Raw genomic sequence first — 144,179 nt, forward strand, 5'->3', positions numbered from 1 at the left:
TCCACTTTCATTTAGTGGACATAACTTTCAAGTTTCTTTTATACAGTTACAAATATATGTAGCTAGATAATATGAAGCCTACTCACCTTTCATTGGCAGAGGAGGTAAATGTTTTCCATAAGCATGTTTGATGATGGCCACAGACAACAGCAACGACAAGCGGATCATGATAGTATTCTGACAGGGCACAAAAATAAGTAAGTAAAACATCAACAGACTTAATGCTGGTGATGTCTTGAGTAGTGGATGATTTGAGAGAGCAGGATTTGTTAAGTTGCTTTCAGTTAACTAAGTCTGAGCTGAAGCAGAAGTATAACACAATAATTTTTTATTTTTTTTTAAAACAAAGTATTAAAGCTCTTAAAGAATAATGGTGGAAGTAAAATATTGGCAAGACTCATGTCTGGTGCTGGAACCTTGCCTCGACCACAGTTTAGCTAAAGTTTATCCTCAATTTAAGAGGTCTTTGTGGGTTGTAAAACTAGTGATGTCACACATTCATCCCGCCCCCATGTCAAACATAGCCACGGGGTTTACAGCAATATGTGTAAAATGAGTCACATCAGATGGGAATGAAGGCCACTCATATCAGAGGTCAGCAAAATCAGTAATAATACATTTGTTTCGTTTTTTAAAACGTTACAATAAAAATATAGGCTTTTCTACTGTTGAATGGTTTTAATAAAAGATCAGTTGTTTAATAGATTACTAGGACCACGGATCTACTGTATGCTAAGGACTTAAATTTTAGGAGTAAAGGCAGATTTCACTCATTTACCTTTATACCTGTCATAATGTCTGATAATGCAAGTTAATATCATTTCAGTGTTTAATAATTGGGCATTATGTAATAAAATCAATCCAGATGTGTGTGTATATATAACGCATACACTCAACCTTGCTAGGACTGGGTTTGATCCCCTTTTCCCTTCAGAACGGCCTTTTATAGTTCATAGCATAGATTTAATAAGGGAAAACTTAAAATTAAATTTTAATCCCACATTCCAGCACATCCCAGGTGGCACTGGGATCTGATGACAGTGGAGGCCGTTTGAGTCCAGTGGAGTTCAAGAACCCAGTTTAGAGGATTTTAGCTTTTGACATGGTGCATTATCCAGCTAGAAGTAACTATCAGAAGATATGAACAATATGGTCATAAAGGATGTACGTGTTTAGCAACAATACTCAGGCAGGCTGTGGCATTCAAATGGTGCTAAGGGAAAATATCCTCTCCAACCATTACACTACTACCACCACCATCAAGGCATTTTTGCCCAGAAAACTGCTACTCTCGATATTTTCTCTTTTTCAGACCACTCTCTGTAAGCCATAGAGTTTCCAGTAGGTCAGCAGTTTTAAGACCCGACCATGAGCTTTCCTTGCCATTTGTATACTTGTTTGCTCCTAAGCAGATTGTCCATGTCTACGTGTCTAAATGCAATGAGCTGCTGGCATGTGAGAATTAGATAATTAGATATTTGGATTAAAAAAAAAACAACAGTTGCACAGGTGTACCTAGTGTGTCTCTGTGTGTGTTTTGTGTGCGTGTGTGAGTTTTTGTGTGTTTGCATAAATACAACATGCTAAACTCTCTGTTCTAATACATGTGGGGACTGTTATTCCAACATTGTATCACTGTTCTGTCTGTTTGTCGAACTTTGTGTTCTTGGCCAGAACATTTGCTGCAGTTAAGTAATTTCTTGACTGGGAACAAGATAATTTTCACTTCTGCTTCTGTTTCCTTGTCCTTTAATCAGCTGACAGCAGACACACACTCACTTGATTTCTACAATAAAGTGTCTCTAGCATCAAAGGGCATTCCCATTCAAAAAAATGTGTGGAATCATGTCATTGTTGTACCGTAACATTGACCGTGAGTCAACGTGTGCGTTAGCGTGGTATTATGTGGGATCAAATTGAAACTATGATGCATGATTTAGTTTCATGTACAGCTAAAAAATGGAATTATTGACTAATTGATTACATCTAGAATGCACCGGGTTTGTCATTTATATTTCCTGTAATTTACATAAAATAAAAGATAAATATTGCATTTTTGTCTATTTGTTAACAGACTGAAGATTGCTATAATTGAGAGACTAGAATGTCTTTGTTTAAACTAGAAAATGTAAGCAGTGGTGCAACAAAATATTTAAAAGTAGCAATATTATGATACAATACTTGCATATGATTACACTCTCAGTAGTACAGGACGGTGTACTCACGGTGTACAGGCAAGTGTGGTGGTCCCGTCTGGGATGGTGAGAACAGACTGATGTGCTGACAGCTTAGATTGTGGCAGCCTGTGTTCAGTTTCCTGTCAACTCAGGGGGAACCTGTGCTGTCTTTTCAAGGTTCCCACCCCTCTAAGATGGAAATTTCTCAGGTTTCCCAATGTAACACAGTGTACTGGACAGCTCACCACTCAAAACACAGAAAAGACATCCTGAGAAATGTCCTTCAGGTTAATGCTTACAAAATCCAGTGGACTCATTTTACAAATGTGTGCAAGTGTTGTTCCATAGGAAACTTTTGCGTCACTCCTGAACATCTGTTTGTTTAAGCATAATAAGAGAGAGAGACACACACACACACACACACACACACACACACACACACACACACACACACACACACACACACACACCTACACACACACCTACACACACACCTACACACACACCTAGTAGTACCTAGTCATGCATGTTGTCTTTATTTGCTCAGTTTTCACAGTTGTCCCTATATGCTAAGCTAGGCTAATCACCTCTTGTCTCAGCACTTGACAGTTAGTGTTGATCTTATAAACTGTCGAAAAAAAGGTTCCATTTATATATTGATTTAGCATTAAGGTTTCGTTTACATCAATTTTAAACGTGGTGACTCTCAGTGGTCATATTTTATACTGTATATTTTTTACTTAGCACTTTGCATTTTGCGATTTATACTGCAATTGCAAGCTAAGTGAAATGTGCAGTACTCCCTAAAATTTTTGTAAGGCAATACGTGAGCATTTGTACATTCATCATGGTGGGTCATGAACAAAACAGATATGGATATAAAATCATAATTACTTAACTTGGATATATCAGCAAACTGAATGAGAACAGTTTCTGGCTACCTTTTATTTTGACCTAGTCCTTGAATGTTGAAAATGCAGCGAAAAGACATGTTTTTAAATCTCTCTTAGTGTGACTCGCTGGTCTGTCATTGCTCTTTATAGAAACTGTGGCATCTACCATTATACGTAGTTGTACGTTAGTCATTTTGCCTGAAATACTGATTTGGTATTTTCCATTATAACCATAAAGATGACATGCACACTCTTTAGCAACATAAGCTTTAGGGAGGCAAGGTTGTATTGAAACAGTCCTGCAACTCTGCGGGTTGTGGTTATTGAATCTTGTGCAAGTGTTGTATGCCAATCTTAGTCTGAGGCAATGCTAAAACGTTTACTGTATACATTTGTGTTGTATCTTTTTTTATGTAAATTTTCTCTCTTGACAAAAAACCTTTGGTAATATTCTGTCCTGCTAAGGTGCAGTAACACCATTTTCCTGTGGTTGTGTGTTATGTGTTTTAATCCTTGCTTTAACATTTATACTGTAGTTGGTCCTGCTCCTGCAGTTTCCTTGGGAATTAACTGGGCAAACAAACAAGTACTTGATTTTTATTAAGACGAGGGCTTTTGGGCTTGTCCTTTCAGGGGACGGACATTGATTTGGCATGAATTTTTATGACGGATCCCGTACCTGCCGTTTTATCTGGGCTCGGGCCCCTTGGTGGTTGGGTGGGATTCGAACCCGCGGCCCTCTGCATCCCATCCCAACCCAATGCTCTACCACTGAGCCAACATACAGTCAGTTGAAATCTATGAAGACAATGTAAAGGAAAGATGAATGCAAGCAACCGTTTAGAAATGTTTACACACAATGCAGCTAAACCAATTACAGTTTGTTTGGTGATGTTGTACGAGTTACAGCCAACACAGCCTGGAGGTACTAGCCTCATACTAAGATACTGGTGACCACAGTTCAGTTTTAAGCTTTAAAGTTTGCAGTCCTAATACCTAAAAACACTTTCAGAAAATAAAATGTATGTGTATACAGGTGCTGGTCATATAATTACAATATCTTCACAAAGTTAATTTATTTCACTAATTCTATTCAAAAAGTGAAACTTGTATAATGTATACATTCATTCCACACAGACTGAAATATTTCAAGTGTTTTTCTTTTAATTTTGATTATTATAACTGACAACTAATGAAAACCCCAAATTCAGTATCTCAGAATATTAGAATATTAAGACCAATACAAAGAGAGGATTTTTCCGAACTCTAATCAGCTAATTAACTAAAACGCCTGCAAAGGCCTTTAAATGGTCTCTCAGTCTAGTTCTGTAGGCTACACAATCATGAGGAAGACTGCTGATTTGACAGTTGTCCAAACTATGATAACTGCACCCTGGAGAGAAATGTGAAACGAAACCCATTCAAAAATGTGGGGGAGATTCACAAAGAGTGGACTGCAGCTGGAGTCAGTACTTCAAGAACCACTACGCACACACGTATGCAAGACATGGGTTTCAGCTGTCGCAGTCCTGGAGTTAAGCCACTGTTGAACAACAGACAGCGTCAGAAACGTCTCGCCTGGGCTAAAGACAAAATGGACCAAAGTTGTGTTCTCTGATGAAAGTCAATTTTGCATTTCCTTTGGATATCAGGGTCCCAGTGATGGTTTGGGTGCCATGTCATCTGCTGGTGTTGCTCCACTGTGTTTTCTGAGGTCCAAGGTCAACGCAGCTGTATACCAGGACGTTTTAGAGCAGTTCATGCTTCCTGCTGCTGACCAACTTTATGGAGATGCAGATTTCATTGTCCAACAGGACTTGGCACCTGCACACAGTGCCAAATCTATCAGTACCTGGTTCAAAGACCATGGTATCCCTGTTCTTGATTGGCCAGCAAACTCACCTGACCTTAACCCCATAGAAAATCTATGGGGCATTGTGAAGAGGAAGATGCAATATGCCAGACCCAACAATGCAGAAGAGCTGAAGGCCACTATCAGAGCAACCTGGCCTCTCAGAACACTTGAGCAATGCCACAGACTGATCGACTCCATGCCACGCTGCAGTACTTCAGGCAAAAGGAGCCCAACTAAGTATTGAGTGCTGTACATGCTCATACTTTTCATGTTCATACTTTTCAGTTGGCCTTGCAGCAGAAACTGTACTAACCCATTTATTGCTGGGGTAAAGCTAACAAGTGCAATATATCCACGTGCACACCCACCAGAGCGCTCATCTCACTGCCATTTACATCCAACCCATTCCTAACTCCATTAAAGTTCCAACAGTCAACAGACTGAGTTTAGGGACCCACCTTTACTACGTTGTGGTTGCCATATGGATGCATGTGCCCCAACCATAAATCTAGATAACAGATAACAACATAGCACCATGTTTTAATGCCACAATGTTTCCTGAAACGAAGCTGCAAAATGCAAGAAACTTGGACTTTATGATTGTGATAGGGACCACGTAGGACAAGCTAAGACTGTCAGACATAGCTGCCCCTCACATCAAAGGCACTATAATGACCAAACAGACAGTGGTGATGATGATGATGGAAGCTTATATGATGAAAGGATTCCTCTACTGAGGCCAGGTCAGGTGGACAGGTCCAACATCTGCTCATTATCTGACCCGGCTGAGAGAACCCAAGGGTCAACATGCTTGCTCGTTGTCTGGGAAACTGGTGGACTATGACTTTCGGCTTGTTCATTGTCCTGGGGAAACTATACCTGAATGCTGATGCACTGTCACATGTTGTGGGCTTGGACAAAGCAGTGCAGTGTGATCTAAAAGACCACTCAGATAAAAACGTTGCTTCCACATCTATGGAGCCACTTTTTGTGGGAGCAGATGGGACAGAAGTCGATGCTTCAGCAGGCTCCCTTGCATCCCCTCCAGTGGGGGTGGACGGGACAGAAATCCACACTTCCAGAAGCTCCCCAGCGGGGTGGGGGACTGTGCGGTTTGCTACAGCCCTGGTCCAGTGGTTCTCAACAATCAATAGAGTAAATGAGCCACAGAGAACAAGCAGAGCTGCAGCCTGAATGATTGCCCCTGATATAGCGCCCATTCTGGAGGGGTTGGAGATGAGCAGAGGTCAACCTGCTTGGTGACCTCTGCTCATACTTGTAGTACTGTTGAAAACGTTCGATTGCTCTGAGGGAAGGTTGTTCTACCTACAAATTCTGATAGCTCACACGTACCATTCCTCCGAGATGGAACAGCTTCACGATTGTATAGTGGGGATCCATTTCGGAGTAGAGATAAAATTAGCACACCTTAAAGCCAGGTATTACTGGTATGGCACCAAAATGTGCTGAGAGGGCGTGGCCAAAGAAAAAACCCCAGGCTGCGATGGGCACAGTACATGTTGGGGCCTCCATGGAATGGATTGCAGTCGATCCAATGGAGCCCCTGGATGATATGGACACAACCGCTGCGTATAAGTTGTCCTGCAATATTTCAGCAAGGGGTGGAAATGTACCCAACACCAAATACCAAGCACCAAGCAGTGGCCAATAAGATGAGTGGGTTTGCAGATATGGAGACCCCTGCACAGCGACCAGGGCACACATTCTGAGTCAGCCGTGTTTGCCTGTTATTGTAGGTGTGCTGGAGTGATGTTAAGTGAATTTATCATCATCCAGAGTGGGGGTAGTGTTGAGGGTTAAGCCTCCACCTTAAGATTGACAGCCAGTGATTGACTGGCTAGTGCGCCAGTTGTTTATGTATGTGCATAAATGACACGTGGGTGGCTGTGGGGCTATCGAATGTAGAACCTGGATGCTTAGCTCAGAAGAGTGCCCAGTAATTGGACTGCCAGGACAACTATGTATAGAGGCTGTAAATTCACCTGTTGGCAAGCAAAATAAAGCTGGACTGAAAACTGTCATCTTAGTCTCACTCCTTTACTGCTGAATTAAGCTAGTTACCAGCTACAAGCCAAGGGGTACCAGAGGGTCTCACAGCTACAGTTCGGAGACCAAACCTGGTCCTTGAACACCTGTTCTACTTGTTTTTCCAACGATCCTTGCTCCTCCCACAACCAAAACAGAGACCTCTACATATGGTGGTTTGGTTTGCATATTTAGGTTCAGGCAGCTTGCACATTGAATGCCCCTTTTTGTATACTTAAGTGCACTGAAACACAGTGGTTTATCTGACAAAATTGAGTCTGCTTGGCCTCAACCATGCGCAAATAAAAACCTGATCAAAGACTGTATCGAAACCATGACTTTATTAAAATGACAAACTAACAAAATGATCTTCCCCTAAATTAAAATTGAGCTAAGATATCCAGAAATGTTTGGCAGAATTTTAAACACTGCATTTAAAAAATTACCACAGATGGGCAGCTCCCTTCTACATTTTCAGACAAAATAGAAAAATGTAATACCATAACAAAAGTTTAAATTTACAGGATCTCCACATTACAACCAACATTTATTTTGTTTCTTTTGTTACCAAACAAAATAGCTTCAACTGTTGTTTGAAAATGGTTCAGAAAGGTTGGAAATGTGAATTATTCGTTTCACCAGCTCAAACATAAATACCAGAATGATTATAAAGAGATCATGGCAGATTTTAGGGCAACAATGGTAAAAAGGTTTCTTAATTAAGGTTTGTCAGCATCTTTCAGTAAACAATAATGACATCAATAATTGTCCCAATATAATTAAAATCAACTCAAACATAAGAAAAAAAATTTATTGTGATTAAACATTTAGCATATCCTCCAGACCTACAGTATGCATGTACTTTTTCAATAAAATTCCCCCTACATAATTCAAAAAAACGACCTTTTGCACTTCAGTTCTCTTTTCAGCAGCCCTGAGATCAGACACCACAGGATGGCCTCAACAAGAAGTCAAATTTTCAACACACTGCAACTGTTTTCTTAGAATCAACCCCTAAAAGGTTTTAGTGTTAGCACATTGTGAATGACTAAACCATTTCTCATATAATTGAAGTATTATGGATCTTAAGTGTTGATTGTTCATGTGAAAACATAACCTAACAAATTATATTTCTATAGGAAATAAATATTTAGCAAAAATAAAATCTGTTGAAATACACAGACAAAAGTACAGCTGACGTGTTAGAAGGGTTCTGTTAGCCAACGTATGTCACAACATTTCTCTTTTCAACAGGTCTTTGCATATGTTTGGGGAACAAAAAACAGCAGAGGATAAACAATTCTTTTAAAATTAAAGTTTATTCAAAGAAAAAACCTTCAGGAAAATACATGACTTCCTGTCTCACACACAGAGGACATAAGTTAGAGTAGCATGGCAGAAACAGCAGAGGAAAAATGCGTTGCCTCACATCCAAGCCTGCAGAGACCTTTACTGCAATGTTGAAGCAGCGCTATGTGAATACCTGAAATGAACAACACGTGTTCTTTATTGTTTTGTAAGTAGGTTGTTTACTAGGGTTAGGGGAGAGGATTAAAAAAAAGTCTAATAAAACCAGGCTCAAAAACAAAGAGGACGCATGTGTTAAACATAAATACCATGAAGCACATTAATGTAACAAAACACTGCTTCTGTAAACATTTCTCCACCTAAAGTGAGCATATTAAAACCACTGCAGTCGCATATTTACGCGTACGTAGACTTACAGAAACAACAGAAACTATAGTTAAGCTTTTTGACTATCTCTAAAACTTAAAAAATCACTTGAAGCATTGTGTAATTTTTATTTTATTTTTTGTTTTGTTTTGTTTTTTTAAGGTTTCCAAGTAGTGGTTTTTATTACAATAGCTTTACATGTTGTAAATGCTGCCTTCTTAGCAATTATCCAATGTGAGTCAGCAAGCAACAGCCTTTTTTTTCCTCATCAGATACAGATTTACATCTCATCCTTTTTGTAGCCTGTGAGAATATCAATGACCACAATTATTCAAGAAGTCAATGGAGCCACTCATCAAGGCTTTTATGCAATAGGAGACACACACTGGGAACTACTGCACACACAGACCTCAGACAACATGGCTCTAGGGTCTAGACAGCTTCTCCATATGAGGGGAGGAAAAAGTTTGACAAAAAGCATTACTGAGTAACTTTTACATGTCAAAACTGCTTGTGTGTGTTTGTGTTGGGAAAACATGCCCAACTTGCTAAGTGAAGACACATTCGAACATTAAGTCAGAACACTCACAGCCCACCCCCACCCCTACACACACTTCTCCCACTATGAATAATGGTCAGTCTTTCATTGTGGAAACAGAGGAAAGTCCAGTCCTGCAGGTGACCTAAAGAAGATTGAAATTGCAGTTTGCTGCTCAGTCTTATTTTCAACTTAAATAACAGTTAAACAGGAAGTGGACAGCACAACTAGCAGAATAGTTTCTTCCCAAAAATGCATGTTGCATTCTTCAGTAAACAACCCATTGAGGAGAGTTTCTGCTCCACGTTGGCTGTATTGTGACACTTCATTGCAGTAACACTGAAATCCAGATTCAGGAGTGATAAATTAAGTTTATGCCCTTAATTGATGGGAAAGAGTAGCTAATCTATGCACAGAGACTTGCAGGATATCTGGAACCCTTCTCAACTTAGATGTGTTAGCTTCCACTTGGATTCTTATAGCAATGAGAAAGCTGCAAAACAAATCCTTCACCATCATGGAAAAATTACACACCTGATGTAGAGGCTGTTGCAGCTTCTAATTTTCTTAACTTGAAGCTGAACATCTAGGGTCGATCACTTGTGACAAGATACAAAGCAAAAACATCATCTCATGCCTTGGAGCACTGCACAGTAATAAGTCTTTCTACATTCTTGACAGTGCATTGCATTAATAGAACAGAAAATTTAATGTGGGAAATAATGAAATGGAAAATAGGAAGCCACCTTACAGGGGGGGAAAAAAACTCCTACTGAAACAAACCTGCTCACCATGCACTTGCCTCTGCCATGAAAATTCAATTAGTTGATGACACTGAACTCTCCAACCGCATGCACGTGCACACATACAGGACTCTCTCCTCTACATTATCACACCAATATCATCTTTTTACTTTACAGCATCCAGAAAGTTTTCCCAGCACTTAACCTTTGTTAGGTTACAGCCTTATTCCAAAATGGATTATTTTCCTTAATAATTCTAAAAACAATGTTCCATAATGACAACACGAAAGAAGTTTGTTTGAGATATTTTAAAGTTTATTTAAAAAAAAAAAAAAAAAAAAAAAATCACGTCACATGTGCATCCTATTTCCACTGATTGTCCTTGTGATGTTTCTGCAACTTGACTGGAGTCCACCTGTGGGAAATTCACTTCTTTGGACATGATTTGGTAAAGCATACACCTGTCTATATAAGTTCCCACAGTTAACCGTACATGTCAGAGCACAAATCAAGCCATGAAGTCCAAGGAATTGTCAGTAGACCTGAGACAAGATTGTATAGAGGAAGATCTGGGGAACGGTACAGAAACTTTTCTGCAGCATTGAAGGTCCCAATGAGCACAGTGACCTCCAACAACGGTAAATGGAAGAAGTTTGGAACCACCAGGACTCTTCCTAGAGCGGGCCAGCTGGCCAAACTGAGCGATTGAGAGAGAAGGACCTTAGTTAGACCATGAGAAACACAATTCTCAGGTCTGATGAGACAAAGATTGAAATCTATGGCCTGAATGCCAAGTTCCATGTCTGGAGGAAACCAGGCACCGCTCACCACCTGGACAATACCATCCCTACAGTAAAGCATGGTGGTGGCAGCATCATGCTGTGGGGATGTTTTTCAGCAGCAGGAACTGGGAGACTAGTCAGGACCGAGGGAAAGATGAATGCAGCAATGTAAAGAGACATCCTTGATGAAAACGTGTTCCAGAGCACTCTGGACCTGAGACTGGGGAGACTCTCTTTCAACAGACCAATAACCCTAACCACACAGCCAAGTTAATGAAGGAGAGGCTACAGGACAACTCTGTGAATGTCCTTGAGTGGCCCAGCCAGAGGCCAGACTTGAACCTAATTGAACAACAATTGGAGAGATCTGAAAGTGGCTGTGCACAGATGCTCCCCATACAACTTGAGACGTACTGCATAGAATTGGAGAAACTGCCCAAAATAGGTGCCAAGCTTGTAGCATCATACTCAAAAAGACTTTAGGCTGTAATTGGTGCTAAAGGTGGTTCAACAAAGTATTAAGCAAAGGTGGTGAATAATTATGTTGATGTGATTTTTTTTTTCATTTAATATTTTAATACATTTGCAAAGATTACAAACAAACTTATTTCACGTTGTCATTATAAGTTATTGTTTGTAGAATTTTAAGGAAAATAATGAATTTAATACATTTTGAAAAAAGGCCGTAACACAACAAAATGTAGAAAAAGTTAAATGCTGGGTAAACTTTCTGGATGCCCTGTATATTCGACTATTCACAGCAGCTCGACTGTCTCTAGGCATTGCGTCCTTCTCAAGCTGATTTTAAGTCATCATGTTTGAGGGGGAAAACATGACCACTGACACTATCTGGAAGCTTAAATGAACTTTTATTGTACATAAGATACTGCTCATTTATTCTATTTTTTTGGATTGTATCCGCATCACTTTCTTCTTAGATAAACACCTCACACTCTGTGGGTTCAGAGTAAAAGCAAGCAAACTGTGGACTGTGTGTGTGTGTGTATATATCTTAAAAAACAAAGTAAGAGACATGTTTAACTCCACATAGTTACACTTATCATTAAGGAATAATATTAACAATTCAAAAAAATACTATTCTGAAACTCACCTGCGCCAACATTGCTTTCTCTATCACCCCTGTCTTTTAAAGCACCTGCCCGAACAACACTATACTCCTACAACACACACCATCCTCCAGTCGGGTGGATCAGATTTAACAGTAAAACCTCAAATATTAGCCCCTCCTGCTTGCTTGTCACCAGTTTCAGGGTTTTATCATTTCCCACTGGCTTACAGTCCCAACCAGCACGTCAGAAGTAACTGGACCAAACATAAGTACATTTACACACGTTACTGTAGCATTAATACAACAAACTCCGACCCCACCAGCCCCATGACAAGCTCATAAAATGACGGTGGGGAGCAGGTACATGGGGCAGAGGAAGAACAGTCTTACAACAGGCAGACCTGCAGAAGGTAGCAGTACTAATAATAGTGGTAGCAGTACTAGTAGTTGGAAATCCTCAAGCTTACTGACCAGCCCAGGAGCATGGAAATGATGCAGAGGTACAAAATCTTTCCCATCATAACCTGATGAGCACCAAGAAAATGGAGCGTGAAACAAAGTCATTTGCCTCCTTTTTTTTGAATTCACTTTTAATTTATTTCTACTTCCTTTCAAACATTTACTATCAGTGATTTATTTTTGTATGCAAGTCGTCACTTCGGGTATTTCAGAGGTTGACGACTGTGTGACCGGTTATCGCTGTGTCACAGCTGGCCCCTGAGCTCAGGTGAAGCAAGGCTGCAGCTCCATTGGGAAGGTAAAGCCATTGTGGTTGACTGCACCAAAGGGGCTGATTGGTTGTTTTCGTTCTCTTGAGGTTGTCCAAGGGCTGACAAGACGTCAACGGTGGGTTCTGAGATCCAGTGTTAGCAAGAGTGGAGGACAATGAGGAGGATGAGAAGAAAGAGGAGGAAGAGGGTGGGATGTGGACCTCTACCAGCTGAGCAGGTTGCTTCGCCCAAGAGTCATAAAGTAGACCTGGCTGGAACCTCCGGACCGAACAGAGGCGAAGAACACCTAAAGAGAACACACACACACTGAGATTTCACTTCAAGGTATGATCATACTTACAGACTGAATTAGAACTTGGAGTGGCCAATCTCTGAATCTCCATCATGATCAACTATCTGAATTGTGATTTCCTTTATTATTTTGTAATGTAGTGTAGAATACAGACTGATATGGGAAACACTGAGTCTATGTGGTGACTCTGCTTTTGTAGATATAGATGAATACATTACCACACTGTTGTAAAACTGTCTAATCCAACAGTCCTGCAGTGAATCCTCCTTTATGAAAGTCATTAATGTTAAGTTTATTGTTCAGACTCAAAGGAGTTGATTCAGTTTTAAGGAGTTTTTGTGCTGCAGTTAAACTGAGGTGCAGACAGGAGATTGTCATTTAGCCAACCCTTACTGATACGCTAAATTGGGTGGACAAAATAATAGAATACACTGTTTCATGACATGCAGTCACAAGCCAAATATCATATGTAATACTAGCTTGTACTGGAGCTAGTATATCCATTAGTTATGTTAATGCTTATATAACTAAAATTTAGTTCTGTGGAAACAGGTTACACTCCAATGTGAGTTATTTAAAACAGGCAAGGCTAAAGGATGCCCTCACTGATTTAGAACTTGCTTTGGTTCTAGTTTGATTAGTACATGTACATCTCTTTTCCCATCGGCTGTTCCCTTTCACGGGTCAAGTATATTAATGCCATTAAACTTCCCTACAACTTCACTATATCACAAATGCCTCCAGATGACATCACTTGAAGGCAACCTTAAGTTGTGATTATGTTATCTTGTTGCTTATACTATGGAGTTTGCAATCATAGTCAACCTGCTTTTCCAGAACTTCCCCCAGATGACATGATGAAAAGTTGTATTTTTTTTTTTTTTTAAATAGAAGCAGAAAAGTCAGAGGGAAATTTAGAACCATTATTTTACATATACACAACCTAAACTAAAGCCAGAGAAAGAGTTAAAAATTGAAGTTGCCCTTTAACTGCTAAATCCTAAAACAGAGCTGGATAGAATAAGGATTAAGATATAATTGTGAAAAACAGCTTTAAACAGTAATTTTACACGAGTTTCGAGCAAGCTGCTTTATTAAAAAAAAAAAAAAAAAAAAAAAATGTAATGTCCAAATATAAGCTATTATGAGTGGATAGTGGAAATGTGTTTTCTTCCCTCGTGCTACACACATTTTCCTATGTAAACAGGAAACCCATGCAACTATCTGTAACAAGTTTAGAGAAGAGAAACTGGAGCAATTTCCAGTTACTTCCTCAACTGAAAGAGCTGAACACAGGCTGCGTGAATTGAAACTGGAAGAATCTCTGGGCAATAGACTGCACAATAAGCCTAACACCTAATTGGAATACGGTATCAGACAACTCTGTATCCTCGCGGTTATCCTGCAGTGATGTCTGACAGCAGTATCAGAGGCTTAACATGGACTAGTAACTAGTTATAGTAACCAGGTTATAGTCTGCTTTCTCAGGAACGCTGATTTCTTAACTGTCATGTAAAAACTAGTGTTTGAAATTGGGGATTAGGGAAACCACATTTCTCTGGGTAGATTTCTTCTGGAGAACCCAGCTTTCTCTGCCATGTAAATGCCTAACCAGGCTTCTAATCTGCTTTCAACAGTGCATATGCACAACAAAAGGCTGCATTTTTTTTCTTATTAGTATAATTTCTTAGATTTCATACAGTTCGTGCTGTGGGTCAGCTGTGTGCCCCCTGCCGCTCTCCACTGTCATGCAGCAGCCCGTACCAGTACTGATATGAAGAGTCTCACCTTGTCATTTCTTTCACAGAGGAATTTGAGTCTCTGGGCTCTCTTGTGCATGAAAACACCATCCAGATGGCCAGTCTCCACTGAACGAATCTCTATGGCCTTCTCTCCCCAACCCATGATCTGATTGGAGCGAATGTAGGCTGCACAAAGGTATTACAGTCAACCAAAATGCTTCTGTTATATTTTTTAAAATGACATCTTTAAAGACAGACATCAAAGTTAAGATTTTTTGATGTTACAGGTTCAAAAGCATCTGCGTGATCTATGAAGAAACATGAAAAGGAGATGTGCTAAATATTTGAGGAAGTAATACATATTACATAATGAATATCACTTTATACCTACACATAATAATGTGAATTGAAGATTAAGACTAAAATACCGCTAAAAGCAGATGTCCCAGGTGTGTGGAGCTTTTGTTCCTTCCTGTGACTTACCCACTGAGGTCGGCATCTCCCCCCACTGCAGCACCACATCCTTGGTGATGCGTCCATAAGTGTTAACATATACACCCTCATCCTCGTAGCAGACCAGCAGCTCGATGCCATCTGTGTTGGGTAGGATGATGATGGCATGAGACTGGATGCTGGTCTGGATCTGCAAGGACACACAACACCAACACGGCATAGGTTCACGTCTTATCTCCTCCATTACATCTCATGTGGCCAGAGTCATTTTAGATATTAATTAGGATTCAAAATGTAAGGGAATTATTTAACTGCACCGTTTGACAAGTATAACTGAGCAGCAAAGCTAAAAGTTTGCCAAAGGAATCCTGATTTTAAAATGAGTTGAAACTTGAGTCTCAAATCAGTGGCTGATTAATAAATGTACCACTTTGATAAGGTATATTCCTTACGACACCAGCAAACATGCACGTAAGATATTAATACTGTATGTTTTTACGTGTGTAGGCAGGTAGATGTCGTAGACCGCTCCAGAGTCAACATCCACAGCGTGGAAGCCTGAGCATGAGCCATAGATGACCTTTAGCCTTTGACCTTCCTCCACAGTGAGGTCAACCAGCAGGGGCTTGTGCACCAGGTCACCAAAAGACTGAGGAACACAGGTCAGAAAAGAATACTTCTTGTTGAGTCAGCCAACAGGACTTGGGGGTATCTGATCAGTAAATATTTGCCAGGGCAGAGATCCTCACTACTGAAACCAAGCTGTACAAACTTTATTAAGTGACTTTCTAGTTAAAATAACACAAATAATACAACTCTTTACTCCTAACTACAAACTAGCAATGTCAAATATGTATCTGCTGTCTTTAACAAAATAGTAAATCCACACGTGAAACAGTCTAAGCCCATCACTTTACTAACCTTAAAGGCCATGAATTTGTGGTAGGGCTTGGGTGCCCAGGCATAGACCTCCACTGAATTCTTCAGAGCCAGAACCAGAAATTTGATCCTCTCATATTTTACTGCAATAAACATCAGTAGGGAAATGTTACAAATAGAGTTGGGTGCAAAAGTTTGCAGCCCCTTGTTTTTAAATTGCAAGAATATAATCATTAATTCACATTCAAGTAGTACAAAATTACAATTTATTAATACATTAAGAGGGTGTACATTTTTGCACTGCTTATACTCCTTGACCATTGTTACTTTTGATAATGAAGGAACATTAGTACTAGCTGTATCGATATTATGTTAGGGTTACACTAAAGTACAGCATGATTTTCCCTTTGCTGCAGTATCTGCCAATCATTTTAACAGGGGAAAACAGAGTAGGTCTATGTGAGCAGAGGAACCATGTGACGTGGTCAGTTTATCAAGATTTATAAATCTGATCAGGATCTCACAATCATGAAGAACTCAGCACTGTGAGAGGTCTGCCAGGTGAGACCACTGGGATCTCAGCCGCAGAGAGACTTGTGTTTGCCCTTATTCCTGGGGAGTTCAACAGCCTTATTTCAGCAAAATATATTTTCAAAGTCATATACTGCACCTTTTATTTCTTTTCAAACACGTCTTCCTTAGTTAACATTGCCAGAAAATATTGCTGTTGTTTTTTTATGCTTAAACTAATTCTGTATTCTCAGATTTGTGGAACCCACTCAGTGTTTTCCACACATACATTATAACCCAATGCCAAAAATTTGGGAATACACAGTCTGTAAATAAAAAAAGGAAAGAAATGATTTTCAAATCTCAACCTATAGTTTTACAACATAAACAACATAACAGATGTTGAAACTGAGAAATTTCCAACTTGAGGGATATTGCTGCCATCAAATGCAAAATGAGCAAATAGTTTCCATGAACAGGGTGATGTTTACCATTGTGTAGCATCCCCTCTTATTTTCACAACTGTGTCTGTTGAGATGGATGCAGTATGTGGTTTAGCGTTGTCTTGATGAAAAAAGCAAGGCCTTCCCGGATGGAAGCATATGCTGCTCTAAAACCTTCAGCATTTATGGTGTCTCTCCAGATGTGGAAGCTGCCCACACCATAGGCACTAATGCACCTCCATACCATCAGTGATGCAGGCTTTTAAACTGTCCGCTCATAATAAGGTGGATGGTCCCTCTTCTCTTTAGTTTGCAGGACATGATGTCCATGGGTTCCAAAAACTATTTCTAATTTTGATTCATCTGACAACAAAACAGTTCTCCAATTTACCTGAGACTGTTTTAAATGAGCCTTGGTCCAGACAACACAGCGGCGTTTCTGGATCACATATGGCTTCTTCTTTGCATGATACAGCTTTAACTAACATTTGTGGGTTGCACAGTGAACTGTATTCACAGACAGTAATTTCTGGAAGTGATCCTGAGCCCATGCAGTGATGTCCAGTAGAGAATCCGGCCTGTTTTTAATGCAGTGCTGCCTGAGTGCCCGAACATCATGTGCATGCAGTTTTGTCCTTTGACCTTGTACCATGTGCACAGAAAAAAATTCAGATTCTTTGAATCTTTTGATGATATTATAAACAGTAGATGTGGGATCTTCAAAGTCTTTGCAATTTTACAATGAGAAATATTTTTCTGAAATATAATTCTGAAAAATATTTTAGACACAGTTTGTCTCAGATTGGTGAACCACTGCTCATCTTTCCATGTGAGAGGCTCTGCCTCTCTAAAATGCTCCTTTTATACCCAGTCATGTTACTGACCCATAGCCAATTAACCTAATTAGTTGTCAAAAGCTCCATTTGTTTTTGATTTGTGGCAAATCATTTCAGCCTTTTGTTGCTCCTCTTCCACCTTTTTTGAGATGTGTTGCTGCCATCAAATTCGAAACGAGCTAATATTTTCCATGAAATGGTAAAATTTCTCAGTTTCAACTTCTGATATTTTGTGTATTTTCTATTGTGAATAAAATGAGTTGATGAGATTTGCAAATCATTGCATTCTATTTTTATTAGAATGTTTTCCCAACTTGTTTGGAATTAATGGTCTATGGGCCTGCTGCCAAACTATATTTACAGGTGCCCAACAGCTGCCCTTGACATCTGTGATCAAGTAGCTAAAGGACTTCTACCACACCTGTAGGCTACGTATTTGCTGCCTAAAATGTCAAGTAGCTCACTTCACCTGTTAGTAATGTTAATCTATAGGTTAAATTAATGAAAGAATAAATATAAAAAGTAATATATTTCAAAGTCAGTGGCTGTTAATATGTAAATACAATCAAACATTTTACAACCAATAATTGTACAATTTGCAATGAGCATCTTTATGAGACTATCTAAAAACCAGCTCTGAAAATGCTACCTACCAACTTTGTAGTGGACACAGCCCTCCAGGTCTCCTACAGTTGTCCAGCCTTGTTTCTTCTCCACTTCTGGGTCATTATGTAGGATCTTATTCCTCAGCCAGGACAGGTAGTACACACGGAGTTTGTTCTTTTTACCTAGTAAAAAATGATCAGACAGATTTATTTTCTAGGCAAACTTCTAAAAAGTAAATAATAATAACTCTTTGTATTTTTTGCAGTTAATGTTTCTGTAACTCACTGAGAAATCTGACTTAATCTGCATATTTTCTAACATAGGCTACAAGTTGTAATATGTTGGCCTCACAATATAATTGTTCTCAATAGGAGAGTTTTGACTTCTACCAACGTAGACAATCGAGTGTAATGCTGAAAGCCACACAAAATAATTACACTGAGATTTTTTTCTAGCCGACAATGATTCCCAGTTTATTTACCATACAACAGTTGATTGCATTTTCATCTTAAAACTATAAATGTCACATTTTAGAAGGCCCTATAGTGGGATTGTTCTAGTCCATCCTATACTTCTGCAGTGTTTTGCAACATTTTTGGAAGTTGTTGATCGAGTGTGGGCCAAGTTGAGCCAAAACAACGTACAAAAGAAGTCAAGTGTTTGTTCATACATGCTAATTATGCTTTTTTAGCTCTAGGATACTAGGATAGAAATGTTGACTCTTAATTGTCTCATTGAGCACATATACATATTACACATACATACAATAAAAATCTTTCCTTGCATTTAACCCATCCCCCCTGGGGGGAGCAGTGGGCAGCCAAGGAGGGGCTCCTGGGCAGCAATAGCTGAGTGTCTCGCTCAGGGACACACATGGTGGGCAGGCTGGGATTTGATCCTGCAGCTACACCCATTGAGCCACCAGGCCACCGTTCTGATTATAAGTTGGCTTAGAGTTTTTCTGTTTCTAACTGTAGCAGCTCACTTCTGCTGTGCCGCCAACCACTTTGACTGATTGCATGAAAAATCTTGAGTATGTGAAGAAGCTTTAAACACAGAAAAGAATTTAATTCAGTATTTAGTATATAAGGCTGTAAGTTTCAGTTTCCTAGTCATCTCCTCATAAGATGAGATGTTGTCAGTTTTACCTGAGAGAAAAAAAAATGTTGCCTCTCACAAAGTACCGCTTATCATGACGCATTTTTTTCCATGGAAGCAACGCAAACAGATTTCATCGAACTATAGCAACACCATGTTTCTCTGTAGTGCTTCCTTCCAACATGAAATACTATATCAGTAGGAGCACGCATGTCGTGGTCTCACCGAGCAGACACTTACTCAATATCCGTTCAGCTCAAAATATCTGTTGTGACACTTTTGAATGCACTGGCTTTAGTGTCCGTGTTAAATTGAGGAAGTACACAATCTGAGAAATCTTGGAACCTGTAAAAATATTTATGTAACCACATACAGAACTGTCTGAGAATACATAGGATGCAGCAGGTTTTAGCACTTTTGCAGGTGTGTGCAGAAATGTGCACAAGCCACAAACAGAAGTAGACCTGATGAAACACTCAAATGGACACAATCTTGACAGTGTATGATGCACTATGAGCTGGCACAGCAGAATAGACAAACCTGTTTTTTAGTCCCATTATTTACTTAAAACTGCATTCAGTCCATGTTATTTGACATTTGTTTTTCACTCCAGTAAGACCAATATGGCTGCAACGTGTGTAAGCGTGTGAACAAATATTGGTTCAAAACAAGTGTTTTAAGGCTGCTGTGGCATATTGAAGACCTTTTGCCTCTTTATCACTGTGAAGGGCTGTTTGAGGCTAGTTGTCTTGTAATTGTTAAGCGGAGTACTTGAGCCAAGTGTGCATCCAATGAAATTATTGTTGTTACTGTACTGTTTATTTAACATTCTCGGTCACTGGTCACATTGTTGCTTTTTTTTTGTATAGTCAAATACAACAATCAAAAGAGGTAGGCAGGTATCATCAGTTCAGGAGAAAAGGATGAGGAAGGTGTGAATTGGTCTTGACATTAAGGGTTGGCCTTTGGTTGGGATGTTACGATAAGGAATTACGTTATTGAGTAAATGAAAGTGTGGTTATCTGGAAGCTGATTCATGCCAGCTGGGATCAGGTCAGGTGTAAAAAGAATGACCACTCTGGAGGATACACCTGGGTCCTTAGAGTTTGTCTGTTTCTAATTGCCCACACTATTTAGAAAAGTAGATAAATGCTTCTAAGAAGAAAGAAGTCCAGTAGCCATGAATCAGCCAGGAAGTTGTTCTTTTACAGCCGTAGAAAGATCATGTGTTTACCTGATATAGTGACCAGGACATTGAGTCCCTCCAGCACATCCATTTGCTGGAAACGTCGCCTGTTGATAAGGGGGTAAACTTTTCCTTGACCGCTGCGGTCCAACAGCATCAAACCACTCTCTGTTCCCACCAGCAGGTTTACTCCTACACACCACAAACACACACATTTAGGGGATGACAACACTGACCACAGCCAGAGAAGCACTGTCAGACAGACCAGCTTCATTTAGGCTTTGCTGCCACCAGATGGTGAAGACCGTTATAGCTACAACTTTTATTTCTAGCTTAAATTAAAAAAAAAAAAAAAAAAAAAAAATTACTTCAGCATGATTAAAACCCATTTATTTAAATTTAAAATCACATTTATAGTGAATGTAAAAGCAAAGACGATTTCTGAGAATTGATGACGTGTTAAATAGAAAATACAAATCATATTAACTGAAAAAAAACTTGTGACTGACAGACGTTTGCTATGTGAACGGACGTTAATTTCTAAAAGAAGATATTTTGTTTAATGGTTTTTTGTTTTCATTCTTACCCCAGAGTGCAGCACATAATATCTCAGAGTTGAACCTCTTCTTGTATTTACGGATCTCTGGTGTGTCGCTCTGAGGACGTGTATTGACTGGGTTAACATTGACTACGGAGCCCTTCCGAGATGGGTCAGCCCTCAGTGCCTCAGCCAGCCGGGCATCATTGCTATAGCCTAAAATGTTAATATAAAAATAAATATTAAAAATAGGACACTGTAGGATGTAAAGTTAACTGGGCATGACTAAAATCTGTCATATAGTTCACATTAGAAGGGGGGCTGGAGCTCCTCCATTTGATTTTGCTAATCATAAGCACAGGATGGATGGTCATTTAAAAAAAAAACAAATAACAAATTGAAGGCTGTGAAAGTTTGGAAAAGAATGATATAACCAATATCCTTAGACAATTCTAAAAGAAAAGTGGGTCATGGGAAGTTCAGGGACAATTGTGGTCAACCTCTACTTCATTTTAGAGCAGTCACTTTGTTCTGCGAGTGGCAGATACGATAACACTTCTCATTTGTTATAGAAATTGGGATACATATCACACTATCCAGCTTTAGAATACCTTTGCAGCCATGGTATCATAGTATTATGGTACTGTATGTGTCTCAAAGTGGACCACCGCATCTCTCTCAAATTGCTCTCTGGACATTAGACATCTGTAAGAAAATCTAAACTCATCATATCAGTGATTAAATGCAGGCTGAACAATCTAGCATGCTAAAGGGTTCAGTGGCTGGTCACCAGCTGCATCAGGTGAGGTAATGGCTCAGCATACCACAGTCCTTAAAGCTGGAAAAATCTGGTCTGATCATAGCCAATCCTCTGAGGTGAGGGCTGGGCTGCCACGATAAGAAAGCTTTGTTTGTAGACTGTAGCAGCTAACGAGCTTAGTGGTGAGTTCATACAAACTGCTTTTAGTCTGGTTAAACTTTCACCCGGGTTCATCCACAGAAACCCATTTTTAAAAGTGTTACAATGCCACAGCTTCAATCTGCAAGTTTGCAGAGAAGAACATTGCTGCTAGGTGCATGATTCCATGAAAATCTTACATGTGGTAAAGTACATAGTGTAAGAATTACAGCCCAAAAAGGGGGTGGACAAAGGAAATGCTGTTGTCAAGCTTCACTTCTCTTAACCTCTGGTTCAAGGAAACTTAAAACTCCTGGATTGTTATGTGTTTGGTTCTTTTAAATCCTGGATCTTTTAGTGGTTTTCAGGATCAGAAGTTACAAAAAGGCACCTAAATCTTTTGATTGTTTTGAACTTTTTGGTGTCTTTCTTTTTCCAGTTGCAACTAGTGGAAGAGACATACCGACATTGTTGAGGGCGCTGCCAGTGGATGGAGAGACTTGGAGGAGGCGTGGGTCGATAAATGGAGTGAAGGAAGAAGACGACTTGTGTTTCTGCATGTTGTTACTAGACTGGCTCTACAGAGAGACAGAATAAGATTAAGTGGTGCCATAATATCATGATTTTTTTTTTCCCTTTCTTCAAGATAAAGAAACATACAGAATTAGACATTCACGCACAAATGTAAAAAATTAGCAAGACAATGTGGCCAAACAAGCAGGCAAACTGAGGTTTTCTGCATGGGTTGCATGCAAATATAGCATTCACTGATACTGAGGGGAAAAGGCTAAAAGAACAGGGGAGGAGAAAACTTATGGATCTGTTGACAAAAAGAAACACAAGTGGAAACAAAACTAACTTTTTTCAAAGGGAAATGTACTTGCCGTTGCGCTCTTAACTGCCCTGCTCATTATGATCTATTGTTTGGGGAATGTGAGAATACGACTGCAGAAAATAGGCAACATCAGGAAATGAAATGAGATTGAGATGTTTGGGAACGCTTGTAAAACCACAACTAGCCTGAGAAAAAGGCCTGTTGTGAGCACAAATACAAAGCTCACAGAAGAGCTGGTTACAAATGTAAATCCTTTCTCTAAAGTAAAACACAGCTCTTAAGCCTTAACAGGGTGAACTGCTTTTTCTATCAGTTGTACTTAACAATGATCCCTAAACGTAGCAAATCAGTGGGAGGGGGGAAAAAAAACAACAGAAGAAGAAATGGACACCTTCAGTGTAATTAGTGACCAGTATATCGTGCCTTTATAGGCAATACAAGTAGATGTGGGAGAGGACGTCATTATATTACCATCATGGATGCAAAACCTGTGTAAACAACTATCAGCTGAATTGAACTTGTTTTTATTCTACTGTTTTCTTGGTTCATAGTTTGAACCTTTTCTGCATGTCAGGTTCATTAGATCACACAGAAAACGGCACCCTTAAGCAGTTGTCTGTGTCGGGGCAGAGGGACATACCTCTGTGAGGATGCCAAGCTTGTCCAGGGGACTCTGAGGGGACATGGATGAGGGGCTGGCGAGGCTGGAAGAGGAGGGGGAGTTGGAAGTGGAAGAGGAGGGGGTGGAATGATGGCTCTGCTGGATCAGATCTGGGAGGTGGTGGATGCGGCCAACAAAGCCATTCCTATCCAAGTGCTGTGTGAGGTGATGATGATGATGATGCTGATGATGGTTGGGGCTGGGGGTGTGCTGGCTGTGGCCTGGGCCTGATGGTGAGCCAGGGCTTGGGGCGAAGCCTGTAACCAGGCCGGGAATCTGGGTTTGGCCCGGGCCCATGCTGGGACCTGGACGCTTTCTGTCACCTGCACTCTGGAAGTAGAAAGAGGGGTAGACGACTTTGGGTCTAGATGTGTTCCTTAGTAGTTCAGGGGAAGGGACGGTGTAAGCTACAGCAAAAGGTAAACTACAGTGGCTATTCTACAGGCAGAAAGACAGCTTATGTTAACCAATTAGATGACAAGATGAAGTAGATAATTTTTGTGGTGTTACTAGAAAAAGTGTGTGAATTGGTACCATGTGTATTGACTGGTGAAATAACTTTAAAATGGCAATATCCCCTATAGTGAATTAGCCAAGGGCCTCTATGTAGAATTGAAATCTACACTACTGTAACAGAGCTGCTCTCCACCAGCTGCAACGAGTTGCAAGAACAGAAGATGATCAACACAACGTACAAACAAAATGGAAAAACACTGGGGGTAAGAATTAACAAAATCCAGCAAACAAAATGAAAGTAGGTGGTAAATGATGGTATGTTTGTCCTTTATTCTTTCCAGCCAGTACCTGTCTGACAATCAACGTGCTGTCTTTGCAGGGTGTTGAGCCTGCATCGCTCTCGCCTTCATCATGAACAATCATGGTTTTCACAGACTCTGTCTCTCCATTACTTAGCCTGGAAGAGCTGCAGGAGAGAAGAAGAGCGCAAACACTAACATTTGGAAAACTTGGAAAATAATGATGTGGTTGCACATGGAGCATACTGACCATATTACAGCGTCATTACAATCGTGTAAAAGATCAAAAGTTACACTGCAACACATACACAGCTCTGGAGTCCTCAGGGCCAGATGTCGACTCTTCACCTGCTTCCTGGTCTACCTCTTCATCATCATCTTCATCAGTGGTGTCTGAGTCTTCACTAGACGAGGAATAGTCAGTCACCTTATTTGGGGGACGAACATCATCGACTGCACGTAGCTCTTTGGCCAGAGCTGTCAGATCCTAAAGGGTAAAAGGTAAAAAAAAAAAAAAAAAGGCGGGTCAAGGTTCATTTTATCTGAATAATTGTTAAGTTCCCCTTAATTTGGAATTTTCTCTAGATTTCCTCTTTAGGAGTCATTAGATAAGATGTTAACCTTAAAAAATAGCAGGAAACAGCTGCTGCAGAGGAAGAATGGTTAACAGCTACGCCAGCCAATGAGAAGCCAACGTGAGAGCAGCAAAGCCAAACCATGAATAAAGAGATGACAGTCGTACAGCTGATGCTTGTCCAAACTACTGCAGGTAAGGTTAGTGGATTAATTCTAGTAATGAGACCATTATTAGAGCTGCAAGTATGAAAAATTAAAACAGTAGAGAGGAAAAATTAAATTTGAGGTTAGAGAATGAGTTAAGATGGCCTCCACCAGGCACAGAGACTAATGGAAAAAAGCAAGAAATCAGTGCAGAAAACCTGTCAGCCCACGAGCTCAACCCCCAAACCCAAAGCAAACAACCATTTTCAAGTCTAGTCACAACTTTGTTAATAAGCATGTCACAATTCAAAGAAAGGAGTCACTCATATTATATATATGCACACACAGAGGAATATATTGCACCCTCCAACACCAAGCAGCCATACACCACTGTGAACACAGTTTTATTGTAGATCTTTCCGAGCTAGTGAGCTACAGTGTTGGCTAGTTAGCTCTCACCGCGGGTCTGTTCGGCTTGACCAAGTCCCTTCTCTCATCTGGTTTTTTCCCAGCGTTCTCTGGCCTTTGGAGGGGTGAGCCCTCTGATTTGGAAGAGGCTGAGGAGGTGGAGGTGAAACAGTCAGTTCATTCTATAAAATGAGGTTCTTGATAACCCTATGAAAATCCAAATATGTACCGTATGTGTGCTTTCACCTGAAAGTGTTGTACAGTAGCTCATTTACTTTAGCACAACTGAAATATTCAGGTGGTTTTTGTTGTTACTTTGAGCAACTCCTGCAATATTTGTATGTGCGGATTTGTTAAAAAAAAAAGAAAACAAAAAGTGTGTGTGTGTGTGTGTGTGTGTGAAGGAACTCACAGCGGGCCCTGAACCGCTCTCCAGAGCCGCAATGAGAACCAGGCTGAGAGCTGGAGTTACTGGAGCTACTGGAGGAACTGGAGCCTCCACTGCCACTGTTACTAGTTGGTCTTGGAACCAGTTTTTCCACTCGCTCCCACAGCAGCCGAGGCTCCGCTGCACTACAGAGCCAACAGATGCCAGATTCAAGAAGATCAGAGACAAGTGCTTTTGCCCTTCCTTTATGATTTATAAAACAAACATAACTTTTCTTTCTCTTTATTGACAAGGAATTTGTTTTTGTCTTTTTTCCAAATTAATGATGCCATCTTATATCCTGGACTAATCTCTTAAAACTGAATTCACTATTTCTTCCGAAAAATTAAACAGGAACAGGAAGAAAGCAGAAAAGAGCTGCTGCCCATAATTTATTTTTTTTGGGGGGGGTTGAATTCTAAAAATGTTTCTGTAAACTCCCAACTTTTTATCTGGGGCGGCTGTAGTTCAGTTGCTAAAGCAGTCGTCCACGGACCACAGGGTCAGTGGTTCGATTCCTGGTCCCTCCTGGCTATGTGTCAAAGTGTCCTTCACTGAAGACACTAACCTCAAGCTGCTAATGGGGGTCAGTTGAGCACTCACTGTCTACAGTAGTTGATCATCTCCTGTGTATTTAGATATTTATGCAAACCAGATTTTTTTCCTTTTTCAGTTTCCAGTTCTATGTTGTAATTACACAGGACTCACATTGCTTCACAGTACTGCGACTCCTCTCCTCAAGGCTGCAAATACCTTTAACTGAGGATTGTTAGTGTCTTTTTGTGTGTCAGAACCCTAAACTGACTAACTTCCCATAAATTATTCTGTTAACATACTGTAGCTGCACTAATCTATTACCTTTGATTCTAACTCCTTTCTAATTTCTACATGGTCACAATACATTTTATACACATGTTTACATACATAAATTCATACTGGTGCAATATATATTGTTCAGAAATGATAATTAGTTATGAAGATTTATTCATTAATGTGGGTTGTTATAGTTTTTTCCCTCCATCCTATATTGAACTTTGTTTAATAAGCAAACTAAAATCCCAGGACTTATTACTGTAGATGTCCTACATCAAACAAGAGGAATTACATATTGTGAAAAGATAAGAGGAAAAACAGCAAGGACAATAGTGAGCAGATGTGTAAAAACAAAAACAACAGTGACACACAAAAAAGGAAGGATAGCAGAATCCTAACAGCATCAGATGGGTTATGTCAGTTTACCTGGGAGCATTGCGATGTGCAGCATGGTTGCTGTGTGGGGTGTTACCATGGTGATGAGGTGAGTCACGCCTTGACAACACTGGAGACCTTGATGTAGTCCTGACAGGAACCTTTTATAATAAAAACAGTGACCAGTTCATACATACACACTCTGTGACTACGAGTGTGTTTGAAAACACTGGTGATACAAAAAAACAAAATACATTCAGGAACCTGCTTTGCATCTGTATCACAACAACACTGACTGACACTATACTCATGTCTGAATCATACAAGCAGCCAAATGTCTTATACGAAACAATGTAGACACTGCAACCTGTGCTAGTCTGAAACGAATGTTGCACTTCAGAAATTAGTATTAGAAAGTATTCCAATCTAAAAGTAAACAGTCTAAGAAAACAGAGCATCACATCTATAGCTCAAGTATGTTGCCTCCATGATGGGCAGATCTGAGATCAGCTGCCTCAAGTCAGTGACATGGTACTGTAGATCTCAAATAGGGAATTGTTCCTATCAAAGTGTGAATACTAATCTAACTAATCATCTGTGGCTTTTACATACTTCCAACCACAAACTAAAACATGAGTCTCTTCTACCAAGCCCCAGGGTATAACTTTAAAACCAAATCAATCATGGTATCACATTTTTCTGTAATGCAGTGTATAGCACATTACAATCCAAAATTCATTATGGTACAGCTTCCTTCAAAACAGAGACTGAAGTCATTGAATAAACTTGGAATGTGCGATTGAGATCCTCTAGTTTCCCTACAATAAAGTCAATACAAGAAACACTTTAACCTGTGCAGACTCGAGTTGACTTCAACTCCTCATGAGGCATAACCCTGGTTACACACGTAAATATACTAAGTTAATATAACAAGTGTATTGAGGTACTTTCTATATGGAGCAAGTAAATCTTAACCTTTAAAAAGGTAACAAATAGTGTGGAATACATCTTGTTTTGAGTAACAACCCCGACACTGCTGGCCACACACATGCTCATGCTTTTAAACATGAGTAATGTAAATTCTGAAAAAGCCAAAGCAAAACATTTGGTAGCATCCACAGTAATGACATGCACAACAGAACCGCCAATCACAGCAGCCAATATAATTTAGAATATGATAAACAGTCATTATTTTTGCATTGTTTAAGAGTTAAGTTAGGAACAAGTCTTGACAGGACTGTGGTTCGGATTGGCAGCAGCTCTGTTTATAACTGGGGCTTTCTTGTTTTGGGAGACAGCTAGCTTTGTCTCAGGGGACTACATTTCTGTCCTAACTTTTTCACTTCTCACGGCCAACATTTTTGGGAAGCACCAAAGAGATTTCTTGTCTTTGCTATTCCTAACCATAGCTTACAACACACTCATTCAGGTAGGAAAAATATTTCCTACATACAGAACTTTCTCCTCATTTGCTTATTTTTCTCTCCTGCAGTTATATTCATGTCTTTTTTTCCACTCATACAGCGAGACTCTATTTTTTTTCTGGTGAGGGAAGAAAAAGCAGCGTAAGACAGAAAGACAGACTGTTTGAACTTGTAACGAATCTGTACCTGCAGCTGGGTTACGAAGAGGTTACAGTTTTTGTTCTTGTTGACAGTTCCCTGCTTGGGCCTCACTTTCTACCCCATACTTTACTTTTTTTTTAATCATGGCAGCTAATTAAACAGGTTTAGAGTTTTTAAAAAAAGTATCGATTTTTAATTTTGTTGTCATTGATATTTATTTTACTTGCTTCTCTCTCGTTCAGTTCACTTTTAAGAAGGTATCTGAACCAGTGCATAAAGTAATCAGTAATCAAAGTTTTAAACTATTGCTGCCTCACTACATCTAGGGTATTCTGGGTCCTGGGCTTACCCTGGGTGGGACCTCCTCAGAAAGGGCCGGTTCATTGGGTGAGGGCCTAGGCTGAGGGTGGGGTTGTGAGTCTGTGCGTGCAGGTGTTGATGAGAAGGAGGAGGATGTTGATGAAGATGGCAGGTGATGGTGTTGCTTGGGTTCCTGGCTGTTGCGAAGATGAAGATTTTCAAAGCTAGGGGCAAGCGGCTCACTGAAGGAGTGTGACCGCAACACAATGGGTGGGGTGGAAGAAGAGTTTGATGAGGCCACACTGCCGCTACTCTTTATAGCGGCCTGATGGGTACGGACCTTACAGATAACAAAAACAGAAAACATTTGGGGAGGAAGGGTCAGATTGCATGCAGTGTTTCAGGGCATCTTTAGAGGTTTGGCAGATTGGAGCCATGCAGGAGCCTAAAACTGTTCCCGTTTGGTGTCAGGCTGTATTTAACATGTTTTGTGAATGGTACTTATTTCAGCCTAGCAGTTTGACTGGGTGTAAATTTATAGAGTAAATTTGAGAGATAGCTTAGGATTCTTTAATTGTCTTGTTTAACCGTCTAATCTCTGTGTATTCAACCTGATAATCTGATGTTAGTGAAGTAAAACTTGTGTTTAAAGTGATGGAAGGTGAAATACAGATCTGACCAAGTAAAGCTGCCATCATGACTCATAATGCTCATTTATGCAAAATTACTGTCACATTTATGTAACAAGAGGCAAGTGATTTTCATTTTTTTGTCCTCTGAGCCCAGAGCAGATTGATATTGTAGGCAGTGTCACGAGCCAGTACAAGTACGACCCAGTAGAATAAAATCTACTGTATTAGCAGTGAATATAAGAACAAAAGTTAGAAATTGTTACGATATTTACTAGATCATTTAAAGACCACAACAACTAACTTCAATTGTTAATATGACTAAAAATCTGCTGATGTAGTTTATGCACAACAACTGAATATCACCGTTTGGCCTCCACAGCACTTGATTAAATTGTTTGGCTCCGAATCTTACCAGACCCTCTAAAAGAACCCACATATTTTAAATAGCAATGAGAAGAGATGCACATACACACATGCTGCAACCGTTGTCACTGAGGCTACACCTTTTTGGGGAGTATAAATTCCCCTGTATGGTTTTAGCTTCAGCAGCGATTCTATTGTTTCTTCAAAAGGTGCAGCCTGAACAAAGGTGTTATGTCATGTTGGATTTCTGAGAGATGGGGTGAATTTTTTTTGAAAAGTAAAAAACAACAAAAGCACAGGCAGTGAATGAAATGAAGATGAGTGGATCCTGAGTCAGGGGGTCATCTTTCATTTGTGATCATCTTATAACCTTTAGGATTTTTTTTGTTTGTGCATCATTTATGTTTTTTTATGTGCTGGATCTTCCAAATAATGAATAACAATATTGCAGAGATAACAATGTTCTCAGAATCATAAGTATGTGCTAAATCATTGATAACAACAATCCTGTTGTGTCATCCACTGGCATTTAAGCTTAATGATATTTGCAATATCTGAAAATGGAAAATGATCAAATTAAAATATTCAAACTTCTGACTTAAAGTAGTAAGATAAAAGTATGTGAACCCTTAGCTGCTTTTGTGCATTAGCTAATAAAGAAAATCCTTTAACTTCATAACTGCTCAAACTCTCTTTGCCAGCAATAAACTAGTTGCTATACATCAGATCATCTTCTTCCTCACAGAACTGATTTAGCTACATTATATTTTTAGGCTGTCTGGTGTGAGTGGTCCTCTTGAGATCATTCCACAACATCTCTTTGGGGTTAAAGGGTAAACATTTTTTGTTTTAAGTAATTCTGCATTAAATTAACTTCATGTTTAGGGTCATCGTCTTTCTGCATCACCAGATTGAGCTAGTTGACAGTCACCCTGACATTATTATTATTATTATTATTATTATATGGATAATTTAATAAAAATTTGATTTTTCACTCATTAGAAGGCAGCACAGAGCCAGCAAAGGAGCTACAAATCTACTTCCTCCTTTGGTTCATTACCCAGTTCTGTTTTTACACCATACTTCCAGCTTTTACGCTGGGCTTCTTCTTACTTCAATAAGCATCTTGTGTTGTGCTTTTGGTGTCATCTTAGCTGGACCCTCTTCTAGGGAGAGCACCCACTGTCTGTCTGCATTCATAGACAGTTTGACCATAGACTTATTACATATTAATCCTTTGAAATTACTTTGTGTTCTTTTGAGTCTTCTGAGAGCACTATTTGAAAAGCTTGGTTGACATCACAGTGCCTTGTATGTTCTTGATTGCAATTGTTCAGAATTACTTCGATACTTATTAACTCAAGTAAAATAACTTGGATCTGACAATGTCTTAGGAATAATTAACACACAGATGCAGCTAAGTCCAAATGGTTCAGTTACTTATCTTGGCACGGTATTTTCACTCTTATCACAATCACTACCAGCTTCACCTATGCCAACTGAACACATTTATTTTGAGTTGAAAATTAAAAAGACAGATATGTTTAAGTTTAGTACCCTGTCCAATGGTCCAAGGTGATGATGGATATTACTATTAAAATTTCGGTTGAAACAACTTAAGTCTTACCACTTGCAGGGCTCAGGAGGACTCAACCTCACCATCAATGCCAAGCATGAAGATGAAATGTGTTTACAAGGCATGAACAGAGGCTGGCATGCAAACCTACAGTATAAGCAGGCAGAAAAACACAGGATGCTAAGGTCCATGTCCCGTCTTGTTTTCTTGCACCTTAAATTAAGGTATTGTCCTAAAGCGAACATACAGGTGACTGAAAGCTTGCCATGTCCTTATGTTAAATTAAATAAATAAAGTGGACAGGAAGGCTTTGCTTACTTCTAGACATAAGGTAATATGCTTGGAGCATGATAAGGAGCATTGGAACAATATTATGGGAGTTTAATTATTTGGTCATAATTCACACAGATATTGGTATAGAGAAAAAAACTGCCTTTAAGGACAGGAACACTGTTCCCACAGCTGAACATAGTTTATGCCTGCATCATGGTTTGAAATTACACCTGAAAGGATAAGAATGCTGCTCAGAGGGCGTCTAAAGAAGTTATAAAGACAAAGGGAGGATATACAGTATAAGTATTAGACAGTTCATAAAGGGTGATGTTACCTTTTGCAATGCGAGTGAAGTTTATTGTTTTGATTTAACTTTCTTTTCATACACTATCTGAACATTTTGTTACCTCTGACGATAAAGAAACATTGTAGTAGTTGAATGTGCCTTAAATGTGTTTTTAAACTACTGCACCAATTAATTTCCTCATCCCAATTTTTACCAGGTTAAGCCTCATTCCTGTATAATTCAATATTCACATTCAGAACTGTAATTATTCATGGCTGGTGTGTTGAATCCTTCAATGGGAACATGACTAATACTGTCTGAGTCACCCTGCTGCAAATCTGGGTGCCCATCAATTATGGATGTTTTGAATCGCTAGCACACAATAAGGAGGTACAGTACAAGAAAGAGAGATGTCTACAATGTACTCCCAACGTACCACCAGACAAACATTCCTATGTTCACACGCAAAACCCACACACACGATTAGAAAAACATAGCAATTCTGTAATAATTACACATTTGGTAAAAGTACTTTTGTTTGCCTTGCGAAATGGGAGGACAACCTGTCAATCAAAGAGTTAACCATCAGAGAACAGTATATAATTGGGGCTGTGATCATTTCATTTTCATTGCCCCAATTATTTTTTTGTAAGAATGTAGAGATGAATAAACTTTTTTGTTTAATACAAGAAACCACTAGCTTTTTCTTCTCTTAAATCAACCTTTTCAATTCGTTCGGGGGTTTAAATGTTTAGCTGTTAAAATCAGCAAACAGAAATAGAACTGATGACAGCCTCAAAGTTGTACAGAGTGTGAAGAGAAGTTAGACAACAGCATATAGTTGGATCCATTATCCAGCTGTAACACCCTGAAAGAGATGAGCTGAAGGAAGGAGGAAACCAGAAGTACTGCTAGTGAAACATGAGTTAAAAGAAAGTACATGTATTCAGAGAGCAGGAGCAAACATGCACGTATTTTAAAAACTACCTTAAAGAGTCTAATGAGAGATTATGATGAGAAAAAGTTTAAAGATCACGGGCAACATCTGGAGTCACTGGAGATGTGTAATACTGCAACATGAAGGTGAAGCTACAAACAAGCCTGATTTTCATGTTTTTCAATTAACAGCCATTTTAGAAAGAAACAGGATCCTCTGAACATTTTGGCTTTTCTCACAAGAAAACAGCAGGTCAACAACTAAAATAAAAGCATTTGAATAGTGTTGAATAGGTTGACAGCCGTACTGTTTGCACCTGGAAAGCTAAACTTGAGTTGAACTTCCTGTCAGTGGAAAGCTAATTTCAAGCCACAACAGAAAGTGTTAACAAACATCATTGCCACTCCAGCATTACACAGTGTGAAGGACAGTCAAGAAAACAGAGAGCCCACTATTTGTCAGATCAAAGTATGAACAGGGAGATTGGCATCTTATGCCACAAAACTAAGAGTAAACATACACAGAGTTATATTGCAAGCTTTTGTAATATAACTCTGTGTATGTTTACTGTTTGTTTTGAATTACTTATGAGTCACGTCTTCCACCAAATCTCAGTCTATCCTCTCTGTTGTGGACATGATAAAACAAACAGAACTGGAGGCTAAGGGAGCGTATGCAAAATCAGATATGCTGTCAGCCCATCTGCTCATTAAGCTGCAAGACAGCCTGCAAGAGAAAATGCACCAGCAGACCTACAAACACCAACCCCAAAGCTGCCCTTGCACTGCAGCAGTGAAAGAGAGAGAATAATGGAAGAGAAGAGGATGAGAGTTTGAGATTACAGTGGCTACCTGCGGTTCCACAGGCCGGTGCACAGCGGGAGCCTCAGATGCTGAATTCCCATTGGGGTAAGAAGATTCAGAGCGTGGCGGCACCGGAGGCTGCTGCGGTTTGGTCTGGACTGACTGAGGAGAACCCTGGATGTTTTTCCGGTACCTCTCATCAGCCTAAGATGGACACACATACAAAGGACACAGACACGTAAAGGCAGCAGCATTAGTGGTGGTTGAGTACAGGTCAATGTGTGTCAGTGCGTAACGAGAAAAGTGAGGAGAGTAAGTAGACAGAACCCATCAGGCGCTACGGTTTGTTAGTTTCTTCCGGCAGAGAAGAGCCCGTTTGTATGAGCAGTAGTACAAGCACGTCAGAGTCATCTGCTGATACAGGCATCCCAGCAGGAACAACAAAGCACTTCCTCAAGGCCAGCAATGTTACTGTTACCTCAATGTTCCCACATCCCAGCTAACAGAACTACAGCACTATAGCCAGAAAATTGTCATGCATTTGTAATGGGAAGAGGAAGACATTCATGGTGAAAATATAATGGTTAGGACACGCAAAGGACACTAATTCACATCAACAACCGAGGTTCTGTTAATGTGTGAAGTTGGGTCCATGACGTCTTTTTAAAAAAATCGGTTTAAAACACCAACACTTGAAGACATTTTGCTTATTGGTGTTTAAAATTTACACTAGGCAAGTGGAAATTACTTTGTTGCAAAATAAGATTATCGAGTCCTAATTGTGAAGAGTTCTCGTTGAATAAAGGTCTGAAGATTACTCAATAAAAACATCTCATCATCTAGACTGATAGATAACAAATACACTTTTTTTTTTTAAATTGTACAGCATGTGCAACTCATCAGCCTCATGTCTGAATCTGCACACTGCTCAATTAGCTCCGCTCCTTAAAAAATACTATTGTTTCAAGAATCCCCTTAAGAATAATAACATGAGGGGGAAAAAAAAAATTCTCCTGGAACACACACTTTTGTCCGCCATGTTGTAGCAGGACATCCCATGTCTGAAAAGGACACTACAAGGGAACAGTGCTTGGAGGAACCGGTGCTTGGCGTTTACAACCTGGATCCTTTTGACTCCTCATATCAGCCCTTTTAAACTTGCCATGATCCCAAAACTCAGCACCGGGCCATTAGTATAGACAGTTACTTTATGCCTAATGCTGAACATACCAAACCACTGCTGTTAAGAAGCACTGTTGCCTAAGTCGACCTCTTCAACTTCCCTGCTATGATATGATTTGCATTATCCTAATGTGTTAAACCCTTCTTGGAAACATTCACATTTTCTGTGTTTTCTTGCTCTGGTAGTTTACCCCATGAAGTAAATACCCCAGCCACTGCTGCAGCAGCATTGCCCTCAACCCTCCTACACTCTTTTTGGCAACAGCAGGATGCCACGATACAAAAGGAGTCACACTAAGGACTAATGAGGTGAAGCACTATTACAGTAATATCATTAAAATAATGACTAAAAATAAAAAAAGAGTGACGCTAATTAGAAAAGCATGAGGATCCTCACTGAGTTTGAGAAGGATCTTACTAGGTAAGCAGATCCTAAGGGGTTCAAAAGACAGACAGCAAACACTAAGGGCTTTCTGCATATAGCCAAAATAGGATTTCTAAAGGAATTCCAGTATCAGGTCATCTTGAGAAGTTTGAGGGACCAGTTTATGAACCAATATACTCCAAATTTGACTCTTTGCTACTGAACAAGCCAGAGGAACATATGCAGTGACTTTATATAGTAGAAAATGTAAAAAGAAACAGCAACGCTGAGCTGCTATCAAAATATGTTTTTGTTGAGAATTGACCAATACTATTTTTTCATCCAAATGTCCCATATTCCCTATTTATGTGAATAATATTTGTAAGGAACTAAGCATGTGATTGGGTTTCCCAACATGGGGAATACATGAACCTTTTGGTATTTTGTTATTTGTTGTCGTTCTGTCTCATGTCATATTCTTCGAGCCCTTCACCTAGAATGAAATATGGACAAGGTCACTCAGGGTTTGTCCAAAGTTATGAGTATACATTTGCATCATGGACCGGCTTAGTTATTAGACTTGCAGCTTTAGAAAGAGCTCTGGTCGCATAGCTCATCTAGAAAGCCTCCATACATACCCCACCAGCACCAGCCATCACCTTGTACACATACAGTCCACCCAAAGCAGTGGGAGTAAGTACACACAAGCAAAAGAAACATTCTACAGCAGTCAATGTGAGGACATTGAGCTGCGAGGGTTCACCTCTCTGATTGGCACAGAGTCAGGGGCGGGGCCTCGGAGGTCCGTGACAGGTAGCTTAGGGTTTGCAGTTTTCTCCAGACTGTGATTTTGACTGGACCGTGGCTTCTCAAAGTCAGTGTTCTGTGGTGGTTTTGTTGTATCCACTTCAGGGCTCTGCTGGGCCTTCAACCTGTCTGCTTCGGGGTTCTGTTGAGGTTTGGTGCTCTGTTGTTGAGTTGTTTTGCTACTATCCAGGTTCTGGTTTTGCTGGAGGGACAGCAGGTAGGCCTGCTCCTGCTGCAGCTGTCTCTGGAGCTTCTGGGCTTGACGCTGCTCCTCAAGCTCTCGCCATTTGTACTCCTGAGTATAGGGAGGGTCAAGTTGAACCAACACCACTGACAGAAAGGTGTTGGCCAAGTTTCCATAACCAATAAGGATCATTCTGAAATTGTCAGAATCCTGGTGTGAATTGGAGCTAAGACACTAAATTAAACTTATTTTCGGGTGAGGTGGCCTCCTCCTCAAGGAGGATTGTTTATGCCCGTTTTTTCAGGGTAGAGATGGGGAGTCAGATTCCAAGTTTATCAATAATAAGTTCCTTTTTGTGCCATTTAACCTTAAGGTTATTAAATAGTTGCATCAAAAAGCTGTCTTTTGAGTTTTGCCATATGCAGAGGTCAGCAGTCATGGATCTGTATCAGCAATAATTTCTAATAGCCAAGAGAACTAAAATGTCTGCTTTTAGGAACAGTACGTCTGGATCTTTACAAGTAGCAGACACTAAACATTTCTGCAAGAGCGTGTCATTATTTCAGTAGCCAACAGTTGCGCAAACATCATACATAGTTAAATTTTAATAAAATTCTAAAAATGTTATGTTCAGCACAACCCAACTTCTACAAGTCTCTACGAAGCTAAAATATTAGTTATTTAGGGTAACACGTTTTCATTTATTAGCGCTTGGTTCAGAAATAGAGACAGCTGGAATTTCTTGGTAAACTGACCAAAATGTTTTATGGCTGCTATCATTTTTGCTAATTGCTTACTGTCTTTATCATAATGTAAATAATCCAACAGATTGAGCGTGAACACAGGGTTGTGTTGAGAAGAAAGCGGATATCTAAATTAAATGTTTAAATATAAATCAAATATAAGGTTTGGCCATCAAATCATTTTCAGTCCCTTAAAACAAAAGTTTCCAGGGCAGCTGTCCAATGTATCCAATTGCATGTATGTTAGAGCAGTTAATGCTGGTCAAAAGTAATTAAAGTACAAATAAAGCCGTGATTTTTAGACGTTTTGATAATAAACCAGAACCAATCAAGGCAAATGTTTTAATACTTCAGCACATTTGTAACTGTACTGTACAAAGAGTGACAGCCAAATATGATGTAATGTAAAATAAAGTTCTTTTTTTTTTTTTTTATTCTAAAGTTTATTGACTGTGTAGTACAGTGAGTGTGACAAACCATAAAGTGATGTGATGTGCAGCCTGGAAATGGGGATATGAGTTGTCATATCCTGTCATTATGTTGATATCCTCTGTAATCCCCAGAGGAACAGAATCCTTCACAAAATGAAAAACACTAAGTCATGCAACCCCATCCACAAAATAACTACTCCTCTGTGCAGGACCTGGAACATCTGGAATAAAAACAAGGGAAGCCCTCTCTTAGGATGACTAGCTTCCTGGTGACAACATCCCCATCAGTAAGGGCCCTGTAAACAGCCCGACTTCCCGAGCAAAAACCTGAGAACACATATTACAGTTTGACCTCAACTATTAATGACTCCTCTGGGATCTACAAAACTCTCAAGTTAGGCCCAAAAACTTGATTTGGTTTAGATTTGAAGGAAAACTAAATCAGGAAAGTTTGTGTAACACAGAAATTGTAAGTACCTGCAATATGAATTTTAACAACTGAAACTGAAATAACACTGAAAGTGATGGGAAGGACATTAAGGATATATTTTAGAGAAGCGAGAGGAAAAAAAAGAGAAGAAAGCATTTGATGAAAGGCTTCTGGGATTAAGCATAGGATGGGGAGGGGGGGCAATACTCCGATACAAAAAGATGCTCTAATTTAAGCATGAAACTCACCAGCAGCATGGCCTGTTCATGGAGCAGCTGCTGCTGCAGGATCTCCAGGTGCCTCTGCTCCTCTTCCAGCTGACGACGGATATACTCCTGTCAATCACACACAGACCGCCCCACATCCAAGAGTTCAGAAAATGTGCATTTTATTTTTATGTCATCTTAAATTAGGTCTGCTAAATGCAGTGAAACATGCTAGTGTCTACTTGCTGTAGGACCTTCATGAACCTGCTGATTATTGTACTAGTAGGATCCCAACATTTCCTTCACAGAAATGATCAAACTAACAGAAAGCCACATTAAAAACAAGTTCAATCTCAACCCTTAAGCCTGACAACTCAGGTTTTTGGTCACAGAAATGTTATTGCTTACTTTTGACACGACTCTTAATCAAAAATAAGATATTAACCTTTAAACCGAAAGGCTACTAGCTGAACAACCTTCCAAGCATCATAATTTTTGTTTTGTTCTCCTTTTTTCTGGTTTGTACCTGTTCTCGATCGGCTCTCCTCTTTTCCTCCTCCACCCTCCTGCGCTCCTCCTCCTCTTTGCGGCGTCGCTCCATCTCTTCGATACGCCTCTTCTCCTCCTGCTCACGCCGGCGCTGCTCACGCTCCTGCTGCCTCCTCATCTCACGCTCACGCCGTTGTTGCTGCGTGTGGACACGGGAGGGGAGTTAAGAGGGAAACCTGTTCAGTGTCCTGGTTCTGACCATCTCACCATATCAGACACACATCCTCATTTCTTGTTAATTGTTAGCAAGGAGCAGCACAAAGTTTTGGAATTTCGATGTCAGCGTAATGGAGAAGTGATACAAAACCAGGAGATACAAACAAGATACAAATTGTCAGACCTACACCTATGTCATTTATTGCTGCTGTGAAGTCAATCTTACATCACACCTCATAAAAATCACTGGTGCCACCACAGATTAGCAGTGTCAGTTAAACAGCAGGGCCGAACATTCAAAGAAAGTGATATAGCAAAACAGTCGATGACCCACTTCTGAGCACATAATGTATAGGAACGTTGGCCCCAGACATTACTGGTAATGGTTAAATCCGTTTATGGTCATTTGCATAGTTCCTTTTTTGTTTCATGACACATAACTCTGTACCCGTCCTAAACAGCAACAACACAAAAACATCAAGAATTACAAACTTACTTTACTGAACCAAATTAACTATCAGTTTCTCAAGTCTATTTCACCAAAAAGCAACATATCATGCCAAAATCTACATATAGAAGATTGTTGCATCTCGATACAGAAATGATCCCAGAGGCTCTTTTTGTTTTGCTTTTGAGTCATTATCACGAAGACAGACATGATCCTCAGTGGGCAACAGGATTTAGACCCTTTAATTGCGTACACAGCTTCATGCAGGTAGAAATCCACTGCAACTCCTGTTGCTGACTGCCCTTTATTTCTCAGTGTGAAATGTCGTTCATTTGAACTCCACCAATATCCACTTTTAAAAACGTCCCATACAACGACAAGATTTGACTGGCGGTAACAGATGCACATAAGGAGGCCGTTTCTACACACAAACACACACACACACCAGCAAATGAACAGAAGCCGACAGCTCAGGCTGGTGCAGTTTGTAACTGACTGGTGATATAAAACTGTAAGAAATGAGACACAAATAATTTTATGATCAAAATAAATATCTTTAGCGTTTCAGCTGCTCAGACAAACCTTGCTGTAGTCCTACACTGATTTAAAAACTGCTACAGTAAGTTGCAGTGGGGCATATAGGTTCATTTTTATTGCTTTACTGTCTATAAATACTGTAATTAGAAAAATACAGTGCAATCCAGGTCACCACAAGAAAACTGAAGGCTTTACAACTCCAGAATGAGGATTTTCACGGCCCTTAAATTAAGTTTGTTTTTCTTGCTCAACACTGCTGTGTTTTTACACGGACCAGGACATGATCTTGGGCACAAATCTCTATATTTACCAGCGTGAATGTAAAGCGTGTAAATAAAAACTGGATGGTCTGAAAGGCTGACATCAAATTGTCACATTTCAAGCACTGAATTAAGACCTAATCATTTAATCAGGGTAATAGTTTAAGTCTGACGAGCAACTTTCTAACACTTGACTCTCTAAGCAGACAGATGAAGAGATTACTCTGATTTCTGTCAGTCTCCTAAAGAAATGTGCAGTGAAAACTGCAGCACATCAGTTGTGGCTTTAGGCTCATGACGCATCATGTTTGTACAAATTCAGTGCTCAGCATTCAGGGTTCCACAGGAGTTAATCCATCAGAACAGCAGAGCATGCGTACAGTTCTGTGTGACATGGCCTGGGTTCAACCGTGGCTTCTCTTGTCTGATTCATGTACAGGCACTGCTGTGAATCAAAAACAGCCTCGAGTTGTCACTGCTATGGGAAAACACAAGCAAAAATAAACCTTTTTACTCTCTTTTGCTACAGAGGTCTAGCAGCTTCAAGGTGTAGTGAACCCACATGTGCCCACTGTCTGTTCGAGCATGTGTAAATGTGCTAAACACTTCTAATTCTAGCCATTTCTTTGTTTGTCAGCCCCTCTTATGGTATTTAGGTCTTCCGCTGTTCCTTTTCTTAGCTGGGAGCTTAGTTCGGTCTACTTCTCCCTTCCTCCCTCCACTTCCTTGTCTTTTTTAATGACACTACATTCTTCTCTTTCCTCTAAGATGGACTCAAGTCCATGCAGACACTAATGAAAAAGGACCACAGCTCAGAAAGATAAAGGATAATTACAAAAAGGGTTTTCCAAACGTGTCCTCTGGGAATATCAATTAATTCTTTGTTCACTGCAGTCTAAAATTGATTTTGGATCCTATTATATGAAATAATCAAAGAAATCTAACCACTATTATATTACAGAGGGAATTTTCACATTTAAAGTGCACCTGATAAACTGGCTTAATCCCCCGACTCCTCGTACTATCGCCTGCTACATTAATGACCAGGGAGTTGTCCCCAAAGCAAATATACTGACCCAAACAGAATCCCATTCTTATTGGGTTCATGAGATCATAAAATTTTGGGCAGGGCATCAGTTTGAAATGTGTGTCTTAGAGTTATCGCTGCAACCAAGCTTTTTCTTGGAATATTATTCTTAATAATCAACAAAAACTTGATATGAAATGACAAAATCTTTTGAAAGAAATCTTTGCTGATTGATGTTCTGTGTCTAAAAGGCTTGGGCAGGGTTACAATGATAAGGGCTGGGACTGTATTTGGATCATATTTGGAACTACATGACAGTTAGTTAATTAGCAATGTAATTTTTTGCTGCATTGAAGCTAAAATTACTGATGAACCAGGATGCAAATAGATGTTTTACCATCAATCACCGAAACACATCTATCTACGTTTACCATGCTGCATGTAAACTTTCAAATGTTTTGCCATTATCTGGGCTAAGTACAGTAGCCTGTTATGCATCTATATCACATGTCATCTTCTTGAATTCTTCTTTTTCCTACATCAAATCACCTCTCGTGGTGTAATATGGAGTCAAACAGTCTCCAAGCACAATCTCCCCTGCATGTTCAGGATGCATGTAGCGAGCTTCATGAATAACTCAAATTGTTCTCTTTAAAGAAACTATTTTTAGGTTATTTTCAGGGAACTCTTGGGAGTGATCTGGTGATGCTTGTTAAATAATGTATGTACTTGATGTGATTTTCTTTTTTCTATGTGGTTTGTTAGAGTTGTCTGGCCATTTTGGTTTGCTGAGAGAAGAGCCTAAAGAAAATCTTTACAAACAACAGACAAGATGTTTCACATTTGAAATGATTATAGAACTTTGAAATAATACACTCGCATTTTACAATCTGACCACAGCAGAATGTGTAAGCTTGATATTTTGACTTGATCCTTCCTCTCCATTACACTGACATTAGCAAGCGTCTTATTTCAGCTTCAGCTATGATCATTGTTTAGGAGACCTGTGCGCTCACCTCCTCCAACCGCCTCCTCTGCTCTTTCTGCTGTTCAATCCGTTTCTGCCTCTCGGCCAGTAGTTGGCGCTTGTACTCCTCCTGTTCACGGAGCTGCTGCTCCTGCAGGAGCTGCTGGCGGCGCAGAGCTTCCGAGCGTTCCTTGTTCTCCTGCTGCAACCGGATGAAATCGCGGCGCAAGGTCGACTCACCTGGCACGTTGACTATAGAGCTACACAGTGGATGCAGTGAGAGTGTAAGCTTGAAGTTCTCTTAGTATTTAAAACAAGGAATATGTGAAACGTTTACATCTATGACTTTTTTTATAGTTACGGGATTTAATATTTTATGTTGCTCTGCAAAAACAAAGTCGTTTAGAACAACCAATGCAAAACTGCAGTATTGCTTAAATAGCCTCTAGTTACCTCGGCTCTCCTTCTTGCTCAGATGCTTCTTCCTCCTCTTCTTCACTGCCACTGTATTCATACTCAGTCTCATCTATGGATAGTAAAGAAAAAGTTTCAGCTGGAAGGAGGGACAGCTTTTCAATGAGGCTGAACAAATAAGCATTTTAGTTCAAACTTGGAGAATGTGCAATTGTAATAGTGTGTAGAATGCTCATGTTTTCTTTATCAAACTACAAGTTTCATTAAGCTGTTGTTGTGTAAAGGATCAGACTGCCTATGAGTCTCCTGCAGCAACACATGTCTCAGCTGGACTCACCCTTCTCACCCCTCTTCTTCTTGGTTCGATCGATGTGGTCTTTGAGCTGTATGCGGACCTGCCTCTCGTTCGGCTGGTCCCGGATAAAGGGGTGTTTCAGCAGCTGCTCAGTGGGAGGACGCTGAGTGTAATTCTTCACCAGGCAGCCCTCAATGAAACTGAAGAACTTTTTCGACCTATTGAGTCAAATGGAATTGGTGAGTGGAGCATTACATTACATACTGAGCCATAGGTGTCCTCGGAATATAGAGAAACCCACCATTTTTTGGACTTGAGTCGAGGAGGAGGGTTTCTGGGAATGAGGAAGAGCGCTCTCATTGGATGCATGTCACACAAAGCTAAAGGAAACAAAAGACGTTAGTCACAGTTTAAACAGATTTTTGTGCATTCATAACACTGTCAAACTAAGAATTAAACTGGATAAAAAAATAAAAACTTAAGAGTCAATAGTGAGTAGAGTTTTTCAGTGTGGGGTTGAAGCTAAATGCTTTGTTGATGTTAAACGTTTCATAGGTCACTTAGGGCATTTTTCCATCGTAACATTCGAACGAAGGTTCACGTTTTTGTTAAATTATAAACATTTGATCTGGCTTATTTTGGTCTCACATTGCAAATTGAAGAACCTTCAATGAAATAACTTTGTCCTGTAGTCATTGCCTATGGTAACACACACTTTAATGTACTGGCACCATAGTTTCTATACTTTTAAGTGGTGTCTCACTGTTCTCACGTTGCCTCTCGCTCATTCTCTCAGAAAAACACATACTGAGTTTACCAGGAAACAAAAATCTATGTCTCAGCTTGATTTAAAGACTTCTTTTTGTCTGACCAAAGTCTGCTTCTTTGGGTCAGACTGTGGTCAGAAGCGCCCGCCACACCCGCTATTTTGATTCGGTTTAAACTAAAAACTGTGAAAATGCCCTAAAATTAACTGTGATACTTGAATTTAATGATTTAATAAAGAAAAAGGCTGTAGGCTATGACACAATAGCATATATCACTTTTTAATGTGTATTTGCTTGAAATAAGCTTTAGAAAAATTCACCTTTTCCTGTTCAGTGCTGTAAAGTAATCCACTAGATTTCCCTCCAAATCTGACCAACCCAGTGCCAAACTATAAATTATGCAGGGCAGAGGGTGATACACAGTAAAATTTCTAGTTTCTTTTACACCAATTTAGCTTTTTGAAAATGCAAAACAAATACCCATTGGGTTTCAATGATGTGTACTTACGAGGAGCTCCCTCAGCCATCTCGATGGCCGTGATTCCACAGGACCACAGGTCGCTCTGAGAGATAGATGATAAAGATTCAGGTGAGTTTGTGTGCACACGTTTTCCCCTCAGTCACACATTTTCACCAAAACATAGATGTCACATCTAAGAAAGCAGTGATTATTTTTAAATGCTTGTACAAGAACAGACTTGAACATTGAACGGTGATTTCTGACCGATCTTTACCAATTCACATGATTTTTTTCCTCATTTTTCCTGGAAACAATCTTTGTTATTTTTAATCATAAAACATTGACAATCTAGTTTCTAATGATATATTGTAAAAGAGCAAATCCAGTTGTGTCCTAACCCTGTAGTCGTAGGTAGCGTCAGGGTTTTCGTCACAAGCAATGACCTCTGGAGCCATCCAATAGGGTGTCCCGATAAAGGTGTTCCTTCGACCTACTGTTCGATCCAACTGGGCACTCACACCAAAGTCCACTGAAAAAAAAAAAAAGAAAACTTACATTTTATGTATTTCGGCTCATGTTGATTAACCTGTAAATTATAAAACTTAATTGATGAACGTGTCCCAACTTGTGCAAATATAGTCCCTCAAAATCCAGTTGCAAATACAGAAGACACGAACCTTAACATTTTAATTTAAAAGGTTCAGATCCTTTGAGAGAGCAGACTAACATTGTGAGAGTGGTCATTTAATTTTCAGCCCCAAAGCCAAATAAAATATTGAGTCTCCTTCCCTGGGACCCTTTTTAATTAGATTTTGACACTTGTCATGCTGGAACCTCCACAAACTCAAGTTGGGTCCTGTTTCAGAGTCAAGGTGGTTCTCTTTCACTTATCTGTTTGCAATATATCACCTTCGCAATAATGAATGGACATAAAGCCACACCGACCATGACCTTTGATCTTTAAGACCCAATATTTAATTGGTTTATCTTTATCAGTTTTTGACAAGTCTGAAGAAATTTCTTAAAGACATTACTGCGAAAGTGATTTCCCAAGAATGGGAGGGACAAAGGGGGTAGACATGATGTAAAAGTGACCTTTACCATTAGCCCAAGTGGATGTTTGTTTCAAATTTCAAAAAATTCTCTCAAACCAAGCATTCACAAGAATGGACTGTTACGAAGTAACCATAGTTGCCTTGGACTTTGGACCCTAAAATCTAAACATTTAATTCTTGAGCCCAAGTGAAGGTTTGTGCGCCACATTTGAAGAAATTCCTTCAAAGCTTTCCTGAGTTATCACATTCAAAAGACTGCGATGTATAGACGGAAGGTGGTAGTACAGCCCAAAAATATAATTCCTCCGACCATTGTAGTCAACCATGCCTACAGCCAACAACCAAACCTAGACAGTGAATGTCTCAAAAAGAAAATTTGGGATTTTTGTTTAGGGTCAGAGGCAGTTTTCCAGACCACGTGTGGAAGTGTCTCTGGGCAAGACTGGGCAAATTTCATATGACAATGCCTGGATTTGTCAATTAAAATATAAGTTTTTTCACACATGGATTCACCACTTTAACCACCTTGAGAGTCCCTGAGATGTGCTCAAGAAGTCAACGGCTTTCGGCTTTTAGGGTTCGCCAGAGCCAAATGTGTTCTGCAAGTTGATTTGGCATGCGCTTCAGGCCCTATGCTCGTTCCGCCGCAATTTCATCCCATTTTATCCAGGCTTGGGATCAGCACCAAGGTAGCCCTTGAGGGCGGACATTCCCTAAGGTCATCAAAATAATCCCACGACCAGTGCATATCATGTTCAAAGCTAAACTTCATCCAATGAAATTTACTTTTCCTTTTTTGGCTGGGCAGTGAAGTACACCAATATTTTGTTGTGTGTTGTGATAGTTCTGTTGCAGTTCTTTGGAGACCATTGTCAAAATGATCATGATCATTTTTACAATGGTCAAATATACAATCTTACTTCTCTTCAAATTAAATGAATGCACAACACTGTGCAAATGTTAAAAAATGTCATGTTAAGCATGAGATAACATTGGCAATGACAAAGCCTTAGTTGGCACAAATCCTGTGCTGACTGATCGGCTCTGCTGCTGCAGCATTTTATTTTGTGCAGCCCGAACCTTAGTGCAGGCTGTGCTCCCCCCTCCCCATCTACAGGCCCAGTCTGAACCCACAGACGCCCTTATCCAAAATAAAACCAACACGTACCCAGTTTCACCTCAGCATTTTCAGTCAGCAGGACATTTTGTCCTTTGATGTCACGATGGATGACATGATGAGCATGTAGGTGAGCTAATCCCTGTAGAGGAAAAAATAAAAAATAAATAAAAAAAAAAGGTAATACATCCATAGATCAACCAGAACAACACCACCACCTGGTGGTTTTTATGGCATGATTTAAAATTAAACGGCTGCTATATAATCTAGTGTTTTCAGCATTACATAAAACATCACGTTGACTTTGGTTATGACTTGTGATTCATTGAGAACCCGTGTTAAAATTGCACACATCCTATCATGCCTCTGTGTGAAAAAAAAAAACCCCGACCCTGAGTATCTCTCTGGAGATGTAGGCGATCCAGTCCTCCTTCAGTGAGTTGCCTTTGGTGTTCTTCACCAGATCTGTGATGGAACCGGCACCACAGAACTCCATCACCAGCTAAAAGAGAGAACAGAAGATGGTGAGAAAACATGTACACATTCTGACATTTGTGTAAAGTGCAAATAGTGCTGATCAATAAACTAAAACCCATTTATTCTTCAGTAGAACAACATTCAAGAAATAAAACAATTGCTAAGCAAACTGTCCAGTTTCTCTCAGCTTGTACTTTGCATTTTCCATGTATGTGCCACCAGGCCAGATCTGAATGCAAATCTGCTGGGTTGCTGACACTTTTAAAGTATCTGGTAACAGGAAGCGGCGTACAGTTGATAGAAAAATCACTTCCAACAGCAGTGATTGGAAACTGGAAACAACAGAACTAATAGGAGAAAAAGTGTGAATGTAAAAAAGAACAGTAATATCAAAACCCCTTGCGTAAGACAAAGGGATGATCACACACAGAATTATACACACTTTGGTTAGTGATCATGATGCTGTGATATGAACTTGTCTCTAATTTGCCCCCTGCATTGTGAGCTATTCTGAAATGGTCCCAATGCTTGTCGTGAGTTGTGCCTCATACAGTGACCCAGAGACCCCCGCTTTACAAACACACAGGCTGGTCTTTTAAAAAGACATGTTCACAATGAACATGAAGAACATGACACCCTCTCTCACACACACACAGAGCAGACAGCATTAAGCCATAACAGGGCTGAGGGTTGGGGAAGGAGTCGTGGAAGCAGCTGTAAAAACAAAGACAGGGCCATGTTGGGGAGTAATTCGGAGATCTCTCCTCTCTAGCAGAGTTGAAGGGTCATAAAACGGAGTAAACCTGGCTCCAGCACAACAAGCAGCTATAAATCTCTCCTGCTGCTGCGCTTCTCTTGCATGTCTCTCGCTCCCTCTAGTTTCTCATTTTTGCTTTATTTGTTTTGTTTCACTTTAATTTGTTGTGTGTTTGCATTGCTCTCGTCTCCCTTGCGTTGGTCCCCTGTCTGCTGCAATATGAGGGCCAGCAGAGGCTGTGCTGTCGGAGAAAGAATTTACGCTTTTATGGTCTGCAAGCAATAAAGTGTGTGAAAAAACAGGATATGTGCAAGCATATTAACTCTGTACACAGATCCTACGTACTGTAGCCACACCAACCTCTTATCCGGGCTTAATGTTGCAGATATTGCTGAGTGTTGATCTGTAATATCTCTCTGACAGAGTGAGTGGCTTACTATACATGACAGCAAAGGTTTGGGGAGTTGTTTATTTCCTTATCTTTTTTAAATACCCACGACAAATCATTTCAGCAATCACAATATGAAAAAAAAAAGCCATTCAGCCTTTAGCCCCATGGGTGACACCCCCTTAATGCAGTGCTCTGCTCTGCTCTCCTCACAGATTAATATGGCACCTTTGCTTCTTCCTCTCTACACCTTTCTCCAGGAATCCCCATCTTTACATCTGTGTGTGTGTTTCCAGTGTGCAGTTGCTGGCCCTACCCACCTGCTCAGTGTCATCAGTTGCTTCAAACCAACTGGCCTTCCTACAGTCTGTAAAGTACCCTGAGATGATTTTTGTTGTGATTTGGCACTATATAAATAAACTACAATAAATCTCTTGACTTTACATTTTTCAGGTGCTTGTGAATTTTAGTTTCATAGAGTTAAATTCACAGAGGTTATGACTAACTAAAGAAGGACTTTTATTTTAGGTTTCAGGTAAATCTAACTCACCCAGAGCTGGTCATCATGGCCTGGAGGACTTTTCTTGATGAAGGCTCCATAGTAGGTAGCTATGTTTCTGTGGTGGGAGTACTTCTTCAGCATGTTGATTTCCAGCTTAATTTCCTCCTCTTCATCCTATATGAGAGAAAAGAAAAGAGATAGAAACCCATCAGTGACAAGGTTTTATTTGCATTGCTTGTGAGTCAGTTGGGAAGCCACTATGTGGCCTAATGCAGTGAATCAAAACAAACGTTTTACTTCTGGTTAAGTTGTTAAAACTAAACACAAAGGGAAAATGGAGAATTAGCACCAAGACAATTTCGTTTTCATGATCAGATCAGCTAGAAAGATAGTGAAAATAATAAAAGAACATGTTATTAAAGCTTTACTGTAAAATCAATGATCTGTAAGGGCTACGACTAATCTTGTTGGGCCAGGACATACACAACTCAGTTTTATACAAGTCCCGGTTCTGAGATACTAACATGGGGATTTTTACTATTTCCTGTCATGGATTAAGCCACTGATCAAACATAATTTAACATCATTAAATCATAATGACATATATAGGATACTGTATATAAGATTATAATATGAAACTATGGAGCCAGGTTCAAAATCAAACTGTCTCAATAAGAAAGGTACGGTATAACACTGGAGTTTTATCTTTTTGCTAAAAGCCGAGCGAGGAAACAAGCGCTGTCCAAACCAGTCTGAAACGGATATCACTACAGACAAACATGCAGTTACAGCATGAACTTGAAATGATAACACAACCAAACAAGCGCCTATCTCCTCCTCTCACACAGTCAGGATATTGCAGTGCAGACTAAAACACGCACAGAGACACACTAACAAGATCAAGTGATTATTTCTCAATCATTGCAGCATCACTGAGGCTGTGTGACATTTATTTGCGAGCGCTTTGCATCAGCCGAGCCCGTGCGTCGGATCCCGCAGGCCGATCCCGGGCTGACATGACATGGCACGACATTTTCACTGTTATTACGGCTGGTCGATAAGCAGGTGCATGACAGGCGGCTTTGGCCTGGGCTCCTGAGCACTGCAGCAGCCTCGTAAGTCCACAAAGGTGAAGCTCAGAGGAACCGAGAGAAACTGTTTGGCTTTTCATACTGAAGCTTGTAAAACAGCTGTTATCACCTGGGTTTTCTTCAGTGTTGTCGGACCTCGGAGCAATTTGTTAAGGATTTAGCTGTGTTTATAGCAAATGAATGACTTTCCAGAAAAGGCTGCATGGCCAAAAGCATGCAGACATCCACCCACTATTAATGTACAGTCAATAACGACAACAAACCTACAACATACCAAAATACAAAATGCTTTACCCTGTCAGCATAATGTCCACACACACAAAGCTAAGTCCTCCGCCCCATCTAACACTTTTGCAATGAACTCAATCACCCAGCATCAGTGTCGATCCTCTCTAATGCTCTTGTAAACAGAATGGAACTAACCACTAAAACTGATTTTTTAAATTTAAGTGGAAAACCTCAGTAGAAGATTTGGGCGTCCACATACTTTTGGTCACATAAAGTAACTTTGTGTGTCACAAAACCACTTATCGGTGGCCACTGCCAAATCCATGATTTGTGCAATCACTTTACACCAAAAGTATTTTATGTTCAACCAATAACCTGAATTGATAATAGTAAAATGGAGGGGTAGTTAAGCAAAGTATTGCAGTTTACCAAGTAACTCTCCAGAGCAATCAGAAGCAGAGGCCTGTGCTAAAGAAAGCTGCAGCCAGTTCTTTTAGCTGTTCTTTCATCCAATTCTGAATCAAACTGGGACAAGAGTTACACAGGATTGTTAACAACAGAATTGAAAGACGACCAACATTACAGTAATGGTTTCAGGGGCTGCAGAACATTTAGTTTTAACTGATTTCCACATCCTCATAAGCTAAAGTGGCTTGATGACTGCTGAGACATTTACCAAGCTTTATATTTATCACTGCAGGTGGCTCACAGTGTCACGCTGGCTGTCAAAATGGATTTAAAATTTATTTTTTTGTCTTTTAATAGGGAATGATTGGAGCTGGAAGAACACGCCTGTCTTATCGAGTGCTGCAGCAGCTGCCGGAGCAACAGATGACAGGCAGCAAACGGTTCTTGCTGATATTTCGAGTCAGGTACGGAGGTTAGAGGGCAATTCTGCCAAAACTTGTGCACTTAAAGATTAAAGATGGATTCTCTCTCAATCTCTACATGTGTTTAAATCACACAACCTGCAAGTCAGCTTCACTATCTCTAAAATACAGAACACTCAGTTAACCTGATGTTTGGCCAACTGACAACCAAACTTTGTACAAAAGCAGCCCTGTTGTGCCATTTGGAGAGTATTTCCAGATGATAGAAGTGTTTTTAGTTTTTTTGGAACACTCATCCATCACCACAAACTATTTTCACTCCCAGCTGCTGTTACTGTGTCAAACCAATCTGGCTCTACAGAGAATATTTGCTGATGTTTCCTGCAGCTAAGAAAATGCGAGTTTACTCTCATTTTATTGTTGCTACACCTGCCTTGTCATTTTTAGGTGAGCAGTAGGTTTTCATGAGGACATCACCACATGTTCTGATAATGCAAAGAAAACGGAGGCTGATGAAGGAGTTCAGCACGAGTTGTTGACGGTCCATAAAGATGACGGGGTCAGTCGGTCAGCCAATCCCTTGAGTCACCATCAGTAAGCCAGCCAGTTGGTTACTACTTTAGCCAGTAATTTTGCCAGGCAGCCAGCCAACCAATCAGTCAGGGACCCAAAAAAAACAGATTGCTGGCCAGCCGGTCCTTTTGTTAATCCACTCATCAGCAGCAGACCATCAGTAAGCCAGCAACCACCCAGCCAGCAACCCAACCAGGTGAGCCAGCCGACCTGTCAGTCAGCCGGTGTGTTAAGTATGTACACAACATTTCAATGAAAAATAAAAGGCATGAACCACAAGACCTTACAGGATGCCAAAAGATGAACACAAAGTCAACATACAGCAGTGTCTTCAGAAAATCGTCCTATCGCCCACAAACTGTCAGTTGCGAATATTTTGGAATAAGCCAGAAATAATTACAGATCCTGTTGCCAGACTAAAGGAGGAGAAACACAGCAGGGATGTCCTTATAAATTATCCACCATGGGACATAAACACAGAGTCAAAATAACATAAGGAAGCTGCATGACTGACATTACATCAGTTTATGTCATGATACATCATAAAGTCATGAAGTGAAGTCCCTATATACACTGATCAGGTATAACATTATGACCATCTGTGCAACTGAATGAAATCCAATACAGTGGCTCTGTCATGAATTCTACTCTGCAATGTTATAATTTCTCAGTTTTTAGGTTGAACTTCAGATCCAAATACTTACTTTAATAATTATTTGTCTAGTCATTTGTCTGTTTTAGTCAACAACGGTGTTTGGCCAGAACACGTTACTAATGTGTTAATGTAATAATGCTTCTTTCCCCAATAATAAGTACTATGAAAGGTTCAAAGAAAATGTAAGTATTAATATTACAGTTACTCCCTCCCAAAACCAATCATTGAGTTACTTTTTTTTAAATACCATGACAGTAACGTATTTGAAATCTAAAAGTTAATATTTATAGTCATTGCGCTTGCAACATTTAGCGGCTGGAAACATTCCCATTGCTTGGATTTTGCTAATCAAAGCTTGATTCTGTATGTTAGTTCAGATAAAGTATTGTATAGTGACCTGGTGTTTTTGCACCGAGGGACATCGGTTTCTATAGCAATATAACTCTTTTTGGACTTTGGCACAACACTGTGGTAACACCAGAACACAGTGCAATTATGTCAAGCTGTCCACTGTGTTTCCCTCAATAAACCAGTAAGTCAGGCATACAAGCCTTACACAGACACCTACATCAGACTCATTGGTTAGAAATCAGCATTGTACCTGTAGGAGACATTGGATTATGTGGTTCATTAGGGTCTTTTACACCCTAAACCTTTTATAAGTGCTGAGTGTAATGCAACAAGGTACAACTGACAGGCAGGAATAAGTACAGTAATATTAATTCTGAATTGATTAATTAATTATACATTACATTTTTTGAGGTGTCTGGTTTTAAGACAATAGTCCAAGACCTAAAGATATTATACTTTAAGCTGAAAATCCTTGCATTTAAGAAGCTTGTACTTCTCACCTAAAATCACCAAATCAATGGTGGAAACTTTTGATTGTATGTCTACCGATTAATCTTTTGTCTTACAGGTATAATATGCAACATTTGGAAATCAAGCTGGTTTCCACCCACTGTGTCAAATACTGATAAGTCATAGTATGTGGTGTTTCACAGATTGGTCAGAAGGAAGAGTCTCAGTACTTTTCAAGAGGTCGTGACAACATCTCTCAATATACCATCTATATCTAAAAAAACAATTAGAAACCAGTTACTGTAAGACCAGTTTTTACTTGGTGTGGACCTTCTATACAAAGTCTGTCAGTCCGTCAGAAAACATGGTTTGGATTGTGGTGTGTGTGTGTGTGTGTGTGTGTAAGAGAATAATGAAAAAGAGGCGCACAGAAACTAACCTGGACGTCAGTATTTAGCTGCTTTGATGAGAGCGAGAAAGTGACATCATCCTTTGTCTCTTACATGTTCACTGTGTCACTTTCTCTCTATTTTGTTTGTACACCGTCCATTTATTTTGGACGATCACTGCCTCTATTCCCGCCGTCCTTGATAGGATCACTTTCCATTACCGTGTCCTATAATGGCTTAAGTCCCGTGTTCATGTATGCCATCATTACGACAGCTCACCTCTCTCTCCACTCTCCGTCTCACTTTCCCCTGAACTATATATTTACAGTCTGTCATTCAAAAAGAGGCGTCCTGAAGCTACTCATTATCATTCCTGTGCATGAACTGGTGGGGAGACTTGGTGGCGGCCATATTGCTGCTAAAGTATTACAGCACACAATGTGAGCAGAGCCGACAGAACCACGACCCCGAGGGAGCGGGAAGCCGCAAAAGGAAAAGGATAATGGAAAAATGGAGGCTGAGTGGGAGGGAGATGTGAGCCCAAGAGATGCCGACATGTCTCTAACAGGCTAGCGGGAACCTGGAGGAGCTGGTGTCTGGGATTCACCACTTTCGTCTCATATCAGAAAAAGTCTCTGATTTGAATTTTAATTTTTCATATTTATTTTGCTAAGATCATTGATTGTGCATCTCATCTGTGAATATTTTCTGATAGTGTTCTTACCACTGAATTAAAACACACACACAAACACACACACACACACACTAAATTGATTACTACAAGCCATTTCCTGAAAAGCCATTTGGCAAATTCTGTGGACACTGAATGTCTCAAATCTGGAACAAGTTGCATTGTCTTCAGCCCTTCAGCCTGTGATTTGTTCAATAAACGGAGACTGTGTGAGAACTTCCATATCTTTGACACCTTCCCACTTTCACACCTTTGAATGGTCAGGGAGGAGTGGGAGGGGGTGGGAGGTGAGACACACACACACACACACAGAGAGAGAGAGCGGGAGAGCGAGAGAGAGAGAGAGAGAGAGAACTTGCATTCGTGGGCAAGTCATAGATAGAGAAATAGAATGAATAAAAATTATAAAACGTACACATGAAGATGATTTTTGTGCAGTTTTTACACTAAGATTGATTTTTAACTGGATTACATCAAATCAACAGCAGCCGTGGCAAATGCAAAATGCTGCAGCTGCACTTCTCTCTCCTCCATCCGACCCTGTTTTTCCAACTTCCCCTATCTTCCACTATCTTACTCTCTCTCTGGTTTAGCCCAGAAAACACAGCTGGAAACTGAAAGAGACAAGGGATAAAACTGAGAACCATACGGAGTCAGAGGTGTGCCGAAAAATAAATAAATAAATAAAAAGAGAAGGAGAGCAGCAATGAAAAAAACAGAGCGCAGACTGAAAGGAGGGAAGGCTGGACAAGAGAGGCCGTGAATGAACATGAGGGATGAAGGTGAAGAGAGAAGCAGGCGAGCAGTGATAGCCCCTCCCATAATCCTACTGCACTTCAGATGAACCTTCTGAGGGAGGAGAAAAAAAAAAAAACTCTCCCTTATTTCTTCTCTTTATCTAAGCTCTCCCATTCTCCCTCTCTGTCTAAGGTTTCCTTGCTCAGTCTCTGCCCTCCCTTCTCCTCTTACAACCCATTAGTGCTAATATACATGTAGAAACTGAAGTGCCCACTGTAGGAGCTGAGAAACAGTTTAATTGGTCACAAAACAGAAACAATGCAGTTTTCAAATCCATTCTATGGCGATTCTTTAGGAGCTGTCTGCCCCCTCCCCCCCTCGAAATACACAAAAATATCTGTCTGAGCATGGTGTGTGGGCCATCCTGCACTCCTCCCATTCAAAAGTAAACTAAATGTGCACAAATATTCTCTGTACTCTCCGTTTTATACATGTCTGCTCTTCTCCCTCCTCAGCCTCTCCCCTACTTTGTACAGATGTGGTGAGTAACTCAGTACATTTACTCAATTACTGCACTTGAGAACAATGTTGGGATACTTTAACTTTTTGTCCACTACAGTTCAGATATACTGTACTCTTAATTCCACCAACTATCTGACACTAATACATTTACAGATTCTGAATGTAAAATAACAAACTAATAAATAAAGATGTTTTATTATGTATTAACCACCTGGCAGTACATACTGTACACTGTTTAGAGCAAATTTAATAGCTGCTTTTTCTGTTCATTACTCTATAGCAAAAATATGATGAAATGTTCTTTTTTCACACCTTTGTTGTGCACATCTTGTGCAAAAATATGCACCATCAATGGCATCAAAAAGTGTGTCCTTTGTACATTATTCTTTGTACATTGCTACAATATACACTTTAATCTAGCTTTGACATGGGACTCATTAATTAATACACTCTGCTCTGCTATGCACTTCTACGATCTGCTCTAATTAGTTATAGCAGTGCTGAAAAGATATATTTCTGACCTGCTGCTGCCAGGTTGTTCAATAAATATTGGTCAAAGGAGACTTTGACAGGAAGCTTTTCATTACATTTTGGAAAATGTTTGCAGGAGGTAAAATTACACACTGTAGCTTTAAGCAAATTTTGATACATGTAACTTAGTACTTTAACTTCAGTAAAAACATTTAAGTGGTGCTTCGACATCTAGTGGGGTATTTATGTTAGGAAAAAACTTGCACTTGAATACTGAGTTTGTGTACTTCTATCACCTCTGAATCTGGATATGGAACAGGAAGTGGTGTGTAGATCAAAGCAGATGTGCTGAGCGTGCACACACAGCTGTGAGTGGGCAAAGGAGTTGTACAGCTATGATGCGTAACACACATAAATGCTACATGAGACTGTGTGTGTGTGAGTGAGAGAACCTCAGGCTTTTCCAGTGCAAATAAGTTCCTCTCCTCAACAGTCATTCTTGGTACACATCCAGAAAAACTGTTTATATTACGAATGTCCTGAAAAGGACCATGCTGAAAATTTGAGGAATAAAAGGAAAGAATAACCGCTTGGATATTCCCTACATGTGCAGCCAATAAGCCATATGAATACATACACATTTTGTCCCAAAAGTGTCCTCTCTTTTGTCTCTATAGGGACAAATGGGCATTTTAAACCTTCTGGCCACAGCAGCTTTTTTTCAATGTTTCACCATGAACTAGACTTTTCAGAATTTCCAAAACATGTCTGGTAACCTTCCACATGGCGGCTAAGGTGAAACGGGCTCAGCAATAACTACATAAATGTGGCACATTAGCTTTTGTGTATTATATTCAGTACAGGTGGGAACTGATAAAGAAAATAACCCCACCGCACCACTTTAATGCACAATAATAACATTTGCACAGCATCAGTACATGTTAAAGGCAGGGAAACAGATACCATGACTAATAAACACTGACATGATATCTGCCATGTCCTACAGGATTCACAGAGATTTTACAACTAACGGCTGAGTCATATGATGAGGAGGGAATTAGTGATAAACAGAACTAAGCCACAAAGTCTGTGTTTTCTGATATGGTTTGGCTTGATCATGAACAGGACCGGATATCATCTTGACTGCCCCATTCCAATCATTTTAATATGATTTACTCAAGTAATCATACATGCTGAACACGATCAGTCATCACAAGCCCTATATCAGTTTCTGTTCTTCTTCCTGTCCATTTATCTACTCAAGTATTAAAGGTTTTAATAATGGATTAATTTCACCATCAGGCTCAGACAGCTTTGGTCATTCTTTCCCCTTGGGGGTGTGTCGGGCTGCGGCCACGGGGAAACTATGAGCTGTGTGAAAAAGGGTAAAAGACTGTATAGAAGGCAAATATCCAGTAGCTTAAAATAAAATGCTGCCTGAGGATAAAAATAAAACGCTGCTGAAAATCTGCTGCCAAATGTGGTGTCGACTTTTGCACAAGGAGTGGGTGTTTTTATTCGACGTACAGTTGGTCTCATGGGTCTTTATAAGGGAGGAACATGAACATTTGTTATACCCTACTGCTGTACCACATTTATTAAACGAGAGGCATAACAAATTATTTTATTCACAATAAGAAAAACAATAAACAGTTTCCTGGTATTAAAACAAATTAGATAATTAATTAGTTTTGATACTAATGTTTTTGGCTTCACATGTTACAAACCTTTAATTAATCAGAACTTATTAGCTTCAAGTGTTGGGGAGTTAGAAATAATTGTTCCCTAATTAATATGCTAATTTATGCAGATGATTGCCTCAATATCCAATCTACTCCATATGGGATTACACACAGACATGGCAGCATGACTACATAATGCCCCCCTCACTACAGACTGTGGTGGCGGGACACAAAAAGGTGGTGAAGTTGTATGGTAATGCTATCTTAGCAGGTGGTGCAACATGGCAGCCTGAAAACAGGAACCACTCCTTATGAAGATGAGACTTATTCAAAACTAAAGAAAGCAAAATGATTCTTATTTTATGGTGAACACACACTAAAGAAATCATAGTTAAGAATACTATGTTCTATGTCTGCAAATAGACCTGTAAATCTTACACACTGGACCTTTAACTTAATCCAACAAGGCACAATGCTAATACTGAAATGAAAAGAAAGACCAAATCCTCTTTCCAGCTCTTTTTTCTCTATTATTCCATGTGTATCAGCACCAAATGCAGAAACCAATTCTGCTTCCATACAGTTATTTCTGAAGACTGATTACAACAATATCTGGTAATGTGAGGTATTAGGGTTTTAGAGAGATGGCCTAAACCAGCAGGGTCCTAAAAGACAGACAGTACAATCCTCTGCAATAAAGGTCAACCCAGATTAAAGGATTTAATGAGCCAGCCCCGACGATACACTCATTCCTCTTTAAGGCGTCTGGGCTGGAAATGGTCAAGTGACCTCAAGTATGTGTTTGTGAAGATTTTTCTCATCGTCTCATTTTGTTATTCATTCTGTGATGAGTAACAACAAATGTAGTCTCACATACTGAGAGGCCGTTTTATAGAGCTACACAGATATTTCTGCATGTGTACACAAAAGAAACCCAGGCTTCAATTACGCAGACAGCCCTCTGGGTTCTTACTCAACTTTAGGAAACTAACAAGTATGCACCCATGGGTTTGACAACACACAGTAATGTGCAGCCTATAAAACTATTGGCTAAACTACCCTCGGGAAACTGAAATGTTTTGAGTTTAAATCACTAACTCTGCTTTATCCAATAAAAAAAACAACAAAAAAGAAACACTAGGAGACCTGGAAGCCATTCTGACTTTTTGGTGACAAAAATTGATATGAGGGTAAAGAGTGGAATCATGGAAGAGTCAAACAAATTGTTTATTTTGGTCATAACAGTTTTATTGAATTAGTGTTGAATTAGGAAGTTAGATGCCATTAAACTTAAATTAGGTTCTATTTCAAATCTGTAAAGGCTGTATTTTGTGGCTGCTGTGGAGAGTCTGGTGATTGTTTCAGCCTCTGTATTAGTCTCACCTCACGCATTTTTCATGCATCTATGCCATATTATTACTGTTACAGTTAGTAATTCTTTCTGCACAGTGGAAATATTTCAATACTGTAAAAACAAACTTACTAAACTACTAAAAAATGTCTGAGTCAAGAGAAGAACCACTCTTGCTTAATTAAACACTATTCATGAGAGAAAAGAGAGTTTGGCTTTTAAATGTTCAACAGGATCACAGATTCTGAAAAAGTGCAGCAGCAGATCAGCCAGCATCGTCATAAAATGAGACCCTGACAAAAGTAATAGGGTTTCTATCCCCTCTTTATAACCCTTATGAAATCTGAATTCAAACAAAAGAAATAAACTGGCTAAGGTGGGAAATTTGGTGCAGTATAATGGAAGCATGACACATAAGATTCTTTTTTATAAATAATTTACCATAGTTTTAAACCCTAGTGTATTTATCATTGTCCCTAAAGGCAACAACAACATCAACACGCATCACATGAGAGCTGCAGCTGATGAGAGGTCAACGTTAGTACTGACTGTAATCAGAAATGTAAAAGAAATGTTATCAATTACGCCAATGTTTTGTTCTACCCTTGTTCATCTTTGATGTTTTCCAACACTTGCGGTATAACTGACACTATTTTGATGCCATCTCATTGCACCCTTTTCTTATTTGTCCATTTGGTTAAAACCTGATGTTCAATTCTGATTTAAATATGGTTAATATGTAGAAAATATTAACATATAAACATATATAGATATTAGTAACTCATTACTAACCTCTGTGACATCCATGACCTTGATGGCCGCCAGTTGTCCCGTCTTGACATGTCGACCCTGAGGAGAAAAACAGGACATTAGGATAAGTGAAAACATGGCATCATGGTAATATATAAAATGATGTGTCTATTGTTAAAGCCTGAATAGCTTAGGACAACTATGACCACAATATGACAATACTGATGCTTTTTTTCCTCTTATTGATGCTTTATATTGATGCTTTTTTTCCCCCTGAAGTTTTCAGCAAGTACAAGCACATGTCTATGCACATTGTTGGTAGGTTTCCGACGGTAGTTTCATAAGCTCAGTAAATATACAGGGCAATCGCTCGGCCATAAAAACAAAAGCCACAATCATAACAAGTGATTTGCCTCTACAATAGCGTGGTGAATCACAGGCGGTGGCCCAAACCTTCAGCATTCTTTCAGTCAACACACTGAAGACAGCGTTTTCAATGTGAGCTGCTGCAAGAAGGTAAAATTAACTCTCTTTAACTTTACATCATCTACACCATGAGAATGTAAAGTAGCAGCTGATAACATCTATAAAAAATAGTGACATAGACCCAAAAAACAAAAGAAACTTGTTTGAGTAAAGTTTTCAAAAGGAGAACAACTTTCAGGAACAATGAATTAGCAGACGCTTTTATCCAAAGTAACTTACACATGAGGTACGGGGGGGGGGGGGGGGTTGTTTTTTTAAATAGATTTAAGTGCAAAAGAAGATGCGGAAGAGTTCTGTTTTCAGCCGTTTCTTCAATAGTGGGAGTGAGTTTGCTTAGTGTGCAGAGTTTGGTAGCTCTGGTGTTTAGTCCACTTTAAACACCAGACAGACCAACAGAACAAGCACAGTATGGTCGGCCTGTCGAGCAGAGTAACAATGTGCAGACTGCGCAATGCGCAGACAGAGTCCCTTATCTGTGTTACTGTACCAAACATTATCTGAAGTGTTTTCACAGATGGGAAACTGGAGCAGGAATACAAACACACAGTGAGGGAGTATGTTAGTGCAGGTCTATGGAAACCTTTACGTCTGCATCATGTTTGGAGCCTGTGCGTCTCTGAACTGCCGCACGATCAGGTTACCTTTGTGTGACACCTGAGCCAGCGGCCCACAGTTTGAGTGAGGAGTGATTAACCCAATTTGGTTTAGCCACGGGGAGTGTTGTGTGTGTATGTGTGTGTCAGTGTGTGTGTGTGTGTGTGTGTGTGTGTGTGTGTGTGTGTGTCAGTGTGTGTGTGTAAAAGGGTCGAGGCTGATTTAGAAAGCAAACTGCAGGACCGACAAGGAAGCTAATCTCTGCTGATGTCGAACTGTGGGAAAGAGAGGGGGGAAGAAAAAAAAACCCACAATGGACCAAAAAAAAAAAAAAAGAGAGAGAGAATTAAGGAATAAGAAAAAAAGGATAGAGAGGATTGATGTCCCCAAATCCAACTTTGGAAGAAGTGTGTGCAAGAGAAGAGGGGTGTATAAATAGTGAGCAAATGTAAAGAATACAAATGTGCAGGTGGGCTGATATGTGAAACGTATCAACTGTCCAACACAAAGAGAAATGAGTGACGGCGTATGGGTGAGGGAAAAGTAGATTGGGGGGGGAGGCAAACAGCAGTTTCAGTGAAGAGAGGAAAAAAATTAAAAATACCATAATGAGAAATAATGTTTAAAACTGGACTTATTACAACAGTAAAATGTGTGTTTGTTTATGTGAACAGCCCAAGTCTCCCAAAGAAACATTGCCACAAACAATCAAATAACAAAAGCAATACTCCATTGGCAAAGTGTGTCCCTTGAAATCGTGCAAAGGATATTTTTTCCCCCCCGGGAGGATTCACTAAGAGTCTGTTTCTTTTTCACACACACACACGACCCGGCCACTGCGCAGCTCCAGAGAACCAATTAAAATAAAAACTATAACTAAAACCATTTAAGTATTAAAACTCAAACATTCAGGGAAAGTACAACTGATTACTAATTAGTAGTTTCACAATAAATAAACTGACTGTATGTAGTATGAAAAAGGTTGCTGACAGTGATGGTTAGCTCTATCATGCTTTCTGGTCTAATTTCCAGCAGCAGGTAACTACAGTGCAAAACCTCTACAGCTACAAACAGCAGACAGACAACGTAAGCAGCAAGTTAGAACCTAATGCAGTCAAAGTCTCAAACCTCTGTGTGTCTTTCCTGCACTGTGGACTGCTAGCAGGAATGTAGTGGAGTAGTGTGTGTGTGTGTGTGTGTGTGTGTGTGTGTGTGTGTGTGTGTGTGTGTGTGTGTGTGTGTGTGTGTGAACTAAACTCTCCAGTATCCATCTTTATGTAGCTTAATGTAGCTTGAGTCCTTTCCAACAACATGACCTTTACTTTTTACTCAGTTTTAGAGTTTGACTTTTCTTTCTCTCTGAAAACAGGAGTGCCTAACAGTTTGCAGCCACAAGGGAGCAAAAAGCAGCAAAGCTGTGTGTGTGTGTCTCTGTGTCTGTGTCTGTGCATTTCAGCTGATGATGCAGTTTTGTAATGGTTTGAGCACGTGTTGACTGGATTTACTCATAATCACATGTGCACAAAATCCATCTTTTGTGTATGAACTTAACATCCGTAATTTGTCCAATCTGTAGCGTAGTGCAGACTGCAGACTGCACACACACACACACACACACACACACACACACACACACTCTGCAAACCCACAATTCCTTTTTCTCACAAACCCTGAGGGTAACATATAGTACAGGAGCTGTACTGCTGTATCGAATGGACAACAATGACATCATGACAGATGCTGATTGATGTCCAAGTTTAAACAGACACACAACTTGTCTTTTTTCTTTCTTTGGAAAAGTCCTTGCAACAAAGACAAACCAATCACGTCACTCTGCGTGTGTGTGTGTGTGTGTTTGTAAGATGTAGCTGTGTGTTCTGACAGTTTCTTTTGTCTTTGACTGTGTAGGGCCTCAGTACCTCATCCTCCTGTTTACTGCCGGTTTTCATCCTTGTGAAGTTGGTTTTTATAAGGAAATAAGCAACAATGATGCTGTTTCTTTCCTGTCTGAAGGATGAACCAGTCTTGTGTGTGTGTGTGTGTGTGTGTGTGTGTGTGTGTGTGTGTGTGTGTGTGTGTGTGTGTGTGTGTGTGTAAGAGAAAGGTGACTTCAGAACCCAGACTGTAATAATTACAGCCCCTCCACCCCCAACACAGACACACAGACACGCACACAATGGTAAAAGATGATATCATCATCTTCTCTGGTTCCTTTGTTCAGAAACAAAACACGGGCCTTACTTTAAGGAAAATTCCAGATCATTTCCTGCAGTGTGGGTTTTATTTTCACCATTTTGTTGATGATCCCTGTCAATATCAGTATCATTTTCCTGACCAAGTTAATTACTGAGATCTGTGGATGCAGCAGTGTCACTCCATGTTATTTAACCAGGTTACAGTCAGCTTTCTCGAGAACTGTCACATAAATAGAAAAGCTGGTTTCTGAAACCAGGGTAGGAGATTTGTCATTTATCTAAACTACTTCTTCGAAGATGAAATGGAAGCCTAGTGCACCTTTATTGATGGTAAGGGAGGGAATATTTTAGCTTTTCACCAATACGTACAATTGCTGCATCATTGGGCTCAGACACCCTTGTACATTGTTTCTTCCTCAAGAACTCTCTTGCACAACATAAACAGACGTCATGGGGACCTCCAAACAAAATGAATGCTGAGATAACAGCAGAGGAAAAAAGCGACTACTTGAACGGTAGGTATGGAGATGTTGCAGAGGGGCTCATCAAGCTTTTCTTTAACACTTTCCGCTGTTCTTGTGGTGAGTCAAAGGTGCCCCAGAGATCATTTGAAACTGTCCCGCCAGTCATGTGCAAAAATGCATCTCAAGACTGCATAGTGGCAATTTCTGAAGACGTGATCTGACGCTCCAAACGAACGCAGGCCCCATGAGGTCGACATAATGCAAACACTAACATGTAGTTAAAAGCAAGTATATCTCTGGTCTCAGGATGACTGAAGGCTTATTAAAAGTGAAGCTACTATTAAGAGCAATGCCCCTGAGTACATAAGAGATCAAATTATTTTTAACTATTTTAACTACACAATATTAAGCAACATTAGTCTATAACTTCCATAACTTTAAGCATCTAAATGAGCTGACACTATTTAAAGGCTTCAATTTATCTCATTACATAGGGGCGGCAGTTGGTAGAGTAGCCACCCACCGACCATAGGATCAGAGGTTCGCGCCCCGCTCTTCCAGACCACCTGGGCAAGGCACTAAACCCCTAACAGTACATCCCTATTCCCAGCCCCACAGTTTCGGTCCCAAGGGTTGCATCAGGAAGGGCATCCAGCATAAAAACCGTTCCAAATCAGCATGCAGACTATTGAACCGCAACCCTGAAGCTCCAAGGACAAAAAATAAACACAAATTTGTAAAACAGGAAGTGAAAAATCCAAAAGATTCAAACAGTAAAACTGGGTTCAGTAGTGAGGTGTCCCTTAACAAAACACAATTCAGAATAAGCTCAGCTGTTCACTGAGGCCATATTACATGATTTCTAGGAATTAAAACAGAAGCAATGCTGTCGTACTGTTACAGTAACTACATGACTGTTACTTCCTACTGCAAAAAAAGAAGAAGACCTAAGAGGAATGTAAAACTTCAATAAATCTTTCAGTTGGCTTCTCTCGAAACCTTTTATAACCATGAATGTAGATAATGCAGTTATTGAAACTCTCTGTTAACACCTCCCAGCTGACTCCATGCGCCATTCAAACACGATATAATCCTCCTGTCATCCGACTCTCCCATGACTCATACCACGATCTATCTCCACTGTGCTTGGTCAAATCTGTGTGTGGGATGGTTTCCGTATCATGGAAAAGCCTGGAAGGCCCAGGAGGTGAGAGGCCATCTGTGTGGGTTTCAGTGCATTGGGCTCACGTGTTCTCAACACATTCTTCAGCTGAACCCCCCCACACAAACCACCCCCAGGCACATTTGTATTTGAGGGAAACACTTTGCTTTAGACTGTGTCTGAGATGAGGCGAAACCCTTGTCTCTGGCTCATGAAGCAAATATCTGTTTTTCATAGATTCTAGTGGTTTTATTTTGACTTTTGATTTTTCAAATGCACAGATGTAAACCTACAGCAGGTTTTAGACCGGACTCTCAGCAAAAGTTTCATCAGTCAAGTTTCGTGTTACAGATGCAGTGATTTGCACCATTTCCTCTAGTGTTAAGATAAGTTAACTTTTAGTGCAATAATAAAATCAGATCACTGCTGTTTGTATCAGAGGGTTTTCACTATGTATAATTTTACGTGCAATAAGTCCCATGCTGCAATGAACCTGTAGAGAACTTTGACAAACGCTTGTCAGCCTCTAACTCGCCGAGACCTGTGGAACCATTTGTTTACGTGCTGACAGTTTCACAGACTGCTAAATCACAGCAATCATCGTGCCTCAAACGAGCCCCACGGCAGACATTTACAGAAGATCATTCACATCCACACAATCTTTAAAGCTTTCTTAGCTCTGATCGCTCCTCTGTCCAATCATCACCCACCGAGGGAGGAGACAGCAGTTTTAATTAGGCCGCTTTCTCAGACTGGTGGGACCTGGCCCCACAGTTCATGAGTTGCACCCCACAACAATACTTTAGCTGGTGTGACTTGCAACATGTTCTGGGTTTCTCAGGAAAGTAGAATAGAATGAAGCTGAACCAAATACTGATCTGTGATCAGTTTTGCAACATTAATGCTGAATATACAATTTTTTTTTTCCCTGTCAAGATCAGGAAATCTGTTTTCTTGTTCATGTTTCTGGCAAAAAACACGTCTGGAGAAAAAGATCTGGAGAAAGAAAGTGGGATAAATAAAGATGAGGGGCAGGAACGAGGAGAAGGAGTTTGAGTGTTAGATAGTTTAAAGAGGAAGAAGAGGCTGAGACAATGACATCAGTTTGTGTGGGTGAGTGTGTAGAAAGATGGCCAGAAAGCTAAGATAAGGGAAGAAGGGAACTGTGCGACTTCCCCCTGAGGAAATGCCAGGGGAGTAGAGTCACACACACACACACACACACACACACACACGTTGCTAATAAATCCTATGCCATTGTAAAACAGGTAATATATACTTTCACATAATAATCTGTTATAAACACACCTGGATAGTTTTTGTTTAGCCTAAATTTGGACACAAGTCTGGTTCTGTTGAGCAAGTGTGTGCACATGTGTGTGTCTGTGTGCCTTGGTGTGCGTAAGCATCATAGTTTTGGGGACAAGGCGTTCTTTATTGCACCCTCTTGGCTTTGGGGCATAGACAAGGAGCCAGGTGCAAGCTTTGGTACACACACTTACACCAACACACATCATCACATGAAAAGATGCACAAAGACAGACACACACACTTTCTACTTCTGTAGCTCAGGAAGTGTGAAAACCATCCTCCCAATGGGTATTTTTTTGATCGAACCAGCGATGCATGTAGTTATTAAAACAAAACAATTCTAATCATTGTAATAATGACTTTCCACACCTCAGGGCATTTTTCAATAATGAGAAGCAGTTCATTATCCACCTATCCATCAACCTTATTGGTATTCTCTAAAAAGTCTGAAAACTGTTGAATATGTCAGACTAAAGCCCCAAAGTCTAAAGGTGTCTTTATGGAAAACATAACAGTCAGCAAATCTTCACATCTGAACAGCTGGAACCTGCAAATCTTGATAAACGACAATCGCCAACACTCTTTAAAGCTCACTAGCTCAGTAATTTGAAAATTCAAATTACAAATATTTCAAAAAAGACAGACAGGAGAATTTTTTTTGCATTTTGCTCGACAAATGAATTGATTAATACACAGATTGTTTTGAATGTGGTTGGAAATGAGTTTTTCAACAAATCACTTCTTTCTCTTTGCTCTGCCTGCTTTCCTTCGTGGGTTTACCTATAAATCATGAAATTTCATGTAACCAAGTGGTTTTACAATTGACAGATGACTTATTGTTGAGGCAAAAGGATGTTATAGATCATATTTTGGTCAAAATATCAATTCTGCGCAGTGCTTCACCACATTTTAACCAATTTATTATTTCACTTTTCACTGTTGTGCTGCTTCAGAGGAGTCACACTTCCTGTCTGGCCATTTATTGGCTGTGAGTGCGTCAGGTTCATCAGCACGCCCCATTGACACCGAACTCTATTCAGTTAACGGTTTAGATTTGCATTTGCTCCTGCAGCACCTGCAGAGTTGCTTGTTTGCACTGCATGGTATGACCATGATTTGTGCTGATGTGTTCCTTTCCATCAATATGCAGGGTGAAACACACAACTAAATATTCAGGCTTGTAATATTATAATTTGAATGCCAAGTACAGTATGTAAATCATGATTTACACGCTTCTGTCTGATATTACACATGACAAACTGTGGCCTCAAGTAACAAAAACAGTTTTAATTTTTTTTAAATAAGTTTCTTATTTGTCCTTCTCTGCCTAGTTCAAATTTTTAAAGGAGGAAGTGCCTGAGTTCAAGATTAATTTTAGGTAGAAAAATCTATTAGTGAAGGATGAGGAAATGTCTCTCTCAAGCTCAGTTTCTTTTGCTGCTTTGCTCTGAGTGCAAACAGAGAGCTCAGTGTAAGTAGGCCAAGAAAACAGCCTCACTCTGGGGAGCCACAGAGAAACAGAAAAGAAAGGATGGTCAATAACAAATCTCCATTGATGGCTTTAATGCAGTTTAAATAAACTGAGGCAGTATCACTATTCTTTGCACACCAACCAAAAAATAAATACTGAGTCTCTGACTTGGATGTTGGCCGGTGTTTTAAATAAGAACTTCTGATAGAAAATGTACAATATCTTTGAATATTTCATGTTTCAACAGGCATGCAGAACATACACTGTTTTACAAGCAAGATCTTCAGGGTTAATATGGGCACAATGAGGTAGAAAAAAGCAAATAAAAGGAAAAAGTCAAGACCCTAAAAGAGTCATACTGCAAAACTGTGACAGGGAGGAGAGGGAGGCAGAGATGCATTGCTGCTGTAATTAGATCTAGTAGTAGTAAAGGGGTTACATTCTGGGCACCGGTGCAACTTTCCATAACGTACCAGGTTATCAGTCCATTTTTAGCCACTCACAGAGGAAGGACAGCAGAGAAACTGACACCGCTCATAACCGGGACGACAAACCACAACATCAGGGATTTTCCACAGCCATGCAGAGGCAGCTGGGAGAATGCCGAGTCCCTTGAATCATCACAAACTACACCTAAAGACGGTTGAAGGAGTTATTAAAGTCTGTCTTTGAGATACAGCTGAGTCAAACAACAAAGATACTTCATTAGAAATGCGTGCGAGTCTTAAGGAAATGAGGCTTTAATTATCAGTTGATCGTTTCATGCTTCACACTCCAAGTCCAAAGGGTCAAAATCCGAAGAAGGTGCTGATGAATTTGCTGATAGTAAAGTCTGAGGACATCCTGATACGAGATGACCAGACGTCATCACGACATTCCTTCAACAGCCCTTTGAGCCAGGAGGATCAAGCAGAGACAACACAGCCGCCCAGCAGAGACAAAGACAAAGAGGAAGTCATAAAGAGCAGGAGAGAGGTGGATTATTCAGAAGGATGAGCAGATGAAGGCGTTTCTCTGTGTATTAGGTCCAGATCAGTGGACAAGATCTTGCTTTGTTTGTATGTGAACCATTTCTTTTCTGAGCTGTTCGCTGTATGAAAAAAAAAAAAAAAAAAAAAAAAGAAAAGTCTCTGTTCACTTCCTTCCTCAATTTACAACAAAGGAAAATGTACAAATCACAATTTGACCTAAATTAACGAACAAGAACTAGTCTGCAAGTGGACATAAGAGTTCAAGGGTGGTCTGGACCTGTAGATAGAAGACGCAAGACTTTCATTTATAAACAGTTTGGTCAATGGCAACGTAAATTCCTACTCATAAAAAAAAGAAAAACAAACAGTAAACCTGTAGTAATGTATTGGCAAATGTTTGGTACAGCTTGCACCAAAACGGTCTTTGGTAGGTGTCTCAAATTGTTTTGATGTTAACATATTATCATATTAGAAAATGTTGTCAGGTTTGTTTGTTGACATACTTAAAACACCTAAGACGACCCCCTGAAGAGACAGAGTCACTGCTTCCTTTCTTTATCAAAATGCCTCCATGTCTGAAGCCCTCCGGATGGAGCCCAGGTGAAGAAGGGGGAGTACACGGGAGGAATTAGCTCGCTGTCGGACGCAATTACCCCTGTTGGTCCTGAGATACGGTGCTGGCTCCGCCTCTACACGCTGTCCTCCCTCAACCAGAGAAGACACACTCGAGCGACTGCTGGAAGCTCATTATTCTCTCTCAGAGGCTCATTAGTGTTGATCTTGGCCGACTGCAGGTTGCAGAGATATGAATCGAGGAGTAGTACACTATTAAACAAATCCCATTAGAGAGGCCTGCTCGCAGCCGTGGGATGAGGATAGATAAAGAGATGGGGTAGGAAAGAAGCTAATGCTGCTTGTAGAAGTTGATAAAATCCAGCTGATTCGGTTTTATTGTTTTTAGCCACGATGGCTATGTTACACCAATGAGGTTCACAGTGGAATAAAAACTGCTGACTAAACTGCCAAGAAATCGAGTACATTCAATGTTTCATAAAGACTGTGGTGATCCTCTAATATGTCAAAAATTTGAACCTGTCCAATATCTGTTAATGGCCAAGTACATGCAGAACAAATGGCATCTTCCATATCCTAAGCTGTACTTGATGCTGCAGGCCTGGAGCAGTATGGGTTCCCCATCCATGCAGTAAAATAAGATGGTAAAGATGCTAAACATTAAATCTGCTTAAAATAGTAAAATTAGCATGTGCGCTATGAACATTTAGCTCAAAGCACCTGCCACAGTATAGCTTGAAACACCCAGAGATGGATCAATATGAGTGGTAATTTTGTTTCCATAAACTGTCAATCAGACTGAGAAGGAGTGACATTTCTAACCCTGACCTGTATTTGTTAATTCAAATTACACTGGTCCAGTGCCACTTACAGCTGTTGTGAGGTAAAGTAAAATGTATGTAAAACCATTTCTACTCAAATCTTTTAATCTCTTGAAATATAAACATAATCTCATATCAATGACAGGAACACCAGAGCATGAGCAAAGAAAAAGGCCAATCACTCAGAAACAGAGATGGACACAGGTAATGTAAAACACAGAGCATCTGTTTTTATCCCTTTGTCGGCTCACTGTTCTCTGTAGCTCCCTCCGTAACCCACAACTCCCACACAATCCATCTTATCTCCTTCCTGGCCTACAAACCTCCACCCACAAAGCCAACATCAGATGAGAGCCTGTTTGCTTCCTGCTTAAAAACAGGAGCAGGAAAGTCAGAAAGTGCCTCCAGTCAGCTTCTGCCTGGATGGTCATAGAGGGTTTGTTAATATATCCATGTGTTGAAGAATGAGTAAAATCGAGGAAGGAAAGATGGCAAATGGTGACTAAGGATGAATGACAATGATTCATCATGGCTCACTAACACTAATAATTAACAAAAATCTCCACAGATTCAATATCTAATGGTTGCCAAAAATCAAACGGCCTTCTATTGCTGGGGACTTCGTGTGGGCATCAGCAGCTTAAACTATTCATTTCTTTAGCATAGTTCAGGGATTCTAATCCTCTCACAACCCGCCATGAGCTCCCAGCCTAATTTTTCAAACACACTTCTTCAAAATGCAAATGACGAGAGTGAAAATTAGCAGTGACACAGGAGGAAATAGAAGTGACTCAGAGCGACACAGAAGCGAGGCTGACTAATCCACAGGGGCCAGAAGCTTCTTGCATTCTGCCTGGAAACCAGTGCTGAGTTCGAGCAGAGCGAGGCCACGCTAGGCTCCAGTGTTAACTCAGCTTTTTAGTCATGGTTGCCCGTGTTTTTAGTCCATCTGCCCTCTGAAGTAAGCGGGGGAACACTAACTGCTAAGTTACCACCCACTTTTTTACTTAACATAGATTGGCATCATAAGTCAAATAATGTCACTGTACTGCTCTTCATGACAGATTAAAATATACAGTGTCAAATAATGAGAAGATGATAAAACCGTAATGCAGATGGAAGAACCTGCATCATTTACACACTGGGTCCAAAACAGACCAGAGGACTACTCTGTCCAAAAGGGTCCCTAAAATCTGAGTCCACTTGTGTTCACTGACCCACAACAATGGCAAAGATCCCGTGGCTATAATTTGGACCTTGCTTCAATCCTTAATCAGGTCTTAATTACCAGGGGTTGAGATTATTGTCTAGCAGGACTTGGTTATATGGAATAAAAATGTATTTTAAGTTGTCAATACTGACTAAGCAATTACTCTTTACCTACAGATGATAAACCCTTCTGAACTGAAGAAGTATGTGATCTTCCTGTGGAACAAAGTCAGTGTGTTTCCACAAAAAAAGTTACTGATGATATTTTCACAATATGGTTAACGATGCAGTTCAACATACTGCATGTTTACAAATACAAACACAAAACTGAGTATTATAAAATATTTCAATGATAACCTTGTTATGACATTTTCGCTGGCTTCTAAGCAGCACTAAAGCAGGTTAACCATGCAGCGTTTCCTTGAGTGTTTCTGGGCCCTGCCCTCCCAGCTGCACAGCCCCCTCTGAGGAGGAGGGACACAGACCAACAGCGGCAGTGCAGCATGTGTGTGGGGTCAGCCGTGGCTCGTTTTGATGAGACACGTGTGCTGTGGTGATCAGCTGTGCGTCTCCTTTTGGCCTCATTTGTCTGTTCTGTGAGAAAGAGGCCGGTGGCCTACTTTCCTCAGCCACTAATGCAAGATGGCCACTCCTACAGCTGTCCTGCAGTCCTGCACAGGCAAATACTAAAAATGCTAATAAATACTGGACTGATCACCTAAAAGTCGTGACAATTAGATGATAGTTGATTGATCAGTAGATGATGATGAAGCAGCGATGATTTAATTTGTTTATAAGTAAAACAAAACATTTTCTGATTCCTTCTCAGATTTCTCCCTCTTCTGAGAATTTAGTGTTATATTCTGTTTCACATCGCATTCAATGCTGTGTCTTTTTATCATTGTTAGAAAAACAAATCAGCTGGATGATGTCACATTTGTGCTGGGCAAGTGCAGGTTTCTGTGTGTCTTTGAGTCACCCCATATGCAAACACAGTAAAATGACATATCAGGCTCCACAAAACCACAAACTAACATTATTAGGATACAAGTAAAAGGTGAGACGCACAGGTCCTAATGTAGTCTGGAACCACAAGTGCACTGGACAGTAATGTTCTTGGAACTTTGCCATTGCATATAACAATGTTGAAAGGGCCGCAGGGCATTTGTCATAAAGGAGCTAGAAGGGTCTAGGTGTCTGTGTGTGTGTGTGTGTGTGTGTGTGTGTGTGTGTGTGTGTGTGTATCATACGCTGCATCACCATGGAAACTGACTGTTTCTAAAAATAGGTCAAAGGTTAAAATCTGTCTGAATTGATATGACCCACTCTGAACAGGAAGAAACACAAAGAATTATGACAGTAAATTATGACAGTGAGCACAACTACATATAACTGAGTTACATGTGCAGCACGTGTTTATTTCTGTTTTTAATGTAACGTTCAAGTATTTGGACTTCCATGCTTGTCTTTCAAAGACAGTGTCAGATAACTGCTCATACATACACTGAAGTGAAAGATACTGCAAAACCATTCAAGATTTTCCATTTATTGAAATTTTCATAAAATCAGATACATCACATTAGAAACAAGGCCTTTCTTAGTTTTGTTTTGTTTGGCTTTCCCAACACGTTAGTTAATGTAGGGATGAGCACTTCTGAATAGAGCCAGCAGCCTCATTCAACAAACTTTTTTACAATAACCGAGTTAAGTCGTCAATCACCCCCCCCCCCCCCCCCTCCTAAACTACAACCCCCTCTATTTATCACATAACGTATGGTGCAGGGTGTTTGCAGGATTAAATGTAAATGCCTGTAGCAGAGGGGAGCTTCACCCCACTGTCACTTATTCAAAATACAGATGACCACAGGGCAGCAACACATGCAGCTGGCCTTGCTTCACATTCAGACATAAGAGCTTCCCTGTATTAAATATAATCAATCTCTGCACAGCGTCTGTGGATAATTCAGCATATTTTCTTATTTAGGCTCGTAACCCTACTGTTCCAAAAAGCCCCTCAGGACTGAAACTAATGCCACACTAACAAGAGACACTGACAGACACAGGAGGAAGACAGGACAGATTCCACCACAGTATGTAATACATGAGTGTATGTGGCTGAGCGAAACAGCTAGGCCCAGGTCCAATCCAAACCTCAGGTCTCTTGATGGTCTAAGCCCTTTGATACATGGTTCATAGGGTACTGCAATGTTTAATGATCTGGCAGATATACAAAAGCACCAGAATGTACAAGCGGAAGGAAGGAAGAAAGTAGGGAGGAGATCTTCAAAGAATGCCACACTGGGTCAATCTTTTCAGAAAAAGGTTAAAGAGAATTCTTCATGAATCCTCTTCTCCTCCTACTCCCCTGTCATTTAAAGGATGGGCCACATTCACCTGTGGAGCATCCGCGTGGGGCTTTTCTAGTAATATTCAGCTTCATCTCTACCCCTCACCAGACAGGCAGACAAGAAGCTGCTGTGAGACGACAGGACAAAGTCACAGGAAGCTTGTGGTTCAGATTATGACGAGATTTTGTTTTTCCTGTCAAGGACATCTTCTTGTAATGATTTCTACAAGGATGTAGCCAAGGATGCCGCCAAGGATGCCAACTACGCCCTCCATGTTCAGACACAAGGGCAAAGCAATCTCCACTGGAACTTTCTACTCTGGCATTTTTATCACCTCTTCAAAGGGCTCTAAGGATAATGAATGGCTTTTTTAATGGTGGGGGGGGACAGGTGGTGGCTCTGGTAAATATAGGGCCCTGCACTGGCAAGGAGTGAGGTCTGAAGGAGGTTTCACATTCGCAGCGGCTTGTAATAAAAGAGAGCGGGTCTTTTTTCAGGGCAGGGATGGGTGAGGCACACTTAATTAGGAAAGAGATGATTTAACGGCCAGTGAAAACACAGCTGAAAAAAGAAAAGCAGGGTGGCGGGTGGGCAGAGAGAGGAAACCTTAAACAAAGGTGTGGATAACACTGGGGCTCTGTTGCTCAGTTTAGCACTTTTTAGCTCTTTTCTTTTTGAAAAAGTGATGACGAAAATAAGTGCACTAAAATGCTCCAGAAGGGCTTACAGAAACACTGCTTCGAAAGCAAACCGAGAAAAACATTTCAAAATGACAATCGATGAAACCTACATCGCAACAAGGGAGAATAACAAAAATCTCTTTAGATATTCTGCAGCTGATGCTGAAGCCCTTCCAAGATGAGCTTCCCTGGTAAATACCTCAAAAAGAATTAGACAAGCCACAGTGACACAGTATTTTAGTTCAGCTTTTTGGATTCTCAGACATGAAATCTTAAAGATTTGACAATAATAGGGATTTTTCTTCCCTCACAATACAACAAAATGTTATAAACACACTGCGTGGAAGTACTTCCAGTAATGGTTGTTGAAGGTGACATCCTGGGTATTTGCATCAATACCCGGCAGCTAATGTACGTCCCTAAATGCGACCATAATCTGCAAGAGGTTGATAACTAAATTAAGAATCCTTTCAATCTGCCAACCTGAAATGTTTCAAGCCTGGTGCAGGCTAGTTATCAAACTGCACACCTGTAAAGGACTGGACACTGTCTTTATTAGAAATCTGAATTGATTTCTAATAATGTTTACTGCAGGCCTAAATCCTAAATTTCTTTTGTTTTAATTCCAGCAAGTTCCTGGGCGACTGCCCGTGTTAGATAACATTTAAAATTCTGTGTGTTTTCAACAGGTATGTAAACATTCAGGCAATAGCTTGTTGAATTCACCAATATTTCACCACGTTTCAGACAACTGCTTTATCCATGTGACGTAAACATAAGCCAACAATGTTGACAGAACCAATCATCGTGAGCAACACATTTTGCTACACTGCTGCAGCCTCTTAGAAGTAGAAGACACCATTGACTCTGTTTAAGTTCAATCCAACACGAAAGGGGGTTTTCTGCATGGAGATCATTGTGACGACCATTACATAGGGTCGCCATAAAGAAGTCAAAGGTCACACTATTAATGGTGTGTAATGTCTCTCTTCACAGTGCTCCCGCATGCCAACACTAAACTAAAGGGCCTCTGTGTGATGTGCAACCCTGCTTATTTGCCTGCAGGTTCGTGCCTGTATATAATCGCTTACAGTGTGTTTTGATGTAAAAAGGTCCAGCATCATTTCCTGTAATTTTATTTACTAAACAACCTGTAACCTGTAACAGCTACAGCTACTGTATCTCATCTACGAAGGGCAATTTTCTGACTTTGGCACAGGACCACGATGCCTCAATCATTAATGATTTCACATTAAAGCATTGTTTCAGCATTTGCTGAAGCTTATACAGTGAAACGGTCTTTGAGCAGTTTCCCAGCGGAGAATTAGAACCCCCTATTTAACAGCCACAGTGGAAATACAATCCAAGGCATGGGGGAATGGGGGCAAAACCAGCCCAGAGTTCAGTTTTGTGGGGGAAAATGCTCCTTTAAAGTGCCACAGAGCTGCCACGCAGAGCTGTGGGATTATGAGGAATAAGGAGTAATTCACTCAAAGCCTAAAGTCAACAGTAAGTGCACTAACGCTGGCTCACTTCTGCTGAAGGAGGGGGGCTGATCTGAGCCCAGATTAGCTGGTAGCATAACTACTGGTGGATGAACAACCACATGTCCTAAACACTAACTGTGCTGCTAAAACCAGATAAGTGATGACCACACACCCTCGTTTGTTTTTTTATTTGCTTGACCTTCATTTATTTTAAGCTTAAAGAAAAACATTATGAGCTGAAACATAACTAACTAAAATTAGTGCATTGTGATTGTATGGCTCCGCAAACCACTGACAATGTCTGCCCAGACTCATGTTCAAGTCCGTTCATCTATGAGTGATGAAATTCCCTTCTGGTTTTTCTGAGATACTGCAAAATGGCTGGATCAAGAACAAATTTTTCCTTTTCTAAATTTTAAGAAAGTTCATTACGGTCCCTGTGATTTCCAAGAATGGGAAGGACACGAGAGTACAGTGGCCTTGAACTTTGACCTTTGACAAACTTAGCCTTAGCAGGTCATCCGTAAGTCCAAAGGGATGTTTGTGCCCATTCCCTCAAGGCGTTTCCAAGATATCACAGTGACAAGAATAAAAAAAGATGTGAGGACACAGTGACCCCCAAAATTGAAACAGTTCATCCTGTCTCTAACTGGACATTTGTGGCAAAAAAAATAAAAGATCCCCTAAATCAGTCATGAGATATTCCATTTACAAGAATGGATGGACTTCCCCACTGTGGCCTTTGACCCCCTATTTAAAATCAGCTCGTATATAAAGCCTGGGGGATATTTGTGCCAAAGGCATGACTGTTACACTGGATGGTAGAGACAGATGTGTGGTCACAGTCACTGTGACCCATAAAATCTAATCAGTTCAACATTGTGGTAAAAATGTATTTATCGCAATATATAAAATTGCACAAAAAATCTTGCAATGCTAGTTTTTTTCCCATGATGCAGCAGAATGAAAATATAGATTCAAGTTGAAGCTCAATACAGACATAAAATGAAATAGCATGTGTTGTTCTAAGCAATAATGTGCAGCCATTGTTTCCAGCTGACTAATATTTAGCTGGTGGTTATTCTAAAAGTAATGAAGTACCTTCTGACCTGGTTTCAGCTCCACCCAACCTTTTCCTTTTGTGAACATCAACACATGACAACAGGCTTTTTGACATGTTCAGTAGGCTGGTGTGTGTGATATGCAGCCGAAGCATGAAAAAAACCTTTATGGTCTGAGAGTCTCTTTAGTGGAGCATCTTAATATGTGTGCAGCAATTTGCGTTCATTTCTAACAGCAAAAACCCCCCAAATTCTTGTCTTCTTACAACAGTCATGGTCAAACAAAGCAGCGGCAGCCCCTCCTCCCTGTCAACACACTGACCCACAATTCAGCTCTGCTGCCCTATGCTATAAATAGACAGAGATTTAACCTGCAGCTAGGGAGGGAGATAATGAAAGGGTGGTGCAGGAGATAGAGAGATGAGGACACAGACAAACAGGAGCAGAGAGGCCCTTGATGTTCATATGCTATATGTATATCTGATTTGCCTTGGATGATATTGTTCCCACAAGTGTAACTTGTATCTGACAAAAGATAAATAAATATGTGCCAGCAGTGTTAAATAGTCCTGTAAATTATCAGAAGCCACAGGAGGTCACATCCATCTGTCCTCCAGACAAATTAGTTCCAGTGCAGCTTTTTTGTTGCCTTTCTGCTTCAGTAGATAAGTGACTGTGGACAGACAAGAGTTATATGAGGAGGAAAGCTGATCAAACAATCAAAAAACATCCTCTGTTATAAAGTAAAAACTCTAAAAATCCTAGGATGTGTTGTATCAAGGTCATCTGGAACATATATATTTGAATTATATGTCGAAGAATTAACAATGTTTTATTATTAATGTATTCTTTAAAGCAAAAGAAAAAAAAACATACTCATATATACAACTTTACACGCTATTACTTCAGTATCCTCCCCCCAATTACTTTTTGTAGAAATATTTTCTGGGCCAGTTAGCTCAGTCATGCTAATAACGCCAAGCTCATGGGTTCAATCCCCATACTGGCCATTGAGAAGCAGGATGCAAGCCACTCTTTATTGTGAACCAGCTAGTTCAGCCAGTAGACCATAATGTCAGAGTCGTGGGTTCAAGCCCCACGTTGTGAGCAGTGGTTATGGGGGCAGTGGTTATGGGGGCCTGGTGCCTTGGTGGTAGAGCATTGGGTTGGGAAGGCAGCGGGCTCAAATCCCACCCCACCAGGTGTGGCCACGCCCATCCACCAAGGGCAACCTTGATCCCGGTCCCAAGCCCCAATAAAAATGGGAGGGTTGTGGCAGAAAGGGCATCTGGCGTAAAAACACCTTACAATGCTGTAATGTGGAACTAAACCAACACTTCTGCAGCTTACACATTAGAAGCATCCACACAGTCTGGTCTGCATTTATACAAACATCCAATGTCACTCATTTGTAAAGAGGAATCAAAGTGTGCAGTGTGAACACAGCCAGGGGAGGAAAAAAAAACTGTTAAGTCCTCCATTCTGCTCTGGCTGTTAATCCCTGCTGCCTGGCTCCTATCATCTGACAACACAAACCTTTTGCCACTGCAATGCTGGAAAGCCTGTTATGATTTATTTAGCCAATGAGAGGAGATATGAGGTTACAGCAGAGGAAGAGAGGACAGGACTGACACACAGTGACGGAGAGAAAGACCGACTCTCTAAATCCTCCTCAGGTTTCTGCTCAGGTGGGTTTGCACCAGGCTTGCATCATCCACCCAACATGTCCCTCTGGTTCATCTCAGGAATGATGTCACATACTTGCTCTACATGCTCCCATCTCAAGCTGCATGGCGTGACAGCAGGACGGCGTGCTTGGCAGAGAGACGTGTCTGACAGCAGCCACCGTCTCTGCCAAAGGGCCCTTCATCCAGTGAGGCCCAGACTGGCTGAGTCATTATGAGTGAAAAGGAAGCAAATCCAAAAAAGCTCTTTAGAAGAGACTCAGTAATCAGTCTCTTAATAGCTGACCATAATTGGTTATATGGAAAATAACAAGATATCAAATCACCCACTCAGTAATGTTTCTGATAAAAACAAATCCTCAGCAGGTTTTGCACCAAAGCATCCTGTTGAAGATCTTTTTTTTTTTTTTTAATCAATTCACCTCAATTACTTTTCTTCGTAGATCACTTAGGCAACAAGAATCAACAACCTGAAGGCATATCTGGCATTATATTATCTGATGTCCACATTTTACATTCTAACATTTGAGAAGCTGCAATCTGGATTTTTTTGCAATGATAAAGGACCAACTAAAGCTAATTGATGGATGCACTTCCTCATGTCTGAGTAAACTGATATGCTTTTCTGATAATGGTCCAATGAAGCCTTTTGAATAGAATTAAAAGGAAAGTCAAACGTTTTGTCATGTGATTGGGGATATCAATAGATATGTGGAAATGTTCAAAAATATTTTAACAGGAATGCAGACAGATTGATTCTTCTGGGAGCTGTCTGCTTTGTTGCTTTATGCGCTTTGCTTAAATTTACTTAAACTGCTGTAGACAGTTTGTTCAAGTAGTAATATTCAGGTATAAGCAGAGAACACACTGACAGATATTTTTACACTGATTTTGAGTCAGATACAGACATATTGAAACTGCAGATATGTAAATTTAAAGGTCATATGTGTCATCCTTTTCAATATTCTCGACCCTATCCTCAGGGGCAAGAGCGATCACTGAATGGTTTGATTCGCTTGAAAAAGGACGTGAAGCACATCACGATCTTCAACTCATGAAGATTTTGTACAAATGTGTTCAACAGCGCTCTCCACCACCATCAGCAAAACATCAAATAAGGGAACATCTTTTGGAAGACCTGTCCTTCCACTAGAAATAGGAAAACTTGTAGAATGTCTTCCAATATCTCACTAAGGCACTTTTACTGGGGTCTTTTCTTTAATTACCTCCTGTCTTTATGCTGTAGGTCATTCCTAAGTCCCTTATGCCAGAGAGAAACCGACACAGGACCGTTTGCCTCTAACACCTCCACTGACAAACATTAACCCTTTCGGGCCTGCAGCCTTCATCAGCTAAGCAGCCAAAAATAACCAATGATCCCGGCATGCTTCACCAGTTACCATGGGATCAAACAACAGTGGAGGAGGGTGGACACCAAGGGTTTGTTGTAATCACATGGTGGAGGAGGAAGGAGGAGGACAAGGAGGGGCGATGGTGGTTAGGCAGGACAAGAAGGAGTCAGGGAAACAGAGCAAGGACAATTACAGAGGGATTTCACTGCGGAGCGATGTCATGATGATAAAAGAAAAACTCTTTAGCCTGACTGAAAGATTTACACAGGCGGATCCTTCGTTCATCCAGGTCTTTTGTTTTGTTCTTTATACCTTTGGCAAAGTGCCTGACTTCCACAGATGCTTTCACTACTCAAACACAATCACACACAGTCCTTCCCTTGTAGTCAAGTCGAGTCCAGTTTATTTATGGAGCCAAACATCACACATTTGTCTCAGAAGGCTTTTCAATCTGCACAACACACAACAGCATCAATCCTTAGACACTCGATGAGACAAAACTGCACAAAAGAAATATTAAAAACACACTGAAAACATTCAAATCTGTTTCCCCAAATCTATAGACACAACAGATAAACATGTATTTTCTGTTTGGATATTTTCCTCAAATTCAACGTATTTCATGTGCTACCTTAAATAACAAAAAGCTCTCAGAGTAGGTGGGTCTGAGACTTTTCTTTGCCTTGCAACAGTGGCCGGCCAGATGTAGGACAAGTTGCAGAAAGTAGGGCAGAGTGCACATGCACACACACGGAGCCCTAAACACCCACAGTCACCTATTGTCAACGCAACTGAAACAAGCGACAGAGGCAAAAAGTGTTCACTGCTGACACCAAGGGACAATGTCCTTGTAATGGCAATATTGCTTTCATAATGCTAAAACTAATATTGTCCTATAAATGGACAACAGATCAGTGCTCAGTGAAACAAGACTGTGATTCAGGATCCTTTGGCACCGTGATATTTGTTGAATATCACACTGTTGTCACTGGCTAAACACCTTCTCGTGTTAACGTGTTTAACATACCACTACAGTACAGTGCTTGTGCGAGATAGGGAGTATAGTCACTATTGTACCTCTATGAATCAGAGTGACTATTCCAGAAATCATGTACAGAAGAGAGACCCACTGTAGGCCAGAATGCAGTGTGTGTGTGTGTGTGTGTGTGTGTGTGTGTGTGTGTGTGTGTGTGTGTGTGTGTGTGTGTGTGTGTGTGTGTGTGTGTGTGTGTGTGTGTGTGTATATATATATATATATATATATATATATATATATATATATATATGAATGAGAGAGAGAGAGAGAGAGAGAGAGAGAGTAAAATTTGAAAATTTTAAGTTGAAACCTCTCAAATGGGCAATATAGAGCAGATGAGCAATCCATCAAGACAGATCTACTTGGGGGTCAATGTTATTTCCAAAGGGCACTGAACAAAATAAACTACAGTGCACACACATTCAGACACACACAAACACACCTCAGCTAAATAAGTTATATTCCCCTGCAGAGCTATGTTTCTCTGTTTATCTTACTCTTATTACACATCGTATCCCTTCTCTCCTCTTCAAGTTCAAATAGGATTTATATTCTAGTTGGGTAACTTGCAAGTACTCAGAGTACATGGTTGTGTCAATATCACGTTTACGTCACAACATTTATTCCACTTTCATTCAATTATCCTGAAAAATGTACACATGAACAGAACACTTCTGTTGTGCGTCGAAGCTTTAAACTTTACTTTAAAATATGTTCGGAGTAAATGTGCGACATACCTAGAATTTGTGTGTAGTATTAACAGTAGCTGGGATACCACGCACACACACACACACACACACACACACACACACACACACAGACACACACACACAGTTTATCCACAGACATGTCCAGGCCTGTTCTTTAACTTGGTGGGGTGTCAGTGAGGTTTAAAGAGTTAGTTATGAATCAAGTGTTCAGACCTTCTGCTGCTGTTTGCTTAACACCGAAAGCAGAGGGCATCTTTTCCCTGTAATTTCTTCAAACTGCATCCTCACCTAAAGCTACACAGGTGATATGCTGCTGAAAAAATATAAAATAAATAAAGAGTCAGATTTGGATTACGTTGCTCCTGACCCATGTGCGTTATGTTCTGAGGAAGCGTTTAGTGACAAAGTTGGAGGGGGGGCATTTCAGAAAACAATGGGACTCTGTATAAGGTATTTCATATTTCCTCCTCTCTTTTACAGTACTCAAGTGTTATGCCCAGGCTAACAGTGGCAGGCTAATTGCTGCTGAAAAGGTCAGGAGTTTTACCTTGGAGGTAATCTAGGTGAACAGAATTTCTCCAATTATAACCATTAACACATGCAACCAACAGTACTTGGTTTTAAGCTCAGAGCAGCTGTTACAGCAAAGTTTTAAAGCCAGGGATCAGTGGTTGGCAATATAGACCTAAAACCATGTCACAATATTTCGGAATATGTTTGCAATAACAATATAAATAATGATATGACAAGACTATAATAGCTCAACTTTTTGGTCTATAGAGTGCTGCAAACAATCAGTGATCACAAATTGAAAACCTGTACATGATCAAATATTAAAAAACAAAGAAAAGATTTAGTAGGCTCAAAATTATTAACTTGTTATATGTGTCGTAATATGTTAATGAAATACAGTATTTCCTTCACAGTCACAATATCACAAAATACTGTGCACACTGTGATTATGGCATAGACCTACTAGGGACTACTGAGACTGACTCTGGCATTTTTTGATAGACATCAGCTTTATGAAGCGTACATAATGTCTATGCCTTTAATAGTTCTGCTCTTTAAGATACTAACATTGTTCCTAGCAAGTTAACTACACATTGCTCTTAATCGATTGTGCTTATTTGTGCAACATTTTACAATTGCAGCATGCAACCAAATAATCAGTGCTACGGTGCAAAACTGCATTTGAACTGCATAAAAATTCAGTTTGCTTGACGAGGAGCTATTAAAACGGGAATCTTAACCCTACTGTGAAATAGTAGAGAAAATACCACAGGACACTGGGCAAAATAGGTAACCCTCCAATTGTTCCTAATTGTCAGCAGTTCTGCTGATCCCACACCTGGTGGGATGGGATTTGAACCTGCAGCCTTCTCCATCCAAACCCTATGCTCTACCACTGAACCACCAGACTCAGATTAAAATTACTTTTTTTCAAAGCCTACTGTAGGTTATACCATAAGTTCTGCATAATTAACTATGACTGCATCGACAATTATTAATGCTTTGTTTAATCAACTTATCAATTTATCACCCAAAAATCAGCTCAGCAGTTTCTGTTTTCAGATCCCCTCCTTTTGTCAAGTACAGTGTTGCGCCACTAAACATTTTCCAAGCCAGTCTCCAAGGCAACCTCGTGAACAGAAAATTGTGGAGGGGGTGCACAGGCTGGTATGAAAACAGCAATAGGCGGCCATTACTGCCACATCTGACCCCACAACGACCCACGTACCAGCTGCTGTCAACATGCCCCGGGGCAGAACAACAAGCATCCAACAGTCAAACGTCCACAACAACAAAAATCAGGCTTCTTTACAGACTGTGCCACCATCACAGGAGAAGGGCGTGTGTGATCGTCAGCAACTGTGAGCAATGGGGTGTGTGTTTGTGTCCAGTGGTGAGAACTACACAAGCAGAGATGCAGGAAAAAAGGTGACAGATGAGGAATGATTTTGCGTCAGCAAGATGGAAAACAACATGTGACAAAGATTCTTAGCTGGACTCCAGGAACACTAAGGCAGCTCAAACTGCTGGACTACTTTACTGATCTCCATGGGGAACACAGCCACTACATTAGAGGTGATACTACTTTGGCATTTAGTGTCTTGTGCCCAGGGGCCATTTCACCATGTCTGGTGACTGCTCTGGCAATAGAGCCACAACTGCCCCTTTTAATGGCTTAGATAAGTAAATCAAAGGTTAAAATATATATGCAACAAGCCCTGACAAAGCATTCAGATGCTTGACACATTCCAATACATGTTGCTACGGAAGCATTTTGGTTGTCACTGAAATACTTCACTGCCCAGCACTGTCCACGGGTTTTTTTCCCCTTCTCTCGTTTCCCCACTAGAGTCAGTCATATTTTCATCAACACAACAAACCCTGATCTTTTATCATGAATCGAAGGGGAAAGGAAGGAGGGAAAAAAGTCCCCAAAATGTCACCAAACAAACTCCATTTTATCAGCTTCTCCTTCTCTTCAAGAGCAACTTGTGAAGTGTGTTAGATTTTCCCGTATCTGCCCCGATAACAAAAAGTCTCACAGTCACGACAGCACTGCCTGTATTTGTGAGGTTTTTCCAAATGTCAGCACAGTGATGTGAAAACCCTGTATCTTCAATTTGGATTATTTTCAGGTTTTCGCTTGGACTGAAGGGCTGTATCTCAGAGGAACTCCTCAGCTTATTAAAGCCTTTAAAACCCTTTTGTTAATGTCAATTAAAGCTGTGTCATCAACATGAATGCAAAGACTATAAATTCTACAACTTGTGGCTCCTGATATACAGATAGGGATCATCTGATAGGACTGAATCATTCCCTCTGCCACGATTTTGTTGACAAGCCACTGCAAAATGGTGCTTCTAGTTGTAACTGTCTCTCTCTTGACTGTAGCCTACAGTATATGTGTTTTCAAACCCTTCAGCACACATGGGAGTTTACACAGTCTGCCCAGCTACAGGAGGAAGTGCTTTGAGAAACTCTGGCCCAATCACACGCCTGGCTTCTGGTCAGCTGGCTGAGGCACATCGCTGCGGTCCAATCGTGTGCCAGGGTTTGTGGTCAGGTGACAGCTCAGACCGGCTCACAGTGTTTTGAAGCAGATGAAAACAAAATCTAATGAGGCTGTCTGTGGTCCCGGCCAGCTGCCTGGCTGTGTGGAGGCCTGAAAGAAGCTACAGAAGTCCATGAAAGAAAAACAGCATTATTAGCAGCAACTGTGTGTGTGTGTGAGAGAGAGAGAGAGAGAGAGAGAGAGAGAGAGAGAGAAAAGGGGAGAGAGTAAGGGTACAATGAAGAGAAAGAGGTAGACCCAATGAAAAGAAAGATTTATACTTTAAAGTTCTATAAATATTTTTTACTGATGATGTCATTAGAGACATCATATGGCTTTGATGTTTGCTTTTGTAGTTCAGGTAATTTAGCTGATCTCCGTGTTGGGGACGAGTCGTCTATACATAGTATGTTCAGTCCAAAGTTCAGCATTTGTGTCAAAATGACTAGGTAATTAGAAAAGTTACATTACAATTTTGAAAATAAAGTTTCAATGTGAGATTTGTTTCAAACTCAGTTTCAAACTCTGAACACTGTATGTTTCAGTTTTCTGACATTTTATGATAAGCGAAAATATAATTTGGCATATACATCTATAAAAATTCATGGTTGCTGAGACCTTTTGTCTGCTACTGGGTGCATTTTGGTATAAAAATCACAAGTTCTGTTAGATTACTGCATCTCTGGGGTCTCCAAGAGACTCATCGAGAATTAAGATAATGAGATAATGACATAACTGGCTACGCTCCACATACACACTAAACTTAATAAGTATATTAACTTGGCACGATTGTGTGTAAAATAAAAAGGAACCATGACTTTGCAACTGCATGGCCTGATTTTAACAACGTTACCCAGATTGATTTTTGGGCAGCTTTTGGAAAAAATAAATAAAAATCTGTCAATATTTATAAAACAGCTACATCTGTGGGCACCAAGGAGTTGTGTTGCTTATTACATGCTCATAGTTTCATGTCACAGCTTTGAATGAAACGACAAACTTGTCCCTAAGTTCGACTCCTGCTCTTCTTACTCCACCTAAGCTTGTAAACCGCTCCCCTGCCCAATGGTAGCTTTGTTTTCTCACTCCAGATGGCCACCCATACAGTAACCCCTAACCCATTACAATCTCACACACACACACACACACTTGCAGAGTCCAAAGACCATCTTCACCCATTTAAACCACAGACGCTCAGACAGGTCAACAACTGTCATTAAGAGACTCGACCAGACGCTGAGCTAGTTGGCGCTGTGGAGGGGGAGGGTCATAATAAGCCAACAGAGGGGGGGACATTGGATTGTGCCTTTATCTAGTGAGCCAGCTAGTCCACTTCTCATTTAGTCATACTAGTGTAGGCCTCAACCAGAGTAAGATTTACTGGATGAGAGCCAGCCCGAAGATTTGTCTCAACAAAAAAAAAAAAAAAACACACAATTTTAAAAAACAAACGTGGAGCCTGATCTCAGTGCTCACAATCCGAGGGGAGAGGATTCCCTTTTACCAGGCTATGGAGAAATTCTGCTCTTTAAAGTAAACAGTACACTCCAGCCACAAATGGTAAAAACATAGCGTGCTCACAGTGCAGCTACACTAGGGTACACATTTGCATCTCCTTGTTTTGAAATTTCAAAAAGACCGAGAATACACAGATTTTATTTCCATGCACAATTTCTAATTTCTAATTTCTAATGCACAATTTGCTAGCACAAATGTTCCTTCATCAAAAAATAAAGTAAAATTATTTTAATTATTTTATCAAAGGGAATACAAACTTTTGCACTAATTAAATTTTTATAATTTACCTATAACTTTTTTTTTTTAACACTCCTTGACCATTTGTGCTAACCCAGTGTTCAAAATGGAAACTTTTGCACCCAAGTGTATTTCTAATTTGTGTCACAATATCATTTGTGATAGTAAAGTGTAGGCAAGATAAATTTGACTTTTTTGATTTAATTTGACTTGCAGTGGTGTAACAAACCAGGCTAAAGAAACAAGGAAATTATACGATACAGTGCAGACAAAAAGATTCACACCCATGCTATAAATATATAACACTGCCACATCACCTGCAATTTCAAGAACATAAGAACCACTTCCCTTTTATGATTTAAACACAGATCATCTTCCAATCAATAATCTGCCACCACAGCTGCAGTGATTTATTTGCATGAGTACTGTTCAGCATCACAGCCTCCATGAAGCTGTTAAAAATATTAGTAATGGATGATAAAATCAGGCAAACATGTATGAAATTAGTATTTCTTTTACTTGAGTAAAGGTGTGTCCTTCACCATCTAATGCCCATCACTCTGTACTCTCTACCTGCAGAGTCATTTTGACTCCTTACAAAGAGGCTTTCACTGGGTTTGTAATCAGGCGAGAGCAGGTCACAGATAACAGAAGGAAGAGGACACTATACAAGATGCTAGCTGGTGCTGTGGAAAATCAACAAGGGTGGAGCTCTGGAAAAAGGGAGCGGGACACGCATGAAAGCCATTTAAAAGCACTGGACATGCCTGACTGATGCTCTGACCTTAGAAATATGATGATTATGATTATGTGTATATGTGTAAGTACTGTTTTTTGTCTTGTGTCTTAGTTCCTCCCACTGAAAATAAATGAAGATATGTTTTATTCTTTCCAATCTGTCTGTGTTTAAAACAGGTTGTCAAACATGTATAAATTATAAACCTGCATTCTGTATTTTTTCTGTGCTCAGATCAGTTAAACTAATGTATAAATGTTCTTCACAGATGAGGTGTTCACTGCACATGAGCAAATAAATAACAGCAATGCATTTGTTAAATGCTGAGTCTCTGCAGTCTCCTGACTGGCATTTTGTTAAAATGCACTATTTGATAGCCAAATGCGGGTTATGATAATAATTATGATCATGTTTTATAGCCAAAGCTGTATTTTTACCAAATGAAAAACCTGTGAATGAATAAATTAAATTTTTGTCAATCAGATCAATAGTTAACACAGATTTAAAACCCTTAACGATTTGGTGGATTTAAAAAACAAGAAGTCTGGATGTGTTAAGCAGGATCTGTTATTAGTGAACTTCAGTAATAAAATTCCAGTGGTACTGCGTTGCAGGTTAAGACCAGTGTGATCAGCTGCAGCGCCCATTCACCAACAGGTTTTCCAATTAAGGTGTGTGTTAATCCATTTAAAGACTTCCACAAAGGATAACAGTGTGCATTTTCACTTATTGCTTCTTAGACATTGCTCCTCAGAGCAAGAGACTTTGAGACATCCTTCAACATGGGGGTCTAAAACCACGTCGCGAATGAGCGAGGAAAAACTTTCAAAAGACTTGAGATGCACATATGCGATGAAAATAAACCAACAATAAGCTGCAAAGTCTTGTTTGCTATTTTCCCAAAAGGTCCTACAAGTTAGATGGAACACTTGGTAGACCGATTGGCATCTTAACTCATGTAGAAAATAAAATAAAATACTTTTCCCTTTGTTTTTATTATTTTAATGCATAGTTAGATGCCATGCATACAAGAGAAACCAAACCATTACTCATGTAAGATCTGTCTTGATCCAAGTTGAGATAACAAAGATTACAATCTTATTTTCTTTGAAAAGAGTGAGTACTACATTTAATCAATCTATATTATGTCCTGATAATTGTTATGTAGCCAGCTCTTAACATCAGTCAGATCTGTTCCTTTTCATTTTGATGAATGATCCACTTTCCTGAAACTGATGTTGTCCTGCTGCTTCACCATCTGTACTTTAGGTTTGGTCACATGGGCCCTGAATATTTAGAGGCTGTGGTGCCTCAGCAGTTACAGACTGATGATTGATACAACACAGAGGAATATTAAGCTGCTGAACCAAAAACAAACATTGGCTAAGCAATAATTCTAAGGATTTACTGACACACACTGCATTGCAACACAGCCCCTTGCAGTAAAACTATACGAAGTGCTGCAGGGAGGGTTGGTTTGTTCTTTTATATAGAGACAACAAAACAGGATCCAGGATGATCAGAAGGACTCGGGGAGCTAGTGCTGTGAGTCTCACTTAAGTGGGTAGGCTGGGATTCGATCCCGCAAACTTCTGCATCCCATCCTACTGCTCTACCTATTCAGCAACTATTGAGCTACAAGGCCGAACACTCATTTCACTGATGCCATCATTATCCAACAATACTTTCAATGAAAACCACAGACTCTCCCAATTCAAACCAGACTAACATACATCTAGGAGATCCCTTACACTTAGTCATCAACAAGAAAAATAACAAGCATCTAACTAAAGTGACATCATTCATGGAGAAAAAAAAAAGTCATACTCAAATATAATAATATGCATGAAATCGGCAAAATGGTGACTTAAGTCTGAATCAGTACAGTATGTGATATGAGCAGATGTTTAGTGCCACATTACAGTGCTTGAAAGCTTAAAGAGTGGTTGGTTGCTGTGGTACAATATACAGTAAATCTTTTGAGAAAATGGCTCAGAAACACCTCACACAGCAGAGAGAACATCTGTCTGTATGTCTGTCCACGCAACACAACAATAGCACATAATGTAGATGAGTGTATTATATAAAAACCACAACGGAAACCAGCAGACGTGAAACCAAAACTTCTTTTCTTTTTTTTTACAAAAAGGTAATTTGTTTTTATTTTATTGTGGGACGGATGCACAGGATTAAATTTTCAGGCATTTAACTATAAGGCATTTAAATATTAGAGATTGTCAGAGTGTAAAACAAGCTGCAACATCGCTGACATTATAATGTCAATTTCCATCCATATTTTTTTCTAGTTTTTTTTTTTAAGGTTTTGCAGTACCTTAAATCAGCTGTGCTGATTTTCAAAAGGACTTTTCAAGATACCACTCACTGTCATAAACACCACTGACATTGAAGGTTCATTTCATTTTAGGCCTGATAAACATTTGTTGAATAAAAAAAAATTATATCCTGCTGCATAAAATAGCATCAAATGCACATCACAATTCCACAGGCGACATATTTGAATTGCTTGTTTTGTCAGATTAAGATGGAGTTTGGGGTAATGCAACAGGTGATGATGAGATGCTTATCTACTTCAAAAAGACTTTAAATTGCCCCCTGGGGACAAATAAAGGCACAAAGATTAGTACAGTAGGAATGAGAGCTATAAATTGATAAACTACTTTATGAGTAAGGGGTTAATTTTTTTTAAAGTGATATAATCCAAATATTTTAATGTATATTTAAACTCGGACACACATCATAGTTTGTAACCAATTTAACTGGTTTAATTTCCAACATTATATGATATTACTACCTACAATATAAGGCTGAAACACACCACACCAGTGGACAACAGTACATTTATAAAGGCTATAATTATACTGTTTGATCCTTTTAAAAATAATTTCATACATTTAATAATTTTTACGTTTCCCCAGCAGAATATGACACCACCAGACATGAGAAGTATTACCTTATGGCAATAAAATCTGAGTAATTACATCTGAAGTAAATGTGTGTGCTTGATAACTAAGTATTTATATATGTCCTGTGCTTTATCCTGATAACTCCCTCCTTCTGCTCTCGGCGTGCAATGAAGGATTAGAGCTGCTGTGTTGCCTTCCATCAAACACCCTGCCGCTGTCAATCTCCTCTTCATCCCCCTCCCTGAGAGAAACGTGACAGAGCACCAACATCCTTCCCCTGCTGCTCTTTTCCACCTCCTCATAATGAATGCATCTTTCATTCCCACTGTTTAACTTCAACATCTTTCCCCTCGTTCTCCTGTCGTAGGGGCAGCGTGGCCCCTCGCATTCCTCATGCAGGATGGGCTTTACATCTGCAGAGAGTTTTTCCACACTCATCCAGATTCAAGATGGGCTCACCGAGGAGAAGAAGAGGAAACAGGGAGCTCTTCCTCTGTCCACAAATCTCACTGTGGCTCAGAAGATAAGACACAACATTATTGCTCACACATATCCAAGGGAGTGTGTTGTGAATCAAAGATCCAGAAAATTAAGCAAAAGTTCTCAGTTAATAAAACACTTCCTTTAAAAAGGGACTTTATCGTTATTTTAAGGATTTATGATCAATTCAGGACTGATGACTTCATGATTTTGAGTTACATAGATTTAACTGCTGCCAGCCGAGAAATCATGTTTGGGTCAAGGTAATAGTGAATCTTTTTGTTTTTTGGTATTTAATAGAATAAATGATTATAAAGCTGAATAATAACAATAATAAGAGATCATCAATAAAGTACAAAGTGGAAGGAAATTTTCGAAAAATAAAAATGTACAATTTTGTCTGACATATTTTTATTTCTCTTTAAGTCAAGATTTGACTTTAATACAACAAAAGCCGAAGCAAACAGGACAGTTACTACTTTTGTACTACTTTCGTGCTAAATGACACGTGATTCAAAATCATAGACAAAGTCAGACTTTTATGTCATACATACATTTTTTATATTTTATGACTTTTGGTGTTTCTCTTCATTTTTAAAGCCACATTTTGTGTAAAACTCGCAGAAATTAACAGCGAGTGTGACAGAAATGCATCAGAAATGCCTGCACGCATGAAACAAAGCACACAAATCCTACTGATGGATTAACTTATCCACCGAGAATCACCAGCAGCAGCGTCACTGCATAAGTCCACACAGTGAGCATCAAGGAGCATGACCTAGATTCAGTCTCAGTGTCTTATTTTTAGCTTTGACAGTAGCTACTGTAGCAGGCTGAGCTTGTCACTGCTAACAGACTCATTAACACTGGTACGAACAATGTCATTTACGTGCAAAATTAAATTGTTACAGCTTCTATTATTACTCTTTGGAAAAAACTAAGTCCTGTGAAAGTAAACGCATGAGCTTTGCTATGGTTAATAGTTAATCATCATATGCTGCAGGTGTACTAGCAGTACTTTCACTCAGCCGACACATTGTCAAACAGCGGATACACACAGTATCATGCTACAACTATTCTTCTTACTCTGCTAAATTCAATTACACTGAATTAATAATTATAGAAGCACTAAATACATCTATCTGATCGCACGTTTTTTAGGCCCCCAGGGACCTATTCATGCTGTAAATGGGTATAAAAGCAGCTGTAAAGATGGCTTGCGGTAGCACAAGTACCTTCAAACATGCCCTGCAAACTGAGCAGTTTGAAGAATTCACTTGTGGTGTTGGAAAACAACTGGAAACTTTGCTCTGAAAGATTCACTGAAAACGACGGTCAGGTGAAACTCCGTTCGGGAACCCAAAGCAGCACAACTTCTCCATTGTAAATCGCGACAGGTTCCTGTTGCCATATCAGTGGCAGAGCTTCCACTTCTTCTGTCTGGAAAGGTCACAGTAGATAACAGTAGCTCTGACTGTTAAGAACTGTTCCCGGTGGAGATACCGTTTGCTTCACTGCTGCTGGTCGTGGCCGTGGTTCACTTCCTGTGCTGTGAAAGGTCACAGCAGACACGACTAACATTCCAGTTTGAATAGCCGGAAGGTCGGTGAGCCAGCTTTGCATGAGTCTATTCCTTGTGACAGCTTTGTAGTTCCTCCACTTTACCGAGCAGTGCCCAGCCTATAAATAGTTCCCTATAGAACTGGAATAAGTGTAACACAATAGAAGCTAAAAGACGTTTGTAGCACTGGGCTGCAATAGATTTTATTTAGGGTGGGTTGTTAATTGGGGCAGCTGAAAGGTTTTGATTTGAGTTTTTATCTTTAAATATTTAACTGTTAAAATGCCAAAGCTCTACATACTGTATGATGCAAATTATCATAATGATGGCATTGTCTAAATGGTTAGTTGTTAAATTGAATGGCTAATGATTTACTTTTATTTATATACCAAAACTGCCAATAATTCATTTGGTCTGATTGAAAATAAAATTTGTCTATTTAACATGAATATAAACCAAAATTTTGGTCATTTAGATTATTAGTTTGACATTTTTGATTTTTGACTCATCTTTTGGAAGATTGTATATATAAAAAAAAACATAATTTATATGACCTATATATTTATATTTTTCTATTTGCAGCTTCAATTCAACAATAAAAATTATAATTCTTATAGGTAATAACGTTTTGTCACCGCAATTGTTGTAAAAGCCAGAGTGACCGTAACAGAGAAGACACAGGATACATTAATTTATGAATTTGTTAATAAAATAAGCAAAGAGTAACAAAAACAGGGCTGGACCCAATATTTGTTGACAGCAGTACTAATCAGTAGGTTGCTATAGCTACTTGTGTGTTTCTCCAGCTCCAACTGTACAGGAGGATAAAGTGAGGTAGAAACCTCATAACATGTGCACTGAGACGTGCATGTATCTGGCAGAAGTGCCACGCATTCAGTGAAATGCTGCAGTGTATTTTCTTCTGAGGGCCTCACAGGGATAGTGCTCTGCTGTACTGATGACAGGCTGCTGGTGGAGAGCCACGCCCAGCCTCACTTTGTCAGCAACAAGCAAAACAAGCATCTTTCCTGTGATAAAGCAAAGATGAAAGGAGGCAGAGGAAATTAAACTGCTTGGCTGTGCTTTCTTGTTTATCTGTTTGCATTCATACCTTTATTTTCAAGTTTCCCACCTTTCAAACATGCTGTCTTTCATCGTTATAAAAGGCAAGAGCTTTTGGATCTAAACCACAGATTAATAGTTATTAATGCAAATAATCATTAGTTGCAACCATACTAAGCAAAAAATGTTTCCTGCCTGCAGCTGACTCAAAAAAAGCTGCAGCCTGGCACTTAAATCTAAAAGCTATCACATCAACACCGACTCCTACTTCCCTTCACTGGTTTCCCGCAGTGTCAACAGAAACATAAACACCTGTGTTTTCTAAATCAGCAGCATATAGGCCAGGGGTTATTTATGAATAAATAAATAACCTGGATCAGTTTAAAAACCATGGAGACTAAAGGTCAAACCTTGCCAAAAATGTGCCAATGCATGTGATAAAAAGGTGAAAGCAAAACAGAGTAGTCTGATGTTGACATTTTACATCCTACGATGTGAAAGTTCAACATCTACTTTAAAGAAGAGATCTCTGCAGACGTGCAGCCTTTGTCTACAGTGCACGAGGCCCAGCAGTGGAGTTTCCCCAGGTTAAACTACAGGGAGGCTCCATGAAACACACACACACAAACACACACACACCTAAAATAACAGGTTAGGGAACTAAAAATCACAAAATGGTGCATCAGAGTGAGACACTGCATATTCCACCTCCCATGTGCTCGAAGGTTCTTCCTCATCAGTTACAGAAAATAGATTGGATCACATGCTGCGGACTGCGGCCCATTCTACCGCCAGTTATTCTAAATTAATTGTGTAAAGTTCAAGTGTCTCATTATTGAATCTTACTTTACATGTTTAACATACTCATTTACTTTAAAATTCCACAGTATGATAAAGAGATAAAGTGTTAATGTAATATATTGAGTGTTTTAATGCCGGATGTCCTTCAATATATGATAATATTATAAGCAATCATTTGAGTCACTTCTTAAATTAAATAAATGATTAAATGGATTTTATGAATCATGTAGCACTTCTTCTAAATGATTTGAATACACGATCATGTTATCAATTTCTAGAAAAAGATTTTTAAAAGATTTTTTTTAAAGCGACTGAACAGAGGTGTGGTTTTCTAATCTGGCCATCTAGGCAAAGCCACCAACTTCTCCCCAATGCACTGATGACTTCCGCTGCTTCACTATTACCACACAAACATCCACTCACTCTCTCACGACAGGGGATAAAACAAACTCCAACTCTTCCCTTTTAGGGTTTTTTTTGTTTTTCAGTCACAGACTCTGATTGGTTTGCACATCTAGGCAATTTAAAAAAATGTGAAAGCAGCGCATCTCAGTGAGACAAACTATTACAGCTGTGGTTTGAAGAACAGAACTCAGCAAGTCATAAATGGGTTAAACCATTTCCTTAAAGAGGGGGATTCCCAGCCCCACATGCTGAGCGTGTTCTTACCCCCAGAGTTTTAAAATTCCTTGTGCTTCTTTCTTCGAGCTCTCATTTAATTTTCCTCCTCTACCTCCTGTGGTTTAATTCAAAAAGAAACACTGTGACCCCTGACCACACTGCTCTTAGTCACAGCTAATGGAGTTGAGATTATTCTACGGCTTATAATGTGTTGTGTTGCCTTCATTTTTTTTTTCTCCATTTCAGTGGTTTTGTTCTTGATGCATGTCCTTAATTTACTGCTTTGTTTTGGTGTTTATTTATGATTCATCGTAAAACCAAAGTCAATTTTCCACATTGCAGATATTTCCTAACAAACTTTTAAACAGAAAGCACACACAAAATATTGTCAAACTAAGAATATATGCACATGATAAATACAAATTTTAATACATTTTGGCTGCTCCACAAATACAATTCATAGAAATAATATAAAAGACAGAAGAAAGCAGATCAAGAGAACAACATGGGAGAAGATGGAAAACTGGTAAAATTGAGAACATACTGGCAGATGTTTTCACTTAGAAGTTGAAAATTCAGAATTCTATCACAGATTAGCGGAGCTTAAAGTCTGAGGAGGTCTAACGTGTAGTATTTCTAAAAGTTAAACGATACATCCAGGCGCCTCTTCACTTCTTTAACAACAAAAACATCACCATTCAAGAGTGAGTGCTTTCCCCTTTTTTGCATTTCATCCCCCTTCTCTCTCCCTAACCCTCCCCCCTTTCATTTTTTCCTTCACAACAGCTGTTGTCGGTGCACACAGCTGCAACGAACCTCAGTCAGCCACACTTTGCAGGGATTGGCTGGCTTGGGAAGCCCAACCAATCACCAAGTGTTGAGGATCAAGTGCACATGTGTAGACCCAAACACACACATGTTTTTGGGTCAGATGTTTGCGAGTCAGGCAGCGCAGACAACGGGGAAAAAAAAGGAGCTTGGTTCATCCTCAGTCATATTTGCATGGCACACATGGTTATGATTCACTGCCTCCTGAGGAACTAAACTCAAAATGTCAAGGTTAATTTGTCTTCCAGTGCATCTGAGCATTTCCACAACCACTTGTCCCCTGCTTTAATGAAACGTTTACAGCCACCGCCATTCTCCCCTGAGCCACAAAAGAAAGAAAACACACAAATACAAATCAAATAAGCAAACATACCCACACGATGCTTAAATATGAAGACTTTTTATTTTCTTTACATCACTTCCACCAGAGCGGGCATCCACGGAGGGTCACCTCATTCTCCACGATAATACAATCTGATTCAGAGAGACACTCGTCTCAGCAGTGGAATCACTGAATGCCACTAGTCACTTGTGTCGTACTCAGAGGCAGAAGTGGAGATAGTTGACCGTAGGATTTATGCTGCAAACCTAGGTCCTGTTTTCTCTGAGGCACGTAAGAGCCAGTGCCAACAGCTTTGTTGCCAACACACCTGAATATTTATATGCACAGTGACTGATGATCTAATGTGACTAACCTCATGGTATGAGGTTACAGCCGAGTGACGTCCAAACAATGATGACTCAATGTCAACATCGTTCAACCTAATTTTACTGCAGCTATTCAGGTGAGTATCACCTTCACCTGGGCTTTATTTGACTCCACTTTGAGGACCAAAATGGCTGCTCGCATATACTTTATGAATTCCTAGTTGACGATGTACTTTATGTTGTTTACTTTGAGCATCAGCCTTTAAAACTGCAGCACAATGACAAGTATATGCCTTAGAGGAAGTACAGTTTCTGGGCAATTGCCCATGTCCAGGAGCTTCTAGTTGACACTAAATTTATGAGGGGAAATGTGCACGTGTGTGAACATCAGACACTTTTTCAGCATAAGCCCTAAGCCGTTTGAACAGGTCATCCTAGGAGGCCGATGTGAACTTCAAATCATTATCATTCAGAGCTGGCCTGCCCCCGTGGCAGAGGAGACAAAGGCAAGAGCTGGATATCCACATAGCAATGGTGGCAGAATGCACCTCGGTCAGAGGGGTCACACTTTCGTCTGACAAACACAAATGCAGTTCCTCTTCCTTTACTTAAATCTGTATGTGTATCGCTTATACCCACGCCCTTCTGCATCCCAACCCAATGCTCTATCACTGAGCCACCAGGCCCCCTAAAGCAGCAAGATTTAAACTGCAGCACAATGACAAGTATATGCCTTATAGGAAGTACAGTAAAGCTCAAATTGCACTCTCTGTGCATCTGCCAAAGTCCAGGAGCCTCTATTTGACACTAGCACTACATTTAAGAGTGGAAAAGCCCTGATTTAGTGTATAGAATCTGCAGCAAAAGTGGGAAGTAAGCTTTACAATAGAGCTTTGACAGAAATTTTACTGAAATCTTCTTCCACAATATTTGCCTCCTGGGGTGTTTTTTTTCAATAAGTTACTAAGGTTTTGCCACTAAAATGCAGCCTTCAGTGTCACATGGCACATTTGGCAGTACAGCTGCAAGTAAATAACAGTCGTCTGGTTTTGGCTTTCCATCATTCTTAATTTAATAGTGATTGGGTAAACGTTTCTATATGATCAACTTAACTGCCAAAAATCAACCTGTAATTAGCTTTGACAATCTGACATCACAAACCTGAACCTCACTGAATTTCACCTGGAACGTGGCTGCTCTGCAAAGCAACACAAAAAGTGAAAAAACCTATAGGTCTATTTGCTAACCACAAGCAAATGAGAATACATCATGGTTGGACGCAGCTTTGACTTATAGTGTGCTCATAGTGTGACTGCTCGCATTTCTTAAACATAAGAGTGTTGCCTATTGCTGCATTCAGTCTCACATGACATGAACTTGACATAATTCCAAACAAGCTACTTTGTGCAGCAGACAACAGTGTCCAGAAATCCAAAAAGGGCTGGTAAAGTACACAAACACAATGACGTGATTTCAATCAGCCACATACATATTGACAAAAAGCACATTTCCTCACACAGGAGTGCTGCTGCATGTGATTAATTTCACAGTGAAGAGCAGAAGGTGGAGCAGACCCAGCAGCTCTGACCCAGTCCTCCTCTTTTCCTCCATTACTATTTCTACCAGGCAACTGCAGGATGATGTCGCTCTCCTCTCTAATGGGACAATGAAGGTACCTGCACCGGATTTCCATCAAATGCTTTTTCCACTATCTGTGTGTCACTGAATAATGGGATGAGCAGCCCTTTCCCACATTAATGCAGGAAAGGGCCACTCCAGCCAAAGGCCTGCTGGGCAATGATGTGCACAAATGCGCAGTGAAACACCGCCCACCCAATGGCGCACAAGTCGGTCAGCGTGGTAAAGGCTGTCACGCACGGATTGGCCTGATCGAAGCAAAGCACTGTGCGAGGAATGGGCCAATTTAGTGGGGTGTGGATCGGGAGGAGGGCGGAGGGACCTCTGTAGAACCAAAATAGTTGCACTGGGATGATGATTGCATTGCTAAAATAAAAATAATGAATGGGATGTGCAGCAGTGTGAGGCCAGGACGCTATCTGAGAGATAATCCACTCCAGGCTGCACCGGCCCCAAGTGAAGGAGGAGGGGAGGGGACGTGTTATAATAAACGTGCTCCTGAGACCGTGAGAGAGGAAAAAATACATAAATGCATGTTTGTGCTCCAGTTTCCGCCCGTTTGTTCTCTACGCTGGGGCTTTAACGCGCGCGCGCACACACAGACGCGCGCGCGGAGACTCCCACTAACCTTGTAGACTTGTCCATAGGTGCCATTTCCGACCACCTCCACCAACTCGAAAATCCCAGCAGGATCCTGCATTTAAAGAGCATAAAAGCACATTAGAAATATGGCAGATTCATTGATTCCCTGGAGTCATTACAGTGTGGTTTGCTCGATGGTAAAAGCCGGCTGCGCCCGGTCGCCCGGCCTCTCATGCAGGACGAAATTAGACAAAGACAATGTACCGCAGGGCTGTGTCAACAACAGCATCAGTGGGCTTTTATTCCTACACATGGACACACGCTTTTACACTGCCGGGATGTTAATGTGACACACACTCACCCTCAGGGATGCCAGGTCTATGTCCACCAGACTTTTCGCCGGAGAGTCGTTCGCCATTTTCGTGGAAACACTGTGACAAATTAGCGGAATAACGGCGTGTTTCTTGGTGTCCTTCAAGCAGACGGGGCGCGTCTCATTCTCGGGTGGTTTTCTTTTTAATCCCGTCGGTGATATTTTCTATCCAGGGCGCGTTTTTCCCTCTTTGTAATCCCAGACACAAGCTCCGCTACCGCTACATATCGACTGAGTGCCGGAGTCCTGCCTGCCTGCTCTCTCTCTCTCTCTCTCTCTCTCTCCCTCTCTATCTCTCTCTATCTCTCTGCCTGTGATTCTCCGCCCTCTATCACTCCCAGTCTGTCCACAGGTCTCTCTCTCTCTCTCTTGCTCTCTCTCTCCTCACTCCCCGCCCCTCCCCTGTCTCTCTAACAGGGACAGCCAAAGAGCTTTTAGGGTCCCCGGGCACTATGTTATTGCCCCCTCCACACCACAGAGGTGTAGCAGGGTCTCATCTGTACCTCAGTTCCCAAACAACCCACTAGCACCATAAAGCCATAAGGAAACGCAGGGGCAGAGGAGCAAATACTGCAAAAATGTCCTTTGAAGTGGCCTCCACTGGGGGTGAAAATGTGATAAACATGCCCTTTAAAGAGTCACAAAACACCTTAACCACTTATTTTCAACTAAAAAACGTGTTTGGAAATATTTAATGTTGCTGATGTGTTGTAATTTGCACAGAGACTGTCCTCTACTGGTTTCATCCTGGCTACTGCAATTGAACGTTGCTGTTGGGCCGATCTGGTGGCAGGTGACGTATTGGTGCCGGCTCATAACATATTTGAACCTGAGCCACCATCAGCCTGGGCTGGGTAGTGGAGAGTGACCCGCTGTCACACTGGCCGACTCGCACATCCACACTCTGACCTCCCCCTCAGCCCCATGCCCACTTTTTGGCAGTTTATTATAATGACAGAAGAATAAAGAAAATACGTTCAGATACACAAATCTGTTATTGTCATTTACACGTTTGTCTGGTCTGGTTTTGTTTTGGTGTGAGGAAACACCTGACCTGTAACAGAAATGTAACCACATGAGCAAAACTGATGACAAAAATGTCTCATTGATGGAACAGCTAACAACTCATTAAAACAGGATTTTGTAAGGTGGTCAGAAGCCTGGAGAGCAGGGAACCACTGGTTTAATCATTAACAATGTGTTGTATTTTTGTGAGATTATCGTCATCATCTTTATGTAGCTAGAGTCTTTATCTAAAACTGCAGCTGTCACATGCAGGGCAAAGTTTCCACTTGTACTGTAGTGGAGTTAAGTTACAGTAATGGAAATACTCGAGCAAAACACACTCAAAAATGTACAACACTTGGCTAAGTAGTGTTTTTCTACCATCAGTGAAAAACATTTTAGCACTAAATTAAATGCGGCCACGAGTTAATCAGAAAAAAAACATTTACAAACTTAGCTGCAAATCTACATTTTTTTTTACATGTACCTGACGCTTGGTAACAATTACAGTGTATTTTTTCCTTTGGTCCCAACCTTTGTGTCTCTGCCCCCATCAGACATATTCAGCACAATTAGAGCATGTGAAATGGAGACGCAGATAAATATTTCAGCACCACTCTCGCTGCTGTGCTGTTCCACTGGAAGATGTGATTTCAAAACCTGTTTGTTATCCTGCTGCCTCTGCTCTTACAGTCATCTGCCGTGAAAACATCAACAAGTGCCACATGATGATAACGTCATTCACAGGGGGACATCCAGGCTTCTTCTGTGGTTTGAACTGATTCACGTTTTTGTGCAGTCACTACATTTCTTGGATATATTGCCATAAAATTTGGACCACAGGTACATTATGAATTCTACCAACACTGGTGTCTCCTGTCATTTTCCCAATGACATCACAATGCTTACATTTTAGCTGTTGACAGCCGCATTTAGGCAATGATGTAATATATCATTAAACTACATTCAAATGACTTGGGTTATCTTGGGTGACTCGATAATATTAATAATGATTAATGTATTATTTTAACTGAACATTTAAACTACTTGGAACTAAATGACTCCATACACAATTTTTAAAAACCGGCAGTGATTTTACAGAAAATTAAAACAACCGAACGCACTCGCCAGTTTCCTTCATCCTCAGCTCAAAGTGTGGCCTCAATGCGCTTTCTGCTGTGACTTCGGTGTTTTCTCTTTTCCTCTCCACAGGAATGTAAGCCCCTCGCTATTGCCTGGTAATGATGTTGAATATCCAGATGCTAAAGCTTGTTCCACTGCCTCACTAGCTTTAATTTTGATGTCCACAAATGACAAAAACTGTGGGCACACATGGAACAGAAACCACAGGACTTCACACCGGTGGACATTCAGAGCTAATTATCAGTATTACTCTATATGAATTATAATGAAAAAATGAACAGACCTTTTGCTAATTATTATTGCTGTGATTTCTTTTGCAAAGAAGCAAATAAACTTCACCATTAAACCCATTTCTGGCCACTTCTTTTTATTGCAGCATGTGGTTCACAGATTTTGCAAACATTTCACAACAGCACAAAGTGACAAAATCAGACAGAGCAAGTAAAGTCAGAACGACTAGTTATTTGTGCTATACATCATTGTTTAAATCAACCCATCTGAAATATATATTATCGTGCTTCATGTTAACATTTTCATTCAGTGTGTTTTTTTGGGTTAAAAACATATGTTGACGTGCCCTGCGACCGCTGCTTCAGTGCTGTAGTGAGTCTTTGCTTTGAAGGTGATGGAGGCGGATGGACATCAAAGCATGAAAGCACCCACTGGGTGTGCCCTGCTTTCATGTGTTATCTATACAAGGAATATGTCCAGATTTGCTCATTTTTAAAACTCTTATTCTATTTTTAACAGTCCCCTACAGACACTAAAACAAACACTAGATTGTCTTGACTTCAGTGGCTGGATGGTGATTGTTGGAAATTATATTCATTTAGAAAATGACCAAAGTTACCTTTTAAGTGCAGCGGTTAGCACTGCCGCCTCACAGCTAGAAGGTTGCGAGTTTGAATCCCCGGCCAGCTGCTGTCTTCCTGTGTGGAGTTTGCATGTTTTCCTTGTGCTTGCATAGGTTTCCTCTGGGTACTCTAGTTTCCTCCCACAGTCCAAAGACACATGTTAGGTTAACTGGTGACTCTAAATTGCCAGTAGGTGTTAATGTGAGAGTGAATGGCTGCCTGTCTCTGTCTTGGCCCCGAGATAGACTGGAGAGCTGTCCTGGGTGTACCCCACCTCTCACCCTATGACAGCTGGGATTAGCTCCAGCAAAAAAAAAGTTCACTTAGCTCCATATAATATTGATCTGTCATCAAAAATATGTTTTTTTTATTTCAATTGTTTGTCATTTGACATAAAGAATTTGGAGCTGCAGCAAAATTTCCCCCAAATCATTAAAATACACAGCATCTGAGGCTGCCCCCAGTGACTTAAGTTGTCAATATAATCATAAACACACACATATTATATCAGTAGAGACACAGAAAGTTTTGATTGTGAATAGTTTCTTCAAACAGAAAAGAAGATAGAGTTTTAACTCTTAAATAATGCATGATGGAAAGTTGGGTTTTTTTGGTTCTTTAAAGCATTTTCAATTGTTTAAATGAACTTTTATAAGTGTATTTATTCAACTCATTTCAAGTCAAAAGACCTCATGCCAGAACAACTCATGCTTATATCAATCAATGAAAACTTTATTTACATAGCACCTTTTGTACAAATTAATGCAATTCAAAGTGCTTTACAGGCATTTGAAAGTTGAATTATCCATTAGTCACTCTGTGTAACTCAGAGAAACAGCTCCGACAGACCCCACATGACCCTTAAAATTTAATTTTGAATCCATGATGACACCAAGGTTTCTGCTCTATTGGCTTGGGGATAGTCTAAGATCATTTAATTTTGTTGCCAATTTCTCTCTCTGAGCCTTTGAAGCAATAACTAAAATCTCAGTTATGACGTTCTGTGACCTTCAGGCACCACTGTCTAAATACATTTTAAAAAGGGCATCAATAGGCCCAGTGTCATTAGGAGACACAGCCACATGAAGCTGAGTGTCATCAGCATAGCTGTGGAATGAGACACTATGTCTCCTTATGACACAACCTAGAGTTTACATGCACAAGTTCAAACTTAGAGGTCCTAAAATTGAACCCTGAGGAACACCGTTATTTATTTCTGAAGATTTGGATATGCGTTCACTAGTTTCAACAAACTGCTTGCCAGATCATTAAGATGACAACCAATTTAAAAACAGTTCCAGACAGCGCAACATGTTCCCTCAGTCTGTTTAAAAGAATCGGATGGTCGACTGTATCAAAAGCAGCACCTGAGTCCAGCAGTACCAAAACTGAAGGTTTATTTTTAAAAGCTGAAAATAGAACTACACATTGTAGTTGAATTAAATTGAGTTATAGAAAATTATACAGTGCAGCCTACAAAGCTAATGTGTGAGCTCAGTGGATAAAATGCATATGACGTTGTTTACTACTTCTGTTTCCAGTTACCCAGTATCATATTATTCATGTTTTACAGAACAATGTGATGAAATAAAAACTGTGCCGCAGAGGAGAAGCCTGAAGGGGAAATTTCTAACAATACAAGCAGCCTGGGTGAACGTTAAATTGCCAAGGATGCTGTATAGTCTCTGCTGCAACACACCCATTTCTGCGAATCCACACCTGCAGGTGAACAAATCGGGGTGATGGAAAATTACATGTGCTGTCTATGAATAATTTTAACCAAACACAGACACACACACACACACCACAAGCACAAACACTATGACTCATCACCTGTCAGTCAGGTCACACAGCGGCCAAATAGATCCTATTCAAAACATATATAAAAAAAAAAACGGTTTAAAAGTGGAGAGACTTCATTAGAATCAGATTACCTGTAGAAAAAATCCTTTTAATATTTTATCATGTTACAAAAGTTTCAGAAACTACGAATGTACAAATTTGTATTGGATTTCAGTATGAACAGTACATCTCTATTTCAAAAAGTGCCTGTTGGAAACAATTTTAAATTGTTTCATTTACCTATTATGTAAAATACTGTGACATACTTACAATGGCAAGACATAGACAACATCTATCAAATTAGAAGGCCCCATCAGTTATTATTGGGTTATTAAAATATATTTACCACTATTGCATCTCCTTGAAAACTCTGCTGACACACACACACACACACACACGAAAAAGGCTGGAAATAGAGTCACATTAATGCTCTGCAGTCTGCTTCCTCTTTTTCTTCCGATTCCATCACATGTGTGTGTCTGTCTGGCGCCCTGGCATATTTGGACGTTTCAAACACTGAGCAAACACTGTGTTTGTGTTTGATGAATAATTTTAACCAAACACAGACACACACACACACACCACAAGCACAAACACTATGACTCATCACCTGTCAGTCAGGTCACACAGCGGCCAAATAGATCCTATTCAAAACATATATAAAAAAAAAAACGGTTTAAAAGTGGAGAGACTTCATTAGAATCAGATTACCTGTAGAAAAAATCCTTTTAATATTTTATCATGTTACAAAAGTTTCAGAAACTACGAATGTACAAATTTGTATTGGATTTCAGTATGAACAGTACATCTCTATTTCAAAAAGTGCCTGTTGGAAACAATTTTAAATTGTTTCATTTACCTATTATGTAAAATACTGTGACATACTTACAATGGCAAGACATAGACAACATCTATCAAATTAGAAGGCCCCATCAGTTATTATTGGGTTATTAAAATATATTTACCACTATTGCATCTCCTTGAAAACTCTGCTGACACACACACACACACACACACGAAAAAGGCTGGAAATAGAGTCACATTAATGCTCTGCAGTCTGCTTCCTCTTTTTCTTCCGATTCCATCACATGTGTGTGTCTGTCTGGCGCCCTGGCATATTTGGACGTTTCAAACACTGAGCAAACACTGTGTTTGTGTTTGATATGCAACTGCTTCCTCTTTCACGCTTTGCTCTGTAACCATCAGAGTGTGTGTGAGTGTGCGTATCACAGCTATATAATAAAAGTCAGGAAGAGGTGTGTCAAAGTTTTTCTGTTTAAGCTGAAATACCTGTGGCCTTTATGATGGAATACATTATATAACAAATGAGACCTTTCTGCTGTCGCCTTTAATTGGCAGTGATAAAAAAAAAAAAAGCCTGACTCTCATTTGCAGAACAAGTTCCTAACATCCGGTCTACTTCTGATTTAAACTCTTTGGCTCCTGTGGATTTGGGAGCAGATAAAAATTACAAATGTGATACTTTAATACCCCTTCTTTGGTCACATCACAACAACTATAACAGAATGCAGTGAAATTCACAATATCACATTGGATTACTGTACAGGCATAGAAGGCACACGAGCTCACATTGAACACACTCTGCTAAAAAATACACGAGGATGAAAAAAATGCATACAAATACAGTAAACACATCTTCTGGAAATGATCAGAAACAGAGGCTGGAAGATAAAAAGCAGCAGATGGTGGCTCTTCTGTCAATGATTGGACTAATGTCATTTCACAGCAAGAAATTAATGTACTTTTTCTATTCCTAAACAATTTACCTTGACAATGAATCACCTTTCATTTGCATTCAGCCACTTCCTGGTATGTTTACTTAGTTAGAAATCCTCTTGATTAACAACTTTTACAATTAATAAATAAATGCAAATGACGCCACTCATCATATCTGAACAAAAGGCACCATTTTAAGGTTTATTACAGTGCCTCTCCTCTTAGCTGTCAGATGAACATTGTCATAATCTAATTTGAACCAAGATTCGCTACATGACGTCTGGCTTCCATGTTATCTGTCGGCCTCTCAGTATGAACTCCGAATGAACTCAATGCCCTGCAATCGATCTCATCTGCTATTCCACTATCAAATACTGCCCCTCTGTGGACTGCTGGAGCTGTTGTCTCTTACTGCAAAGAAGAAACATCCCAAATTCCCTTTGCCCAGCAACAGTCATACTCTGCAGACTAAATATATTAACACATGCAGTGGTGCTGCCATAAAAACAAGATGCATATTGTCTGCAAGACAGACATCAGCCTGAATCTCTCTGCTCACTGACATGTATCGTTTAATAAATAGTGGTAATGTGTTGGTGCGTCCTCAGTGTCACGGCAAAAAATGACAATATCTGCTCCTATATACCTGACGTGTAATCAGTAAAGAAGCTTCAACACCCAAGATAGGGTCTTTTAGGGTTTCATCACAAACAGACACCCAAATTGACTGCAACCAATGTGACAGCCTGATATACAGTCATATACAGAAAATGAACCCTTCTCTTAGAGAATTGTTTCAGTTGCAAATCTTTTGGGTTTCACGTGCTTATTGTTTTTGCTTGCACTGGGACAATACAAAAAAAAAAAAAAACAGAGAAGAAAAATCAAATCTGATACAATTTCACACACAACCCAAAAAATGCACTGGACAAAATTATTGGCACCCTTAACTTAACATCTGGTAGCACCCACTTCACTCCTGTAACCATGTATGAGTTCCTTACACCCCTCTACTAGAATTTCGGACCAGATTTCATTTGCAAACTGCTCCAGGTCATTCAGATTTGTAAGCTGCCTTCTCCCAACTGCAGCTTTGAGATCTATCCACAGGTGTTCTATGGGATTCAGATCTGGACTCATCACTGGCCATTCAGAACTCTCCAGCGCTTTGTTTGTAAGCATGTCTGACTGCTTTCTGAAGTGTGTTTTGGGTCATTGTCCTACTGGAGGACCCATGACCTCTGGTGGAGACGCAGCTTTCTGACACTGGCCACTACCTTGCGCCCCAAAATTATTTGGTGATCATCAGATTTCATGATACTGCTCACAAAGTCAAGGCATCCAGTGTGAGAAACTGCAAACAAATCCCAAAACATCTTTGAACCTCCACCATGTTTGACTGTAGGGACTGTGTTCTTTTCTTTGAAGGCCTCGTTTCTTTTTCTGGAAACAGTGTGTCCTTTACCAAAAAGCTCTGCTTTTGTCTCATCTGTCCACAGTACAGTTGTCCCAGAAGGATGGTGGTTTTCTCACATAAGTTTTGGCAAACTCCAGTCTTGCTTTTTTATGCCTTTGTTGTCAGCAGTGGTGTCCTCCTACCACCTTCTACCACAGCGTCCCTTTTCATTCAGATGGCGATGGATACTGCGAGCTGACACTGTTGTACCCGGTGTCCGTAGATCAGCTTGTATTTGTTTGGAAGTTAATCAGGGTTATTTATTCACCATTCAAACAATCCTTTATTGTAATGTTTCATTAATCTTTCTCTTCCGTCCACGTCTAAGGAAGTTAGTGACACTGCCATGGGCTGTAAAACCTCTTGATGATACTGTGCACAGTGGTCCCAGGAACATTAAGATATCTGGGGATGGACCTGTAGCCTTGAGGTCGTCCATGTTTTGCCACATTTTTTTCTCTCAAATCCAAATACACCTCTTTACGCTTCTTTCTCCATGCTCAGTGTGACACACAACACAAAGGTTTAGTCAACTTGTGATAACTATATTGCCCACACCTGTTACTTGCCACAGGTGTGTCTAAATACAAATTACAGGAGCATCACATGCTTGAAAAGCAATTATTTTTTACAATTTTGACAGGGTGCCAATAATTTTGTTCAGTCCATTTTTGGGTGTCGTGTGAAAGTTTGACTTTTTTTGTGTTGTTCCAGTGCAAACAAAAGCAATAAGCATGTAATTACCAACAGAATTTGCAAATGGAAGTTTTCTGGGAGAAGGGTTGCATTTTCTCACAGAACTGCAAGTGTGCCGACATTTTTGGCCATGACTGTATTTTGCTTATTTTTTAAACTAGGGGTCCTATATACAGTATTAGTGGGGGGTTGACTTCTGTATACTTAGGGGCATAATTTCTGATAATCCATCCATCTCCATCAACCATATCCACTCATGCACACATACCAAACAACAGCGAGACACAGGTTAAAATGTGTTTATTTGTGATACAAAATAGGTATAAGTTGCTCCTATACAAATATAACAGGAAAATGCAGCACGTTGTGAACTGCGCCCCCGTGTGGAGGGGTGGAGCCACAAACATTTGGAGGGACAGAATTTAACAGAAAGAGTGAACGTACATGGACACTAAAAATGCAATTACAACTACAGCTGTCCTGTGCAAACACCTTCATGTCAAACTTTATGTAGTTGTCTTTGGGGTTACTGAGGCTTGTAAAAACTATAAATTCTGACGTGAAAGTGACAAATTTAGGGCATTCTTCCCTGCCAACAAGGGAATATTCTTAAAAACAGGTGAACAGGCATTGAAAAACACTCATTTGCAGATATTTTGAATCCTCTGAAATTGTTTTCTCTTGCAATTCGCTGACACAGCGCTGCTTTCTAGGCATGTTACCAACCAATTGTTGGTCAGTTAAACAACTTGAAACTGTATTGGGTCGCGTAAGTGCTCCTGCTTTTACCTGTAAAAAAGTACCTTTAATCTAATCCACTTCATTCATTCGAGTGCAACATCACACAATATTTTAGCGCTTTGACCTCCAGTAGCGCTATGGAACATTCACTTGATCAACAGTTGGTAAAGTGCCAAGAATCACCTTACTGTGTCAGTAAAGCCAGGAGAGACAGACGAAACAATGCAAGATCAAAAATGTACTATAATCAAAAATTTGCTTTGCAAACACTTTGTGGAAGTAAATTATTCAGTGTTTGTCAGGCCTCAAGGACTCACATCATGTTTCTGTGAGAAACAAAATGAGCATAACTCAGTATCTACAGGAAAACTCCACTGGGCAACTTTAGGAACTCAAACTGAATGACAGTGAATGTAAATGTAGCAAGAAAGCGAGAGGGACAGAGAGAAAGGGTAAAACGTTCCTTAAATAAAACATGAAAAAAGGCCTCAGAGTTACATTGATATACATATAAATCACCCAAATTAAGATTTCACCATACACACATTATTCATAAGAGCATAGCAGAGAGAGAAACCAAAAAATACAATTTCTATTACCGACATCTCAGATATGCTACAATAGGATACAAAGCTCCAGTATCATCTGTATCTGAGAAGATGCATTTCATATGCATTGTACTAAAAGCAAAAAGAATTTGAGTGATAGGCGGATTTATGTTTAAGTATTACTTGAATCAAAACAAGTGGAAAATGTTCTACTTGTTCTCCCGCCATGCTGTCTGAGGTTTTTAGTGTAGACATGGGCACAATTACAATCTTATTTCAGAACAAATACTCTCATTGTGCCTTTTACGTTCTATAAGACAATCTGAGGTACGTGCCCACTGCTGGGTATGGCAGCAGAGAGAAAGCTCCAGGTTTTTGCACATGGATTTTGGCTTAGTCAGGAAGATTTAAGAGTGAAGAAACTGTTCCAGGTGCACACACAGGAATCGGTTCTCATGTGCAAACTTGCCAAACTGATTCCACCTCATTTTACAGAGACAAAGTTGTGAGGAAAAAAAAGAAAGTCTTCATACTATATCCAAACCAGTACATTCAGTTTTTTTGTGTTGCTGTCATGCCAAGTGTACTGTATTAAGTTGTTTTAACGCTAGACCTGTACAAACTGTCAGTGCGGATGCAAGTCATATCTGTCTCTGTGGCAAGCCAACAATTGTCTTTGTTTATGTGAAATACTGCTAAGTATATGTAGGAAAAAAAAACTCTTGAACCTGATCTTTTCTCTACTCACGCTGCTTTTGTGCTAACCGGTTTTTCTCCTTCATAGCGAATAGTCAGGCCCAGCAGTGACCTAAATGGAAGTGAAACAGCTCAGCCTGACTGTTTTTACCTCTGCCTTAACAGAGAGCAAGAGGTGAGAGGTCACATGTTCAGAGATGTGTTGTGGTTTAATTCATCCAATGAGAACATGAAAGTGTGATAACGATGAATTGATCAACAGAAGAGAAACCAGGAAGGTTGTCGTTTCTGCACCTGATAATCCCAACGAAACTGAGGTGTGCTCAAAGAGGCTGGGTGACACAGGAAGGAGTTCATGAGCATCTGAAAGAATTTAATGATGTCAGAGTGGACAAGGAAATGAATGACCAAATGGACGAGATGGTGAACTGCATAGAAGCCAGAGCAGTTCTGGTTTGTCTCCCGAGCCGTTGGGAAATCACCGTGGCCTCTTGCGAGTGACAAAGATGAGGACCCTGCGGATGGCGATGAGGCGGTCCTTGAGGGAGGTCATGGCCAAGATAGTGAGCTGGGCTCGATTCTCCAGGGGAAGGACAGCGAGCAGCCACCAGCACCAAGCCGGACCACTGGGACTGCCCTAAAAGACAGAAAAGATTAAAGAGACTTTGGTTTTTGAACTGTTTAAAAGTCTGTGTTTTATAATATCTCCAGATTACGTGGCCTTACATTACAACATGTTTGCCCAAGAACAAGAACTGATTTCAGTAGATTTAGGCAACCCCCTTCTTGACTGCTCAGCTTTGTGGGTGTGGCTACATTTTTGCAATTCAAATAACCAAACACTTATTTTTGTGTTTTATTTGACCCCCCCCCAAAAAAACATTTAACAGCTGAACTGCAATCTAACTGTAGAGATAATAATAATAATAATAATAATATGTGATATGGCTGAGAATAATTTCATAATTTAGCAGCTATGCCATTATTTTCCTTCACTGTTTTTCTTTCTCTGTTCATTGGAGATGAACAGGAGAATGTCTTCATTTCTGTTTGTATCTTTTTAAATTACTCTGTAAGTCAATAAAGGGGAAGTTCAGTTTACAGTGTTCATACACCATTTAAATTTAAGCACTTTCAAGGTCTGTTTTTAAGCTTTTCCAGGACTTTACAGTTGTGGTAAATTATATATTTGCACAAATAGATTAATACTGAAAATGATTATCACTCATAAAATCAACCAAAATTAATTATTTTAATTGCAAAAGAAATTTTACACACTCACTCGAGAAATAATTTTCAATAAATTTGTTACCGAAAAATGTAAAAAGTAAGAACCTTTGTCCTTGTATTGTGCCAATCAAAGCAAAACTTGATTTGACAAACAAAACAGCAACAACACAAACTAGTCCCAAGTAATACAAAATGTTGTATTATAAACCCAATAGGCATAACATTATGACCGCTGTGAGCTCTGCCATGAATTCTACGTTTACAAGATTATAATTTCTCAGTTTTTAAGTAGAAACTCTCAGAAACGTTGTTCATTACTGAGGTCACAGCAAGTGGTGGAGTCCTACTATTAAGACATGTTTCTAAGGTTTTGGCCATGCTCTTTAAAATGAATGAGAAATCAAATTAAGGCCTGAGAAAAATCTGCTGATTGCAAACCATATGAACTTCTGTTTGCAGAACCCGTACGAACCCTAAATGTAATGCCAAGGAGTGATTTAGAGCGGATTTTCTCCTGATTTGAGGAGAGAACAGAACACGGCTAACTCAACCAAATTATTTTTCTTTTTGTTTTTAACCTTAAAAAAACTAAACATTTTTCTGAACTAGACAAAAACCAAAACAAGACATATTTTCTTGCTTCAACCTCTTATATCCAATGTTGTATTTGGATATAAACGATGGAACTTAGTTCAATCCAGAGTTATTGCACATAGATGTCATTTGTGAATCTTCCACCATTATAGATTTGTCCTTAAACCTGTAAATTGGTGCAAAATGTCTGTGAGACTAAGTTATAGATGTGTTTTCAGACCTGGGGGTCAGGGTCCTTGCTGGGAAGGTGTCCGAAATGGCTGAGTATCTGGCTCTTCATGTTGTCTTTCAAAGAGGTAAACCAGCTGTTAGCCTGCTCATACACAGCATCATGCAACTTTAGAAGCTCCACCAACTCCTCTCCCTCCACCTGTTTGGACAGAGAAGTTGTATTTTTGTATTTATAAAAAAACGGAGGATAGATGGAAGACACACAATGTATAAAAGTAAAGGGTATTTATTCCAACGTTAGACACTTCTCTACTGTGTATCACGGTGCCTACAGTCCTTCCTGCATCTTAGTGTGAACAAAATAAAGGACATGATTTTTGATTTCCTTCCCTTATTCTACACTGGAGAGCATCAGATTGGGATGCAGAAGGCAGCGGGATCGAATCCCACCCCACCAGGTGTGACCAGATAAATTGGGTGGGTTGCAGCAGGAAGGTCATCCAGCGTACAAAAAAACAAAAACAGTGGTTTTGAAGAAGGTTTGGAGTGGGTCTGTTATTTGTCAGTTTCTTGCGGTGTTGTTTTCATTAATGTGGCAACAAAATAAGTTATTTTTAATTTTTTTGATATACTTAATATCTATGCTGAAATTGTTGATGGACAGCTGCACATACACAGTGCTACTACTCAGAGGCACATGTGATTTGTGACCAGAAGAAAGTGGGTATCAAACCTAAAAACCATAAAAATAAGGCACATAGAAAGAAAGTTTTTCTGTATTCTGGCACTGAATCTTATCATAGCACAGAAGGGTTTTGCTTATCCACTAATGAGTCCTACTTTGATGACATTCACTTGACAACAGTATGACCCACGGTACAGCGACCCATCCACACAACTGTCCCCTGTGCCCACCTGCTTGTCTTCCAGGTACTCGATCTTGGCAGTGTGGTAGCCATCTCTCTGGCCGTGGCTGAGGACCTTAAACCGTGACACGCCGATTGTGTCGACCACCGAACGTCCATCAGGAAAGAATTTCACATCTCGCACCTAAAACACATTTTGTAAACACATGTAACATGACAAAATCTACCAAAGAGGAAAATAAGCAAGCGGCATCCTGGTTAGCTTCGGACATGTACACACACTCACCCGCAGCATGCAACCATAGTCTGCGAAGCCTTTGAGGTCATCAGCTATGCACATGCCGAACTGTTTGGTACCGGTTTCCATGGAGCGACGGATCATGAGACGGTAGCGTGGCTCAAACACATGGAGCGGACAGGGAATGGTGGGAAAGGCCATTGTGCAAACGAAGATGGGCACTTCCTGGGTCAAGCTAAAGAACACAGTTAAATTTTAAAGTTCAAGAAAACTATTAAGGTTTTTTGATACCATTTATGATGTGTGTATCTTTACGCGTGAGTAAAACTAACTTGGACAGCTCTTTCATCTCCTCTTCATGGATTTTCTTTCTCTCTGCCAACTCGTCTCCAAGGTAACGCCGCAGCACTTCCTCCATCAGCAGGGTCTTGTTGTAACCTCTGGTGGCCAAATACTGCAATGACAAAACACAAACATAAGTATGCCTACATTACATACAATGGCTAGAATAAAAAAAAAAATACAAAAGTTTCAAACTGTTGTCAAAACAACACTCTAAAAATAGAAAATTTGATAACTTGATTTTTACTGATTACTTAAAACTAGATGTTTTAATTCTCTTCCAAGCTGCTAATTGTCTTAACAATATATTGTTTTGGCACTCTTACAAATCTACAGAAAGGTTACTGACAATGTTAATACCTTTTATAAAGTGGTGAAACCTTTTAAAAGAAAAAAAGAAAAACAGTTTTTCCAAATAGTTACACGAGTATTTGCAAATTTGACTGTATACCTCAGACAGATTCTCCTTGCATAAGGGGCAGTTGGGGTTGTGGTCCAGGCAGCGCTCCAAACATTTCAGGCAGAAGGTGTGTCCGCAGGGAGTGGTCAAAGGCTCATAGAACAATCTAGAGGACAACGAAAAGCACACAGCGAAACGCTAACATGCTGCATCTGTTGACAATGCCTGTTAGTGATGTTAATGACGACTGTTACATGCTGGTGTGTGTGCTGATAATGAAGTTTTCATTGAGAGTTAATATGTTTGCTCCTGACTGTTGTCAGATTTGACGTGTGTGCGTGTGCTTTTAAACGTTGGACTGTGTGCAGTCACCTCATGCACAGTGAACACTCCATGTCTCCACTGTCTAGCAGCTCAGCAGGAACCGCCCTAACTATTCGTACTGTGCCCATCTCAAAGGTGCTTGGCTCATCTGCATGGAAAAACATCACTTCACATTAGCACAAACGTTCCTGTTGTTCTAGTACCAACAGAGTCGGAGATGGCAGATTTCGACTTTAAGGTGCAGAATCCACGGAAAATAAGAAAATAAACAACCTATGCAGGTTTACTTTGTGAGTGTGCATGATGAGGCGATTTTCATTTTACAGTTGCTGTTTGACTCAATATAGCCGAAAGTGCCTTCTTCCTATTGATACACAGAGCAATTCTGTCACATGGCTAACATTTAGTACTGCAGGCTTTACATGGGCTACCATATATTGAGCACTGTAATCAACATTCACATCATAGCAATTCTTTTTATAAAATGTATTACTCACTCCAAGCAGTCTAACAGGCAAATAGTAAAAGTGAATGTGTCCTCCCTTGAAAGAAATTATATTCTGAGATCAATTTCCAATTGTTCTGGAAAATCATTTCCAGGATTAAAAAAGAAGAAGAGTATATGTTTTTTTATTCTTTTAAATTGAAACTCTCTTACCAGGTCTGAGCACTTTGGAGGGAGTGTTGAAAGCTGGTGGGGGTCCTTCACCACTGTGTTTCCTCTTAAGGCCACCAGGTGCTGGCAATGTAGCCAGGACGTCAGCCAGGCTCTTGGTGCTGCCCTCCTCGGCAGTAGGGTCATATTTACTGGGGGTCAGACCAGACACTCTGGAGGACGACTCATTCACTGGAGAACTTTTACTCAAACTGAACTCTGAGTCCTGGAGATACACACATGCATTAGAACGCCTGACAGCCACACACTGCTGTCTGTATGCTGTAGAACATTCTAAATTCATTTAGTGAATTTCTTTTAATCATCACTGTTAAGATTTGCATATTACTTTAGCAGCTGAAACAATTTTTCCACAGTGTTGGCCATTTGTATTTTTGAGAACTAAGATTGCCTATATACACAATTATGGGTGAAGAGTGTGTACGTGTGTCAACATATAACCTAATATCTTGATAGGAACTTGCTGACATAAACACATGCAAATTTCAAATGAAATGACCACATAATTAGCATAAGGCATCCATCTTACTGCACAAATATGGAAATTGTCCTTCAACACCAAGGTTTCTGGTCACCAAGGATCAGTTTCCTTAACAATTGTGTAATTGATTTAATTGAGATGCCAAAAACAATTTACAAAAATTTTTATTAAACAAGTTCACAAGGTGGGATTCAAGAAAATATAATAGATTACATTAATTTGTTTAGGGTTGGGGTAATATATGTCCTTTAATTCATTTTGAATGTATGTTTTCATTTGACTCAGTGGATGGAATGTGTTCGTCTGTGCGCAGTAACCTGTTTGGATGAGCCAGGTCCCTGTGTGAGTGGACTGAGGGACCTGAGCAAGGCGGGAGGTTTGATGAGACGGGTGGCCAAACCCCCTTGCAAAGGGTGCAATGGCGTTGGCATATCCTCATTTTCAAACACAGAGCAGAACAACTCACTAAGGACCTGCAGGATGAAATAAGACCAAGCACTCGATTAGTGATCACAATCGACATGGATAAGAAGCACAAGTAAACCTAGAAATATGTGCTTGCCCCTGTATTTTGCCTATGTTTAGAGCTGACAATTGAAACTTTTTTCTGCCACCACCGCTACAGTTGACAGTCTTGAAGTGCTTCTACACAAATTGTGGAGTGTTTTTCTAGTTAGTCAAGAAAATGAAAAGCAGCTGACTTAAAAAGGCCTATGATCCAAAAATCAACTCAACATCCACCATCAAGTACTTCAAGAAACACCAGCTGAAACTTTTCATCTTTGTTTAGGAAAAAGTAGCTAAATACTAAAATTGAGAACAGCAAACCAACTGATGGAATAAATATAAAAAGTCAGATCCAAGGAAACTGAAAAGCAATGTTTAAAGAAGTTTTGAGATTAAAGACAACTATATATGAAACTTATCATTTTATTTGAACTATATGTCTCTGCCCAGTGAGGTGATGAAATGCTTTAATGGCAGCAATGTTCTGTAAACATGTAAGATAAAAAGGCAGTTACTTAAAAAAAATGGAACACTGTAACAGACTACTACTAGACTCCTTAACTACAGAGTAAGGTTGCCCTGACATCCTTTAACAGACAGTTTGACACCAATTCACACCTCACATACTGTGAGACTTAAAATCTGATGGTTCCCAAAAAGGTAAAATGCCAATAACATGCCAGAAATTAAGAGATCAGAAAAAACAATACATCTAAGACTTTTATACAGCACTCGTCTTTTTTTAAATCTGAGTCACCACTCAGTTTCAAAAAAAAAAAAAAAAAAAAACCTCCATTGTAGCATCCATAAAAATTAGCTTTGCTTACCTTTTGAGCCTCCAGTTTGACTTCGATCCAGTTGGGTTTTAGTGCAACACACGTTAAGTACTCCTGCAGGGCCTCATCATTCCGGCCTGCTTTTCGCAGTGCTGTGGCTTTCAGACGGTGAGCCTGAAACATATTTTTACAAGGAAGTTGTGCTTCTTGTATAGTAACATGTTTTACTATGCCTATATGCTGACTGTACTGTGCATAGAGGGCTCTGCTTGATCTCTATTTTTAATCAGATAGATTCAATTCTGACCTTCACATCCATTTCAAAGCTGCCTCACCTTTGTCCAGAGGGGTTTCAACCTGCAAAGGCTGCTGGCATCTTGCACTGCCTGACTGAAGTTCCTCATCTCCATGTGCAACTCAGTTCGTTGGCACAGCAGTCTGCCTGAAGAGGGCACTGTACAACACAGAGAAAAACCCAACACACCATCAGGTCAGTAGATAAACCTCTAGCGGAAGCATGTTTTATTTCTAGGCCTAACAGAAGTAGGACACCGACGTAACATGGTGCCACCTGACTGATGTTAAAACGAAAGAAACTGTATCAGTGATTTACTGCTGATATTTTATTATAAGCAAACAACAGATTTCCTTATTATCTAAAAGAGTTACATTTCATATCGTTACCTTAAAAATAAATATGACAGTCTAAATAAACTGGGGGACACCTAATAAGCTGCAAATAAACAGGAGTAAAGTACTGCAGATGTTTACATACATTCAGTCACATACAACATAAGAACTCATCTTCATTCTTAAGTTTGATACAGGTTTCATTCAGAGATAATTATTATTATTATCATCATCATTATAACTTTTAAGTTGTAACAATGCACTTTAATTGCAAAAAGGTTATAGAGACAACAACAGTCTGCTACCTGGCTGAAGTTCCTAATATCCTTGTGCAACTTCAGCCTGGTAGATCAGACTGTCTGAGAATTTAAAAGTGTTCAAATGTGAACTGTACAGTCTTTGAAAGTCTTAATTTGTTACAAGGTGTGTCCCCACTTCTGGTCCAGCAGTGCCTACTAGTGTCTCTCATCGGTTTAACCGTTTTAAACTCATATCAGTAAAGTAACAGCAACTACTCAAATGTAAGTAGATGTACTTAGTCTTGGAAAAATGGTATTGGGACAGCCCTAGTGGCTGTAGTCAAGATCTGTCCCAGGTCCCCCAACTGCAGATATATGGTGGTGCAGTGTTTGACCTACTAGACATATGACTCATAAATGCAGGAGCAGAATTATGAGGCTTGTGAAACTAATTTAGTGTGACTGTGATCGAAAAGGAATGCAGTTCCTCATGCCGAATGTGCAACATCCTCATAGGTTCACATCACAGAAACACGCACCAAACAGGAAAGTCACAGCGTAGGAGTTCGATGGATACGGCTAATCACCATGCTTGGCCCTCTCTGTTTATTTAAACAAAAAAATAAATTACAGCACACTGGTCATTAACTGCTAAATAAAATAAAATGTGAATCTGCTGAGGAGGAAGAAATCACACAAGCAAAACTAACAATCTTCACAGGCTGAGACAGTGTCTTTGCTTTGGTTGTGTTAGCCTACCTTACACAACATACTGAAATCTCTCCCTCGGTACCTATTGTTGCACCTGTCCGTTTCTCTCTCTCTCAAACACACACACCATTATATCACTTTCATCGTGTAAGTGCAGTGCATAAGACATGGCACAGATAACCATCAAGGAGAGAAAATTGCCAAAAAGGCACAGGTTGGATAACAGCTGTATTTCTGCTGACATCATGAGCCCATTATGCTCATCTTGTATCACAGATACCAGACGGCCTCCTGCTGCATTTGTTGGGAAAACAGTAACAGGCAGTGACAAAGCTGTGAAGGCATTCTGTCCTCTTGCCACCCAGAGCCCTTCACAAGACAGAAGGCATGAATCAATATTGATCTGAGGATGTAAATATCTGAAAAAACATCTGAACACTCAAAACCACACACACACACAAACAAACCTGAATGTGTTTCTCAATTTCATTTCCATTCGATACATTTCTCAGATCAACAGTAAACACCTGGGGCCAGCAGCAGGGCAAATGCTTCGTTCCACCCAATAAGCTATTCAAGGGCCACAGATACGTTTTGAATATACTCTAATAAGTAAGCCAGAGTTTGGAAGTTATTGGTCCATCTTTCTTGGAAGATTCAAACTCTGCAACAGCAGACCTGCCCTGGCCCAGAATGTATGCAACACACTGACGCGCTTTATCTAATATGACAACAGATCATTTGGTAATTTACAGAAACAGCTGCGTAAAGGGACAGAAATCTGGGAAATGGAGAACAGAAAATATTAACTATTAAAAAAAAAACTACAACTTAGATTAACACGTAAAGTAGCGCATACGTTACACAGTCATTGTCCCTAGAAGGTTATTCAACACCGCTTATGAAACGCCACGGGGGGGGTCCAACTAGGTGGGCTATTAGGTCCAGATAGCTACATCTCTATTCGATCCACAAAGCTGCTCTATTAAAACAACCAAGCATTGCAGAATATAAATTAAAAAAACTGTATGAATATGTCATTGGACAGAAGTTAAGATGTGCGCTACTCAGGTTATGAAGGACGGCGGATCATGTAATGCTTGACCTCAGCTCGGTGGAGAGAAGAATGGCGCCACTTATTGGTGACACCGCGAAGCTGGACTGGAAAAATGTAGGTCACCTGTTCGAAACACTGCAGATTTGACAATAACGTTTCCCGTTTAGCGAAGACATTGGCACACGAAGGGGTTTGCGTTGCATAGATAAACGTGGCGCCCCCTTACCTAGTGCGACTGCTGCACTGTATTTCTCCAAGGCATCAGCGAGGCTCCGTTTCTTCCACAAAACCTCTCCTTCAATCCAGAACTTCCTAGCTTTACTCTCAGTTGCAAACAGTTTGTCCAACAGTCCGCTGAGGACAACGTTGATTCTTCGGCCGTTTGGCAGTCCATCTTTTTGGTTCAACTTTTGTTTGCAGTGTACACAGTCTGCGACAGCGTCGTCCTCTAAGCAGCGTTTGCAGAAAGTGTGTCCACATTCCACGGTTGCAGGCTCATGGAGCAAACACTTGCAGAGGCGACAGGAAAACAAGTCTGGTGTTTCACCGATTTCACACTCTTCATTACTTTCAGCCCCATCTTCCCCGTTACTGCCACTAGCATGGCCTTTTAACATTCCGGCTATACCAGGCTCTTTCTCACGGATAGTCCGGGCGATGGTTTCCACCATAATGGGAAGCTCCTCTGGGTGCAGTTTACCAAGGCTGGCCGCTGTGCAGTACGAGTCCAGGGCCTCAGAAATCCGCCCAGCTCGGGACAGAGAGTCGGCCTTCCTTAGACACAAGCCCCTATCCGGCTGCTGGAGGTCTGCAAGCTGAGAGCTGTAGATCTCCACGGCCAGGTTAAAGTCTCCTGCCCGGTTGGCCTCCTCTGCCACCTCCAGCATTTCGGGGCATATCCCCGAAGCCCCGGGGTTGGAGAGCGGGTGGAGACACAGCTCACCCTGGTGAGACCGTAGGCCAGTCTCCATCTTCTCCTCTAAATTAGATATTTAGAGAGCGAAGATGTTCACAGGTGGTCTGTCTGAAACAGACCTATCTCCCGAAATTTCGCAGAAATCATAACTCAAAGTATATTTTACCATTTTACTGCCACACCAAACCTCCGACTGTGCCCGACTGTCAGTGGTGGACAGTCAAAATAGGTTATGACGAAATCTGAGTCATATACCGATAACATAGAACGTCGGTGTAACATTGTTGGTCTCACCGTCAACTATCTCATCCCCAGGTAAAAATAAAAATAAAAATAAAACTCAGTGTGGGATGGGACTGCCCTGTAAACACCGGCTCTGAATTCTTGGAGGTAGACGGTTCCTGCTATTTAGAAACTGCCGCCTCTCACCAGCAACCAGCGGGGCTGACAGCGTCTCTCTGCTACAAATGTAAACTTTGCAGATTTATCGCTTTTATCAAAGCATTACCCTACAGTATTTGTGTATTACGGTATTTTAGTTGAGAATCCGTCAGTAAACTCCTCCGAGCTTAGCAAGTTAAGAAGCTTAATTTCCATTTGGTGCTAACCCGTATTAAAGATACAATATTAACTATACAAAAGGCCAAACGCGATGTTTAAATATTGTGTATAACACAATATTTAAATAGTGTGTAGTACACAAACGTCCAGAGTAAAGTGGATATATGTTCGCTACAGACCCACAAGTCCGTCCTTTCTCAAGTTGTCTACAGCTGATCGGCTGTTGTTTTTATATAAGAGACCGCGGGAGCACTGAGGGCGAGACGAGCTACGTTAGCTAACGTTAGAACAGGTTAACTAGCTAGCTAACTAGCCAGCTAACACCGATTGCCCCGTCGAAGTCCACAAAAGAGCTACTTTCAAGCAGTTGTCCCAGAACTCCCACGTATTTCTAACGCATCCGAATGTCCTGTCCTTGTCTCGAAAAGCGACAAAATCCCGATGAAAGTGAAGCAGTCACCGGGACGCTCCATCTTGGTGCCTATCCAGCTAGAGGGGCCAGCAGCTTAGCTGAGGTTGTCGGTTGTTTGGAGTTCACACAGTATTCGTCGAAGCCAGCGCAGGGCGTCACGTGACGTACGAGGCGGACTCCGATTGGTCGAATATGTGGCTCACTTATATAACGCCATGATATTGTATAACCTTTCACAGACGACGGCGAGTGACTGCCAGCGAGCTTCAGCAAAACAACATGTCCTTTATTAGTTTTAGCGAGATTTCACACGTGTTATCACAATAGGATGCCGTCCGGTAAAACAAGAAGGGCCGACATTGCTGTGTTTAACTTAAATTATCCACTTTGTCCATTTTTAACTTACACTTCCGGCTGCGGGCTTGATTCATTGTTTATGTAATGTTTTATATAAGCAGTGTGTCAGGTCTAGTTTTGGAGTCAGAAGTGCTAAAAGCACCATGAGTATGTTTCAGCTTTATAGTTTTAGCCACAACAAAGCGACAAAGTAGCTCAATCCCAAACTTCTTCTGATGGATCAATGTCAAATTTTGTGTTGCTCTTACATTACTGTTGCTGTGAGCCCTGTGACCCATTTCAGGGACTGGATCTTCACAGGACCTGGCCCACAAACTGGATGCTGGGCTGGGCTTGCTTCCTTAGGGGGAATAAGTTCACAAACTACATACTGTAGTAAAGGTACCTGCAGAAGCAGCAGTCCTGCACTAGATGTAGAAGTACAGTTTTAGTTTTATATTAATTATGCCTCAATTATGTTTGGGCTAAAAAAGAAACAAAAATAAAATGGAAATATACATTTTTTTTGTTGTATGTTTTGTATGTAATATCCATTTAGTTCTAAAACACAAAATAATTGTCTTTATTTATTGCATACTTACTGAGATAATTATTTGGCTTTATATAGAACTAAGGGAAAGCTCAAATGCCAGAAAAAGTGCACTAGGTGAATGTATTCTATAGTGTTAATGGCAATGAAAATTGTTGACATTCTGTTCAGAAACAGTCTGAGTTACAATGAAATGTTTTCAGACTCATTGTTTCCAATTGTGCAGTTCTAATTATAAATGGTAAAAGCAATATGTGGGGATTATGCAGTGTCACCTAACTGGGACAGTCTTTCTGGAAACATTTTTTAAGATGGGGGTTTCCAATACTCCAATACAAACATTATTCCCACTGGTTGTGCGAAGAGGCACTTATATTTCAAAACCTACAGAAGTTAAGACTAGAGATGCAGTACATGTGAAAAGAAGTCCACCAGCCCCCAGTGACCAAGATATATCTGCAGTGAGGAATATTAGAGACCTTGTTAGCATTTGCCATCTCCTACAAAACCTTCCCTTCTGAGATTTTTCACAATTGGAAAGTTGTGTAAGGATGACAAGGTCCTCTGTGACTAATTTCCCTCAAGTATTATAAAAGCACTGCTGTCCAATCTGGTCAACACACCCTGCAGAAAGCCTGCGTGCTGTTGTGTGGGGTAGCTTTAACAAGATGAATCTCTTAATAAGGCAACATGGAGTGTTATAACCTGTACACCTACACAGGTTGTGTGACATGTGCAGACACATGTACCACCCATGCACATAGTGTGTCACTATTGATATGCAAATACCCACCTCATAGAACAACAGCTTGATACTGAGCATATAGCTCTTGCATTGCATCCTTCCACAGCTAATTACGTTATCAAACAGGCTTCAGTGACCCACATTTTAAACACTTGTTCTTCCTGTTTTATAATTTCTTGACACAGATTACATATTTAAAAATAAATGCTAGGTTACTTCTTGCAAAGCCTGTTAATAAAGTATGTCAGACAGGGGATGAAAATAATCATTTTACGTCCAGTGCACATCCAAGCTCAAGATTACACCCACACATTTTTTTTTGCTTTAATTGCAGTAGACTAAGCTCATCAGGATGTGACGGAGCACGCTTTCTTAGTGTATATACCATAGAAATAGATTAGATTAATCAAAACTTTAAAGAGACAAGTCATTAGATACTCTGCCAGAAATTGATCAACATTTATTTGATGTGAGCTATACATTTATAAATAGTTTCAAACTGGAATGCAAATGATAATACATAATCATAAAGGAGGAATCAAAATAGGAACTAAAGAGCATTACAATAGAATTAAAGACTAACTGCCCATATAGGGTTGCAATGTGGATGTCAAAAGTGAAACTCTTGCCTACTTTTCATTTTAAATTCATACTCCAATAAAAGAATAGTGAAAAATTAAAAACTCACAGCATTCAAAAAGGATGAGACAACTTCACTATTATTATACGCTTACCAAAAAATTTTACTGCGTGTGGCAGTTGTTGTAATTGTTCTAAAAAAATTAGATGTGCGCCTCATGCATTGATTTTAAAAAAACAATACCTTCATGATTATAAACAAATGTGGAGTTAAAGTTCTGCAGAGATACAGTATTTATTGTGTCAGATTTTTTCCACTAGGTGGTGACATTGGCTGATTGATGGGGGGGTTTGGGCGGCATACAGAAACTGTAGCTCAGTTGGTAAGGCAGTCGTCCACGATCCCTGGTCTCGGCTATATGTCGAAGTGTCTCTAGGGAAGACACTGACCCCCCCAACAGCCCCTTGGAAAATAGAAATTGGGGAGGGTTGCATCAGGTAGGGCATCCGGCGTAAAAACTGTACCATATCAACATGTGGACAATGATCCGCTGTGGCGACCCTGAACTCACAGGATAAGCAGAAAGGACAAAACAAAAAAACATACATGTTTATCCACATTAAGGCATAGCAAAAGAATCTCAATGCTAATATTTAGAAAATAAAGAATAAATGTAAATGAAATGGGGAGATTATGCTGATTGTGCACCAGATTCAATGTCGGTATGTTAAATAAAGCGAAAACAAATTAAATTGCATTGAATATCGCAGTTTGTCTACAAAAGCAGACATTTCCTTTATAAAAAAAACAGCAGCATTTAAAAAGGAAAATCACTATTGCTGACAAATGCCAGGTCAATCTTTTCAAATGCCCTACTTAGAACAAAGTACATGATGTACAAGATGTACAAGATTTTGTTGCTGAGGTTTGTATGGCAACCGCATTACATTTTCCATTTTGGCCTATTTTTGTTTTCATTATTTGTGTGCACGCAGGGTGCAGAGCTTTTATCAGATAGTCATCACAATAGTTGCCAGTATCTGAAGTCACTGCTGGCAGCACCTGCGGTTCCTCTGATGGACTGTGGTCTGCAGGACTTCCCCGGCTTTTACTGCCAGCCAAGCGCCATCTGCAGCATGAATCAGGGAAAACAGCCAGCGTTTCATTTCCATTCTGGCTGGTAAGGTACCTCTTACGGCAGCACGACACTGGTTAAAAGCAAGCCCAGTGACAGTCAGTAAGATAAACAGTCATAACTGTAAAGCTGTTTTCAATTCTTGACTTTTAGGGTGTTATATGAGCATCTGTGGTGTTTTACTAAGTGACATGGAAAGTGGTTCTTTTAACTGGGAGTCAAAGGCCAGATGGAACGATATTTAACACATCCATGTGTACTTTACACCCAGAGCCTGGCCGAAATCTTAAGTAACACTCTTGTACTAAACTAATAATTTGGGTCTACTGAGAGATTTTTAACCCTTAAATGATTTTTGATACTACTGGTGGTTATTTTGTTTGTGTACCCCTTATGGGTCTCCCATGAGAAAAGCTAAATGGGGCTGTTCTTTGTAAGCTGAGACTGAGTTGCTGAAATTAGTTTAACATTTAAAAAGATTAAAGTCATCTGTACAAGGGCTTGGTCTAATGTTTTGCACAATTAGTCAGAACAATGTGTGAATTTAGTTTTTATGTTATTTGAAAAATGCTAAATGTAAAGGATGTACAGGAGCAAATGTTCATAAAATAAGTGAAAGCAACACTAAGGGATGATAAATTCTCTAAATTAAAAGAATATACAGCATATAAAGTGCTATAAAATTTGATTGGTTATCTCAGTGAAGATGTTTGTCTTCTGAGGTCAGTTGACAAATTGCTGCGTGGCATGTGATTAACATGAAATCCTAATTAGCTGCTGTTTTATTGATTTTTTTTTTTGGGTTGAGTTGAAGTGAAAAAAAAAACTAGGCCTGTCTTAATGTGATTACCCAAGCAGAGACACGTGAGTGCTCAGCCTGCTGCCCTGGCTTATGATCAGATGGCCTGCAGGTATTCTGCAGCCTCTTCCAAGAACGGGGCGAGTCTGAGACGTTTTCTTAAGACACTGTGTCCCAGGGTTTCACTGCTTCATTATACTGCACAGTGTTTCCAGTGACATACTTGTGGCTACAGGGGCAGCTTTACAATAAACTTCACTTTATGTCAATACAGTAGTTGTGTCCACTTATCATCTTTGTGTCAGTAAACTTGTAACAGTGATTGGACTCCCTTTATGGCTTCTTACACTTACACTGTATTTATCCACTGAATGTTTCTCTTCTGCCATTTGATATCAAGTAGCAGAAATGGTTGTATAACTGAAATGCATTGCCTCCTGTCATCCATCTCTGCCAAGTGCACAGTGTCCCTCAGCACCAGCACATGGCTCCAATAGCATTTAGTAAAAACACATGCGCCAAGGCTGCAGACGGCCCTGCTGTTTTCAACAGTACACACACACCTACAGCACCACCTGTCCTCTAGCTCTACTGTGTGTGTGTGTATAGAGTCACTGGGAGTAAATAATACGAGCAGTCAGCGGTAACACGTGAACACTTCTTCTGGTGGCCTTCACACATGCAGCCAGAAGGAGGGGGGATGGGTAGGGGATGCAATTGTTGCTATGGTACATATGGTATACACATACACACACACACACATGCACACACACACACACACACACACACACACACTCCTCGACATAATCTAAGGTGATAAAAATACATTTCCTCATTCAGTTTCCTTTCTGTTAACAGCCTTCAACAATTTAAGCAATGACACTAAACTATTGCAGATCGTACTGATGATGTTTCATTTCCTTTTGTTTACATGGAAAGGAAAATGCATTCACCGCTGGTTTCAGTCTGACATAACAGAGGGGCAATTTCTTTTTAAATAAAACTGTTTTCTAAAACATTGAATGCCATGTGTTATTAAATGACTTCCAGTTAGATGTCACATAAGACAAGAGCTAGACTTTCAAAATGTGATGACAGTTCAGTCCAAAGGTACAAACCATCATAATAATTTTTCTTTTTTTTCTGTTCTTCTTAACCTTAGAATTTCTCTCTCCCCCTTAACTCTGGATTTTCAGGAAACTGCCCACACCCCACCCCACCCTGCTTGTCTGTCCACCAGTCTTTAGTAGCCCTACTCACATATAATAAGTTAATTTAACAGAGACATAATGGTACTTTCTGCTGTTACAGCAGAATTTGGCTCATTTAAGTAGAAATACATGGACCAACTCATCACTGTATGAGAGATGGAATGATTCTACAGAAGGGAGTTGCAATTATAGAAACTGTTAAAAATGCATTTAAATGGCAAAATGTGACAAATGTACAGATGTACACATGTTAATTGTGACATGAATAATAATTGTACTTAGTGTTCAGTCAAAAGTTTTAACCTGCATTTTATGTAAGTTAAAATGAAGGCATGTATCTTCTGGAAGTTTGTTTTCTGGTCTGTACACAACAGGTCTCCTTTAAAAAAGATATCTCAATTAATTTGCCTGTTTAGATACAGGACTAATTCTAAATCTAAAGTGATACTAGTGGAATCATCAGTATATTTTTTTCAGGAAGATGGATATTTAAACTCAAATTTAAACTCAAAATGATGCAGTTAATCCCAGGATTATAAGAGTGCGATGATGCAGTTTAATGTTGTAAATTGACTATTTGACTGGAGATATATTGTGCATAATTGCATCTTAAGCAGTACTAATGTGAACTGCTGAAGTACTTTACACATGGTGCCAGCACCTGAGTGTACCACAAGATGGCAGTCTGAGTTTTTTATACACTCTCTGGTTCATGTGTGTCCAATAGGTTTTTTGGTATGTTTGAATACTTTGTATTTTCCAACACTTTCACATTAGGTCAGCAAATAAAGTGTCCTATTGATCATCTTTCTCATTCACAAAAAAACTTTAGTCCCATCTATTGCCTTAGTATTGAGTTCTACTTTAAGAGAAATATTACAAAGCATTACAAAAGTGGCGGCTGTAGCTCAGTTGGTAAAGGCAGTTGTCCATGGGGTCACTGGTTTGATCCCCAGTCCCGGCTATATGTCGAAGTGTCTCTAGGCAAGACACTGAAGCCGTTTCTATCCTCAACGGTGCAGTGCCGGTCCAAACCCGGTAGAAATTGGGGAGGGTTGATTCAGGAAGGGCATCAGGCACAAAAAAAAAGTTCCAAATCAACATGCGGACAATGATCCGCTGTGGCGACCAGGAACTCCCGGATAATTCTGAAATTTAACTAACTTCTACAAAATTAAAAATGTGAGTCTAAAAGCAACAAATCAGAGGGACTTTATATAGTATTTTTTAAATTTAAGGCTAATGGGAGATATGAGGACATAAATAAGGGGCACTTTCTCTAGTTGTGAGAGTCAGCATTTGATCTTACAATGTATTTTATATTTATTAAAAAAAATGTAAGTGCCAAAAAGCTCTTATGCCAGTAACGTTTAATGGCAACATTTTGCAGACGGTTATCGTGATCAGGGAAAACTGACAAATCAATTCTTGCCCGTCTCACAACACTGCTGGTCTCTACTTTCGGGAAGTGCTGTTTGTAATTAGGCTGTAAAGAGCGACTTTGTTCTGGACTGTCATGACTCACTGCAGGACTGCGTACTTCAGAAGGATACAGACCTGAGATGCCCACATCTGTAGTAACTGTGTGGGCAGTAAAAGCTAAGTTAAAGCTGCACAAGGGGATCAGCAATGACCGAAGTGAAAGACAACTTTTCAAAATACATTTCAGAGCAACTGTATGGAGAATTGTCACACAACTACTGTATAAGATATGAAACACACACGTCATTATGATAATTACTACGTTATGCGTTGATGTTTCTCTGGTTAGAAGAACAATGTAGCATCAGTGGTTTATACCAACATTTCCTTTAGTCATCCACCTCTTGGTGATTCAAACTAGGGCTTAACTCTTTACACATGCACCTATCTGACTTAGTTGTATAGAAACAAAACTTTTATGAGACAAGTTTGCAAATCAAATGCTTGAAGGCAAGATAGCAAATATAGCAGGAGGGAGAAAGCATCCATCCATCCCCTGATTTTAAGATAATTATAGTTTGGAAACAACAAATTGTTAAATGATCTTAGCTTCTTGCTTTCGGAAACAAAGTTTGTGCACAAAACATATTTGTTGTGTACATTTCAACATTATTTTTAGACACATTTACAGATATTCTCTGTTAGGAATAGTAATTTGCATCTCTTGAAGGCCAATTGCCTATTTTTAAAATAATTTTTTAGTCTTATAAACTTTTCCTATTCATGTAATTGATGATGAGCTTACACGAACTGTAGTTTCTGATATATCCAATAGCAATATTGCGCTAATGCAGCATAAATTTAAATGTGTGCGATGCCAAAACCAAAATAACTAATGTATTGATCAAGTTCTCCCCATTTTATAAACTGCATTTTAGATAACACATAACAAACCCTAACGGCACAGGCTGTGTCCTTTCTGTGTGCAGGTTGCATAGGTTTCCTCTACGTGCTTTAGGTTCGTCCCACAGTCCAAACACAGGAGCATAAATGGTTTTCTGTCTCTCTGTCTCAGCCCTGAGATAGACTGGTAAAATGTCCGGGGTGAACCACATCCCTGATGATGGATTGATGGAAATTTGCTCAAATTGTACACTAGATAATTTATTCTCACTAGAAAGAAAAAAAAACTTCTTCAGTAGCTCAGTGGTTGTTGGTTTTTTCTGGAAAGGTCATGAACACAAGAGATCACTTGCCAGGAAAGGTGTTAGTTTAAGGGTTTGACAGTCGAGTTCCTTTACTGACCTTTGAGTTGGGACAGCGCAGGTTGGTGACACATCACAAGTAATTTGTGACCAATCAACACTGTCTGTCAATGCACTGTCAGTGCTCACGCTCTGCAGTTCTTCATTTCTGCTGGACGCCGCAATGACAACACCTTTGACTCGCCTGAAAGTGAGCTTAATTAGGATAGATGTGATGTGAACTTTACAACAGGCTGAACTCTTGAGGTTGATCAGAAAAAAACTCCCTGTGACAGCACCAACTTTTTTGCTGGTGTCTCAAAGCAATACTGTGTGTGAACAAAGCTTGTTCTTGTCCAATGAAGGTGATATAGGTACAATGTTAGGGGAATTTAAGTTAAACCTGAAGCACCAGATATGACATATGCTGACATTAAGACAAGCTCCAAAAACCAGAGACACTACAACCTTATATAATGCAGCTAAATGGTCTCTTATTTGCTAACACAGACATTCTGTTAGTGTATTTTGTAGCCTCCAAGCCAAAGCTCATACTACTAAACATAGGTTGCGTGAATAATTTTATCGGACTTGTAAAATCTCCTCCACAGATTAGGTCATAACAATTCTAAAACTATTTTCACGGGCTCACTGATGACCACTACTTATAAAATGACTTTGATATGTAAAAGGAGTGTCACTACAATCTTAATCCTGTTCTCTGGGATTTTCGTCAGTAAACTGGGACTTGGTGAAAACAGAGCATTTCGGGGGACATGGGGAAAACTGTTTCAGTTTCTCTCCTTAACAAAGACCCTGTTACACAGTATTCATCTCTTTAACTGTGACTGTGTGCAGCACAGTGGTCGAGTGGTTGGAGGTGCCACCTCTCAACTAGGAGGTCCTTGGTTCAAATCCCCCAGCTGACTATGATAGAACTCAGGGTGATGAAGCATCTCATCAGTCATCAGTTGTGAAGCAATAAAACCCCTTTATTAAACCTTCTTGTAGACCTTGTGACCCCAGGACGCACTATCTACTACATTGCTTTGGGCTTTATAACAACAAAGTGCCTACTGTGATCTTAAGCCGCCATGTAAACATGAGATCCTGTGGCTTCGTGACCTCTTTAATAAGCCCAACTTGATTGACTGTTAATTATCTAACCATATGACTAAATTTACTCTATTCCCCCACACGACCGTGGCCTCTCTGTGTGGAGCTTGAATGTTCTCCCTGTGTGTAGGCTTCACTCCGGGTTCCTCCCACAGTACAAAGACATGCATGTTAGGTTCAGTGGAGACTCTTTGCTGTAGGTGTGAATTTGAGTGTGAATGGTTGTCTGTTTGTGTCTGTCTGTGTCTAGACTGGCAGCCAATGACAGCTGGGATAACTTCCATTCCCCCCGTGACCTTAAACAGAATAAGTGGTTATGGATAATGGATGGACGGATGGGTGGATGAGGCTGTTAACAGTTATTGGTCTATCAGTGGTGGTGTTAGCATTGGAGGACTTGCATTGACTGTTGCTGTCATTTTGTATGTCTGGGGTCTTTATCACTTTAGAGCATAGAACCATAGTGCACTCAAACCTCTCTTATGCAACATATATAATTACTTGATCAGTAAGCAGGAGCACTTACAACTGCATTACACAGACTTTTACTTATAACACTGTGCCCTCTATAAATCACCAGCATAAGTGTGATTCATAGTTAACACATACCTGTAACAATAATTTCCTTAAGTAGCTTTAAGGTTCTTAAAATCTACTTTTTTCGTCTGACAATGTTTAGCTCATACTGTGTGGTAGCTGCACATGCATCATTTCATCAAAAAGAAACATTAGACTTGTCTCAGGCAACGGTTCAAACATTTCCCGTGATTACCAAACCACCTTGGGCCTTATACAATCTGCTGAAGTGAGTGATGTTGTCAGAACAAACTGTGTGGATTTAAAATCGCGTTTGTGAAAATGTACAGTTTAACTACTTGAGCACAATCCTGCACAACTTATGACATGTATCTCTACTGTCAATATCTAATAAAATTTACCCAAAAATAAAATAAAATCCTAAGCCGATATCTCTTAATTCTGTATATTGCGTGCTACATTTTTAATAAATGACAGAGTAAGACTAGAATGATTTTACTTTTTATAATCTCTATCTGATGAGCGCCATCAATAAAGTTAGTGTAAAACTGGGTTGCAACAAAACTGTTCATATGAGGAAAGCAGGTGTAGTTTATTACTGACCACTGGACTAAAGACCGCCACACCAAATTAGGCAGGAATACGATTATAACATAGACAATCATCACAAATGTCATTGTATCACACAAGCTTCTGTAAAATAGTTCTTAACAAAAAAACGTCGCGTTTCTCCTTTGGTTTCCGTGTATCCTACACATGTAACCGACATTACAGGAAACAGTCAGACTCATTATGCTGTTCTCATTTTCTTTATTACTGTTCTGCTCTGTCATCCAGCTGCTGCACACAAAGTACAGTTGTCTCTCCTCTCTCGTTTACACCTCTCCTTCGTCAGCGGAGGGTTTCGCTGTCACTGAGCTACATTGGTCACCGTGAGTTAATGGAAAGCATCTGTCTCCTACCACGTATTTGACTTAATGTTGCACAGTACACTCCACAGTTCGAGGGACTACTGTGGCGATGTGTGATGCATGCAGAGACAAAACACAAGCACACAGCTTCAGGTCCTGTAATCTGATCAAACGCACAGACAGTCAGAGGCTTTTGCAAAGGGAGGATGATTAGATTGTTTCAATTTGGTTTTTAATTAGTAATATAAATGAAACCATCTGCACATGTGTAGGACTTCAGTAAGAATGGGTTTGTGGATGCATTAAGACACAACAGTGGTAAACATGCACGTTAATGTGTTTCATGAGAAGGCATCTAATACTGCCATGCTGTAGCATTTCACTTGCAACAGTGAAGAACATCCTGAATGAGTCCACGGGGACGTGTAATGTAGATCATTTCACATCTTAAGGTTAAAACTAGTAACCAGCTGTTTCCCTCCTAAATTCTGAGGTCACTTCTACTTAAGAGCAAGTTTTAATGCTGAGTTCTCTTTGCACAAAGACACTCACACAACACCTCACTTATAAAGATGTGGAAACTCCTCTCTGTCCAAGTCCCATTTTAAAGCTGAAAACGAGGACTTTTACTCTGTATGAATGTTTTTATTTTTATTTTTATGTCATGTCATCAAAATGGCCCATCACATGTAAACATTACCCGACACACAAAACAGAAACAGCTTCCAGTGGATTGACCAATAATAATAATAATAATAATATGGATATAATAGATACATAATAATCAAATTATCAATACACATCCTTCTCAAAAAGCATTTTCAAAATATATGCATCAAGTAATCTTCTTTTGTTTTTCCAAATAATATACTCCTGTGTTTATAATACAAAGGACAACGTAGAACAAAATACATTTCATTTTCTACTGCTTTTCACTCAGAAAGCTGACAGATCTGATCATGTACTTCAATACCAACTTAATGTCCCGTTTCCAAATATAAAGGCTGTCAGAGGCAGAGAACATGGCAAATCTTGAGTTGGTGCAATCTTAAGTACATGCAGCTGCTGCACTGTTTTCCAACACAAGCTGTGTAATTTGATCGCAAATCATGGTCATCAGGAAATTTTTTGCAATGCACCGTGAATTGTGTGTGTGTTTTAAATTCCCCAAGCAGCACTTGAGCTGCATTGGCCGTGTGAGATGAGACGCAGTGGGTCATTTTAAAGGCGAGGTCCCCAGGCAGGGCCAGCTGAGTTATGGGGTTAATAAGGCGAAGAGCATTGATGTGCCTCAACAACAAAATGATGTGACTTGCTCATTAATGCCAGAGCCTGATGAACACCCCAACAGAAAAAAAGCAATGAAAAATCAGGAAGCTTTCCTCTGTTAAAAGTCAAGTGTGTAGAAGAGCTGGTTGTGTCTCTAGTACCAATCACTTCTGTTTTCCCCACTGATCTTGAAAATGGACATTTACAGTATAACCCTCTCATTGTCCAGTGTTTTCCCTATTGTCAACAAATCCCATCAAATGTCCATCTTTACACATACTACACTGTGCCACTCAGAGTACTTTTTTGCAACTGTTGAAGGGACATTTGTTTTTTCTAGTTTTTGGTGCTGAACAACTTAATAAAATATATCACATACAGAACTTCAACTTCATGTATAATCCTAAGTATATGTATAGACTTTGTTAAACGTATCATTTAGGTTGTGGAACTATCCAAACAGAAAAGAAAACTTCCCACCAGATGCAAAAGATTGTTTTGGCTGATGTAGTCTGTGGCAAAGTGCAAAATTACACATTTATCTGCACATTATACAATCAAACAGGAAAACTTACACACTTTGGGAGAATGTTGCAGCAAACGGACACAAACACATGCAGCAACCAGGCACTATTCAACATCTGAGCATCTGAAAAACAAATAAATAAACACAGGATATTTAGTGATGAAGCAGGTGCTGCAACCAACCAGTTAGTCCAAAAAGCCATAATGGAAACCACAAGACTCCATGAGAACTTCCCATCATCCTCTGTTTCCGGTGACTGTATTCCACAGGTTGCAGCTGCACTTGATTTCTTTGTTGAGAAATGTATGATGCCTCACATCACCATGAGACACAGACACTAATGCCGTTGTGCGTGTGTGGACGGATTACGAGCCTTGTTTTAGGTCACGGTTCATCATTTTAGGTCAGTTTGCATCTTTTTGAGGTAATTTTGAGGTTTTTAATTGAGCTCTTTCAAAGGCCCCTAAACCTACGAGGCCTTGGGCTTTTGTAGACACGTTCAGTAATCTATCCATGAGCAAATGCTACTGTATGTTACTGGATGGATGGAAGTGGTGAAGAGGAAATAGTGAGAGAACAAGATGTGTTCACCTTCCTTATGTTCTGTCATTCAGACCTGATGTTCTTTAAGGAACACTATAAAGATATTTAATATGTTTGCCACTTTATTTACCAATGTTATCTGAATTAACATAGGTTCGTGTTTGATTTTAAATAATGTACAATGTATAATGTATGCATGTACAGCATGTGCACGTAAAAATGTAAAATAATAGAAAGCACAAACATAGACCCATATAAAAACTGTCCCTATGCTTCATATTCCACATGGAGCATATTAGGATTTATTACTTGCTTACATAAGTGCCATAGAACGGAGGTAATCCATCGTTTAAAATGAAAAGCCGAAGAAGCTGCTTGTCTACAGGTCAATGATTGCTATTTTCTTTGTTTTTGTGCCGGCCAATCACACAAAATGGCCTGTGATTACCAAATCTTCAAGTGTGTTGCACATGGCCAAGAATGAAGAGTCAATACTGTCAACACTGAGTTTTCTTTCTGCCATTTGACAAAAAGGCACAATCAGTATTGAGTCTCTTTTTTTACTTTACAGATAGAGTTTTCAACAGTAATACAAAAATTTAATAAAAAGGATGTAGTGCGTTCATGATTAATTTTTTATTTCTTTTTTCTCCCATCTTAGCAAAATGTTAAATGATCTGCCAATATTTTTTGGACCTTTTGACTTATCCCATGAGTTAAGGGTCACTACAGTGGATCATTGTCCGCATGTTGATTTTGGCAGTTTTACGCCGGATGCCCTTCCTGACGCAACCTTCCCCAATTTCTACCAGGGTTGGACCAGCACTGCACAGCTGGGGAGGGGAATGGGCTGTTCGGGGTTCAGTTTCAGAGACAATCTGACATATAGCTGGGACTGGGGATTGAAACACCGACCCTGTGGTCTGTGGATGACTGCCTGTGACACTGTCACCTACACACCGATGACGGTGGCTGCCATGCAAAGTGCTCGTCTGCTCCACCAGGAGTTTATCTTTACCAAGAACAATTTGACATGTAGCCAGGAGGAACCGGGAGTTGAACCACTTATCCTAATGTTTCAAAAGCTGAGAGAATTTGACGTTCTGGAGCTGTTAAATCATTTCACATATGCTTCAGTGATGTCTGTGGATTATTTTGATATATTACATTATACGTTATAAGTCATACTTAAAAACAAAATCAGCACATAAATCACATCTTAAATTTCTTTACTTAATCAATCCAATCAAAGCTTAAAACAATAGAGTTGTTGTCACACTATCCACGTGCCCCAGTGTCGTTAGTTAATTTACCACAAATTATTGGGGAATGTGCACCATGTAAGCACTGATTTCACGTGGAACACATCTTAAAGTGCTTCTCATGGCGCCCAAAACTGTACTACAGTACATATTTCCAATTGCAGAAGAATGTACCACATTTCAGCTGAGGCACACCCTACTGCTTTTGAGGGGCCCCGGGATTCTGGTGCCCCGGGGTCGTTGCCCACTTTGCATCCGAGCCATAACCAGAATGACTGCTGCTTCTGTGGCTGCAGAGGCAAAAACCAAAATGAGTAAAGATGAAAAAAGAGAGTGGGAGCCTCATTATCTCAGAATAATGATAAATTATGACATAACCAGTTGTCACAACAAACATTGGATTTCACAAAATAACAAAAACAACAACAAAAAACTATTATGATGAGAAAGTATAAGGTCATAATCTGCGAGATTAGAATTTACAGTGACAAGGAAATGTAACCTAAACATTGTCACCATGTTTACTGTGTCAGTGGCGCCTAAAGCTGACATTTGTAACATTCTCCACATTGTTGCTCCAAGATAAAACATGCAGCATCCTGTCATCAATAAAGGTAAAAGAGCTGATACCCAGAGTGATGAGACTGAACGGCACTACATAAGTCCAACCATATTAAAAATGCCAGCCTTAATATTTGAACCATTCAGATGACATACAGTTCAGATATAATGACTGGCACACAGTATATCAGCTTAAAAAAAAGACATCCAGAAAAGCACTGGAGGGCCAATTATGTTTTATTTATTTTTTTCATGTGTTGGCATTATTCAGCACATTATGAAAAAACATGGAGGAGAGCCTGCACATAATGTAAACATCTTTCTTCATTACTCTTAATGTGCTGAACGCATATGAATGTGGAAGCAGGAGTCTGTTGGTGTCATCCATAAACGAGCACTCAGCTCACACCAGTACAGCATTACTTAGAAAACACATATCAACATATGAGTACTGCAGTGCAAACAAAGCACCCTGACTTCTCAACCAAGCTCTACTGTTGGGCTTTGTGCTAAAAATCATTTTAAAATATGAAAACATAAAAATATGGCATCATGAAACAGTATATTCAGCAACACAGTGGCTACAACTGACCTTGTGCTGTAAACCACACAACCTTTGCCTTAGCCCTTAATGGGATATTTGATCTCCAACCAACAGAAGCACTTCAGAGGTTTCTGCCTCGCGCAGTGTTGTGCGTTTGGATGAGTCGTTAATGTTTGGATTGGCGAACCTCACCACAGATTTGATCAAATATATTTATAAAAGTGTCCAGTTCGGAGATATTCCCAGAAAACGGTTTATGGATGTGTACAGGGAAGAGTAGTGGGTGGAGGGTGCGTTGGATTTACGCACGCTGGTGTGCTGATGACCGGGTAGGTGTGATTGGTCACCTCCTGCGTATGAGGGAAAAGCCTGCCAGCCCGCAAGTGTTTGTGCTTTTAAGCCGCTGCGGGCAGAGTGCACCGTGTTCAGACCACAGGGCTGCTGGGGACCGAGATCAGCGAGCCGAACCGAACCGAACAGAACAGAACCAAAACAAAAAGTGCGCAAATAAAGAAGGGAAGAGGAGATATGACTCTGCCAACTGTGCGACAACTTTTTCTCTTGTGTGTCTTCTGGTTTCTTGGATGCTTGAGCGCAACAGGTGGGTGATCATGAATAAATTGCTGAAAGGTCTAATAAATGTTTTATGATTTAACGAGTAACTGTAAATAACGTTAAATACTGTAAAAAAAAACCAAAAAAAAAACTCTAAAATTATGAGGTAAAAATGTCTAAATAGCACTAATTGGTAAATTCGAGTTGTTCCAAACCTTTGTACAATTCTTGCTTTTTCTAAAATGAACTCTTGCGATCCACGTTTAGGGTTCCCAGCTATTCAAATAAGACGAAGTAAACTATTTCAGTAGTATAATTACAGGAAGAATTACATGTTAAATTGCACGTTTAAATGACCAAGCAGTTAATACATAACAATAATAATTAATTACTTTCTAATAATTCACCAGCTTATTCTTTTAAAAGCACAAAGAGCATAAAGTTCTTCTCAATGATATTGTCCGCGCATATTGACAAACAACATCAATAAAACATAAAACCAATGATAACATAAAACTATTATTTAAAAAAACATAACATGACATATAGAGCAGTGGTGGGAAGTGTTCAAATTCTTAATCTTTAAAATTAAATACATAAATGTAACTTTGTGTAAAAAATGATTTGGTTGTGAAATCTGAATCTATGAAATACCTGTAAAGAGAAACATCGAGCTCCCTCTAAAATAAAAGGAAATTTGACACTAAAATACTATTGAATTTAAATTCTCATATAAAGTACCTCAGAAGTATGGAGTAACACAAAGTAACATAATATCTAGCTGATGAACAATTTATTTTATTGATCTGTATTGAAGGAGCTCAGTCAAACCAAGATTTCAGCTGGTCTTAAGTTGCAGGTTAGAGCTTGAGGGATTGACTCCGCATTAACTCCAGATGTGGGCTGTGATTCATTTCTTAGACTAGATTTGATTTATTTATGTGAGGATATGCTTTGATTTCCTTAAAAAGCCTCTGGATCTCCGGATGAAAGCAGCTACTGCACCAGCTGTGGTGAATAGTTTTCCAGTAACTAATTTTCTATGGGACTGAAAATTTGCTTTTTATCCAGATGCCAGCCCTTTGGATCAGTGGGAAGATGGCATAGCATTCAGAAAGGTAGGGCATTATCTTTTCATGTTACATTTGTCCGCACTCAAATCTGCTCTGAAGAACATTAAGATCTACTGAGAACTTCTTTATTCCACTCTTCTCTGTTGGTCTTATGTCAATGTCCAACCTGTTGCTCTCTGTGCAGCTGTCAGCTGCCATTTCGGAATCGAATCAGCTCAACCACCTGCCATGTCACTCACCTCCTGTTTCTGTCTGAACCAGCATCCATCCCTGCACCTTCTTCAGCGTGCTCTTTAGACTACTGCTCCATTTTCATCTTCAGACATCACGTCGTCGCCACCATCACCAGTGTCCAGACTCCTTTAAAGGAACTGGGTATTTGTAGCCATGCTCTTATAGAAATGATAACATCACTATAGCATCTAAGCGGCTCCATCCAAATCTCAATGTGTCTCTCTGGATTTAAAACAGATGAAACAGGGGCCCAAGAGACAAAAAGATGTTCTGACTTATTATTACTTATTATTCAAAGCTCTGCCAGCCTTTACCAGCTGGAAACTGCCACGCTCAGGATTGAGCGTGTCATAGGTTGGCGTACCGACTGCAGATTAATTATTCATACCAGTGTTGATTGTCTGCAGGTGCGAGGAGTTCAAAGTGATGATTTGAGTGGTGTTTTGTGGAGAGACCAGAATGAGGTAAGCGATGAGCAATCACCACAACACTTTAAAGTCATTTAGAAGAAACGTAATATAATTTCTTTCAGAAAGCCAATAATGTCAAATTAAATGTGACATATTGGTATAAAAGAACCTTGGTGCTTAGAGATGATAGTTCAGCACTTAAAAAGTGTATCTTTAAACGCAGACAGGAGCAAGGGAACCTGGTTGCAGACAAAGATGGCAGAATACCAAGCAGTCAGTAATAGCTGGAAGTTGTCAATATCGTCAGAATAGGGACTTTAATTACAGACGGTTAGTGTTAGATAAAAAGGCTGAGTGATTTATGTTAGTGAACATCACTGGTCAAACTAACACCTGGAAAACGCTGACATTCTAACAGACTAGGTGCCTCTCAGTAGGATGCTGACAGAAAGAGCAGTGATGCTTTGTAGGAGGTTGTTGGAAACAAGACAGGTGAAAAACTGGGGCTAAGCACAGTTTGACAGAACTATGTCAGCAACTTTTCAACTCTCCACTGACAACCATCTTCCTATGGCCTTCAAAAACCAGTTTCTCACCTAAATGCAACCTGTCTCGGCAGCAATGAAGAATTGAAATTTGGTTTTGAAACACTGGACAGAAGTTAGCGGGTAGATGATGGACAGAAAAACAGGAAGACAGAACAACAGCCGTAACTTCAGCTTCAGCAATGACAGAGTTGTGAAACAATGAATGTTAAAAAGAACAATAATGCAGGAAAAGTATGACGGCGATGCGACTGTTTAACTTTACAATGGTGCAGCACAATCATCATGAATGTTATAACTAACCATTCATTTTAATATGACTCATGTTAATAATCTGAAATTGTGTTTCTGCACAGGAGAAAGTCCAGAATGTTTTCAAGAGAGTAAGTTTTTCCTCCACATTTGTGTGTTTATTTATGTATTTATTTCTATTTGTTCAATGGCATCTGACTTTGGAATGTCCCCTTTATTCAGTTCCTGTTTCATTACTCCAAAGCACGCAACTCTGTCAACGCTGTTCAGCAAGAGGTGAGGAACCAAGACCTGGTGTTGTCATCTCTTTGGTCCCCTGTGTCTTCAAATGTCAGGAGTTATTGCTTTCGTCTAATAGGACCGAGTCCATCAACTTTTGGCTCCACTTTAATTATACAATTATGTATAATTTTTTTATGATGTGGTGAACACTGAAAGCAGAGTCTCTGAAAATTGAAACCCTAGATTCAATTTCCTGTTTGAAATTAGGGGATTGGTTCAAATAGCAAGTGTAGACAAATTATTTGGACATTGCTGGTTTGGTTGAGTCTGAAAGGCCATTTGCTGGAACAGGTGACTAATAATCTTTAAAAGCTATTTTTAAAGCTTTTAGAAAAATTAATTAAAATATTTTCCCCTCACATAAAAACTAAGCTCATATTTTTGCTTTGAAACGAGTAAACAGTTGGAGACGCTTGGCTTTTTTTGAGAAATCTATCCATCAACCATATGAAGTGCTTATTCGCTTCACTGTATGCAAGGCAGACTATGCCCTGGACAATCACTCAAACCTTGTCTGTGGATTGTTGGAGGAAGCTCAACACAGAAAGACAGCGGAGGGCATCACATTTTTTCATTAAACCAGTATAAAAAGGATAAAGCTTTAAATGGTCACTGTTTTCTAACCAGACAGTACATTCAATGAAAACTTCAATTACGTTTTCTAGCCCTGATTGCTCGATGGCAAAGAGAAGTTTCCCATTCACTGAACTGATTACTTGGACTATCATAATCTATCTGGCTGTAAATAACAGTTGCCTACAACAATACAGACCCTTGTACATTCTGTTGCTTTGAAAGCAGCTTTGCAATAAGATAAAACTCCTTCAGCTCATACTGAAGACCATGTTGCCATAAGGTGATTCTTCTCTCTCTCTCTCCAGTCTCACTCAGTGCATCCTCTGATGCAACTATCGCCCAAACTTTCCCAGAGAAGGAAGAAGAAGGTGCTACTTTTGGTGAGAATTAAAGATGTACACACACACACAGAGAGCGAGAGAAACAACTGTGTGTTTTAAATGATCAAGATACTGTTTAAGTGTTTAGAAAAGAAGAAACAGAGCCAATGCTACAGTAGAGAGAGAGTGTACACAAGAAAGATGCATGTTAAAACCTTAACACAGTAAAAGTATTGCAGGGAGGAAGTGGGGAGTTTCAATTTGTAGGAGTCTTTCAATTCAGTTACGACACAAAGGAAACCTTGCGTTAAAGTTACTTGTTTTGGTGCGTTTTAGAACAGTGGCTAGAATTCTCTTTGGCTCGTGACACCTTAAAAAGGAAGATTATCTCTGTGTCATTTAAATGGATAAGAATTGTGAAGAGAGGGAAAGATTCTGAATGTAAAATTCTACTTCAACACTTCAATAATTTTATTGGGAGTAATTAAGCAAGTGAAAATTTCAAAACCATATTTATTTCTTAGCTTTGAAAACTTAACTGGAAAAATAATTTATTTCCAAAAATGAAGTGCATATTATGTATGAGCAGCAGAAGTTTTGGTCAGTACCCTTCCATGAATCATCTTGTAGCCACTGGAGAATAAACAAGTCTTTACCCTTAAACGGCCTTTGGAGCAAAATGTCTAAACTCTGCCAAAGTTTTCAACTTGGTTGGGAAATTGATTTTGGCTCCAAGTAGCTAATACAAGCATGGGTGTGGGCACACACACACACACACACACACGAGAAGAATTAACCTTTTCAGGAAGCTTTGACTACTTTTCAGTGTGACTACAAACAGTGATTAGGAAAGAGACGGCATGAATCAATTTAAATTACATCATGCTTCCGGTTCGATTTATTGCTGACTTTTCTCTTTCTCTCTCTTGCTAATGAAACAGAAGATCCGTGGGCTGCCAGAGGGGATGTTGTAGGAGAAAAATCTGAAAATTAAAGAAAATCTGATCTAACAGAAAAAGAGCAGCAGGCAGTTCCGCCTGTAGACATCGCACCCATAATCGACTGATGGAGCGACACACAACATCTCAGTCACATCTCTCCAGGCTGAAACATGACTTTTGTGAAGAGAAAATTAATTATTATATACAAAAACCCCCCCAAACAAATAAAGCTGCACTCCTACGGCTGACACGCGTCATCTTCCTGGTGTGAGCGAAAATGAAATGTTCCCGAGCACAAATATGGCATGTTGCAATGTTAGACATGAAATGTGTCACAAAATCCAAACAAAACACTCAAAATAAGTTCTTGACCAAGTCCTTTATATCCAACAGTGACACAGATCTTTAAAAAATGTTCCCTTGTGAAAAAAGTTGGCAACAGTTACTGTGGCAAAGAAGAAGTCACATTCAACACATTTAAATGTACATTTACATTTTGACACTAAATTGTCATGAACCATAATAAAACCATTAATAATAATAATAATTTGTCTTTGATGTTTTTGTAAAAATTCAGGTGTTGGGAGGTTGCTTTTTTTTTACTAATACTAATACTACTGGGCGATTGTGGTATTGTGCTACTTTCTCACAGAGATGTGGTTAAACAACCAAGTCAAAGATTTAATTCTTTGCAGCCAAGTGTTCCATTAAAGTGGCCCTAAGCAGAACTGAGCCCCACTTATGAACGCCACCTACATGGCTAAAATATGAAATGTATACGCTGATAAAGTTGCGTTATCAAATGCTTCAAGATCCTATGAGTGTTTCCCACATAGCAGCCACACGGCCTTTGTGTTTTGGAGTGATTAATCGTCCTCATCCTCAGAGTCGCTGTCCTTTCGCGCAGGAAGCGAACATCTAATCGATGACAATAACTTGTCTTCAATTTGTTTCTTGGGGTTTTCCTCCAAGTCTGTCTTCACTGCCCCAGTTTCTGATAATCTCCATTCCAGCTCTAAGAGAGAATGACAGAACAAGTCACAAACACTTCACTCATAAACTATGATGATGTGCAGCACAGGATGTGTGTGGTTATTCGGGATTTTTAAAGTATTTGTACAAAAATTTTCAATAGAGGAAATTAAATGACAGTTGTTCGAAAGGATGCACTTTCTAAGCATTTTTCCTTCTACCTACCTTCAACTTTGAGGTTCATGCCCCCGAAGACCAGCGGACCAATGAACTGGGCCTTCATCTCCCCCTCAAAGTAGACAAAGATGGTGGGCAGGTTACGGTCAGGGTAGTTGGGGATGCAGGTGGTGGAGATGGATTTGAGGAACTTGGTCTGAGGGAACTTCCTGGCCAATGTGCCCAGGTGCTGGTTGATGAGGGTACACAGAGGGATGCTGGAAAGTGTGGACAGACCTGTTAGTGCTGCATCGCATTTGCATTTGCATTGTGACAATAGGGAAATGTTCCCATGACAAGTTCCCCGACGCCTGTGGTGATAAAAATGTATACCGACATAATGTTCAATTTACAAAGAGATCACATAAGCTCCTGGAGCTTTTTTTGTTCATATGATCTATAAACTGACTTATCTTTTTGAAATAAAGTAGCACTAAAGCAATACCCAAACTGCCAGAGTTCAGAGTTTAACCCATGCTTAGTCTGAATCTTTACATAATCTAATGTAAGATCCAGTAAGTTTTATCAAACAAGCTTATTGGGTGAAGGATTATTTTTGTCAACAGTTCAGCTGCAACAAACAATATTTGTTCAGAAATTGCATCACTAAATCTTACAAGTTGTAAATAGAGATGACACACGTCTTCAATCAAATTTCAACAAGAATGCAAAGAAACTCAACTCACATGTTTTATACCCTTTAAGAAAGTAAGATATTTCTATAAATGTCTTTGTCTTGATGTTTTTGGAAGACTTACCCTTGTTTGTAGAGGTGCAGCACCACCCAGATACCATCTCCAGCCTTGTTGACCTCTTTAATATAGTCCTGCCCTGAGATTTCCCCCAGCTCACCGAACAGGTTTTTCATTTGAGTCGCTTTCCACTCCGCAAGACGCTGCTGTCTGCAAGAAGACACGACTCACATCAGTACTCTGACAGGCTGAACTGACAGTCTCTGTCCTCAATTTCAGTCATTCAAGGGACCCGTGTGGTTTCCAAAATTCAATGTGGCCATGGAATTGTAAAAAGAAATTTTACAATTCAAAAATATCACACACAGAATTCCCAAGGCCTCCCTGCTAGACAATCAACACACCGGGCAGGTTTAGAAACTCGACCCTGAAACAAATTCTTCTAGCTTTAATTCTCCTGGAAACTCTCTTGAGAGGGGGCTTTTGCTGCTTTACTCTAGGGCTATAAAAGTAACATGACTGTAAAGTGCACAAAACAGAGCAGATCAATCCACAATATGCTATCTGCAAATTCAACACTCACCTGTACATCTCAATGGCAGCTTCATCATCCTCACCAAACTCATCTTCATTCTCCTCCAGTTCCTCTAGTGTCATGCTTTCATATGTTTTAACTGTAAACAAAAACAGGCAAACAGTTGCTGATTTGAAATGTTTTCCAAACATTCTAATATTCAACAATGTATTGAATTGGGTGAAATATCAAATCAGTAATTTAGATGTTTCCTTATTGGTACTTACATTTTATTTTATTGGCAAAAAAAGCAAAACTATTGGGGAAATTTATACTGTGATGCAGAAACACAAAACTCCCAAAGTAAGAAACAAACAATACTAATATTTGTGCCAAGATGTCTCAATTACCAATAGACTGTTGTTGGAGGGCCACCTCCTCCTCTTCATCATCTTTAGGTATTTCTTTGGGAGGAAGAATGCCTTTCTTTCTGAGGATATCATTCCACTCTGTGTCTTCATTTGGGTCCTGGAGAGAAAACAAGGTATCCACAGGACAGTTAAACTGGGTTATTCAGGATCTGGTCGATTGCTTTTTCAGCAACACATTTCCTTGTGTACAAATTCCTTTTTAATGTTTACCAACACTAGTATATAAATTATGCATTCATAAACTGAGAATGAGGCATGGTATAGGACAAACATGGGCATGCTTTGAGGCTGGGTGGTTTCTGTACTTGTGTAACAATTACAGTTGCAAGAAAAAGTATTGCCAGTGCGCAATGTCCTAGTGTTCTGCATAAATTAGCCATTAAATAGGATCTGATCTTCACTAAAGCCCCAGAAATCAATAAACACAATTTTCTACGCTGATAAAACACAAGCAGTCATGATCTTTCATATCTTTACTAAACGCAGCCATTAAACACACAAAGCAATAGTGACATCAGAAGCCTAATGTTGCCATTTCTTTTTCTACCAGTAAAATGTATGTTTAATGGCTGTGATCAGTAAAGATGTGAAAGATCATGAATGTGTTTATCATCTTAGAAATATTGTGTTTTTTGATATTTGTGACTTTGATGAAGGTCAGAAAACCAGGAAATTGCAAACAGCGCCATTAGCAAAAATCAATATGGATCTATACAATATAAAATATATAAAGTATAAAACACATTATCCTGAATTCCCTAGATTTTCATATAAACAAGAACCATGTCAAAAGAGACTAGACAGCGACTCCCTTATTTAAAAAAGATACCACTTACAAAAAGATTGTTGCAAAGTGCCCTTTAACAAACAAGATTCTGTGTCTACATACTTTGTGTGTTTTTTTTCCCTTAAACTGTGTCTCTTTCACTTGGGTCCTTTCTTAATAGTCAGTATACTTTGTTCACATTCTGACTGTACTGCCGAGAGCGAAACACGCACCCGATAACAAGTAGGAATGTTCTCAAGTTATGGTTTTGGGCACTTTATGTGAGGATTTGCTTTATTTGTCTCCATTTTAGATCACCACGTTCAAGTTAGACTCTGAGTTGCAGCTTCCAAGTTAGGGGAAATGTTACGAGGCCACAAAACACAACATTTCTAAACAACTTATTTTTGTTCCGTAATTGTGTTTGTAACACTCAAAAGACTTTTATTTGATCTTTTATTGGTCTGGATGTGGACATAAGCCAGGAAGTCACATATTTTGTTTTTACAACAAAGTTTTCACCAACGTTAAGCTGTATTTCAGTCTTCAGTCTTCATA

General features: G+C 39.9%; 5 protein-coding genes across 14 annotated transcripts in view; 1 reads left to right on the forward strand and 4 right to left on the reverse strand.

Annotated features, from left to right (window-relative positions):
• Positions 1-2,419, reverse strand: part of LOC137132503 (interleukin-1 receptor type 2) — an 8,579-nt gene extending 6,160 nt beyond the window's left edge. The window contains exons 1-2 of one of the 2 annotated variants that reach the window (XM_067515045.1): positions 2,226-2,419; positions 87-177 (exon numbers count right to left, since the gene is read on the reverse strand). In XM_067515045.1, coding sequence (XP_067371146.1) covers positions 87-168 — 82 coding nt within the window. In that variant the 5' untranslated portion in view covers positions 169-177; positions 2,226-2,419. Of the gene's footprint in view, positions 1-86; positions 445-2,225 lie in introns of those variants that run through there. The other variant, XM_067515044.1, reaches the window with a different exon arrangement.
• Positions 2,420-9,900: 7,481 nt separating this feature from the next.
• map4k4 (mitogen-activated protein kinase kinase kinase kinase 4) lies at positions 9,901-97,984 on the reverse strand. Of its 9 annotated transcripts, XM_067515046.1 has the most exons (32): positions 97,691-97,977; positions 97,376-97,441; positions 59,056-59,112; positions 48,290-48,415; positions 46,509-46,619; positions 46,169-46,259; positions 44,344-44,474; positions 43,994-44,048; positions 43,020-43,098; positions 42,761-42,936; positions 42,463-42,535; positions 42,059-42,269; positions 38,592-38,753; positions 38,108-38,194; positions 36,028-36,366; positions 33,767-33,922; positions 28,898-29,188; positions 27,035-27,144; positions 25,781-25,941; positions 25,420-25,517; positions 24,549-24,727; positions 24,290-24,407; positions 23,465-23,815; positions 22,453-22,567; positions 21,140-21,307; positions 20,602-20,745; positions 18,317-18,451; positions 15,917-16,017; positions 15,495-15,644; positions 15,026-15,185; positions 14,589-14,728; positions 9,901-12,794 (listed from the first exon to the last, which is right to left on the reverse strand). In XM_067515046.1, exons 1-32 carry the CDS (start codon positions 97,745-97,747, stop codon positions 12,711-12,713), a joined length of 4,482 nt encoding a protein of 1,493 aa, XP_067371147.1. In that variant the 5' UTR covers positions 97,748-97,977; the 3' UTR covers positions 9,901-12,710. The 9 variants fall into 9 exon arrangements, 8 of the variants coding, with proteins under 8 accessions (XP_067371147.1, XP_067371150.1, XP_067371149.1 ...); XM_067515049.1 differs by lacking the exon at positions 23,465-23,815 and having other exon boundaries at positions 97,691-97,978; XM_067515048.1 differs by lacking the exon at positions 36,028-36,366.
• Positions 97,985-106,718: 8,734 nt separating this feature from the next.
• On the reverse strand, positions 106,719-119,673 carry lonrf2 (LON peptidase N-terminal domain and ring finger 2). The gene is made up of 12 exons (XM_067515785.1): positions 117,889-119,673; positions 115,361-115,479; positions 115,077-115,199; positions 114,060-114,215; positions 113,244-113,466; positions 112,634-112,733; positions 112,313-112,427; positions 111,852-111,973; positions 111,568-111,754; positions 111,331-111,465; positions 110,465-110,614; positions 106,719-109,057 (listed from the first exon to the last, which is right to left on the reverse strand). Exons 1-12 carry the CDS (start codon positions 118,631-118,633, stop codon positions 108,899-108,901), a joined length of 2,334 nt encoding a protein of 777 aa, XP_067371886.1. The 5' UTR covers positions 118,634-119,673; the 3' UTR covers positions 106,719-108,898.
• A 15,412-nt stretch (positions 119,674-135,085) lies between these two features.
• nms (neuromedin S) lies at positions 135,086-140,953 on the forward strand. The gene is made up of 7 exons (XM_067516886.1): positions 135,086-135,443; positions 136,469-136,515; positions 137,112-137,168; positions 138,016-138,042; positions 138,134-138,187; positions 139,075-139,149; positions 140,031-140,953. Exons 1-7 carry the CDS (start codon positions 135,371-135,373, stop codon positions 140,061-140,063), a joined length of 366 nt encoding a protein of 121 aa, XP_067372987.1. The 5' UTR covers positions 135,086-135,370; the 3' UTR covers positions 140,064-140,953.
• Positions 140,642-144,179, reverse strand: part of pdcl3 (phosducin-like 3) — a 4,255-nt gene continuing 717 nt past the window's right edge. Inside the window, exons 2-6 of the mRNA XM_067516885.1 lie at positions 142,835-142,952; positions 142,494-142,584; positions 141,977-142,120; positions 141,228-141,436; positions 140,642-141,045 (exon numbers count right to left, since the gene is read on the reverse strand). Of these exons, the coding sequence (XP_067372986.1) occupies positions 140,897-141,045; positions 141,228-141,436; positions 141,977-142,120; positions 142,494-142,584; positions 142,835-142,952 (711 nt within the window). The 3' untranslated portion in view covers positions 140,642-140,896. The remainder of the gene's footprint in view (positions 141,046-141,227; positions 141,437-141,976; positions 142,121-142,493; positions 142,585-142,834; positions 142,953-144,179) is intronic.

The sequence above is a fragment of the Channa argus genome, chromosome 9, assembly GCF_033026475.1.
Source record: "Channa argus isolate prfri chromosome 9, Channa argus male v1.0, whole genome shotgun sequence".
In the NCBI taxonomy this organism is placed as follows: Eukaryota; Metazoa; Chordata; class Actinopteri; order Anabantiformes; family Channidae; genus Channa; species Channa argus.

Bases quoted from the DNA above. Each gene is read 5' to 3' on its own strand.
- nms (XM_067516886.1), top strand. From the start codon at position 135,371: ATGACTCTGCCAACTGTGCGACAACTTTTTCTCTTGTGTGTCTTCTGG. The intron at 136,516-137,111 runs GTAGGGCATTAT...GATTGTCTGCAG, and splicing joins ATGGCATAGCATTCAGAAAG to GTGCGAGGAGTTCAAAGTGA. The intron at 139,150-140,030 runs GTGAGAATTAAA...CTAATGAAACAG, and splicing joins AGAAGAAGGTGCTACTTTTG to AAGATCCGTGGGCTGCCAGA.
- map4k4 (XM_067515046.1), bottom strand. From the start codon at position 97,747: ATGGCGAACGACTCTCCGGCGAAAAGTCTGGTGGACATAGACCTGGCA. The intron at 36,367-38,107 runs GTGAGTTTCATG...CCCTATACTCAG, and splicing joins ATGAACAGGCCATGCTGCTG to GAGTACAAATGGCGAGAGCT. The intron at 29,189-33,766 runs GTAGCCACTGTA...GTTATCTGTAAG, and splicing joins ACCGGCCTGTGGAACCGCAG to GTCCGTACCCATCAGGCCGC.
- lonrf2 (XM_067515785.1), bottom strand. From the start codon at position 118,633: ATGGAGACTGGCCTACGGTCTCACCAGGGTGAGCTGTGTCTCCACCCG. The intron at 113,467-114,059 runs GTTACTGCGCAC...GTGTATCTCCAG, and splicing joins GACCTGGCTCATCCAAACAG to GACTCAGAGTTCAGTTTGAG. The intron at 109,058-110,464 runs GTCTGAAAACAC...TCTGTCTTTTAG, and splicing joins GCAAGGACCCTGACCCCCAG to GGCAGTCCCAGTGGTCCGGC.